General features: G+C 42.7%; 6 protein-coding genes across 12 annotated transcripts in view; 4 read left to right on the top strand and 2 right to left on the bottom strand.

The window, feature by feature from the left end:
• Positions 1 to 6493, bottom strand: part of blvra (biliverdin reductase A) — a 6941-nt gene extending 448 nt beyond the window's left edge. Inside the window, exons 1-5 of the mRNA XM_085378539.1 lie at positions 6375 to 6493; positions 5063 to 5182; positions 3744 to 3841; positions 2350 to 2457; positions 381 to 549 (exon numbers count right to left, since the gene is read on the bottom strand). Coding sequence (XP_085234665.1) covers positions 381 to 549; positions 2350 to 2457; positions 3744 to 3841; positions 5063 to 5182; positions 6375 to 6493 — 614 coding nt within the window. The remainder of the gene's footprint in view (positions 1 to 380; positions 550 to 2349; positions 2458 to 3743; positions 3842 to 5062; positions 5183 to 6374) is intronic.
• Positions 6494 to 29465: 22972 nt separating this feature from the next.
• On the top strand, positions 29466 to 43522 carry coa1 (cytochrome C oxidase assembly factor 1). The gene is made up of 5 exons (XM_085378492.1): positions 29466 to 29493; positions 33957 to 34064; positions 41654 to 41805; positions 42079 to 42155; positions 43000 to 43522. Exons 2-5 carry the CDS (start codon positions 33971 to 33973, stop codon positions 43130 to 43132), a joined length of 456 nt encoding a protein of 151 aa, XP_085234618.1. The 5' UTR covers positions 29466 to 29493; positions 33957 to 33970; the 3' UTR covers positions 43133 to 43522.
• A 3260-nt stretch (positions 43523 to 46782) lies between these two features.
• Positions 46783 to 52848, top strand: ccr12a (chemokine (C-C motif) receptor 12a). The gene is made up of 2 exons (XM_085378052.1): positions 46783 to 46844; positions 51643 to 52848. The coding sequence occupies exon 2, from the start codon at positions 51657 to 51659 to the stop codon at positions 52737 to 52739; it is 1083 nt and encodes a 360-aa protein (XP_085234178.1). The 5' UTR covers positions 46783 to 46844; positions 51643 to 51656; the 3' UTR covers positions 52740 to 52848.
• An 8591-nt stretch (positions 52849 to 61439) lies between these two features.
• cntnap2b (contactin associated protein 2b) lies at positions 61440 to 104652 on the top strand. Of its 2 annotated transcripts, none has more exons than XM_085378750.1 (25): positions 61440 to 61521; positions 69461 to 69571; positions 70378 to 70571; positions 71104 to 71251; positions 73281 to 73484; positions 73580 to 73764; positions 75544 to 75687; positions 78543 to 78801; positions 78930 to 79079; positions 80047 to 80209; positions 81061 to 81167; positions 81780 to 81899; positions 82047 to 82159; positions 82608 to 82692; positions 82876 to 83032; positions 84900 to 85027; positions 85151 to 85333; positions 86611 to 86820; positions 90784 to 91020; positions 91123 to 91356; positions 91680 to 91813; positions 96606 to 96699; positions 99334 to 99564; positions 99907 to 99981; positions 104227 to 104652. In XM_085378750.1, exons 1-25 carry the CDS (start codon positions 61440 to 61442, stop codon positions 104424 to 104426), a joined length of 3948 nt encoding a protein of 1315 aa, XP_085234876.1. In that variant the 3' UTR covers positions 104427 to 104652. The 2 variants fall into 2 exon arrangements, with proteins under 2 accessions (XP_085234876.1, XP_085234875.1); XM_085378749.1 differs by having other exon boundaries at positions 69455 to 69571; positions 85151 to 85321; positions 86602 to 86820; positions 99334 to 99561.
• A 2653-nt stretch (positions 104653 to 107305) lies between these two features.
• tgs1 (trimethylguanosine synthase 1) lies at positions 107306 to 122311 on the bottom strand. 5 transcript variants are annotated; one of them, XM_085377240.1, is made up of 17 exons: positions 122281 to 122311; positions 121964 to 122164; positions 120768 to 120893; positions 119294 to 119355; positions 119013 to 119137; positions 118822 to 118912; positions 116974 to 117048; positions 115701 to 116201; positions 114014 to 114140; positions 113843 to 113929; positions 112588 to 112732; positions 111933 to 112260; positions 111705 to 111857; positions 110331 to 110477; positions 110025 to 110241; positions 107842 to 107920; positions 107306 to 107614 (listed from the first exon to the last, which is right to left on the bottom strand). In XM_085377240.1, exons 3-17 carry the CDS (start codon positions 120878 to 120880, stop codon positions 107504 to 107506), a joined length of 2361 nt encoding a protein of 786 aa, XP_085233366.1. In that variant the 5' UTR covers positions 120881 to 120893; positions 121964 to 122164; positions 122281 to 122311; the 3' UTR covers positions 107306 to 107503. The 5 variants fall into 5 exon arrangements, with proteins under 5 accessions (XP_085233366.1, XP_085233363.1, XP_085233364.1 ...); XM_085377237.1 differs by lacking the exons at positions 121964 to 122164; positions 122281 to 122311 and having other exon boundaries at positions 120724 to 120950; XM_085377238.1 differs by lacking the exons at positions 121964 to 122164; positions 122281 to 122311 and having other exon boundaries at positions 111942 to 112260; positions 120724 to 120950.
• tmem68 (transmembrane protein 68) lies at positions 121521 to 135380 on the top strand. Of its 2 annotated transcripts, none has more exons than XM_085377244.1 (9): positions 121521 to 121660; positions 121982 to 122121; positions 122929 to 123099; positions 128075 to 128174; positions 129213 to 129380; positions 130109 to 130302; positions 130909 to 130969; positions 131407 to 131546; positions 133233 to 135380. In XM_085377244.1, the coding sequence occupies exons 2-9, from the start codon at positions 122068 to 122070 to the stop codon at positions 133335 to 133337; spliced, it is 993 nt and encodes a 330-aa protein (XP_085233370.1). In that variant the 5' UTR covers positions 121521 to 121660; positions 121982 to 122067; the 3' UTR covers positions 133338 to 135380. The 2 variants fall into 2 exon arrangements, with proteins under 2 accessions (XP_085233370.1, XP_085233369.1); XM_085377243.1 differs by having other exon boundaries at positions 121979 to 122121.
• Positions 135381 to 144179: the final 8799 nt, after the last annotated feature.

Raw genomic sequence — 144179 nt, 5'->3', positions numbered from 1 at the left:
GCCTCTCATCTGTCCTTTCGTCATGACAACCAAACGACTGGGACATATTCTCACTCAGTGGCTACTCCAATGGCTTTCTGACTTTAAAAATACTTTTATTTATTCCAGTTAGGTGAAATGAAGTTATGACGCATGTACTGCACAACTGACAACAGAAAAGAGTGATGTTTCAAACAGACTTTTGGCTATGATTTTTGAAATATTATCCACATGTACATTCCTGTTGTTTGGGGTTTAGTTAGTCTGTTTGGTCCAACCCTGCTCTGATGTTGGCCCTAGCCCCCAGTCTTGTGTGCTGACATGTGGGATAAGATGTCCTATTTTCACTTAGGGTATAGTCCTCCTCTTGTTCTTCATTCAGATGGATCTATCCTCCGTACCTGTTGTCAGATGTTAGCAGCTTTGCAGTCATCTTGCTGTAGCTGTTAGCAGGGTCCTCCTCCAGTGTTGCTGCAGATACTGAGAGCTCACCAAACAACTCAACCAACCAAGTAAGGCGGGCGATGCCGCTGAATGATGGGAAACCAAATCCAGGCTTTAAAGCTCCACCTTGAAGAAATTACAGCACGTACATTACTAAGAGTTTCCTGAAGTTTGAATTAGAGTTGATGAGAACTGTTGTGTGTTTAAAGCATCGTACAGATGACTGAATTATTAGACCTCACATCAAATTTTTGTCAAAAATTCCCCTAATACTGTTTCTAAGATTGCAAAGGATAGCATTTCTAAAGATACGAGTTTTCTTTAGAAAGCATAAATTTCTATATTTCTGTTTGTATAGAATAACAATTGTTTCTGAAAAATACCAAGCTCAACGTTACTACCTCTGAACTTAGTCTTACTGAGTAACAGCACACACCACTCCTATGCTTTAACTCGCCGAAGAAGAATGTGCTGGGATTGCTCAGGAGACGTGTGCTGTCGCAAACAAACGTCTGCAGGCTGCTATACACAAACAGGATACACAATTCACTATTTAAATCACAGGCGGTAACTACACCAACAATTTTCTTTAAACACTACAGGTGCTGCACAGAATATTATACATAGATACACATACAAGCATATTTAGAGTTTTCATATTCATCTGGTTTTCACTGGTCATTGTGCTTCTGCCTCGCGTGCAGGGACTGTAAACGAGGGCCTAGTTCATCCTTTGCAGATCCTCAGAATATTCCCTTCCCTGGGTAACGTTCTGCTGGTGGAAACGTGATCAGATTTTAAACCCAAGGTAGGGCTGGGCGATATGACCCAAAATTCATATCTTGATATTTTTTAGCTGGATGGCGATATAAGATATATATCTCGATATATTTTTTTAAAGCCATAAAGTAAGAACAAGAAGAGAGTTCTTAGTCAAAGCTGTGTCCCAGATGTCACACAGGCACTTTTATTAACATAGAGCAGATGTACATAAAATTTACTCAAAAATAAATTATGAGCATTTATTAAATAATAATGCTCCATAAATAAAAGAAAACAAGGTTGTTTTTGTGCTAAACAAAAAGCTCACAATTGTGCAGTCAAAATGTAAACTAAAAGACGCTGAGCACAATAACAAAGACAGATTTCACAGCTGCTCTGTTCCCAACTTCTACTCTGTGACTGACAGCCTGGAGTTTGAAATCCGCTTCATAACCACGTCTCTTAACAGGTGCCATTTATGGTCCTTATACACAGTAGGGTACTATTACGTTGAAGCACAGTACGTATCACTCCGCGAGGCTCAGCCGTAATCCTCCGACAATCCATCAAGCGGTGCAGCTCCGTAGTTTACCAAAGTCGTACTAAAACATTTGTGACAGATTGCTGAGCGCCGTGTTCCACATAAAATCGGTTCGTGGCCATCAAGCACAACCAGAATTCATACATAAGGCGCGCTGTCAACTTTTGAGAAAATGAAAGGATTTTAGTCCGTGCAGCACCTCTGGGCTGCATGGCGTTAGCGTGGTTAGCGTGGTTAGCTCGTTAGCGTGGTTAGCTAGCTAACACATTGACGCCGTCCAGCCCCACGCACGGTATGCGCAGTAACTCGTTAAAGGAGATTTGCCGTGTCCATCTTGTTGCTTCCTGCAGGTGAAGCGATGGGGGAGGAGGGGGAGTTGTGTTCAGTGAAGGAGAGACGAGGCCGAGTAACGTTGCGTAAAGACGAAAGTGGACGAAAGAGAGGCAAACTTGCGGCTCCGCAAGTTTAATTATAACGTAACATAGACTATATCGATATAAAGGATATTGTCAGATCTTATATCTCGTATAAAAATATATCGATATTTTTTAAAAACTCGATATATCGCCCAGCTCTAACCCAAGGGTTATTTAAAAAGACACTCTTTAGCTTCTGTCTCTTACCAGTAAAATGAAGAGTACCTTCTTGCAAGGTTTTCCCCTCTACCTCTCTCTTCAGCTGTTTGTATTCCTCTGTCAGCAGCTCAATGTGTTCTTCATGCAGAATCACTCCTGACAAACAGACACAGTTGCTGAGAATCAGAGGATTCAAACTTTTACAAACAAAAAAAGAAGGCATGCTACACAAAATGCAAACAGGCGATGCAATCATGTGTGCCCGTATTTTATTCTCAGCAGAATACAGAAAACATCAAATGTTTAAACAGAGGAAATTTACCATTTATGAAAAATGTTGTGAAAATATTAGCTCAACTTGGATTTGAAGACAACGTGTCTCAAAAAGATGCCAGCCACTGCGTAGCATCTCATTTCCTCGTGTGCCAAATGTTGTTCTCTTACTCAGGTATGCAAAGACCCTCCCTGAGTATAACCTGGAAGAAACATGTTGCCCTAAAGCCTCTGAAGTCTGTTCCTGTCTGATGCACCTCCATGATGATCCCTCTCGTCTTTATATTTTGGGGAAGGAATTTCAAATTTTGATTCAGCTTCAGAGGTTTGGCCCACAGCAGATTTCTGATGGCTTCTTCTTTGCAGCTTTAACCTGCTAACTGTGTTAAAAGACAATTATTTCTGGATGCGTTCCTAAATCCATGCTGTCATTTCCATGACAGAATCATGTCTGTTTTTAATGCAGCTCCCCCTGAGGGGCATTCAGCCTTTCTGTGCCCATGCACACAGACATTCCTCCAGATTCTTGGAATCTAATATATCATTAATATCATTTGCTGTAGTTGGAGACATCTAGTCTGTGTGGTCCATAACAGAAGAACATTATTCTAACATTGTTCCACAACTTTTGTAGACTCGGTTTTTTGCAGATTAGTGACTCTCTGCCCATAATATTACTCTGGCTCTCTAACATGCTCTTTCTACAGCCAATCATATTACTGACCTGTTGCCAATGAACCTAATTTGTCGCAAAATGTTCCTTCAGCTGTTTCTTTTAGTATAACAAATATTTTTTAGCCTTTGTTTCCCCATCTTGACACAAGTGAAGCGTTGCTGCAATCAAATCCAAAATGAGCTACTATTTTTCTTAAATAAAACAAAAAGTCATTTCCCACAGTATCATCAAACTGTGTTTCTGCAAAACAACCGATCCAAATGCTATTATGAATTAGTGATCACTTGCAGAACCATCAGGGGTAAATGTTCATGCTGTTCTCACAGCAGTAGTGATGACAACACTGTACTTAATAAAAGGAACTTCCATTACTCTGAGATGTTACAGCTGAATTGCTTCACTTTTTAATTATCTGTTTGACAGCATTTCTCCGAACTCAGCGTTTGACGTGCAAAGGGAAAGTGTATGGTAGCACACAATCATAAATGATCACCTTTTTCTTCAGCTAAGTCCCAAAGCTCCACCGCAGCCTTGTAGCTCATGGTCATAGGATACTCAACACAGACATGCTTCTGTGCCTGCAGAAACATCCTAATGAGACACGAGTTCTTGGTCAAAATGAAGGCAACAAGAATAAGTAGTAGGTCACGTAAACATTCAGAATTTTGTTACAAATGTTTTCTACGATGGGAGAAAAAGACTCCTGTCAGATAATAGAGCACTATTGGGGACAAAATTAGATATGTAATTACATTTTACATGAGCGCTTAGGCATATTTGAACGTTTGTTTAGACCCCCCCGCACAAACACATCCTCCAACCGCACACGCCCATATTTTGCTCCACTGCGGTTTATTTCACACCTCAAACATTTAGTAAACAATTAAGCAAATGCAAGTAAACAGCAATAAATTACAGGTAGTAAGAAAATAAACTACTAACTCTTTTACACTGCGTTAACACCCACACAGGTTTTTTTAAAAACGCAGCTGTTTCTGTGTGTTTGGACCTTTCGTCCACGTAAACGTGTTTCAAATCACAGAAAACTGAGATTTTTTAAAACTTATTTTTTGCCTTTACGTGTGGAGTTTGTAACACAACATCAAAGGTATGCGCCTTTTATCACGTCACGCTGTGGCCACATTATTGTTTACATGAGATGAATAGCAGAATGGCAGATAGAGACGAAATACTGTTAATCTGACTGTCTGCAGGTTTTACACACTTACATACACACACACAGTTACTGTCCCTCTATTTACAAAGGCAGAGGCGTCACGGTGTCATTATTTTACTGTAGTTGTTTTTTCCTGTGTAATAATATTCAACATTGCAATCAATACATTTTTCAATTCCTCTGCGAAATAGGTTCAAAAACATAAACAGCTGTAGGATCCTGTCTGTCTGTGATTTGAACCGGGGGAACAAATCGTGGCAGGATCAGCCTGATGTTATTTGTATCCCGCTGTAACTTTACTGTATAAAGAGCAAACATCTCCAAAATGTCAGGAGTAGTTAGTCATTACAACAAGTGTTTGTGAACTAAAAATCACGAATGTGGGATCCTGTTTGGCTGTGATTTGGAGAGCCCAGCGCTGCTCCCGATGAAGGGAAAAACAATGTGTTACTAAGTCTAGATGCAGTCTGGCTACTGATTCAGTGAAAAAAAATTGCGCGGTTTCCACTCCAGGAAAAATGACTCAGCATATTTCCTTAAATCTGATGTTTAACCTCTTTCACGTTTGTAATCTAAGTATTCCCAACCCCCTGTACATTTTTTCTACAACATTTTGTAGTTGCACAGACATTTACCTGACATTGTCCTCGTGTGACATGTTCTCAGTACAGATGAACGCCACATGAACGTCGTCTCTACCCAAAGCCTCCTCCAGTGAGATCCGACTCACTCCCTGCTGAGGCTCCAGGCTTCTCCTTTGGTAAACCAAAGCAAAAGAAGCAAAAGGAAGAATACAGTAGTCACAGTTAAGACAACATCCGATGAGACTGAAGATTCACAAACAACAAAAATGAAAATATACACCGATTGTCAACATAACAGCTTTACATTACAACGCTATGAACTTTAATTCACTAACAGTCTTACAAACTGTTCGTAAACACAGTCTGCAACCCTGGGTGCTTGACTTTACACACCTGAATTCATGGAGTTGGACGGGACAGTGAACACTGTAGTGTACTGTGACTTTTTATGGGTACATGGCAAGTCATGGCCTCCAGTTTGGAAGGAGCATGAATTAGTGTGTGAGGTTGAGAGATACCAGCTGGAAACAGCTGACTTCACCTCGTCACAGCTTGGGGGTTCTGAAACCAGACCCTGGAATGGGGCTGGAACCTGTTCCAATCCTGGGAAACAGTTCGGCAACTGAAGAGGTGGAAGAAGTGTTCTACTGTATCTGTGACTGCTCCGATGGAGAATCTGTGGTTTGATGGCCTCAGGGTGGCCTCTGCTTTCTGCAGATGATTTGTTTCTTTTGGCTTGATCAGATGATAACATTCAGCTAGAGTGGTTAACAGCCCAGCTGGAAGCAACTCAAATGAAAACCAGCACCTCCAAGTCTGAGGCGATGGTCCTCTGTAAAAAAAAAAAAAGTGGCAGAGTGCCCGTTGATTGGAGGGGAGTAGCTACTCCAAGGGAAGGAATTTCTCAGGGTCTCACAAGTGAGAAGACTGACATCGATTGGTGCAGAGCTGAGTCTGAAAACAAATCTGCTGGTTTACCAATCGACCTACATTCTATCCACGTGCTTTGGTTAAGGGCTCACTGTAGTTTTACTATTCCTCTGCATGATGACTAGGATGCCTCCTGTTTTGAAGAGGTCTTAATGGAAGAACCCAGGACAGATTAATTAGAGAGATTAGATATCTCAGCTGCCCTTGGGAACTACTCAGTGCACCCCTGGAGGACCTGGGTAGGAATAAGGACAACTTGTCTCTGCTTACACTGCTGCCCTTGCAATGTTGTGACATCCATCAGTTAGCTTTATTTTCATTCACCTCTGGACTCATCATGAGCTAACGATTTATGACAATAATTTTGCTTGACAAAGACCACATACACTATATCTCATATCATTAATGAGCTGCATCAGCATGTGTGTGTTACCTGGATATAAATCCTTTGACAGCGAGTTTCTCTGCAGGACTGCCACGTAGTGGCACCAGCATGTCTCTGATCCTAACACAACCAGCTGTGCCAATGCCAATCACCACTGCTCCAAGCATGCTGCGTGAGAAAAGGTTAGGTTGTGTGCAGGATGTAACAAATATAATGTAAACAATATATGAACAACTATAATGAACAGTTTCATGTTTCATTCTCATCCAAAACACACAATCTCCAAATCTCCTCCTTTTTAAACAGACTTGCTTTGTATCAGTGCTTGTTTCTTAGCCAGCCCCTAATTTTTAAACCTTGGACTCTGTGGAGGTCTGATGGGATCTTCCAGGAATGGTGATGCCATTTTCTGGAAAACTGATTGGTGAATGGGTGATGATGTCATACTTCTTGATCTCTAATCTGGAACTTAACCTGTTTGAGAGTAGGTTAGGCTCTAAGCATAAAGACTGCAGTACACCTGTCAGAGCTCTAGACTAACTTGTTGTCACGGTTGCACTGTTGTATGGCGTTATTTTTGTGCCACTATTCTGAGCGCACGTAAAAAAAATTTGCAGGTGCAAGTGTTGCATTTTGAGGAGAAAATTATTTTGAGCGAAGAAAAGCTGAATTTGAGTGAACAAAATTCATTCCTGCGTGCAAAAACTGTATTTCAGTGTTTGCTATTATCCACACACACAACAGCAGCCCCTCTCGCTCAGTTTTTGCACTTGCGCTCGCTCGCAATGTGTCGCTCGCGCTCTCAACATTTCTGCCCGTGCGCGCTCAACTCTTTCTGTACACCGTTATATTTGTGAGACAAAACCAGCCAATCACAGACTTGGATGCAAAAAAAATCTGATTGGCTGTTTTTGTCTCCAATCAGCTCGAAAGGACGAAATGAAATATCCCAGAATCCATTTTGTCCAAAACTCAAACGAGGCAGTGGCGGAGGAACACAGAGTGGCAGAGTTTGAAATATTACTCTTTCTGGGTCACACAATAAACCTTTGAAGATGATTCATGTGAGAATGGTGCTGCGTAAACTTCAAATACCTGCTCGATTCATCAAGACATCACATATATCCATAAGTGTTTATTTCCAAACTTAACAATGTGGTGTATGCTGTACAGTGCAGCGAGGAATGCTCAGACCTCTACATTGGAGAGACCAAACAGCCACTTCACAAGCGCATGGCACAACACAGAAGAGCCACCTCCACAGGACAAGACTCAGCAGTCCATCTGCATCTAAAGGTCAAAGGTCACTCTTTCGAGGATGCCAATGTTCACATTTTGGACAGAGAGGACAGATGGTTTGAAAGAGGAGTGAAAGAAGCATCTATGTCCACTGTGAGCGACCATCTTTGAACAGAGGCGGGGGTTTACGACACCAACTCTCTGCCATCTATAATCCAGTTTTGAGATCCCTTCCCAGACGCCTTAACGCCCACTCACATCCTGGGCCATCTGACCTCAGGAATTCGCATGATAAGGTGGGGCCAGGTTTCACAATGAACACACCCGAAACTCTGGCTGATTGGGACCCACGCCCAGTTTCCCACCTTGGCTCAGGCGATTAGAGGATCATCAGGGGTCCTTTTGTCCCTCTGTGGGGGGAAACTCCCACTAGGTTTATATCTGGGACTCTCCACCATTTGATCTTAGAACTGAAGAAGCTTCTCGGATGAGAGGTGAAACGTCTTCAAGCAACTTAAAGAAGTCCAGACGCTTTTCTTTGCAAGCTCCTTTGACTACGATGACCTGGATGACTGAGAACCTTCACAGACAATGTTAATAGTACATTTCCTTTTTTTAGGAAATGACCTGTATGTATCTGTGTGTAATCAATAAAAGGATCCAGTGCTGCATTATCTTTAGTTACATTGATAATATTTATTTATGGTGAAACAGTGGTGGAATATCGCTGTTGCTTTCGTATAAATGACGCGGACATACCTGCGTGGCCGCGATCTAATCCTGTTTACATAAAGTAAACCTGCTCCCGAGCAGGTTTACGCTTACGGCTCTGTTGCTACGACAGCAAGTCCCGGATGAGCTTCGGGGAACCGAACGATCCAGGATCACGCAAAATCGTCAACAATCAAATCCAGCTAACTTACTTAGCGAGGTACGAAGAACGGGCCCCAGGTGACTGATATATGCATTTTTTTTCCTTTTTCTTTCTGCCCGTTCTGTTGGTTTTTGTTTTTTGCCCTTCTCCCCCGTCCCTCTTCTCAGCTCTTTCTCTTTCCCTCTTTCTTTCTCCCCTTCTTTCCTCCAGTCAAGTCTGTCCCGTATTCAGCAAGTGAAAATAAAATAAACAATAAAAGGTGAATCAAATGGACCATTACGGCAAGACTGGGATGGTCAATTTGGTAAAGTAAATCCGTTGGGCATCTTTCTTTGCCTTTAGACAATGATTCTGATGGCAAAAGAGCCAAACGGGACAGGCAAAAAAAAAAAGAGGAAGTGATAGCAGAGCTGTATGTTTGAATTAGCTTCAAAAATCTCTCAGTCAGAACATGGTATGTCATGTTTAGGTGTAAACTAGCGAGCTAACTTCCTGTTAACTTCTAACTCCGTGAAATTTAATAAATTCTGTTTTCATGGATGCCTGGATGTTAAACTTAATTGTTACACCTGGTAAAGCAGCAACGCTGATGATGAAAGAATTTAGACCGTTTTTAACTCTTAGTATTCGTTTGACTTTGGGACCTGAAACGGACGGAGTTTTGGACCCAGATTACTCCGCGGAGCTCCTTACTACGGCAGCCGTAATGCTCTGACAATCCATCAAGCAGTGCTGCTTACCAAAGTTGTACTAAAACATTTTTTAACAGATTTCTGCAGCCAAAATCGGTTCGAGGTCAGTAAGCACAACCAGAATTCATACATAAATCACACTCTCGATTTTTGAGAAAATTAAAGGATTTTAAGTGTGCCTTATAGTGTGGGAAATACGTTATACAGAAGAATATATCGTGATATATATCGTTACTGTCGCAGCTGGGAAGGCGAGCCGTGTGGTGTGGAGGAAGGAGGACCCAAGATGCAAGCAGTGGATGAAAACGCTAGTGAAGTTTATTTACAAGGTGTAGTGGCAAACAAGCAGTGGGGGCATGACAAATAACTGAAAACATCTAAACTGGGAGAACTAAAATAACAGACCTGGGAGCATACGACAAGAGGATGAGAGGCAGACGACGAGCAGGCCACGGAGGAACACAGACGAACCAGCAACAGGCAGGAGAACACACAGGGCTTAAATACACACACCAGTAATCAGGGGATGAGAGACAGGAGGGCAACACAGCTGGGAGGAATCGGAGCTGACGGGACAGGGGAAATGTAAACTGAACACACTCACATCAGACAGAGACCTTCACAATAAAGCAGGAAACTCAAACACGGGGAACCAAACAAGACACAGAACTAAACAGACAGCTTCACAAACAGACGGGTTGACACCATAGACAGACAGAGACACAGACGCAGACTCAAAGGCAGACCGAATATAACACATAGAACTCAAACAATAATCATCATCATCATAAACTAGAAAATGATAATAAACTAAAAGCGCTGGGTCACCGACCCAGGACCATGACAGTTACCGCACGTGCTTCAAATTATATCGCGATATGAATTTTAGGCTATATCGCCCAGCCCTAAGCAGCAGTCACAAATGCAGTATTGCCGCTTGTGGTCTTTCCACACTCATCACAGTAAACGCAGTGCATCAGGTGGTCAGCTTTACTGTATCTTAGCCAGGGAAACTGGTCAAACCACTCTCTTTGAAATGTATACACGTCCCCCTTTTACTTTCAGTGGGCTCTGGCTCAGAGTCAATCGTGTGTGGCTCATTATGGGATGCCGTCTCCGGACCGGTGTTAGACATAACCTGAGAGGTTGATGGCTCCATGTCAGAGCTGGCTATGAATTTCAGATGGTTCAGGCCTTAACGAAAAAGTTATCAATCGTTCTTTTCATCTTTTCTCATTACCCACAGCTGCATCCACTTCTGTCAGGCCTAGGCTGCTGACTAGGGCTGGGTATCAACACTGATTTCTATTATTGATTCAATTCAGGTCTGACTCAGACAGTGTCAAAGTAACTGAGGATAAAACAGAAAAAAACATGAAGGAGATTTTTCTGGCCTGGCTTTTTATAGCAGATAACCTTAAAAATATTCTGCAGTAGAACAAAAACTGAAGAAAACCATGAATCAACAAAGGGCTGTGCGATATGACCAAAATCTCATATCCTGATATAAGACATCTATCGTCCCGATAACGATATAAATCACAAAAATTTAACATTTTCTGTAAATTCTGTGAATCTCGGGCAGCTCGACTTGCGTGAAGTGTTTTCAGCTGGGCGCTGTGTACCTGGAGTTGAGACTTTTAACCGATGCATGAAACGATACATTTTTAGACATAAGTTGTAACAGCGCCGTTTTCTTTGTGAGTATTTATTACACGGCGTGCTGCGGGGAAAAGCCTGTTCTAAAGTTTGAGTCTAAGGTTTATTTTTTAGCACCTGATGCCTCTTTTATGCTTCTCATCTGTAAACACTCTGAATACTCTTTCACGGGATTTCGTTTATTTTTAAAAGTCTCAACAGGATCTTGAGCTTTATTGTGAAAGGTCAATATATTAATAAGCGGACGGTGGAGCCACGCCATTGTTTAACCGTCGTGGTTGCTAACGACAACCGGCTTCGTAGCTTAGCAAAGTCGTACTAAAGCATTTGACAGATTTTCGAGCGCCGTGCACATAAAATCGTCTCGAGGTCAGTAAACACAACCAGAGTTCATACATAAGGCACACGGGATTATAAGGGGCTCTGTCGACTTTCAGACAAATCAAAGGATTGATTTTAAGTGCGCCGTATTTTCCAAACAACACGGTAATAACGACGGCCCGCTAGCATGCGCTACCAAAAATAGTGCTTTGTTGTGTATCTGACGGACGAAAGCTAAACCAGTTCCACACCAGTGAAGCTGCAGCATTTTTACAAACCAGTTCAGGTTCATTCGTTTCATTCAACGATCCACTTTCACTCTTCTCATTCTCCGTGGCCGCCATACTTTTTCCGCCATGTGCATATGAAAACAAAGGCACTGCGCATGCGCGTTTTACCCATATTTTATCGCCATATTTCAATTTGTTATCGTTGCCCAACATTATAGCGGTGAACGGTATGATATGGCCCAGCCCTAATAACCACCATGCCACCATGTTGCCCACATTGCAAAACCTTTATAATAAATACAAGATAATGGAAATTCAACTCAAAAAATATTTAATAAGATAGATAATAACATGTGTCTATAAAATGTTTCTCAGCTATATTATTATTTTCAGTCACATGATCACTAACTGAATATTTTTCTATGTAGGCATTGACTTTTCAGGTGTTTTTAATTTTTTGTTTGATAATTCTTCCTAATTAAAGAATTAGAACAAGAAGTCTGATGTCTTGTATTCTTTATGAAAGAATAATTTGAAATACATTACTTTTGCTTTTGAGTTTCCACACATTACTTTTTTGTACAAAGTATCAGTATCAGATCAGTATCATCGATACCAGCCTGGATTTTCAATTTTCAATTCAATTTTATTTACACAGCACCAAATCCCAACAACAGTCGCCTCAAGGCGCTTTATATTATAAGGTAGACCTTAGTGTGTGAATGGGTGCATGACTGAATGTGTAAAGTGCTTTGGGGTCCTTAGGGACTAGTAAAACGCTATACAAATACAGGCCATTTACCCTACAATAATGCATATAGAGAAAACCCAACTATCATATGACCCCTATGAGCAAGCACTTTGGTGACAGTGGGAAAGAAAAACTCCCTTTTAACAGGAAGAAACAGGCTCAGGGAGGGGCGGGGCCATCTGCGGGGCGAGGGGAGGAAGACAGGATAAAGACAGGCAGTGGAGGAGAGACAGAGATTAATAACAGGTACGATTCAATGCAGAGAGGTCTGTTAACACATAGTGAGTGAAGAATGTGACTGAAAAGGAAATACTGAATGCATCATGGGAAGCCCCCAGCAGTGAGCCTGCAGTGTGAGAGCAAAGTGCTCTAATAGGGTGATATGGTACTACAGGGTCATTAAGTTAAGATGGGGCCTGATTATTTAAGAGGAGCAGGATTTTAATAACCACCATTTTCATGAGAATCCTGCAAGCTCAGAGAGTGTGTCCAAGTGTTGAAACAGTTTGCATATGACGCAATATTGTCCAAGTGGCGAGACCTGTCATTTAGGAGAATACTGCAGCAGCTTCTTGCCCCTTAACAGCAGGTGTAAATGATGAACAACAAACGGTGAGCAAAGCAGGTAATATTGGCCCCTTTAGACGATCCCAAAAATACATGTACTCTCCACTGTGTTCCTGTTAATGACAAACTAAATGAATTTACCCCAAATTACTAAAATATTGATATTTTAAATAAGAGAATCGACTGGAACATAGATATCTGGTGTCACAGACACTTCGGTGCAGCTGTCGCATGACACAAAGATGGTGTCATGATGACGTCAGAATTGGTAAGCATAGTGGCCATGGGGATGTACTCTGGGAAGAGTGAACCACCTTTGCAGCAGAGAAAACTCAGTGTTAACCCTGAAGTTACCTGAATATGCCAAAACTCATCTTCGTGGTACAGGCCTCTAAACGATTTTGAATGTGTTTGCTTCTGAAGTGAATCTCAAGCGAGCTCAGTTCAGCATGCTTCTTTAAGAAGGCGCATAAATGACCAAGCAATGGTTAGACTACATGCCTGTGATGTAACCCTGTTAGGTAACTGGTGACAATAACTTGAGGCATCAGCATTTAAAAAACGAGCACGGTTACTATCGGTTTAACCTGTGCTCAACTTCACCAGAAAATTCAAAAAAGTTGTGCCGCAAACAGATTGTCAGCATTTAGCAGTTGTGACGTGTTGGTCTATAATCTGTAAAACATATGTCAAACATATCTCTCTTGAATGACGTCAAGCCAGAAAGATCATTTCTGTTATGAGGTAATAGCTCCAGTTCCCTTTTTATCCTTTATTTGTGAATGTAAAATGCTCATTAACATTAAAAATGTCTTTTACAGGAGAGATCAGCAGAGGGCAGCAGAGGGCAGTAACGTGATGTATATGGGTTATAAAACACAGAGCACTACAATTACGCGGAGCGATGAAGATACTTTCAAAGCAGGTCATTTCTTTATTTTTATCAAATAACCCCTTTCAATGTAGATTATTTATTAATACTAGTTTTGATGTATAAATTATTGATGTAGGGCAAACAGTTTGGGTGGGACAGGACGAGAAAGACAAATTTTTTAAATTATTCTCCACACTCTGGTTTTTTGGCAGTTGACAGTGGGGCGAACATTCCGTGAAAATCTAAATCTTCCTAAAACTTAAACTGCTCTTGTGAAACAACCGTAAAAGATATCGCAACGAGGATTTGGACAATAAAAGTCCAAAATCTTGTGACCCGTTTAAAGTACGACAAAGTATGGCCGAGCGGTAGGCCTTCAAAGTGGTCTGTGTTGGCGCCTTTTTTCGGGCCCATCCCCATCGAAATGGATGGGGGAAAATGGGGTCTTTTTTTGGGAATTTGGGGAAAACTGTGCGACGAATCCCTACCAAGAGTCGTGGGGTCATCTCATAATTTCAGGCGGAAGAAAAATAATAATAAGAATAATAAATCTGTCGAATAGTAATAAGTGTGCCATTACATAGGCACACTTAATAAGGAAAGTATGGCGTTATTTTTGTGCCACTATTCTGAGCGCACGTAAAAAAGGTTTGCAGGTGCAAGTGTTGCATTTTGAGGAGAAATTTATTTTGAGCGAAGAAAAGCTGAATTTGAGTGAACAAAATTCATTGCTGCATGCAAAAAATGTATATCCGTGTTTGCTATTATCCATATACACACGCACAATAGCAGCCCCTCTCGCTCAGTTTTTGTATTTGCGCTCGCAATGTGTCGCTCACGCTCTCAACATTTCTGCCCGTGCACGCTCAACTCTTTCTGTACACCGTTATATTTGTGCCACAAAACCAGCCAATCACAGACTTGGATGCAAAAAAATCTGATTGGCTGTTTTTGTCTCCAATCAGCTCGAAAGGACGAAATGCAATATCCCAGAATCCATTTCGTCCAAAGCTCAAACGAGGCAGTGGCGGAGGAACACAGAGTGGCGGAGTTTGAAATATTACTCTTTCTGGGACACAAAATAAACTTTTAAGATATTTTCATGTTAGAATGTAGCTGTGTGAACTTCAAATATCTGCTCGATTTATCAAGACATCACATATTTGCATAAGTGCTCCAACGTTTTCGGAGATGCCTGTTACCCACCAGCTGACCGGGTGGGAACTCGGGTTAAACATAATATATAAGGCTGAACTGACAAAAAAATCACCGACTACACCACCAGGTATTATTGGAAAAACCATAAAGCCTTTGAACGAAAACAAACGCTGTTGTGACAGTGATGTACACTGTTTTGTTGGTATATATGTATGATTTGTATCACCTTCATGTTTCCAGCTTTACAGCTGTGGCTCCAGCAAACATCAGCTGATACTAGAAATTAATTTTAAATAAATTCTAACAACAGCTGATCAATTTTGAACGTGCTGCTGTTGTTGTTTAGCGCAACATCCGCTGGTTTCCTGTTTCTGGCGCAAAGTGGGAGATAAACAAACAAGAGAGACGATCAGCTGATCATTGATCAGTTTCATGATTGAAGTAGCAACAGGAGAGGGAGGGGGAGAATGAGGAGAGAAGAGGCAGCTAAGACACAGAATAACTCCAGCTTTGTGTCTTTTTTATTCTCGCTGAAGTCTTTTCCCCTCAATACGGATGTATTGTAATTGGTCCAGCCCAGAGTTGATTATTACCAGCTGGCTAATCCACCACCTTTCATTGTTTATACCATTACAAAAACAAACAAACTAACATAAAAATGAAAAATCACCATTGGCCCACCGGGCAAATGCCGGGTAAATGCCCAATGGCCAGTCCAGGTATTCGGTCAGCTGGTGGGTAACAGGCATCTCCAAAAACGTTAGAGCACTTATGCAAATATGTGATGTCTTGATAAATCGAGCAGATATTAGAAGTTTACACAGCACCATTCTCGCATGAAAATATCTTAAAAGTTTATTTTGTGACCCACAAAGAGTAATATTTCAAACTCTGCCACTCTGTGTTCCTCCGCCACTGCCTCGTTTGAGTTTTGGACGAAATGGATTCTGGGATATTGCATTTCGTCATTTCGAGCTGGTTGGAGACGTAAACAGCCAATCAGATTTTTTTTGCATCCAAGTCTGTGATTGGCTGGTTTTGTGGCACAAATATAACGGTGTACAGAAAGAGTTGAGCGCGCACGGGCTGAAATGTTGAGAGCGCGAGCGACACATTGCGAGCGAGCGCAAGTGCAAAAACTGAGCGAGAGGGGCTGCTGTGTGTGTGTGTGTGTGTGTGTGTGTGTGTGTGTGTGTGTGTGTGTGTGTGGATAATAGCAAACACTGAAATACAGTTTTTGCACGCAGGAATGAATTTTGTTCACTCAAATTCAGCTTTTCTTCGCTCAAAATAAATTTCTCCTCAAAATGCAACACTTGCACCTGCAAATTTTTTTTACGTGCGCTCAGAATAGTGGCACAAAAATAACGCCATAGGAAAGATATTACACACACCGCACTGAAACACCGGAGATCACTTTTTGTCGGACCATCACCGGCAGAGCGCGAAATATTCTGTCAGCGCCGCCGGTGATGGTCCGACAATCATTCAGCGTCATTGCTACAAAACAAACTACATCATGTTTGTCTCTTACCTGAATTTCTTTATGTCCTCTGTGATTCCCACAAAAACTGCAGCTATTACCGAAGTGCTGCTTACGTACAAGTTACATATACCGACCTGACATAACAACACTTCGCAGCGAGTAAGCGAGCAGCACCGACTGTGACGTAGCTGCTGAAAGCCCCGCCCTGCTTTAGGTGCGCTTGTTTTGTTCAAGCGGAGTTATATTTGGTACACGTGCAATAGGACGCTACACAGAGCTACACATTATATGTTGAATGGCTGCATTTTTTTAGACTATTGTTGGTCAGCACAAAATTGTACTTTGTGAAAAATCTACGGAAGAGTATTAGGGTCTCATTAAGAAAACAAAATATTATCGACCACATTTTGAGATTGAAGTCATAATTCTGTTTTGAGAAATGTGGAGAGGCACGGCTGCTGTTCCCTGTGAGTCGGTTTTAGTAACAGGGAAAGAAATGATTTGTCTTAGAACATAAACACAGTCATGAGTGCAACGATGTTGAAAAGCTTTTGGTCACATGTGAAAACACAAACTTGGAAGAGTGCATTTGTACAAAATACAATGACAGTGGACAGATGCAAGCTTATCAATAGTTTACCCTCGTACAAGAAAGAAGATGTGTGCCGTGTCACACGACGGCCCATCGACTTGTTTCACTAGCTTATCTGCACGAGGCATTTTGTAAACGTGGCTTTTTATCTTGAAAGAACAAAAGTAAGCTCCACATTTCGACTTTCTTCTCAAAATAAATTTTTTACTTTAATCTGGAAATTTCAACTTTATTGTCCAAATGATAAAACAATCAGTGTGAAATACAACTACAAACGTTGGAACACCACATTTGTTTTTCAAAGAAGAAAGAATTTTTACTATCTTGTATTGGCTGAAATATTTATGTCTTTTAAAAAAAACTGTCATTGCCACATGGTTGACATTGTTTTTATCTTTATCATTTAGTCTGCTGTCAGTAACTAAAACTGGACTTGTTTGTAACCCAAAAATAAGAAATGACCTTGTTTTATCGTGAGACTAGGTGTAGAGGTGTAGGTGACTTTCTTGTCCGAGTTATTCTTGTGACTTTGTTAATGTAATTGATATTTAACAGTTAACCAATTTAACACAAAACTGAGTTTTCCTGCATGACTATTCAAGCCAACAAACAAATGACTTCATCCCAGACCTCTCCTATCTTAAATCAGAATCAGAATCAGAATACTTTATTGATCCCTGGGGGAAATTATTTTTTGTTACAGTGCTCCATTATAAACCAACATTAAGACAAGACAGACAATACACTAACTATGAATAGTACAATATATACATATATATACATACATACATACATAAGTCACTCATAAATAAATAGCTGAACAAGAAACATGTGTAGTTATAGCAGTAAACAGTGTGTTAAGTGGATGCGTTGTACAGGGAGCCACAGGCAGGAAAGATTTCCTGTGTCGTTCAGTGGTGCATCATGGGTAATCTCAGTCTCTCACTGAACGAGCTCCTGTGACTGACCAGCATGTCATGGAGTGGGTGGGAGGTGTTATCCAACATTGTCTTTATCTTGGACAGCATCCGCCTCTCCGACACCACCTTGAGGGAGTCCAGCTCCATCCCCACAACATTGCTGGCCTTACGGATCAGTTTATTGAGTCTGTTGGCATCTGCGACCCTCAGCCTGCTCCCCCAGCATGCAACAGCATAGAGGATCGCACTGGCCACAACAGACTCATAGAAAATCCTGAGCATTTTCCGGCAGATGTTGAAGGACCTCAGTCGCCTCAAAAAATAGAGACGACTCTGGCCCTTCCTGTAAAGTGCTGTGGTGTTTTTAGCCCAGTCCAGTTTATTGTCAATGTGTACTCCAAGGTATTTATAGTCCTCCACAATGTCAACACTGACCCCCTGGATTGAAACAGGGGTCAAGTGTTTCCTGGTCTTCCTGAAGTCCACGATCAGTTCCTTGGTCTTTGCCACGTTGAGCTGCAGATGATTCTGCTCACACCACGTGACAAAGGAGTCGACCACAGCCCGGTACTCTGTCTCATCATCCCTGCTGATGCATCCAACCACCGCAGAGTCATCAGAAAACTTCTGAAGATGGAGGTCTCTGTGCAGTGGCTGAAGTCTGTGGTGTAGAGGGTGAAGAGGAAGGGGGAGAGGACAGTCCCCTGTGGTGCCCCTGTGTTGCTGATCACCTTGTCAGACACACACTGTGGGAGACGTACATATTGTGGTCTTCATAATAAATGAAAAACTGAACTTTGATCAAAATTGCAAATCAGTTTGTAAAAAGGGTCACCAGCACCTTTATTGCCTTAGGAAACTTGTTCATTTCCACATTGACCAAAAAATTTTAACTTTGTTTTATCGTTCTTTTATTGAGTCTGTTTTATCCTTTTGTTTGGTGGCATGGTTTGGTCAGACCTCTGTCACAGAGAAAAACTCTCTAAATCAGATAGTGAGATGGTCCAGTCGTCTGATAGGTGAGCCACAGTCTTGTTTAGCCTCCCTGTACTCTAAGCAGGTACAGAGGATGGCTTTATCAATCCTTAATAATGGTTCCCATCCTCTAAGGGGTGAATTTCAGCTTCTTCCCTCAGGACGGAGGTTTCTATTTCCGAGATGCAGGACAAAGCGTTATAAAAATAGCTTTGTCCCCGTTGCTGTCACTGAATTAAATAAGAACTGTTTTTGATTCGAAATATTAAAGTATGTGTCACAGTGAGTTTTATATATTTACTAGGTATGTGTGTTTTTAAAGGGATGTCAAATGCTGTCATTTTTCTGTAAAGCAAATTTACCTTGCCTTTAGGTATAAATAAAGTTACCTTACCTTACCTTACCTTACCTGTCAGGTAATCAACAATCCAGGACACCAGAGAAGCATCCACCTGCATCGCTGCTAACTTATCACCCAGGAGGGTCGGCCTGATGGTGTTGAAAGCACTGGAAAAGTCAAAAAACATGACCCTCACAGTGCTCGCCGGCTGGTCCAGATGGGTGTACACGATTGAGCAGGTAGATGATGGCGTCCTCAGTTCCGAGACGAGGCTGATAAGCGAACTGAAGGGGATCCAGATGTGGTCTTACTATGGGTCGCAGCTGGTCCAGGATGAGCCTTTCCAGGGTCTTCATGATGTGAGAGGTCAGTGCCACGGGCCTGTAATCCTGGGGGCCACTGGGACGTGGCGTCTTTGGTACAAGGACGAGGCATGATGTCTTCCACATCATCGGGACCCTCTGCAGACTCAGACTCAGCATAAACAGTTTATGAAAGACTCCACACAGCTGGGGGGCACAGGCCTTGAGGACAAGGGGACTCACTCCGTCTGGTCCAGCAGACTTGCCTGAGTGAAGTCTCCTCATTTGCATCTCAACCTGGTATTGAGTGAAGGTGATGGGTGGGGGAGGGGTGTCAGGAATCTCACAGGAGGCAACATGTGAAGAGACAGGCTGGCACAGTGGTGTGGCTCTGGGTTCCAGGCTGACTGCAGGTGAGGTTGTGGGGGTGGGAGCAGACACTGTGGTGTCGAATCTATTGAAAAACAGGTTCAACTCGTTGGCTCTATTCTCACCTCCCTCAGCTCCCCTGCTGTTGGTTGGCCTGAATCCAGTGATGGTCTTCATGCCCCTCCACACCTCTCTCATGCTGTTCTGCTGGAGTTTCCACTCCAGCTTCCTCCTGTAATTGTCCTTAGCCTCTCTGATCTTGTCCTTTAGTAACACCTGGATCTTCCTCACCTCCTCTTTGTTGCCCCCTCTGAAAGCCCTCTTCTTGTTGTTGAGGAGGGCTTTGATGTCCTTAGTCACCCACGGCTTGTTATTTGGGTAACAATGAACAGTCTGAGCTGGAACAATGGAGTCGGTGCAGAAAGTTATGTAGTCTGTGATACACTCAGTAAGCCCATTGATGTCCTCGGCGTGAGGCTCACAGAGTGTTTCCCAGTCGGTCACCTCGAAACAGCCCTGTAGTTCCGCTATTGCCTCCTCTGACCACCTCCTGACAGTCCTGGTGGTCACAGGTTCCCTCCTCACAATTGGCACATAGCGGGGGGTGAGGTGAATCAGGTTATGATCTGACCTACCAAGTGGGGGGAGGGAGGAGGAGCTGTATGCATCCTTGACGTTAGCATACAGTAAGTCTAAAATTTTCTCTCCCCTGGTGGGACAGTCCACATATTGTTTGTTGGTAGTGTATTGTCCAGTGATACATGGTTGAAGTCACCCGAGATCACAATAAAGGCACTCGGGTGCTGAGTCTGTAACCGAGCTATGGCAGAGTGGATAGTGTCACATGCAGCTGTGGGGTTAGCAGAGGGGGGAACATAGACAGCCACCAAGATGACGTGAGAGAAATATATAGCCAGCCAGTTATCAGAAAAGCCACCCTGATCTCTCAGTTACTGCCCTCAGGTTGAGCTGATAGCACACTGGCCTGAAGAGAAAGATAACCCACAGGAGCACTGTTTTTCCATTCATACTCTGTGTGCTTGTGTGCATTTAAAATGAATACGTGTATGCATTTTTAAACTCTGTTTTCAAATGTGCATTAGTTATTGATAAGAAGAGGTTACCAATCCTTCACAGGGCTAAGAACAGAGACAACCATTCACACCTACACTTTACAATTTATAATCACCAGTTAACCTAACCCCATATATGTCTTTGAACCGTGGGAGGAAGCACCCAGAGAGAACATGTACATTCCCCACAGAGAAGCCCCAGACTGGATTCTAACCCAGTGCAGAACTATCCTGCCCCATTTTCAGGGACCTGCCAGTTTTGTGAACGCTCAGTGGCTTTTCTTGATGATGTTAACTTTCACCACAGGTTCTTCCAAGATTTCAGCAGGGTGGCTACCCCATTAACTGAACCAAAACCCCTACCAGTTGGCCATTGAAGACCTGAAAGAATAGTCCAGGCTAGGTGCTGTACTATCACAACACTGCAATAATAAAATGCACTGAAACTGCATTTTGGTGTTCATGAAGTCCACCTTAGCAGGCATGAACAAATGCTCAGACTTATCTCTGGACAGCAGTCATTCAGCTAAAAGCTATGATAAAACCTGATTCAGAACCTTATGTTAACTCTCCTCGTCCTCCTCCTCAGAGCTCAGCACAGGCATGACGATGACTCCAGAGAAGTTATCGTCCACACCTGAAGTTTTTACTGGTGAGTTAGAGAAAAGTGGGGGATTTCTCACTCAGTTTTTGGTTTTCTGGCAACAAAGCAAAACAGAATCCTCTGACTATGCAAAGATTCCCTGCTGGGAGGGTCACTGGGATCCTACTGTCACGTTTTAGAAGTTTAAGTATGATTGCCATGAGTGGTCCTCACGCAGGTACTGGGGGGGCAGCTAGGGTGACCTCAGAGTTAGTCACAGCAGCCCTGTTTCATTCAGTGCACGAACGGCCTGCGAGCTGAAGTGCTTGTGCTTCTGTGTTTGCAGAATGAAAGAATTAAAGGAGACTATTATAAACTCATGCACACCTGGAATTGTCTTTTTGTCCAAGTGTGCAACATAACCAACGCAGCCGGGCCGAGCCCATCTCTCTGCTTCTGTCTGGAGAAGATGCCCGGTTCCCAGTCTCTGGGAACGGTTCTTTGACATTAAATCACAAAGCGTAACCTGTCTCTCTCTCTGTCTGGCAAACAGTCTGAGTAAATCAGTCTGATCCTATTTGAGGCCCTGAGCTCCCCTCTGGTTCTTGATCACACTTGGTTTAATGTTCATAACCCAAACAATGATTGGAATAAGAATTGCATTTCCAGTTGGAGTCTCACTTGTCAATACAACTGTTTGAAATCTGCCATTTCCCCTACACTGTAACATTCACCATCCAGACCTGTAGAACCACCCGCACGGTCTCACTAAACCAGAAGCTCTTGAGAAATGTAGAAATGTTTTGGGGGGGGGTTTAAACATAGCGGCTAAGCCACTGAGGTGTTGGATGGTGGGGTTGCCACTGTTACAAATGATGCTTGAGAAAGTCCAATAACTCCAGCCATACTTGTCGGTTTAACACATTTATTGCTCATCAGTAGCTGCTTTTGTTGTTCAGCAATTCCTCTTAGTATTCAACATCATTTAACATACATCACAACAGTGCAGCAGACAAACAAAAAGCGTCCCCTAGCAGCAGACATGAGGTAACAAACACAAATGGCTCCTACAACAACCATCAAGTGAAGCTCTGCTCTCTCCTATAATCTAAGACCACACTGTACTGTGTTTATTCTGCTCCACAGCCCTTTCTTCGATATTGGGCTTCTTGTTAGTGTGTGCATGTGTTCTGTTTGATTTACAGTAAACATCAACATTTAAATGTCCCCCAGCATTGATGGAAATCTCAGTCTAAGCTAGCCTGTCATCTTTTCATACCCTCCCTGGTGAACTTGATGTGATCAGTGTAATGTTCGGAGATTTGATTTTCACCCAGGTGTCATCCACATACCTGAACCGATGTCTTGGTGGTGTTACAGGGTAGGATAAAAGTAGGGTGACCAACCGTCCTCTTTTCCCCCAAGATGTCCACTTTTCACATTCTGTCCGGGGCGTCCGGGAGGATTTTCGAGATGGTTTTCCTACAGGCCTACAGAGGGCCCATATGTGCAACGTCATCCCTGAACTGCTGTGTTGTAAGTGGTTGTTCCGCGCTCACAGACAGGACAGAGCGCAAGCTGTGCGCTGAAAAGATGCCAACGCGCAAGTGCATCTTTTCAGACAAACTGCAAAAGAAATTTGTGGTCGGAATAAATGGGAGGCGTAGTGCACTGTGTGCAGAGCTGGCACATACGTTTGTGTGTCTAACAAAGGTGCCGGAGATCTTGTTGCTTACATGGACACAGAAAAACAAAAAGGCTGTGCGAGGCGAAAATTCATCTAGTAAGTTGACTGAGTTCTTTGTTACACCTGGGAAAAACAAGGATGCTGTTGTATCTGCAGTAGAAGGCGCACTGGCATTTCATGCTATGAAGCATCACGATAGCTACAGATCCATGGATTGCACTAGTGTGTTGCTAAAGAAACACAGCTAAAAAGTTCAGTAGTGCACCAAGACTGAAGCTATTGTCAGTGATAGTGCTACATTCAGTGGAAGTCACTCTTGAAGCTCTTTATGAAATCAGTACTGTGGCACTTCTCAGACTTAAGTAACCATGGAACAGGGAAAATATTCCCAGTCATACTTTGACTGGAAGAATGGTGGCGTGCAAACAAAATTAATTAGGTTAGAAACGCCAAATGAAACAGCAGAAACCATTGCACTGGTAATTTTTCTTATAACTCTCATATATACTCAATTGTATATAGCATTTGTATTCTATTTTATTTGATTGTATATTGTATTTTATTCTATTCTATTGTGTACAGTTGTGTACATTCAGTAAAAGGACTAGATGTTGTCCCTGATAATTGTCAAAAGAGCTTGCAAAGAAATTGGATGACTGGATGACTGAGAACCTTCACAGACATACGTCCCTGATAATTGCATTGCTTTAAATGGCAAGAATCTTGAGGGATGGCTGTTATAAGAAAAGGCAGCCCAGAAACTTTAAAGGCAGCACACATCGTTGTGTGCCTCAACTTTCGGTCTTTTACCCAGGCTAATCTGCAATTTATTTTATTTTATTTTTTTTGGGGGGGGGGGGGGGGGGGGGGGGGAATTAGACATCTGATATAGATTATCATATTAAGATTTGGGACACATCATCAGTTGTGGACCTTGGATTAATCGGGTGTTTCGGCCATTATCACTAGACACCCTCATCCAAGGAGGCCCTGCCAGGGTTGATCAGGCCCTGGAGTGTCACTGGTTTATGTTAAATTGTTATTTCTCTCCTTTCTTCTGTTTACAGTTTATTTTCTATCTATTCACTGCAACTGAGAAATAATACTTACCTCTTTGGCATTTATGGAGCCTCACTTCTTCAAAGGGATAGAAAAGGTGATCGAGAGAAGTAAGACAAAGGGGACACGATAGGAGAGAGGAGAGCCGGAAGGGGGGCGCTCGATCTGGCTTCCCACACCTCCACGCCGGATCGGGCTGTACGCTCTACCTCCCCACTGCCTCCCAGAAAAGGGAAGAAGAGCAGAGGGGAGAAGAGCATAATATTTTCTTTTCTCTTGCGGTTAGCTGACTGCCTTAGCTGCCCAAGTGAGGTCAGCCCTTTTTAGCCATAGCCAGTGACTGGTCCTCTCAGCAGTGTTAGCTAGTTCTCTTATAGCCTGCCGTTGCACCTGTCCTCTGATCCCAATCTCTCTAAGCAGTTTTGCTGTTGTACTGGCAACAAAGCCCCTGCACCCCACTTCCATCGGGCGCACCTTGATCTTCCAGCCTCTGCTTCAGCTGCCAAGTTGGCATACCGCAGCTTCTTACACTCAATTGCTTCCTCCCATGGTACCGTCAGCTCAATGACATACACAAGTTTTGGGGAGTTAGACCAAAGGACGAGGTCTGGTCGCAGAGTAGTTGTTACGATCTCTGTGGGAAAAATTAGCCTCTGATCCAAGTCCGCTTGCATCTGCCAATCCCTGGCAACCTTCAGCTGGCCAAGATCTGGTGTTGAAGGGCTCGTCCTCGACTTGTCTCCCTCCCGGACAAATGCTGCTGAAAACTGATGCTCCTCTTGGCTCGTGAAAGGTTGAGCGTTGATGGATTTTCTTTTGCGCTCAACTTTCTCGGCTAGACAGATGAGATGCTAGATGTGCTTGAGTGTTGCTGGGACTGTACACAGGGGGCAGGCTGGGTCCTTTCCAAACCACAGCTGCAGATTTATTGGGGAAGGTAGAACATGGTACGTTGCTCGGATGATGAAACTTAGTCTATTAGACTCCATTGAGGTCTGCGTTATACCACCGTCCCAGGCTCTTTCTGGACTTCTCTAAGACTGTTGGAATTGGTTCTCCACTGATATAGAAATTGCTCGGCTGTCAGTTTTCCTTTTATGATGGAGATGCTGCCAGATTTACTTGGCTTAAACTTCATTCTTGCCCATTCATGTTTTTCTAGAGCTTCTGTAGCAGTCACCTAGTACATGGTTTTGTTGTTGTAATAATGGTCATGTCATCCATGTAGGCCCTAATGGGAGGAAGATGAAGGCCACTCTTTCGTGTGGAACTGACCCAAAGGCATTGGCAAGGTCTAAAAAGACCACGTGAAGATTCCTTTGTTCTTTCTTGGCACTTTGAATCTGGTGCCAGACGACGCTGGCATGCTCCAGACATCCTGAGAAGCCCCGGATGCCGGCCTTCTGCACTGATGTGTCAATATAGTTGTTTCTTTGCAAGAAAGTAGATAGTCTTTGGGCCAAGACACTGAAGAAGATCGTTCCCTCTACGTTCAGCAGGCTGATCTGGCAAAACTGGCTGATGGATGAGTTCTTCTCCTTAGGGATCAGAATACCTCCTGCTCTTCGCCAAGCCTTTGGAATCACTCCTTTCTGCCACGCTACCTTCATCAGCTTCCACAGGTATTTGAGAACTCATGGGGTGTTTCCATAGAGCCTATATGAGATGCCATTAGGTCCTGGAGCCAATGCTTCTCTTTCCTGCTTCGCTGCCTTCTCCACTTTACTCCATGTAGGTGGTCTTATGTCCATTTCATGTTCAGGTGCCTGGATAGGTGGCATATCAGTCAGAATAATAACTGGCTCATGCCTCCGATGCTCAGAGTAAGTTTTCCTCAGGTGATTTTCCAGGTCTTTTATGGGCATTTGGAGGCACCCACTCTTCTCTTCAACAAAAAGGCCCTTAACAAAGTTGTATGGGTTGCTGTAGAAAAGGGTCCTTGTCCGTTCTTTCCTCTTACGTTGTCGTCTGAGTTGTTCTGCTCTTCGCAGCTTGGTAAGTTGTTGCTTTATTTCCTCCTGCAGGGCAGTGAGTCCCTCCCTTTCTGTCTCATATGCCCTCCTCCACTGCTTCCTCAGCTGTCTTCTCTCTTTAATTAATCTGTCAAATTTCCGCTGTCTCCTCGACTTTGACTGGTTTAAAGGGCCTTTCTGCTGTCTCTGAGTCTTGTTCTTTACCCCAAATCGCTCAGCCCCATAGCTGCAGATTATGGTTCCCAGGTTCCCCAACTTCTTTTCAGGACTGATTGTATATAGTATTTTATTTTATTCTATTCTATTTTGTACAGTTGTGTGCACTATCTTATTGGTATATTAGTCCAGTGTTTTGTTTGTTTGTTTGTTTCTAATTTTTCTATGTAACTTTGCACTGTCCACTGCTGTAACAAAACAAATTTCCCACGCATGGGACTAATAAAGGTTATCTTATCTTATCTTATGATTCTGATTCCTCTATAATTGTAATCGTTTTATCTCTAATAATAAAAAAAATCTTCCCGAACTGCTTCACGAGCCACTGTTTTCTTTCATTGCCCCTCACTCCATACACATGTCCAACGTACAGCTCTCACTTCCTTAATCTCGTGAGCCTGCTACCACTACGGCAAACCCAGAAGGACAACAAATACCAAGTGCACACAATATAAACAATAACAACATCGCTCACCTTCTCAACAAAGCCCAAACTCTTCTGGGATTTTCTTACCTTCAGCTCTCCTCCTCCCAGGTTATTCACACTACTGCCTACACCAGGATGGTCAGACATTGCTCTGGATTTTGTTACATGCCTACCTCCATTGGCAGGTAATACTACAATACTCACCATTACTGACCGCTTCTCCATGGCTGCCCATTTTTATTGTACGGTCAGTTACCTTTAGCTATTAAGATGGCCCAGTTGCTCCCTGATCATGTGTTCTGTTTGCATGGCCCGCGTTCAAATCCAGTGTATCGAATGAGTTCTGTTTCACTATCAGAGCCCAGGTCAGTTTCTCTTCTGGTTCTCTCCTCAAACAAACGGTCAGACTGAAGAAGCGAATCAAGATTTGGAGTCTTTGCTGCAACACCTCATGAAATCTCTCTACTGGCCTGGGTGGAACATGCCCATAATTTGATGACATCGTCAACTAATGAACTGTTCCTTCTTGAATAGTCACTCAGCTATCGACCTCCTCTGTTCTCTGTTACTGAAGGGGAGCTATGTGTCCCTTTTGTACAGCATCACCTTTACGGTTGACAATCACAGCTGGATTTCTGCGCCATCATACGGATCAGAAAGTCTGGTTATCTGCAAAAAATATTCCTTCATGCATTGAATCAAAGAAACTTTAACCTCCTAAGACCCGAACTCTTCCACGGCATGCATTTTGAATTTCTCTTTGATATTTGGGCATATTGGGGCCCAATGAATGTAAAAACAAAGAATTACCAGATTTTTTTTAACCTTATTTTTGTTTTTAAGAAAAATAAGAGCCACATATAAGGATATTCGCTTAAAATTTTGATAGAACAGTAGCAGTATAATGTATAAGTGGATATCAGGCCCTTGTAGAGCAAAATTGTGTATTTTGGCCTAAATAACCCAAAATGCGATGTCCACATGTGGACGCCTGCTTGAGACATCCTCTTAATAGAAGGATTAAGATGTTTGTCATGTTTTTCACAGTTAAAACTAGTGTGTCCTCCTCCTAGTAGGGTTGCAGCAATCTTCAGCTTCAGCTTGTCAATCAACCAAAGACCCAGACAGAGGTTTCATTCATTTGAAAGCCTGACCTCGTCCACCCCAGCTGTGAAACTCAGAAACCAGTCTTATTGGTTATCATCTATCGTCCACCTGGGCCTTACACAGAGTTTCTGTCTGATTTCTCAGACTTTATATCTAATTTAGTTCTGAGCTCAGATAAAATAATTATTGTGGGTGATTTTAACATCCATGTAGATGCTAAAAATGACAGCCTCAACATGGCATTTAATCTGTTATTTGTCTCTAGCACATTTTCACTCTAATCCATTATACTGGTCTACACGCTGTACCGTTCCATTGTGATGAGAGAGCTGATGTGAAAGCTAAGCTCTCAATTTACAGACCAGTCTGCATCCTTACCCTCACCTGTGGTCACGAGCTTTCTGTAGTGATCGAAAGAACACGATGGCGACACAAGCAGTGGAGAAAAGGGTGACTTGGTTGGGAATTATTTGTTTTAATGTCTATATTTAGAGTTTCAATGAGTATTTTTTTTCACTTTCAATACAAAATTTTTCTGTTTATTTATTTCACTTACAATATTCTTTTTCAATGTCAGTATTTTTTTTTGTTTCATTTTAAACTGGCTTCTTTTTAACCCCATAAGAAATCAGATGAATCAGATGATAGAGCACAGAGAGCGGAGCTGCGGCACTACATGAAGAAGCAGTGATGTGCCACCGATTTCCTGTCCGATCCGATACAAGTAAAAATCAGGGTGGTATCGACGATACTGATCCGATACCGATACTTTGTACAAAAACTTATTTTATTTATTGTGTCTCAAATTATAGCTTCATAATGCTTATAGGACATCAGATTACTTGTTCTTATCACTTAATAATAAACAATTAACATATAGAAATAAGAACCTGAAGTTGTGCTATTTGAACACCTTGCCTGCCTGCAGCACTAAAGGACTCCCTGAGAGACGTCTGTCTCGCCCTAGCAGCACCTGTCCTCCTCTTCAGTTCACCTCAACATACGCTCGTCATATTCTGTGATATGATTTACTCTGAGGTGCTTGATGAGGTTAGTGGTGTGGCCACAACACCTCACTGTCTTGCCACATGTATCGCAAACCACGTCTTTGCTGTTTGTGGAGGTAAAATACGTCCACATATGACTCCGTTTACGCTCAGCTATTGTTGTGAGTGCGCACACCAGGGGCTGCCACACATTTATACAGCCGTGTTTCACACATGACTATGAAAGACGTGAGAGGAAGTAGTTCCTTCCAATGTAGAGAATCAGAATGATATTTACCCTAAATTACTAAAATATCGATATTTTAATATGAGAATCGCTTCTAGAACATAAATGACTGGTATGGGAGGAATCGATGTTTCAGTATCGATCACATCACTATGAAGAAGTCGGGAGTGACATGTGAGGGTGATGCAGGGCATGTATGATGGTGGTGAGACGTGCTGCTGATGGACCACCATAAACAGGTCCCGTGTAGTACTGCAGTAGAGGAAGGCTTCCAGCTTCAGCTTCTTTCTGAACCACGCCCGACAGGGTCTAATATCATATTTCGATAAACACCCCCTGCGTGAACAAGCGACAACCGGCCCATCCGGCTGTTTGATAAAGCGCACCCACAACCGATTGGCTACGGGTTTTGTGACGTTACCGGATGTGGAGAGAATACAGTGGTCCACCGTAACGCGAGGTGAGTGTTTGTGTCGACGTGTGGTGTTATAGTTGTCTCCAAGGATGCACCTTAGCTGTTTAAATATCATTGTGAGCAACCTTGACACGCAGCGAATGCGCGGTGTTTGCGGCTGCATGTGTTTCAGCATTACTCTTGCTGGGACCCAGTATGCACAGAACACGTCTGCCTGCCTTGTGCACTTCACACCGGTGCTTATCTGCTCTCAACAACGGTCAACAGTCTGCGCAGCCACGACGGTGCTGCTGTTAGATCTTTTCCTTTCCACTTTCTTTGCATTCTGACGGATTATTGGAGGACCTGTTGCAGCGCTGCGTGTTTCACTCATGCACTGAGTTAGTGCAATGCTAACGCTATCTGTAGGCAGTGATAGACCAGATGCTGGTGCAACCCATTCAGTCCACACATGTAACGAAATCAAACCGCAGATGATTCTGTGCAATAACGAGAAACGACGCAGGGAAAAAGTATTGAACATGCGAAGAAAGGGAGGCGCGAAAAGTCACCACACCGTCTCAAACCTGTCAGGAATTACAAAGCAATCTTCCAAATTAGCATCAGCTGGTTCAGTCCCAACCGGTGGCCTATGAAGACGGTGTCATTAACAAGGTTTAATACAGGACACATCCTGTAATAGGTAAAACCAATGAGCTCTCTCAACATGTACTAATACAGTCTGCTCAAACATGTAATGTCCAACACATGTTTGCAGGCCAAAGGCGTGCACGTCTCTCCAAAAACACCAGACCAACAGTGAAGCTGTTACCGGTCATATTAAAATCCCACAGCTCTCTTCTGCATTCAGAATTTATTTATTTATTTTTAGAAAGAGGGGCAATACATATTAATGAACATGTTAACAAATGTAAATATGCCAGATTATAGCCTTGGGCTAATTTCCATCTGCAGACCCTCTGGGGAATAACATCAATGTTGAGAAGATTGAAACTGTTTAGATCAATCAATCAATCAATCAATCTTTATTTATAAAGCACTTTTCATACAGAAAAAATGTAGTACAAAGTGCTTTACATAGTTAAAAGCAGCCCACCCCACCCTCCAACTCACTCCCCACACTCTCAATACACATATATCCCCCCACACACACACACACACACACGCGCACACTTAAAGAGTAAAAATTGGGCTGGGCTCGCATGAGCCAAGTGAGGAAACATTATAACAGAGAGCCGTCTGCACCGGGAGCCGGTCACAGACCGCAGCCTCCGGGCTGGGCACACAGCAGGAGGGAGGCAAAGGAGCCCCCCAACCAGGCTGAGAGGACCCCCAGAGACCCAGCAGCCACGGTCAATAACAGCCCCGGTGCAGAGAGCGCCCTCCGAGGAAACACTGGAGATATGACGCAATACGATGTATACAGGGTAAAATGATAAAATAAATAAGAACAGGATACAATATAAATATAAATATAAATAGAGTAAGAAGATTAAAAAATGAATAAGAATAAAATCAAGAAATATTAGGTAAAGCCTAAATTAATAATAGAATAACAGGATAGAATAAATAAGCATAAAATAAATAAACGCTAAGTAAAAGCTAAATTAAAAAGGTGGGTCTTGAGCCTGTTCTTAAAAACATGTACGTTCTCTGCGGCCCTGAGCTCCTCCGGCAGGCTGTTCCACAGACGAGGACCATACCACTGAAAAGCTGCCTCTCCGTGAGTATGTGTCCTGACTTTAGGGACAATCAAAAGGCCAGTACCAGAGGACCTCAGGGTCCGCGAGGGTTCGTATGGTAAAAGCAGATCTGAGAGATAAGAAGGCCCAAGACCATTAAGACATTTAAAAACCAGTAAAAGAACTTTAAAATCGATCCTGAAACACACGGGGAGCCAGTGCAGCGATTCTAAAACCGGTGTAATGTGGGCCCGCCCTCTGGTCTTCGTCAGCACACGAGCTGCCGAGTTTTGCAAGAGTTGTAAAGTTGAAATATTCTTCTTAGGAAGACCAGAGAGCAGGGCATTACAGTAATCAATGCGACTGGTAATAAAAGCATGCATCAGCATCTCCGTGTTGGCCCGAGAGAGAATAGGGCGGACTCTGGCTATATTCTTTAGATGATAAAATCCAATTTTGGTTACATGTTTAACATGTGGGATAAAACCAAGCTCAGAGTCAAAAATAACACCCAGGTTTTTCACTTGTAGCGAAGGACATAGTGAAAATGCCTCTAATTTAGACAAGAGTTTCTCTCTCTGAGCCTCAGGACCGACAATTAAAACTTCAGTTTTGTCCTGGTTAAGCTGTAAAAAGTTTTCTGCCATCCAAGATCTTATATCCAAGACACAGTTAAAAAGGGCATCCATTGGTCTGGTGTCATCAGGAGACACAGAGATGTACAGCTGCGTGTCATCAGCGTAACTGTGGACGTTCACTCCATGCCTCCTGATGACACTGCCGAGAGGCAACATATACAAATTAAAAAGTACAGGGCCTAGAACCGACCCTTGAGGCACACCACATGTCATTTCATGGATCTTAGAGGAGCATGTTCAATTTTGTCTATGGCGACATCCTGAATAACATCCAGAAGTCTCTCTAACAAAAATCATCAGTATGTCAGCAGATCTCCCTGCTCTGCTGACATACTGACAACAATCAGAACCAAAAATGTCACTTTTAAACGAACCACTCAGTCAGTCCAGTTTTCTTTCATTCGGCACACCTCAGCCCTCTCCTGGTTTCCCTTCCTCAAGAAGCAAAATGATATTTAAGAAAGAAAAGTGTTACTTTTCAAAACCCCGTGTACTTAACTATACTTGTTTACTTGTTTCTTATGTAGATAGTTTGTCTTGTGAAAAACTCGTGATGAGTTGAACCTTCTAAGGCATAGGTGTCAAACTCTGGCCTGCAGCCTAATTACATTTGGCCTGCGAAGCCATACCAAGTTATTATCAGAGCTGGCCTTCTGGTATTATACAGCTAATATATATATTGTTTAGTATTAAGCTTTGCTTGTTCCATATTCAGTTTTTCAGCACAACGTGTTTGAGTCCATAAGAAAAGATTCATTCTTATATCTGGAGGAATAAATATATTTCAATAAATATTAACGTTAGCCCGCGACTTTGTTCCAATTTTGAATTTTGGCCCACTGTGTGTTTGAGTTTGACACCCCTGCTCTAAGGCCTCTGCATGTCAGCTAAACCGAGACTCTCAGCTGCAGTTAAACTTCCCTATTATAGAGGTGCAGCCATTGATTTCTTCCTCAGTCTGAGGAGCCACTTGCGCTGATATAAAACTGCCAGGCTGAGCCTAACATTTTGGCTCATTAGCTTCAGTTATATTTGTCATGTGCACGTTAGCACAGGGTCAAAATGTATTTGACGAGCAGAAGACAGTCACTCAGCAGGACAGTAAGGGTTAAGGGTCAGTAAGAGGAAGGGTTTTTATTTTTATTTAAATACTAACAAAAAAATAAGAATGGGGTGACCAGTGCAGAGTGTATTGTGTACCTGAGAAACTGCAGGACAGCTGTGTGCATCCTGTGAAGTGTTGTGGTTGAGGTGTCGACTTGGTGGTAAAATCTGTTTTTGAGTCTTGTAGTCCGAGCAGACAGAACCTGTAACGTCTGCCAGATGGTAACAAAGAGAAGAGCTGATGTGCTGGGTGGCTGTGGTCCTTGGTGATGCTGTGTGCTTTACGGAGGCATCGCTGGAGATAAATGTCCCGAATGGCAGGAAGCCTCATGCCAGTGATGTGCTCTGCTGCTTTCACCCTCCGGAGTGATTTCCGGCTGCTGGCACAGCAGCTTTGTACCAGACTGTGATGCAGCTCGTCAGCAAGCTCTCGATCGCACACCTGTAGAGGTTTGAGGGGATGTTGGCGTTCATGCCAAACGTCCTCAGCCTCCTCAGGAAGTAGAGTCATCGTTGTCTGTGATGAGGCCTTTGATGGTTGTGTCATCCGCAAACTTAATGATGGTGTTGGACTCATGTTTAGCCACACAGTTGTGTATGAACAGGGAATATAGGAGGGGCTAAGCACACATCGCTGTGCTCATATGGATTACCTGTGCTAGGTTTGGACATGTTCAATCTTAGCAGCCACCATAAACACAGGATACATATGACTGAAAATAAGGGAAACCAGACTTGGATGCATTCACAGAATGTGCATGTATGTGTCTTTGCCTGTGTTGGCAACCTTTACCATCATTAGCTGAGCTGTCTCATGGATGTAGGCGGTGATATTAATAGTACTTGTTCAACTGTATGTGTGTAGGAGAGGGGGTCAGGGGGTCACCATATGTTTTGCTATTAAAAATGACAAAACGTGTTTTTTCTCTTTCAGAAAATTGGAAATGTGTAAGACTGAAGCCTCTCAGAAGCTTTTAGGTTGTGTCCTGTAGTTACCACAGAATTCATGGCAAACCATGAATACTTCCTTATTAAAACACAGACGCTCTCTGTATACTGACCAGATCCTCGTCATTATTTTCAGGAAAGAAAGCAAGCATGAGGATTTCCAACAGTCACCTGCAGCAGCTCACCATCTTCACCACCGTGCTGACGGGTGCAGGGATCGGCACAATGTACTACCTGCTACAGAGTGAGTACAAAAGCTTACAGTTAGTGAAACTTTTCATTTCAGCAGCTTCGATCATGTACTGTCGCGCTCAGAAATGTGTCATTTGAGAGTGTAGAAAAATTCAACTTGACGTTAACTTCAGCTGCACTCCTGAGAGTGAATTCTTCAGGTTTTCAGCTCCAGCTGACCTGGGCTGGCTTCAGGATTTAGCACCACTCTGTGGTTTGTTGCACATGTTCAAAAACATGGTGATCTAATTACTGTTTGAATGTCATCACCTGTTTTGGTGGTTTAACATAATTTAAGTTGGGTTTAACCTCCTAAGACCTGAACTCTTCCACAGCAGCATTTTTAATCTCTTTGATATTTGGGCTGATTGGGACCTGATGAATGTAAAAACAAACTATTACCAGATTATTTTTTTATCTTTTTGTTTTTAAGAAAAATAAGAGCCACATATGAGGATATTTGTTTAAAATTTTGAAAGAACAGTAGCAGCATAATGTCCTCGTAAGTGGATATCAGGCCCTTATAGAGCAAAATTGAGTATTTTGGTCTAAATAACCCAAAATGTCACGTCCACATATGTGGACGCAGGTCCTAGGAGGTTAAAAGAAATGATAAAAGAGAGGTGCATGATAATGTACTTTTACTAATTGTAAACATTTTGCACGTTATGTGTGCAGTGAGTGAATGATAAAGCCTAACCCTTCTTGCTCTAATATCTGACCCTCTTCTACCTCGACAGCTGACAACACGACTTTGCAGTTGTGGTGTCCTCTTCTAGAAACTCCACAATCTGAGCACATTGTCATTCAAAAAGCAGCTAAAAGCTCACATCACTACGCAGGATGCAGGATAACCTTTAATGATGCTCTTTAGCTCAGGTGCCCCTTGAAGGCCTTTGCCTGGGGGAGCCACAGTAAACATCTATGGGTGGCATCAGCTGAGGACCACCAGCCAAGGATGTTTATCCCCTGTTGTTTAGCCCCCAGACCTTGTGCGATCTCTGTAATCACAACCACATGCTGGCTTTATGCTTCTGCTGCCAGTTTTCTGGTGGCTGGCATCAGCGCTGCTCCCGTGCAGCGTAGACTGCAGAGGAGGAGTGAAGTTGAGGAGCCAACAAAGCCCTGATACCTGACTTCCAGTGAGCATATTACAGCATTTCAGTCAGCCTCCCGAGACTCAGCTGCCAGGTCGAGTACTTGGATTGCTTCCTCTCATTGCCAACCTCAAACCCTCCTCCCACATCAACAAAGAGAATCGTAGCAATTTCAGAGCTGGATCTCTGCCCCTTCATCGCTTTTCTTGCCAGCCTCACCATCATTTGCTTGATCTGTCTCCCTCTTTCCTTCCAGCCCTGGACGACCCTTCTTCTCCGCACATGTCGTCCATGAAGTTAAGCTTAGCTTCGACCTGGCCATGCACTGAATGCTTCAGAATGATGCTGAGGTCGTTCTCCAGATCTTGCAGTTGCAGTCACTTCCCTTTCTCTCGGCGACTTGATTGCCTGTGTCCACTCTGGTTCTTTCCTTTCTCTATTTTCTGCTCACTTTAGCGTTTGTTGGTGCACAACGTGCTGCTGCCTTCAGAGGGACTACTTTGCACCGTTGGTTCGCCTGCCTCCACTTCCTGCCTTCTGTCTTGCGCTGTGGTTTGAAACCTTGGCTTTGAGTCCCACTTGTCTGGCCTGTTATTACTGTGCAGTGTTGCCCCTCGCCCTTTTCCTTGCACTTGCATCTTCCCTGTTGTATCTGCAGCCCTCTGAAGGTAGTCACCTCTGCCCACTCGTATCTGCACTACCTCATTACCTTGGAGAGCCATGGTCAGTCTGATAGGTCTACTTTTATGGGACTAGCTTTGTTAAACTGGAGGACCAGAAAGTGAAATTCAGCCACAGTTTAATGACGGTGAGATTAACCCAGACAAGACCTCGTTTCCCAGTTCCAGTTGGGCCAAAGGTTTTTCCATCAGTGTGACTGCTTATTAAAGTTAATAGATCTGTGATGTAATTATAATAAGAGTTCATGTTAAGTACAAAAAATAGCAAAGTAACGATTAACTGGGATTTCATTGATTGGAAAAACTTCTCTTGCTCTGCTACGTGATTTGATAGCAAATCTATGAATGAGAGAATGAATCTGAGTGTCAGCAGGTGGGGAGAAGTTGCTTGATGAAGAAAACCTGCCAGCCAGCATGTTTACTTCAGACTCTGTTGCCCTGGTAACTGACTTAGCCCTTATCACAGACTTAACAAATTCAGAGTTTTAGCTGAGCCTACTTCCTGGAATAGGGCCAGCTATACCGTTGCCTCGATGTCCTCCATTGTAGCCGTGTGCAATAGCAGCAAGACACAGAACACCTGCAATGGAGCTTGGATGCTCAGACAGCATTTAATCGACCATTCCTGGAACAAACATGAATAGAAACATGAATAGAAACATGAATAGAAACAGGACAGGAAAAATTTGCCGCTTCCATCTGTTTGAGAAAGTGGGTACAGAAGTTGGATCACAGAAGGTCTCAGCACAATTAACCTGCTGTTTAAGGGAAGAGAGCTTAATTTACCCAGCTTCAGTCCAACTCTTCATACTGGAGACCTACTGGATGTCTGCACTGTGATGGTTACTGGAGCCTGTTGCTCCGTCTGCTCTCACATCCACTAGCCACTGAACAATGCTGTTATAGGTTGTGTCTTCTCCCCTTCTCCATCTCTAGCCTTGGTGGGGCTTTTCTCATATTGTTCCCCTGCCACTAAGAGTACAGTTTATTCTCTTGCCTTCTGTCTGATAAACCTTATCAAGTGGTGACCAAGGCTGTGAGTCTTTGCTTGGCAGATTCTTAGAGATCACACTTAGCCAACTTTCAGTGCTTCCCCAGAACGTCCCTCCCTGCTAACATACGGGGGCACTGCTCTTTGTGGTTGTTCGTTTTGTAGCCAAGCACCTCAGCGGTCGCTGCTGCTGTGGTCTAGATCAGCTGATTCGTTTTGGAGATGGTTGCAGTAGGGATTGTCTGTAATGCTTTGTTCACATCTTTTAGTAGAGAAGATAAAACTTAGATAAAACTTTATTAATCCCTCGGGTAGCTTCCTCTGGAAAATCCAGTTTCCAGTAGCAGAACATTGACAGACATTTGCATAGTAAAAAAAAATTTAAATTAAAAATAAAGAGGGGAACACCCAGCGTGTCATAAATAACAGATATTAACCCTTTCTGAGATGGATACAAATATAGGAACATATCAGCCGTCTTCAAGCCTCTGGAAGTAGGACATCTGAGATTGAACAAAGTGTCTGATCTGAAGCTCTCTGAGAAGATTTGTGTGCAGGAGATTGAATGTTTCAGAGAGTTTCATGAAAGATACGAAGCACCTACTGCACCAATCCTGAAACACAGAATCGCTTAAGGATGGTTGAAAAACATAATGTGGTGAGACTGGACTCAAAGGAGAACAGTCAGTCTCACCGGTGTTTTTTCATCTGAGTGTGTGCCTCACCACTGGATTATCAAATGACTTGATGGAGGCCAAGGAAAGTGGAGATCCAAGTATTGCCAAGACAGATGTGTCTTTAACAGGAATTGGAAATTAAACCAAAACCTGGTCCAGCATATATTAGATGCCCAATAGTAATACTGGAAATTATGCTTAGACTTGTGGAGACCAGAGTTTTTCACTCAAGGGTGTTTGCCCCTCCATGTGTAAAAAAATAAAATGAAAAAGGCGTGGAAGTGTTGCAGTGTTTACGGTGTATTCAGTTCACTTTGCATCCTGCAAACATACGGAGTAAAAATGTAGAAAATAGGATGTATAGATTCACATGACAAGAAGACCAGGTGATCCTCTACATACAGGGATACTTTATGCATGACTCCTCTCCTCCACTTCCCAGAGACATCTGCTCAGCCTCGTAGCATGGCCAGTGGCTCTATATCCACATCAAAGAGTAACGGGCTTGAGGGGACACCCTTGCTGGGTTTGGAGGTTAAACAGCTGTGACTGCTGGGAGTTTGAAAGGATTGAGGGTTTAGGGCAATTTTATCCAAAAATTAAATTTGGGTCCAAACTTGAATTTTCCCAAGCTTGAGAATAGATACTCGCACTCCACACAATCAAACGCCTTCTTTGTATCCAGGGAGCAAATACAGTCTGGAGTCTCCGTGCGAGGAGAATATAATATATCAAACGGATGACAGATACTGGTTTTTAATAAAGCTGGTTTGATCTTCAGATGCGATTGATGGTAAAACGATTTCCAGCCTATGCACTAAAACTTTGGTCAGTGAGTAAGGAGACTGACCTGTAAGATGAGCATTCGAGTGGATCTTTACCTTTCTTTAGAACAACAGTCATACATGCTTCATAGAACGATGAAGGGACTTTGGCTGACTCCTTTAAATATGGCAATGCTACACACAGTTGAGGTGAAAACAATACTGAGAATGCTTTAAAAAAAAATCAGGAAATCCATCTTGGCCCGGAGACTTTCCAGACTGATGAAATCTTAACTTCCGCCTGTTTTATAGGTTCCTTTTTATAGGTTACATTTCGGAGAGAGCGTGGGATATTCAAAGAATTAAAAAGTTCTCCATCAGAGTTTTCTCCTGTGGAAGCTCAGAGGTATAAAGTTGAGAATTGAGAGACCTGGATGTGTTGTTACTCTAACATGATCTGAGGTGATGGTACCATTGGTCGTTCTGTTTTTGGGAATATGCAGTTTTGCCTGGATACCCTTCAGCTGTTGGATAGCATCCTGTCAGCTCTGTCTGTGCATATAGAACAAACTCTTACACTTTAGAAGCTGACATTAAACTGAGTGTTGAAAGGATGTCAAACATAGTCTGCAGCATTACCGTCTATTATATAATTGTTTGTTTTTTATCCTTGGATATAGCTGAAGTATTTCTTTGATTTGGTTAGCTAATTCAAGTCACTCCCTTTTTCCTCATGTTTGCTGAATAAGAAATGAATTGCCCCCTCAGAAAGTCTTTCAGTGTATCCTAAATCGTCAGGCTAAATATCTCATTTGTTGTATTCGTTTGGGGGAAAGCAGATTTGTTTTTTCATGAATTTTAGAAAATTCTTGTCTGCAAGAAGAGTTTAATTAAATCACTAATGTTTTCCGTATTTTGGGGCATCGGGAAGATTCATGATTGGCACGAGAGTTTAACGTATCAGAAATGACCATGTTTTTCAAAGCACACATCTGGATCAGTAACGACTGAAACACCTCTGGCTTTGGCCTGACGAGTGGAGTGAAAATGCTGCCCCTCCCCCAGTGAGATGGGTGCTATCCGACCTGCAAATGTGTGTTTCCTGTTTAAATAACACAAAACAATATAAAACAAACCACCGCTGCCCTGCACTGTTTGATGTGTGAGAACATCCTTTTAGCAGGGTGGTTTACACCTCAATATTCCACCTAACGAGTCTACAGCACTACCCAACCTCGACAGAGATTCGTGCACAGATAGAGCCATGCATGTACAATAGGGTAAGGTTGTCCTGCAAACACAAATGAAACCAACACAACCGAGGCCACTGTGCCTCCTAAAACGTTACTATTAGAATCAGATCATTCCCACCCCTCCATACTCACTACTCCATAACCACCCCCACTACTTTTTCCCCAGCTGATGACGGCTGCCAAAAGGAAAAGCAGCGAGCTCACCAAAACACTTCCTACCTTATTCAAAAAGAGAAAACAAAAATTCTGTAGAATAGATTCGTAATTAAACCTTTAAGCTTCTGGTCAGATATGGCTGTGCCTTCAACCACATCAGAACAGAACATCTTACCAGATACACAGAATGTTGAAAAGTGAGAAAGAAAAAAGTAAAATAAAAGCGGCACCAATACGTGCATGTATGTACCGTATTTCCCGGACTACAAAGCGCACCTGAATATTAGCCGCACAAGCTAAAATCAGGGGAAAATCCTGTTTTGTACATACATTAGCCGCACCTGACCAAAAGCCACAGGTGTTTCAATGTTGACTCATCATATGTAAGAGAATATGCACAAAGGGAATTGTCAGGAAAGAGATGGCTGTTTGGAGACACACCCCTTTTATTAATATTTTGAAAAACAAGTTATGGGTACATATTTGCACATGTAGTACATAACAGTAACCTGCAGCACACCAGAACAATAGATCCGGACTACCTTTTAGGCTCAGGTGCAGTGACACGGCTTTAACAAGAAGAAAAGTCAGTCATTCACCATCTTTCTCTTCTTCCTGCGCTCTAAAACCACCAAAGTCCTCTCCTCCAGTGTCGGATACAAACAGGCTCAGGATGGCTTCGTCATCCACTCTCCGCTTCTCTCCTTCGTTGTCACTTTCAAAACCAAAGAAATCCTCGTTGTCAGAGTCGAACACCCTCTGAAGGGCCGTGGCGGTGTCCTCCTCTCCATCATGCAGCAGTCCAGCCCTTAGAAATCCGTTAGTGATCGTGGATGTTTTCACACTTTTCCACGCTGTCAGAATCCACCGGTGGAGTTGGGCATAACTTGCTTTTCGCAAGTTTATCGCCGCTCATCATCCACGCCTCCCGCTGAATGCGTAGCGCTACTTTGAAGTTTGTTTTTCGCGCTACTTCGTACGGCACTACGTTGCCTGGCGGACGGACATGTGACTAACATACCACTCTTGAACCCCGATCCTTCCGCCAGGCAACGTAGTGCCGTACAACAGCGGAACAAACAAAACAAATCGTCTTACGATATGACAACAATCATGGACAATCCATAGAAAAGCCGCACCTGACTAAAAGCTGCAGGGTTCAAAGCTTGTGCAAAAAGTAGCGGCTTATAGCCCGACAATTACGGTATACAAGTATGCAGAGTGCTGACATGAGCAAATACTTAAAACCACTGCTGAACAGTCTTCCCGTAACCATAGCAGCCAGGTATCATCTAGCCTCCTGCATACTGCAGCAAAGGATAACGTGACTGCGGTAGTTAATAACATAACATGGATGCTCAGGATGATACAAATACAGTGGATAGGTTGTCCACATAATCCCTCACGTCAGCGGCTGAGCAAAGCCATCCCTTCTCTCTGCTGGTAATGTTATTGCAACTTCCCTCCCCGCCGAGCCTCGCGGATCAGAAGGTCCTTTATCTGATAGCGATAAAGGCGAATGATTACAGGCCATGGTCTCTGAGCTAAGTTTGGCTTAGCAACAGGTGAGCGATGGGCTCTGCACTCACCTTCGATGGATTCCACCAGACCTGCATGTTCTGTCGGCTTTCCAGGTCATTAACGCTGGCCACCAGTTTAGCATTGCTTTCACTAAAACTGGAACAGACATCCTCAAAATTCTCTAACCAGCTAACGTCTATACAAGTATAGAAGTGTGACGCTTATGTTCTGAATAAAAGGGAATAACTGTCTCCTCGTCCTATCACATCCCTGCCAAACTCACTCCATATGAACCTTTTTAAAAACTAAACTCTTGGTTTGTGTTCTGTGAAAGCTTATTTTAACTTTAAGTTTTGAGTAAAAAGAGTAACTGTTTCCATTCATACTTTAAAATGTTGTATTATTTTCTAGCTTTCCTGTTTTTGTTCACTCACATATATCATTCTGTCTGCTGTCTACTTAGAGAACTTTGCTGCGTCAGACTACCACAGGCTGGCTTTGCAGGAGTTGGAGGCATGTCCAGTTGCCATGGAAAGCCTGGGGGCGCCACCTTTAAAGGTCCACAACATCCATCTGACTGACAGATACAACCGTGTAGATAAGCACACTGCACAGGTACTGTCCTTTAGGAGGGCAAGTGTGCCAATAACACAGACAACCGATGCTGTCATCCCTGACTTCTTTCTTTTCTAGTTTTGCATGTGCAGCTAAACTGGTTTTCCTTCTGCGTATAATTAAAGTATTTGCTTACAAGTAGCTTTTTAAAAGTATTTAGATGTATAGAAAATTGGTGTAGAATCCACATAGTGAGCAAATGTAAATCACAAACTCAATCCTATTGCAAAGAACTCTGAATGTATTGAGTACTGAGTGTAAATTGCTTTGCAGATAAAGATTCCTGTGACAGGGATTAAATCCGGAGGCTATCTGTGTGCGTCTTCACTGAGGGATCCCAACACAAACAGGTGAGACAGTTGTGCCACAACTGAACTGCTGCTGCTGCTGAATTTGTATTCAGTTTATTTTGACATAGTGATGTGACTGACGGGCGCCAGTTTAGCTCAGTAGGTGAGCAGAGTTAGGCTGACATCAACATGACTGACATGCAGACGCTGCCATTCGTCATCAGCATATTACATTTTATTGTGTGTGTGTGTGTGTGTGTGTGTGTGTGTGTGTGTGTGTGTGTGTGTGTGTGTGTGTGGTATATCATGCATATAGTGCCGTTGATATTTGAGTTGTATTTACATTTTCGATTAATGAATAACTAATGGAGAAAAGCAAAAATCATTATTTTTGAAAATATCACAGAATAATGTAACACTTCACATGCTTTATTGTAGAGTGTTGTGTTGAGCTGACACATTGACAGTAGTCATTTTTTAGTCATTTTAGGACACTTTATATTGTAAAGACCGTGTGTGTTTCAGGGCTGTGCGTCCTGATAGAAATCTTATGTAATGTGTTTTGGGTACATTCAGTGAATAGTTTATATTCACTTTGTAACTGACTAACAACCCTTTACCGTGTTAGTAGTCTCAGGCGTGGCTTCAACTTTAACACTAAAAACCACACAAACACACATCCACACAAATAACAACAAAGCTGAAACAACATCTACGGGTTTCTAGGCCTTGAATCGTATTTGCAGCCGAACACTCTTCAGCACACTGTATGATGACTGCTGTGAAACTGTCCATAATTGTTTTAACCGCCGTCAAAAACAAATGAAGCAGGATGTGAACGCTAACCATAGGGACTGATGTGAAAGCTTGATGGTCGCTCACACGCGTTCGTTACTCCTTGCAGGTGGAATCTGAAGCAAGCAGTTCTAAAGCTCAGGGAAGGAAATGCCATTGACCTGCTGAATCCTCCATCAACTACAGCACAAAGCCACGCAGCAGGGCACGCAGACGGGGTAGACGTGGGCCGCTGGCACTGACCAGCTTTATGAACAAACAACTATGCCTGCTAGAAGAAGCAGGCGCTGAAGATGTTTTGAGCTATATTTACTCCACATTCATTGTATGGTCTTCTTTTAAGGGAACCATCAAGAAGAAAAGCTCTGTCAGTGCCGCAGACTGCTGCAGACTGTCAGAGCTGAGTGGACTTGTGCACTCACTGCTGCCTCTGTCACAAATCATGAGAAATGTACAAATATGCACCAATCAATAAATGTTACAAATGTATTAGTTTCTAACATAATTGACTTTCACACAGACTTGCAGATGTGTGTGTCTGTATGTGTTCAGGGGAAACGGTCTGATATTCATAAAACAGGACGTAAAGCTGTGGTTTCACTTTTACCGTAACCTTCTGCTTCCTGTGCAGATGTAGAGCGAACGCACAACCACCGATATAAAGAAGGCATGTTTGCCATGCTCGGCTTTCTGTGGTTTCTCTTCAGCTTTTTATCCTGTTATTTTTGCTCTCGGTCTCAGTCAACATTTAACAAATTTCCAAAATAGCAACACTTGAAGCTATGTGTGCGTGTGGATGCACTATCATTTGGTCATAACACTTTTCCTACTGTCACAAAGATTTTCAGACAATGTTTTATGGAGATGGTTGGACTTGTGCACTCAGATCATTACATTTTAGGACAGTGACGCAGTTTTTGTAATTTTGTCTCTGCACAGCACCGCAGTGGATTTTACTTCAACCAGCATGTGATTCAAGTACAGACAAAAGAACCGATTCGTTTTAAGTAAAGAAACTGTTGTTTAATACTTGGATGCAGTCTAGAGTCCATGAACATCACCAAATACGCTTTTCTGTTCTTCCTGTGTTGCTTCGTGCAGGTGCAGCAGTTCCTCCTTTTTTCCTGCCTGTCAGCTTAGACATTGTCATACTGCACTTAAACTATAACAGCTGAAATAACTCTAATAGAAATGAATACATAAAGAGACAAAAGAAACCTGGGAACAAGAGGAGCCTGTAGAGCATTTATCGAGCTCTGGCTGCAAAAGCTTACTGACAAGACAGTTTGAAAACAATATATTAAAAAGAACAAAGTTCATAACTTCATATTAAAATTTCAGGTCTGGAAAACACATTTGGGTTCAGTTTAATGACAAGTTGGTCTGTTTCTATATTTAAAATTAAATGACACGATGATCTGACATCCTGGCTTCCTCTTGCTGTTGAGTGTGTGTTGTACCTCATCTCTGTTCGGAGTTGAACGACGAGTTGTTTCGACTTTAGTGTAGATGCTTCAAAGATTCCATACATCCCACATCCTCTTCATGTAACCCCTTCAGCTTATTACACACATCTCATTATATATTAGCATTCTATAGCAGATGTATATGACAACATGAAAACTCTACTTTTATGTCCAGCTTGCACTGGGACAGTTTGTGTGAGGCGGTAGGAATGAGAATCAGCACTTCCAAGTCTGAGGCCGGAAACAGGTGGAGTGGCTGCCCCAGGTGGAGGAGTTTAAGTATCTTGGGGTCTTCTTCACAAGTGAGGGGAGCAGGAGATGTATAGATGGATGGGTGATGCAGCCACTGTGCCGGTCCATCACGGTGAAAAGCAAGCCAAGCATAAAAGCAACCTGTGGTCATGAGCTGTGGGCAGTGACCAAAAGAATGAGATCACAGATACGAGTGGAGGAAATGAGCTTTCTCTGAATGGTGACTGTCCTCTCAGAGGAGTTCATCTGTGAAGGGCTCTTCTTTGGTAGACTCTGTACTCATGATGCATGCTCAATTATCCAGGTAGCTTTTAAACCACAAAACACGCTGTGTCAAAAAACGGGTCCACCCCAAGGATCGGGTCCCCGACACAGAGTATCATAGTGTACGCTGGTAAGTGCAGGAGGACTGGCAGGATTTATACATCGGGGAAACCAAAGAACCTCTGGCTACAACACAGAAGAGCCACCTCGTCAGGCCAGGACTCTGCAGTCTGTTCACACCTACAGGCCAGTGGACACTCTTTCAATGATGAGGATGTAACATCCTGGACAGGGAGGAACGCTGGTTTGTGGGCGGAGTCAAGGAGTCCATTTACGTGAAAAGGGAAAGACCATCTCTGAATCGAGGAGGGGGCCACCTCTTACAATGCTGTGATTGCAGCCATTCCCCAACTCTCTGTGACTGGGACTCATGGACATTGATCAGTGGGCTTTTATTATTATTATTATTATTATGTTTATCAATTGAATTAATTAAAGGAACTGACCTCACAGCCCATTGTTCATTCAGTCACTGTGCAAATGTCCTGTTTATAAGGTTGGAAACCTGCAGTCAGCTCAGACTGAAAAAGTCACCTGGATGATGACTAAACACTGAAAACGTCCAGATGAGCAGAATCAACCGTTGGGACTGTGTACTAAACATTACCCAGTAGTTCAATTGTTTCACGTATAATATTGAAACATTTGAAATTAAAGAAACGTGTCTCAGCAGTCAGTGTCGTCAGAATCATTTTATAAATATAAGCAATATCTTTTTCAACATCAGTTGTATCTACAACCGTAACAACACTTTGATTCGTCTGTTTTTCTGCACACAGTCTAATGGGTGGTGTCCCTGCAGGGACAGATATCAGGTATGAAAAGAAATGATTGTTCAAGGAAATCAGCAGCTGTTTCACACCTTTTCTTTTTCTTATAGTTCCAGGAAAGAGGCACATATGTTCTTGTTAAGTGTGTGTGTGTGTGTGTGTGTGTGTGTGTGTGTGTGTGTGTGCGTGTGTGAGTGTGTGTGTGTGTGTGTGTGTGTGTGTGTGTGTGTGTGTGTGTGTGTGAGTGAGTGTGTGTGTGTGAGTGTGTGTGTGTGTGTGTGTGTGAGTGAGGGGGGGGTGTAAATCTGAATCATTTCACCAGCAGCTTTCTTAAGCTTCCTCTTGGCCCATCAGTTTTGTCTGATGTGGCTGTCAAACTGCTGTTTATAGTTCTGTGGTATTATAACTATATAATTGTAGATGTGAATTCTCCAGCTGCTCAGCTTATCCATCTTTATAGACACACGACTGTCCCCATCACGTGGGTTCTTTTATCCCCACACAACGTCCTAAGAAAACAACAAATTGCATTCGTTTCAGATCTCTCGTTTAGTTTGGATATTATTCTTTCCAAAGTGGCAGCAATCTTATGACTGACATTACTTTTAACTTCTCTTTCCTATTGTTGGAAAGAGAACCAAAACTGAAATATGTGTGCAAAGAGGAAGAAGAAAGGAAGTGGTATCAGATATGATCAACTATCATTATTACACAGAAGTTTTACACCTTTGCAACCTGACATTGTTCTTATTAGCTATTGTGCTTTAGGGCAGTTTTTTAAAGGTTAAAACCGTGCTTTCAGATGTATAGATAATTAAAAAAATTTCCACACATATAAATGATTTTGTGTGTGTTATTGGCAGAAGTGTTTAAAGCCAACATAAATACAGTTACAACTGAAGTCTAAAGAACAAAAATCCTTGTTTGCATCAGTCTTCTTTTTGTCTCTTTAAAAGTGAATCAGATGGTTTGGAGACTGCTGGAGTCCACCCTTTGTCTCCTCACACTCTACCCTCTGCAGGTCTGCTCTGAGACGTCCCCTTTAAACACTCGCTGATCACTGACACGTTCAGTTGCCGTGAATCTTCCAGTGGCTCAGCATTCTTGGGTTCCTTGTTGTCCATTTTGCACTCTCTCCACGGGTGAGTTTGATTGCCTTTAAGACATTAAAATCAAGGACTTTATTTTTTTTCAAAAATAGGTGTAATATTTATATGTAACTAAAACTTCTTTATTAACTCTAAATATTCAAAGCTGGAGATGCAGAATAAATGCAGGGGGGAGATGAAGGTTTTTCATCATGTCAAACGAAGCAGAGGGCTGTACTTAGAACTGAAAACCAGTTTTAGTTTTGATATTAACAGTCACGGTAACCTGACTGAAACTTACAAACTGAACTGCTTATGTAATAGGTCCAGTTATTAAATATAGTTTAAAGTATCATTAACATTTTATGATGACGTGTATTTCAACACACACACTTGTTGTGTTGATATTTTCTTATTCTATTGCTTATTGTTTATAACTATTTATGAATAAATAGGCAACCGTAGTGGAAACAGATGTTTCCATGGGAACTTGTGTTATGGAAACATCTGTTTCCATAACGAAACATCTGATCAAAATAATATACACTGATACTGATAATGAGCCTTTAACAATCATAGCATTCAAGTTTACAGTAAGCATGCTTGTGCAGGTATTAACTGATTTATGAGTTAACATTGTAATAGATTATTTATATGTGCAGGTTTGGTCAAACACACTTTCTCATACACAGCAAAATGTTTCTGTTTAGTGTTTTTATTTAAGTAAAGTAATGGGCACAAGTAAGTGTTTTTGCAACAGGTTCCTAGTAACAAACTGCTTAAAGATACAATTTAAAATTGTTTTTTTATGGTCTGTTATGTGTAGACGGAGCGCCGGTTCATATCTTGTGTCTTTTTATGTGTGAATGATTCATCACTCAGTGTAAACTTTCCTCTGAAAATAGCGACGCACAAAGCCTCGACTGAAAGTGAGATAGCAGTATTAGACTTCTGTTTAAAGAGTATCTAGAAAATTTTGTGAAAGTGAGTGAAAAGACATCCGATGTCCAGCGACTAAACTCTGAAGGATCTTCAGAAAGCTTGCACATCACTGCTGATGAACACTTTTTAAAAACAATTTCAAACCATGACTCTTTGAAAGCAACATTTAAAAAAATTAGGGCTGGATCAAGACTTTTGCACAGGACTGTAACTCATGGCATATAACCCTTTTAATACACTTTTAACTTTAAATCAACCCTTAACTATTCTTAATAATAACAGTAAACCGTACCGATGTTTTAAAGTAAACTCTCCTGCAATAAGAATTGAATGCAGTGTTGAACTCAGCAGGTTGAACTGAGGGCTGCACCAGCAGTGAAACGAGATGTGATATTACTCCACGTCGCTTTTCTTTTGGTATGTTATCGCAGTCTGACGATCAAAGCTGCTACATGGTTTCTGTTGATGCCTGCTGCGGTTAAGTGACAAAATACTGAAATCTATTCATTTCAATGAAGAGGAAACATTACATGGAATACTTAATTGTGCAAGACCTGCAGATTTCTGCTATTGAGAAACGTAAAGATCTGGATAGCGATGACCTTTACTAGTTATCATGCTGCGTTTTATTAACCAGTTTTTAAATAAAACAACAAAATTTGCTCCTCGACTGACTGTTGAAGTCCATGTCAGTAAACCTGCACAAACTTGATTTGTTAATCGTACTTAGAATGGATTACAATGTTCCACCATCTTTTCACCACCTTATCTTGCATATTTTTGTGTGTAGTCCAGATTGGAATTTTGGAAAACACATAATTCCCATGGACTTAAATGCAACAGTAACATAAGGTATTAACAGTTAATGTTATGTGATGTGAATGTGACCTGAATGTAATGTAGATACATTCATACACTGGTGAATGAATGTGAATGTGGTTGTTCTTCTTCCCGAAGACTTCTTCCCATCACTGCTCATCAGAGCAGTGATGGGAATAACGGCGTTACAAGTAACGTTTTCAGTAACGAGTAATCTAACTAATTACTATTCCTATCGTTACAACGGCGTTACCGTTACTAACAAGAAAATGCAGTCGCGTTACTATTTTTCATCAAACAGACCGCATCTTACATCAGCTGAAGGAGCTGTCTATGGAAGTAATCTGGGCGCTACAGCTTTAAGCAGTGCCCAGCGCTCCACTGCTTAAAGGTTTGCTGTAATGTTAGAGTTTTGTTTTATGCCTGCCTGTGTTCCCTCTGTCTGTCCATGGTGTCACTGTGTCTGCTCGTGAGTCTCTGTTAAGGTCAGTGTCTAACAATGAGCCTGGTCCTCTAACAGACACAGAGTCCTCTGTGTCTGTTAGTTTCCTGTTTTATTCTGAAGGTCCTTGTCTCATGTGAGTGTGTTCAGCTTACGTTTCCCCTGCCTCGTCAGCTGTGATTTCTCCCAGGTGTGTTCCCCTCCTGTCTCCCCTGATTACTGCTGTGTGTATTTAAGCCCTGTGTTCTCCTGCCTGTTGCTGGTTCATCTGCCTTATATGGTGTTTTGTTCTCTGGTCTGCGTCAATCTCCTCCATCATCCTGAGTGGTTTCCCTGCGTCTGTCTGTGTCTCTGTGTCATTCTCCCCGTTTGGTTATCATTTCAGGTTTGCTCTTTAGTTTTCCCAGTTTAGGTTTACCCAGTTCTGTTTTTCGCCATCCTCGCCTTGTGTATTTTCCACCTTCTTTATAAAGCTTCCTCACATCTGAAGTGCCTGCGTTTTGGGTCCTTTAACAATTCCACACAGCTCATCCTACGAGCCGCGACAGCTTATTAGCAAAAAGCCCAGCCCTTTCGTGTTGGTGGAAAAATGCACCGTGTCGACCAATCAAATATGATATGGCGACATGACATTTGGTTGTTTAGGGAGAGGAGTGACGGCGAGAGAGAGAGAGAGAGAGAGAGCAGAAAAAGAGAGAGAGCGAGTTTTGAGATGTGAGAGATTTGTGACGTTTAGCGTGTTTGGAGCGTGTAGTTAATGTGTTGTCTTGTGTAGTTAGTGTGTGGTGTTGTGGATAGTTTTGTGTTGTGTGTCAGAACAATGAGGCGACTGCTGTCTCCAGGTAGAAACAGCAGTGACACACCTGCTGCTGTCAGACCTGCAGGTATCAGGCTGTGATGTTTCCTTTATAGTGGACAGAAATTGTTTTGTAGTGGCACAAATAATTTGTGGCATCTTATTGAAGAACAGCTGATTGTTCTGTAAATAGTTTGAAATGGTCATTAAAAAAAGGTAAATGGCTGCAAATAACTTTGTTTGCAAAACTTGTGCGTAGGATTTTAAAATTGACCATTTATATTTGCATTTAAAGTTATGAAATATGATTCAATAAACATGTTTGTGGTTGTTACAGTAAAAATATCACTTTTTCTACTCGGATTTTATGTTTTTTGTCTGATTTGTGTCTGAACTGTAGATTCAGACAGGTGAGGTTGTGCTGATGATTCCAAACAAGGCAAATAAACAGTTTTTAAATGTGGAGGGAAAATCAAAAGTAGTTACAAATGGCCAATTCAGAAAAATTCAGAGGAAGAAATGTAGTTTCAGTTTGCAATCTGATGGGACTGCAGTGGCAAGTTAAACATGTGAGGTATTTATAAATATTTTATTGTTTTTGCAAAAGAGCACTTTTAATAATCACGTTGTGTTGGGATGAGCCTGGTTAATGTAACATTATTCCAGATTGTTACATTGCAAATACAACAGCCTACTCTAAAGTTCAAATGTAAATGAGCCTGTTTTGCTGAAAATGAGTCATTTCTATTACACACCAGTGGAGAGGATCAGGGCTTGTTTAAGTCAGCAGTTTCTCTTCTCCGTTTTGAAACAAATGAACCCAACAGGATGGAGTATGCAATGATTGTGTCAGGGCTCTGTGTGCGGGTAGGCGGAGAGGAGGATCCAAGTGCAGGACTCGAACACAGAATTGTAAATCAGAACCTCAGCTTTATTGCTGGCATGAAAACCAAACGTGAAGTGACGTGACTACAGAAACCAAAGAAACACACAGGCATAATCTGAGGGTACAACGCGACACCGAGCATGGGAAAACACAGGGCTTAAATACACAGGGTAGTAATGAGGGAATGGGCAACAGAAGGGAGACACAGCTGGGGGAGATCAGGGCTAACGAGACAGGGGGAACAAAGCTGCACACACTAACCTAAGACACAGACTTTCACAATAAAACATGAAACACTAATAATAAACATCACTACAACAAGAGAATGAGAAAACAATCCAAAACACCAAGATAACTGAAACACAAAGTACCAGAGAAACAAAGAATAATCCATGATGCAAAAGTAAACCAAAACATAAACTCAATTGCTGGGTCCAACGGACCCAGAACTGTGACAGATTGGGTTAGTTATTTCATAATGCTACTCTGTCCTTATATCTTTGAAAGGAGTGCCTTATATTGATCTTCAATAGTCCTGGCCATTTTTGTACCCATCAAACTGTGTCTGATAATATATAGCATGAAGTTGGGATGCTCTGTGAAATAGGAATAAAAGCAGAATGCAGTAATTTGCTAATCTCATCAACCTGTGAGAAGTTGGAATAAACTTCTTTGGAGCCCATTGCTCCTGAGAAACCAATTATTGTTGTGAATTTTACATTGGAATGATTACTTGTGCGCTGATTTACATTAGTGCACAAATATAGTGTCATAGCTAGTTATATAGCTATGGGAATAATGGCATATCATGCTGTCCCTGAGATCCTTTGAGATGTTTTAGCAGAACCCTGTCTGGCAGTCTCACACTAAGGGACAAGGTGCCTAAACTCATCAGATGTTCCTTCTTGTGTTTTATGAGCATTTTTTTCCTGACTAAAACGAGTCTTTAATGTTTCTTGTGCCACAGGGTAAACCGCAGCCATGGACGATGGAGATGACCAATTTAGTATCTTTATGACTCTGTTTAACGACACAGAGACGACTGACCAAAGCTACGTGGTCAGTGAAACTGTCCAGCTCTGTGACAAGAAAGGTGTCAATGAATTTGGTGCAAAATTCATCCCAGTTTTCTACTATGTCAATTTCCTCTTGAGTTACCTTGGCAACGGGCTTGTCCTCTTCATCATCTACAAGTATGAGAAGCTCAGCACAGTGACAAACATCTTCCTCCTGAATTTGGTCCTGTCCAATATCCTCTTTGCCGCCAGCCTCCCCTTCTGGGCCACGTACCATCTATCTGAGTGGATGTTTGGAAATGCCCTATGTAAGATGGTCAGCAGTGCCTACTTTATTGGTTTCTACAGTTCCATCCTCTTCCTTACACTTATGACATTTGACAGATACCTAGCAGTGGTGCATGCAGTGGCAGCTGCCAAGAGCAGGAAAAAGCTATATGCTATCATTGCATCTGTGATCGTTTGGTGCATCAGTATTGCAGCGAGTGTGAAAGAGCTGGTTCTTCGAAATGTCTGGAAGCATGCTGTTACTGGACTGATGTGCGAGGAGTCCGGATTCACAGAGGACACCATGAAGCGCTGGCGTCTTTTCAGTTACTACCAGCAATTTCTGCTCTTCTTTCTTCTCCCCCTGTTCATGGTGATGTACTGCTACATCAGCATCACCATACGCATCATGTCCACCCGCATGAAAGAAAAGTGCCGTGCCATAAAGCTCATATTTGTCATCATCTTCACATTCTTCGCCTGCTGGACTCCATATAATATCGTCATACTTCTTCGAGCAATACAGATCTCCAGTTCCATTGAAGAATCGTGTTCTAGCGCAGAAAGCTTGGACTATGCACTTTATGTGACCCGAAACGTTGCCTATTTGTATTGTTGCATTAGTCCTGTGTTTTACACCTTTCTAGGAAAGAAGTTTCAGAGCCACTTCAAGAGGCTGGTGGGTAAGAAGATTCCTTGTTTGAAGAGACACATTAGCTTCAATAGCCAGAGCACCAGGACAACGTCACAGCGGACACCACACTCTTTATACGAGTACTAAACACCCACATGTGTGTTGGTCTACTGTTGTAACGTCTCTCACTGATGCATTCTTTAGGCCATCTGTCACCAATGTAACTGGCAAAGGTCAGAGATGATGGCCACAATCATTTTGTTATATCCCTGCAGCACCAAACCAGTCTGGCCCCGTGTTCGTTGTGTTGCGTTACAAAGTAATTACATTACATTTTTCAGTGATGCAGTAATGTAACATTTTACTGTAGCAAATTCAGTAATTACATTAGTTACAATTATGTTGTTACTTACAAAGGTTCTTCAGTTGTCTAAGTACAAGTTGGTTTTTACAGCACATTTCACAGACAGATGTCAGAGAGGCATCTGTGCACCAAGCAGATACAAAAACAAAATCTGTTTCATGTTTATATGGTTTTTTTTCTTCCTACTACTTGAACAACTGATTTCAGTTCATGTGCAAGTGGAGGAAAATGCTGGCGCTTTGGGAGATGTGAACATTTATTTTTCTTGTATAACAGCGTGGTAGCACAGTGCAAACTGCATCCAGGGCAGAAAAAAACTCTTTATACTGCTAACACAACTTTGGCTCAATCATCGGCTCAGACAGCATGCTAATGCAACGCTAGCTGAGAACCCAGAGAGATTTTAAAGCTGAGTCTTTGCCAACCCAAGCTCAGCAGACAGAACTTGAACTGCAACAGGTACCAAAACGTGATTAGCAGTCAAACTTCCAGTGTGCTGTGGCGACCGCTTTGAAGGCTGGTTCCATCTTTGCTTTGTTGTCATTTTTGTGTTCATATGTAAATACTAGAAAGAAATCATATAGGTAGCCTAATATGCAACGAATCCTTCTCTTATTAAACATAAACATTGTAGAAATACTATTGAAGTGTACTTTTATTTGATACCTACAGACACTGATACAATTATTAGGCTACTTAAAAACACGTTGCCTTGAATTATATAATTATAATAATGCATGTGAAAGTTTGATATTCTGAATCTTTGTTTAAGGAAAAGTTTTTTAACTGGACAATCTAACGTTTTAATCTAATACTCTTCACTCCACACGGCTCTCAACAGATGATCAGTTTTTGTTATTATCAGTTTTCCCTGATAATAAGCAATCTTTAGTTGACTTCACTCGTCTCCTGCTGCGCCGCTCTGTCAGATTAAGTTTTAAACCTGCTTCATGTTTGTCACGTGTTTAAATCAAGAGTGCCTAACTGAAATCATCCAATAATGTTCTATTTGTGTTAACATGTATTAGACTCATACTCAAGAACAGCTATGAAATTACTTTTGGTATGCATACTTCATGTGTTACGTTACAGCTATATCTACTATAGTCATGCTGTAGAATTATGATTATGTGTTGCCGAAATGAAACAACTGATTGTCTGGTCAGTCTCTGGTTTGTGATTTTCAGGCAGCAGAGCAGAGTGGGATCATATATTTGAGAAAGTGCGAGCTAACAGCTCTATGTTTGCTGGATAAAGTGATGTTGGTATTAATCGTTTGTAGGTGTTATGTGGATGTAGCCAAAAAGCTGAATGAAAAGATCAACCCAGGATGCTTCTGGAAACATGTATTATTACCAGGCTGATATGTAGTTATGTTATAAACCCATATGTTATTCACAATACAGAAAACATTGCACATTTAAACTGAGACATCAAATTCAAAATGAACTATTTGATTTGACACAGGCTTTTTGGAACTGGGGTTTCATTTCAACAGTTTAAAGCTACTGAATGATGACGTTTTGGCTACTTCTGCACCTACTGCATATTTCTGTATTCTGCTTTATGATTTGATGGTTTTTATATTGACTGTTCTTGTATTGTAACATAATGTATATGTTTGCAATGCATCTGTATCTTTTAAATAAACTGTATGGATGATTTAAACTTTTCCTCACTGCCGTCTGTCCTTTTATGGAAACATTTATTACCACTTTGGGAGTCTTAGCAAACGACCAGATTAGTTCCCTTTTCTGACAGAACATCTGGTTGTTGCTTCCTGTCACATACGCATTTTCTAGTGAATCACCTCATGCAACAGGACAAAATAACTATGTATTGCAGCAACATGCTGAAATGATGAAATAGGCTTGGTTATCTGTACAGTGTGAGTCAGTGTTGTTACAAATATTGTTCGTCATTTTCATAAACACTGGCCTGAGGATCTGGATGGCCATCACCCTGAGCACGCCGTATCTACTGAGCTGGGTTGGGTCTGGTATGCTCCAGCACTTACAGCAAGAAGGTTCGTAGCTAAAAACCCAGCTGGGGCCCATTGATACTGGGATGGTGTGACAGGTAGGGGGCAGGACACGACCACGATTCACCATTCAGGACATCTTTACACACGGTTGCTGTACAAACCACAGCTGCAGCTCTCCGCTCACAGCTCGACATCCACATCAGCAACAACACAACAACAGGCCCTAGTTCATTTATGTGCAGGGGAGGAGTGACGTGCTGATTCCGCTCAGGTGCGCCAACCTCCCCCACAGCCACGCCACGGACCACGCCCCGCCACATTTGAACGTTCTCCCTGTGCAGCAGCAATTCATTAGTAATTCCAAATTGGCCATGGATGTTAGATGAAGGGTATAACATTCGAGTTGTGTTCCTGCCATCAAATTCAAAAATGGTTTTTCTGAAATATTGGATATGTTTAATATGTTCTATTGTCAATAATCTATTGTCAATTATAACCATTATGACTGTAGTTCATAATGGTTATAAGAAGAACAGTTAGATGTACTAAACAGATTCTTTGTAAATAAAAACTGTAAACTGCCACAAGCCCCTGAGCTATGCTTTTGAGCAGGTATGTAGGTAGACTTGGTCTGCAGTGAGTTCCAACCTCACATATAAGATACTAAACTATGACTTGTTTACCAAGTCATGGATGCAGGGAAGCTATGCACTGGCTAACCCGGCGACTTCAGAAACCCTGAATGACCATGGAGGACAGCTACAATGGATGACTCCAGAATTTTCCATTCATTAAATAAAACCTCTGCACAACATCTAACCAAGTCAAGAACAAGAGGTTTGTGTATCATGTAAGAGCCTACAATGAAGAGGCACCAGATGGAAATAGAAAAGGTTTACAGCATGGTGTGACCCACCGGTTACACTCAAGAACAGGAAGGCCAGATTAGACTTAGGAAACATCTGCAAACTGCACAGATGAAACCAAAATGAAGTTGTATCCCGATGACTGGAAATGGCCAAAGCATATCTCATCATCTGTCAACGAGTTTAGAGGCAGTGTTATGGCACGGGCATGTATAGCTGCCAGTGAAACCAGCCTACTGAATTCTGAGGTGCACACCAAATGCTGCAAATCTGATCAGACAGCATGTTACAGTGCAAATGAATAATAACCCAAATCACAAAGCAAAACTGAAAGAGTTTCTCAAGGCAGGTCAGTCAGCTGATCTCAAACCAGCAGAGTGTCACAGTACTGGGACCGCAGCGTTTTTGAGTTTCACTGTATTTTGTTATTCATTTGTGTTCTAGTTTCTGTTTAGCTTATCTAGTAAATCTCTACGATGTCCAGGTTGGCGTTTTAGTCCTTTGGTTTTTAGATCCTTATATATCATCTCCCCCTGTACTAATAGAATAGAATAGAATAGAATAGAATTCAACTTTATTGTCATTGCACATGCACAGGTACAGGGCAACGAAATGCAGTTTGCATCCATCCAGAAGTGCTTTAGTGATATAGATATATTACAATATATATTAGCAATAATATAGATCTCCCTGGTTCATGTTTGATGCCTGTGTGGTTCTTGTTGTCAAGTTCATGGCATGTCTGCGTCTCGACATGTTTCCTGTTTGTTTCAAAAGTCTTGTTTCCATGTTCTATGTGCTTTGTTTACACTTGCCCTGTGGTGTCATTATGGTCAATTGTGTCAGCTGATTCCCCATGTGTGTTCACTTCCCTCCATCACCCTCCTGGGTATTTAAGTCTTGTGTCTCTTACTGTTAGTTGTCAGGTTGCCTACTTACGCTCCCCCCATGCAGTCACAGTCATAGTTAGTGTCATAGTCACAGTTAAAATCATAGTTTACTTCTCAGTTTAAGTCACAGTTAGAATCACAGTCAAAGTTATAAAGTCATAGTCTGGTCTTAGTTCTCACTTTTTGGTTTTGTAGTTCATGAATCAGCCCAAATAAGGCTCGCTTTTGTTTTGCAACCTTAGCACAGTCTTCCTCAGTGTTTGCTTTTGGGTCCCCTTCCTCCCTCCACACAGTCTGCCAGTTCAGATCGTGCCAGTAGGACCTGACCATGCCGGACCCAGTGACACAGGAAAGAGAAATTATTCAAGCTGTGGAATCACTATCGACTGCATAGCTCCGGAAAGGAGGAATGGGAAGGGTTAGTACACCAGATGTGTGTCAGTCTTTCCCTGGTTGTGGGAGGGGCTACCCCCGATGGACAGTGACTTTCTCAGTACCATTCTGCAACTCTGTTTGCAACTATAGAAAGTAGCTGTGTAAACTTCAAATATCTGCTCGGTTTATCAAGACATCACATATTTGCAAAAGCGCTCCGATGTTTTCGGAGACGTCTGTTACCCACCAGCTCGATAGCTGACCGGTAGTTCAAGGCTCACTAGAGCCGGCGAGAACAGCAAACTCCCGACACATCATTTTCAAACCCCCGTGATCTTTCGCTACTCAGGTTAAACATGATATATAAGTCACTTAGATAACTTAAAAATGTTATCGTTTGGCTTTTTTCAGTGTTTTATTTGTTCGTCAGTAAATCGGTTTGGCTGAGATTAAAGTTATAGTTTTTACACAGCTGAATAAACGTCAAACAGAAAACTGATAAAACAGAAGTGTGAGATGATAGAGAGTTTACTCCAGTGTGCTGTTATATTTTAGATAGAAAGAACAGACGAGGAGCCAGCCAGCAACTACTTGCGTCAGTTATGAAATCAGCTGAGCTCATCCAGCCTCCTCATGTTTCCACTGGAGGTTCTGGAGAAACACTCCAGCCATCCGTTCCAGCTAGAGGATCCGAGGTGCCCGTCCAACCATCTTCTGTCTCCGCTGGAGGTCCTGAGGGGTCGCTTCAGCCGTCTGTCTCTGTTGTAGGTTCCGAGGAGTCCATCCAGCCATCAGTGTCACCTGCAGTACCACCACCTGCTCCATCGCTTGCAACTGCCACGCTGCCATCTGGTCCAGCTACCTCGCCTGTGGTTGCCACACCACCGTCTGATCCTGCCTCGTCTGGTCCTGCTCAGCCCGCACATCCACATCTAGTACCTCACCGTCACCGGCCACTTTCCAGGCCAGCGGCTGGGCATCTTCAGTGTCATGGATGGCCTCTTGAACTCTGTCACCGCCATCTTCCACATCCTCAACTGCTCCATTGTCGCCGCTGGCTCAGAGGTTGGGGCCCTGAACTGTTCTGCCATGGACTCCTCAGGGGTCGACCTCCTGAAATAAGGAATATTTAATGGCTGTGTGGCCGACCTTCAGGTTGATCTCCCGAACAGTTAGATTACCGGCTTTTGTGCTGCCAACCTCCAGGTTGACCTCTAGAACTGTTTTGTTACGTTGGACCTTCAAAGTTAGGCTTTTTTGACTCGTTTTGCTCATGTTTTGGTCTGGGGTCCCTTGTTGAGGTTTGTTTATTGGTTGGTTTCAGCAGGTGGATTTAGTTATGTTTTGGGCTGCTCAGTCGCTTATAGTTGGTCAAGAGTAGCTAGCAAAGGAAGTGATCATTATGTCAGTTCACAGATGATGATGATATCATTATTTAATGCATCACCTGACCTTTCTGCTAACTATACAGTAAATATACACCAATCAGGCATAACATTATCATCACCTGCCTTATATTGTGTTGGTCTCCCCCCAAAAAACAGCCCTGACCCGTTGATGCATGGACTCAGTTAGACCCAGCCACCAGGGGGATGGCTGTAGCTCAGGAGGTAAAGCAGGTCATCTACTAACCAGAGGATGGTGAGTCGATCCCAGCGTGCGTGCCAAATATCTTTGGGCAAGATACTAACTTCAAGTTAATCTCCAATGCAGTATGAATGTGAGAATACCTAGGAAAAAACTATGGAAAAAGGAGCTTGTATGAATGAGTGAATGAGGCATAAAGTGCTTTGAGTGCTCAGGTAGAGTAGTGCATATAAGAGCCGGTCCATTTACCATTTACCCCAGGGACGGGCCCAAGGTTTGCCAAAAGCATCACACTGCCTCTGCCAGCGTGCCTTCTTCCCATAGTGAATCCTGGTGCCAGTTGTTCCCAGGTAAGCGACATACACACACCTGGCCATCGATGCAGTGTAAAAAGCAATCCGACCAGACCGACTTCTTTCATTGCTCTGAGGTCCAGTTCTGATGCTCACTTTTACATTGTTGGTGCTTTTGGTGGTGGACAGAGGTCAACATAGTCAACCTGGTTGGTCTGGAGCAGCTCTGCAGTGCACGGTGTGCTGGGACACCTTTCTATAAGAACCAGCTTTAACTTTTTGGCAATTTGAGCTATAGTAGCTCGTTTGTTGGCTCAAACCACACAGGCCAGCCCTCGCTCCTCGCATGCATCAATGAGCCTTTACTGCCCATGGCCCTGTGACTGGTTCACCACGTTTCCTTCAGTGTGCCATCTTCAGGTGCCATGTTTTCTTTTCAGCAGGTCACAGCTGGGGAGACAATGGGAAGTGAAATTAAAGTGGTAACAAGCATTTTGTGAAGTGTTAGAGACACAAAAACTGTGAAATCCACCGAAAAAGGGGAATAAAAAGGAACATGAGGAACAGAGAAGGGGCTTTTCCTTCCCACTGTTGCTAAGCGCTTGTTTGAATGTAATCATTAGGTTTCTCTCTATAGCAACCTTAGATTAATATATAACCTTACTATGTAAAATACTTCAAGATGGCTTATGTTTGGATTTCACACTGAATAGAAACTGACTGACGGTGTGTTAGGAATGAAATGATTTAGCAAAGTTTTTTTTGTGATTTTTATATACACATTGGAACTTTGCTTATTAACTCTGTGTCATCAATTCAGCATCAATTCAGCACAATGATTGAGTTGAATATTGAGACTGACATGTTGAGCTGCAGAGGGAATTGCAAACATGCTTAAACTTCATAACTAGTTAAAGTCAGGGCGATATTTCTCTGTGCCAAGAGAGTCCGAACAGAATGTCCCGGACTTGGATAATAAGCAGAGAACAACAGGCTGAGAATTGCTATATAATATTAATATAGCGAGGTTAGGTTAGGGAGGTGTTTTTTCTTTGTCTATTTTTTTCCAAAAAAGGAGCAGATGCAGACGAGGTCAGACGAGGATGAAGTGCAGGAGAAGATCCACTCGCAGGATGGCACGACCGGCCACATCGTAGAAGAACACAGTCATAATCAGACTTGTTCTTGTTGTGGTATAAAAGTGTATTGCAGGGTCATCCTTTGTGTAGAGCAGACCGTTGATCCAGCGCTGAAACTTCAACTGCTGAAACAAATGAAATCTTTTAAAAGATAATCACTCTCCTGTTCTTCCTTAAAGAAACAAACACTAACAGAAGTGGGTTTAGTAACTATTTATGTTTAATTATTATTTATTTAATTATATATAAATAGTTACAATGTTAATAATGTTACATAAAAATAACTACATTACACCTGAAAATGTGTCATTTAGTTACATTGCCAAGGATTACAGTGTCTTAAAGTGTACCATCATTAAGCTCCGTCTAAATCTTGTTTTTGTGAGAGTAACCTGAGTGTAAATACTTTTTACACTGTTTTTTGTTTGTTTATTGATTTTGATCATGAAGTGAAGTCACCCAAAAATGCGCTTACATTGTAAAAAGGATTTCATGAAGTCCTGAAATTTGACTATAAGACAAAGAAGTTGTCATCATTCATTTATCCTTGAAGCCTCATTAAGAGCTGCTTTGTGATCATTTCTAAAGAATATTTCATTATGTTTATTTCTTTGCTCTTTACAGGAGCAGGGACACATCTGTGGTGTGAGCGCACTGTCTTTAGTATGCTATGGTGTAAACTGGCCTGTTTTTACTCCGAACCATTTCTATATATTAATTCAGGCCTTTTGTTTTTGTGTGTTTAATGTATCTTTTAGTCTGAATTTGTGGTGTGAGTCTGTCGTGGAGGCTGATTTCCATGTTTTTATGTTAAAAATAAACTGAAGATGATATTTTGTTCCAGGCCTTTCTGTGCTTTGTGCCACCTCTCTTGTGTTTTCCCTCCGGGACGCGTGCGGACCCTTCTGTTACCCCTCTGTCCCCCCTCCTTTCAAAGAACCCTGTATTGTTGTACATATCAGACCGTACCAAGTATTGTGGAGAGTGGGGGTGTATCGATTGCTCCTGCGGTGTATTGATTGCTCCTCCATCGCACTGTCTGACCACGCACCTGGAGCTCGAGGCCCGGCCCGCAGCACAGTCGCGTCCCGCTCACAGGCTGGTACCGGAGGGTGTCGTTTGAAGTCAGCTGGGGTGCCGCTGGGCAGATTGATGGGACAGGAGAGAAAGCAAAGACGTACACGACGCAGTGGGCGGACAACCATTGCTCCTGGCTGCTAATAAAGGAAAACCGCGTCTCGGCTGTGTGTCGCTGGAACAACAGACAGCCCAGCGGAGGGAACGCGGCACGGGATCCCGCCTGCACCTGCTTTGTTGTCTGTGCTCGTCTCGTTCACCGTGCGGATAACATGTTTCATCGGAGCGCTTTGTTACTGCTGCCCGTCTTTTGTAACATCATCAGCAACTCCAGCGCTGCATCCTCAGCATCCCGTAAGTAGGCTGTCGCGCGCGCGCGCGCGCGCACACACACACACGCACACACACACACACACACACACACACACACACACACACACACACACACACACTACCGTAGCAACCGAGGTTAATTTGGAAACATTCATTCATATGAAAATTACGCTCGTACCAATATTTCTGTCTAACGTGTAAAAGGATTGGGCTTCAGTAGAAATAGCAGCTCTGCGTGGAGACACACTCGTGTCTCGGTCCACCGTGGACTTCTAGACAGAATCTCAACAACACATCAGAATAATAGCATGACCAATACACACCATCTGTGACTGTGTAATATATCCATGCATGCTCCACAGATGGAGCTATAAATAGCAGGAGTCTCAGTGTAGCTTGTATTTATTTAGATCACAGCAGCTGTTCTGTTCATGGAGCTGCTGATGCAAAAGGTAAGAGCCCCAGCAGTCACATAGAGCCCTTCAACAGGAAGAGAGCTCCGACAGAATGAGGCTGAGGGAAGGGCAGCCATCTGCTGCGGCCGGTGACGGGAAAGGGAAAAGAGGAGCATCGGGAGACCCCCAAAGACCACACAGTATAAAGCAGGTAGAACTAATCACATGTATTAGGGACATATAAGCACATATGGAGGAGGGAAGAAAGGCATCATGAATGCACACAGGACAATAAAGAAAAAGTTGAGAAAACTCTAAATGCCAACATGATCCACGGGCTTTTTGACTTTTGTCTTGTTTTTGACTGGTTCTGGTAACTTGGATAATCTTATTAATCTGTTTAACGTATTCATGTGACGTAATCAGTCAAATGTTTGGTTTGGCACAGGTTTTTCAGCCAAACACTCTTCCTCATACAACCTTCCCATTTATCTACACTTGAGACCAGTAGCAGACCCAACCCAAAAACCATGGGCATCAGAGCTTTTTAAAATTTGACTCTGGATTTAATAAGGAGCCAATAAGAGTAACTGAATATGACAGAACTGTGATCTTTTATTGGGCTGTGACCAGAGCCCGTATTGATTTTGACACAGAAATTCTGATAACATGACGATAGTTACTCTGAAGTGGACACATGGAAGAAATGAACGGATGGATAATTTAGTATAAGGTACTGTGAGCAGCATATTTACCGAGGCTCCAGTTCTGCTGGAACTGAAGGGGGCAGCACATGCATGCAGCTGGTGGTGACGAAGAAGAATAAGGACCCAGCATACACACTGAAAACTACAGCTAGGCAGCGCTGCTCCAGCTCAGTGATAAGAAGGGCAGAGTCGGGTATGAAAGTTTGTTGCATTCAAAGTCAGTGACCAAAGGTTAACAACGGATAATATGCAACCAGTGCTATCATGCTTTTTATACTGGGAGAGAAAATGCTTCCAGTTTACCAGAGCACCTGAACGTCTGGCATCTGTTCAAAGAATTACAGGTTTCAATTCAACATCAAGCAGCCTCCAGTGTTGCCCTTCTGTTACTGTGAAAGACACACAAGTGTTCTCTGAGGCCATTGTAGAAATGCTTAAGCTAACATAACTGCTGTTTTAGCTCACAGTAGCATTAACAGGCTACAGCAGCCACGCTAACATCAGGCTGTGTCGTGTCCTCTCGTGGTCTATCACCACCGTGTCACTGATTTTAAAGACGATTGTGGTTACGTAGCTGGGACAGTCATTTTAATTTGCTATCAAAATGGGAATCACATAATTGTACTGGGACTGTTCCCACTACTAATCTTCTGGTATTGTGACGTCCCTGCTTTCTAGGCGTGTTTTTTAATTAAGTACATACAATAATTAACAAAGGTTTGCATCGAGTATGCTTTACAGCAGGACATTCTGTTTTTTGTTTTAAAAGATAATAAATAAGACACAGAGACAAAATAGAATAAAATAAATAAGTAAAAGCATAGACCCGGGGTGTCAAGCTCCTCGAGCGCCAGCATCCTGCTTGTTGTTGAGATATCCCTGCCCTACTGGCTGCTGATTACCTGGATCAGGTGTGCTTTGCCAATATGAAGCTTCAAGGGCAGGTTAGTTGGAAAACGAGCAGGACAGCGGCCCTCGAGGCCTGGAGTTCGACACCTGTGCTGTAGACAAACCAGTGAAGAGTAGCACTGATCGGTCCCTCAAGTCCAGTCGTGTTAGAAAATTCAGAGAGGGATCCACGTCCACTCAAACTCTGTTAATTTCCTCCGGACTGAATGGAGGATTTTTTGGGGAGTGCAGTATGATGACAGCTCGTTTATCCAGTGTTTCTGAGGCTCTGTTGATTTCCAGTTTTTAAGTGCACACTTTTTTGCTGCAGTCGATGTAAGCAACACAAAGTGTCTCCGACTAGGGTGCAGTGTTAGAGACGCAACATCTCCAAGTATCCAGAACTGAAATCCACACAGCTAGGGTTAGGGTCATTGTGATCACAGCGTTCCAGTAAGCCTGGAACTCCAAAGCATTTATGTTTGTTTTTATATGAGACATGTGAAATAATGTGACCTCTCATATAAGCTTTAAGTGCTTCTCATATGTTTGAATGTGAGGAGGTGTTTAGGTTTACCTCTGGATACACGTCTGGTTTAGTATTCATACAAGTAATAATTTTGAGGTCTTCTAGCAAATATCCTGTAAATCTCCACCCAGAAGGAGGAGAAAGAGGCTCAGGTTGGTGAAGCTTCAATTCCATTTTTATAGGACTGTGATCTGAAATGGTAGAGGAGTGTCTGTGAGGCCAAAGACATGTCAGTTCTTCAGTGAGTATTAGGAACAGTTGAATAAAATGAATATTCTCTGCTCAACATCACTTAGGCCCAATTCTGTCAGGCCCCGGGTCGGAGATATAGAAACTAGTTTTCCATGGAGCGATCCATTGACGGGTTCAATCACCGCCCAAACACTTTGGACTTTGCCTGCTGTATTAAACTATTAAAAAATTGTGGGTCATCTAAATGTGGGCCATACAAGGATACCAGTACTATTCTGTTCATGTCCATTACACAGTCTATCAAAATGAACCTGCCATGTTTGTCTTTCTCTGTTGAATTTAACATCTATGGTTTTTATTAATAAGCCACACCTTTAGCTTTGGATAACGAATAAAAAACATGGCCGACCCAGTCTCTGCACGATTTTAAATGTTCTCTATTAGTGAGGTGAGTTTTTTAAGATATGTTAATGCTTTCTTCTTTTTGATGGGGGAGTTACTCCCTCTACATCAAACACAGTCTAACCGTCCTGTTCAGTTTACACACTGCAAATGAATCTTTCCCTGGTTAGGAGAGCAGCTCAGAGTCTGACTAAGCCTGCGACTTGTTGCCAAATGTTTACGATTTCCAACACTTACAGAGTCAAACGTGGTACAGAGAGAGTGGAGAGGAAAAAAAAGAAAAAGCCATCCTGTAATCTCCCCATGACAAAAACGCGGGCAGGTAGGACTCCATCTCTAACCTTGAGCGCCTCAGCGGAGCGTTCAGAAGTACTGTCATAGCTTCATAAAGGAACAACCAAACCAGTTCACAGAAAATAGTACAAAGTAGCACGCATGATAACCAGTTGTTGCATATAACAAAACAGTGTTTAGACATTTAAGGTGCAGCTGATAGTTTCTCATTTCAACGTTTACATCATCATGTGTAACAGTGGTTTACTGTAGGCCTCTTCCACACTGGACAGGAAAGGTTCCACCTCAGATGGAGGAAAAACTTCATGTCAGAGCCACAGTTTGGTGGGATAGGTGCTGCTGTACTCAAGGTTCTTCTCTCAAAGTTTTTTCTTCACCTTGTTGAAAGTGATCATCTCGATGGTGTAGTGCAGGTAAAAGGAGGCTCGGCTAGTATCCAGGTACAGTCCCTTTGTCTCTGGCCGAGCGGAGCACTTTGTCCTCATCCCTGTAGTTGAGAAACTTAATAAGGATAAGCTGGACCCCATCCGCCGCTCTTCCCAAGCAGTGTGCTCTCTCTATGATGACCGTTGCTTGGAAGTGTTCCTCCCCATAAAGCCTGGGATGATGTAGCCAAATACATCATCACCCTCAGACTTCTCTGGGATATTAACAATCGTAACATTAGCTCTCCTGCTCTGTGCGTTGGCCAGGTTGTCTTCATTAGCTCCATCGTGTCTGCTTTGCAAAGAACTGAAGTCGTGTTATCACCATAATACAGCTGTTTCTGTCCTGGATGCATTTTCCCCTGTACTCGCACTTTTGCATTTTTGCCCAACAAAAATAAAAGTAACGGCCACATCCATGCTGTAGACTGTTTCCCACCACCGTGAACTAAAATCATCTGATTGTAGTGCAAGTGCAGCTGGAACTGGTAAGTAGAATCGATACCACCAGACTAACGAGTCTGGTTCTCTACAAGAGTGCGCTCAGCTTGCTACCAGCTGGTTGTATTTTGGTTGGTAACATGTTACTTTATTTGGTATTTGTATAAATCAGGACATTCGCTGAGTGCAGATGTAATAGTTAAATGTGAATTTATGTCTAAGCAGACAGTAACACGTGATTTTTGATGACTTATCACAGTTTATTGGTGTTTTATCAGAAACTGATTGCCTGTAATTGCCAACTTTACCCCAGTTAATCACAAACTTGGAGCAGAAGTAGCAGCTTGACTCTGTATTATGGCAACAGTTATGTTGGCTTTCAGTCACAGTGTTTCTGTGATCGATAGTCTGATTTTGCAGCAAGAAAACTAACAGTTTAACTTAGAGGACGTAATCTGAAACTCAGCGTATTGAAAATGTAAAGAATACAATAATATTGTGTGGTGATAACACAGTACCGTGGGGTGTTTGCTGATTCTGACCTCTAATATGTTTCTTTGTACGTACATGCATTCCTAAATATATGTTTGTATCCGTTTGTCATTTCTGGCGCCAGTGAAACACTCCGACTGTTTCAGCCTTTATAATCATGTCAAAATAAATTGGCTGACGGCCTTTCAGCAAATATTTCTGTTGCTTTTTTTGGCTAATTTCCCCTACATGTTATTTTTAAAACTGTGTTTTAGGTCATTGCTGAGGTTGCTGGGTTTTCCTGCCTGTGCTCAAATAACTGTTGAAGTTCATGCATTTAGTTTTGTTTCCATTTGAAAAAAGTCAGCTGAGTCAACATCTTTGACCTTGTCAGCCGTGATTGGAGCATCGATGTTCATCACTTCACAACAGCTGGTTAAAAAGGATATGGTCAAAAGTTGGTGAAGAATGTTTGATCTAAAGTGAACCAAATGTCTGCCTTGATGACGTCGGTTGACAAATTGTGCTGATTCAAGGGGAAATGGCCCAGTACAGTCGTCTGGTTTCATTCTTTATCCCTCATGTAAAACTACAACAAAGCAGCAGTTTTGGTTTAGACTTCAGTTCAGTGCAGAAACAGAAAAAACATCAGAAATCATTCACAGTTTTCTTGCATTTGCATATTAAAAATGATGATGAAGAACAAAAGCATGGATGGAGGTTGTTCAGTGGTCGGGTGAACAGCAGTAGGGCTGCTCGATTATGGCAAAAATGATGATCACGATTATTTTCACTGAAATTGAGATCTCGATTCTTTGGCGATATTTATTTAACAATAACAATGTATTGAATAATGACTTTAAAGATTGTCAAAAAATAATATAAAATAGTGCAAATACTGATAACAGTGCAAATGTTTGCAATATAAGAAATGAAAAATGTAAACATCTATGTTTAGTGAACTTTGCAGTGTTGCTCTGTGCTGCAGCTACGACACTGTAGCAAAGTTTACACACGGTGTCCACTTGATCCACGTCTGACTGAACCCATAATGTTTCCACACCACTGAAGGTTTTTTACCTCTTTTCAACCAACAGCAGTCACTCTCCTCTCCAAATAACTTCTGCTTAGCTTTCCGAGCTTCCCTCGGGTCCTCTTAATCAGCAGTCCCCAACCCCCGGGCCTCGGACCGGTACCGGTCCGTGAGTCGTTTGGTACCGGGCCGCGAGAGTTGAGGCTCAGGTGTGAAATGTATAGTTTTCAGGGTTTTTATCGGTTTTCAGCGTTATTTTGTTATCGTTTTTATCGTTTACTCGGTTTTCCTGGGTCTTTCCACGTGTGTTATGAATACATTTTCTTTTTTTCGGTACCGGTACTAGTTTTATTTTGTTGTATTTATCCGCGACACCTTAAAGGCCGGTCCGTGAAAATATTGTCGGGCATAAACCGGTCCGTGGCACAAAAAAGGTTGGGGACCGCTGCTCTTAATTGTTGTGACACGTGTTCGAAATGCAGAGAGGTGCGCTCGATTTGCCAAACGGAGCAGCGCGAGAGTAAAGCACGAGGGAGGGGCTAATAATCGGCTCAGTCATTTTTAATGATCGTTGAAAGCCCAGATCGTAATCGAGATTAAAATTCGATTAATTGAGCAGCCCTAAACTGCAGGCAGGTCAGCTTCCAGAAGCAGCAGCGCTGTCATCACACGGGAAACTAAATTAGAGCCTAGATCAACTCTGCACCACTCAGTTTATTTTTCGATGTGATTAAAAAAGCAGTTAGACTGGATTTGTAGGAATATCATCATTGTGGTTTTGCAGCAGGAGCTCAGACGTACTGCTGTCAGAAAGATCAGGTGGAGACGCTGATTTCAGGTCGTCTGCTGACGACGTCGTGTTTGTCTCCTTTCTTTATGCTGCTGAATGCATGCGAGGCTTGTTTTGTAATGCATATGAGCAAGCTCATCACTATGCTCAGCACCTGTCTCCCTCTTTCTCTCTCACACACACGTGTTATACATCGGTTATGTTGCTGTGCTGAGTGTTTCTGCTCTCTTCCTCTGATAGCAGATAGTGTGTAGTTTCAGCAGATAATAATAATAATAATACATTTTATTTAAATAGCGCCTTTCAAAGCACCCAAGGACACTGTACAACAGATAAAAACTGGAAATATACACAATGATAAAAATAGAAGATAAAAGTTAAAACATACAGAAATTTAAGAATAGGCAATTTTAAACAAATGAGTTTTGAGGGTGGACTTAAAAAGAGAGAATGAGCTAATATTTCTGAGGTCCGGGGGTAGGGAATTCCAAAGTCGAGGGGCAGAGCAACTAAAGGCCCTCCCTCCCATTGTGATCAGACGAGCAGAGGGAACAGAGAGAGAAAGAGAAGATGAAGATCTGAGGCAGCGGGATGGGAGCTTCATCTGTAATAAGTCAGAGAGGTACGGTGGAGAGAGAGAGTGAATAGCCTTGAATGTATACAGAATTATTTTAAAATGGATGCGAAATTTGACCGGGAGCCAGTGAAGTTGCTTCAGGATTGGGGAGATGTGGTGGGTAGAAGAAGTCCTAGTAATAATACGGGCAGCAGAGTTCTGGACACGTTGGAGCTTGGAACTCTAAACTCTCTAAACTCTAATCAGAGAATCTCAGACGCAGTCATTAAACATCTTTTTGTTGTTACCGTGTCATCACACCCAGTTTCATCAGTTTCCATCCAAATGTTCACAGAGCTGAGATCAGCAGCATCAGCCTCACACTCCTCCTAACCTCCCAGTGTCAGTTATACAGATGAGTTAATGTCGGTGATGTCGTGTTAACCTTGGCTCGAACAAACGAGTGGGTTCAGTCAGCTTTCAATTGTTTGATAAACAGACGAGAACATTGGTTCTTTGTACAAGTGGAACAAAATGTCCAAATGATGGATTTTGGTGTTTGTCTGCTGGGTATTAAGACACATCAATCAGTTCTCATTAGAGTGTAAAATAATGTCCTCAAAGCCAACTTTGTTATCAACATGAAGAGCGGATTACGTGGAGTTATGAATATTTACCTGAAAACGCAGGTGAGCAGCTGTAAACGACTGCTGTGAGTTCGTGCTGCTGTTTTCGTGTCTTGGATGAGGATGCGATGTAGAAGTGCAGCACACGGTAAAACGTTGGCCTGTTGGTAGCATTGAAGGAAACATCTGTGGGCTTCTGTTTCAGGTTCAGGGAAGTGTGAGGACAGCTTGGCCACTCCTCTTCCTTACAGCTCCTTCACCGGGTCGTCTCTATACAGCCGAGGAAACGGAGCCGGTTATGCCAAACTCAGCCGGAAACAAGGTATGCCTCGGGAATCTTGAGGATGAGGTTGTTTGTATTTCTGGGTTGTGGAGGGGTTAATATTAAACCGGTTTCTGGGTCCATTCATGGCTGCATTTCCACAGCTTTGGTGTTAAATGTCAGCTTCTGTTAAGGCTCTAGCTCACAGTGCCGACATGTATTGTATAATTGTGACTAAATAATTATGTCGAAGAAGAAAGCGGTTTGCAGACTCCTGCTGAGATGCAGCTCGGACCCTCAGCTGAACATGTTTATTGAACTTTGACTTGGACTCAACATCAACATAAAGTGTTGATCTTGTCATAAACGAACACTGAACACTGAACAAGCTGTTCTAATGCTCAGTAACGTCTCAGGTATCAACGTTTTTCTTTTTTATGTGACTGTAAACATAACCATGATTCGTGGGTTTACTGGTTCCCATGTGAAGTTTTACCTCACCTGACTATAAACATCTGGCTGCCTGTAGAGCATATGTAAATGTTAACAGTATAAAATAATAATGACCATTTAATTTAAGAGATGATTAGATTAGACATGAATGAGAATTGATATATTTATTCTTTAGATACATCATCTGTGGGCATTTTTTCACTGTTTTTAAAAATCACATTTGGCATGTGAGCTCATGTGTGCAGTGTTTTTGGCTTAAAGTTCGTGTGGGCAAAGCCTCAGAATAATTCTCCAGATAAAGTAGTGCAGACACTGAAGACGATTAGGCTCTAAATGTCGTTTTTTCTTCATCTACTCACTTTTTTCTCTGACATCTTTAACCCTTCCCAAACTTACAACATCCCAAAATCTAGGTTCTGGAGGGTGGTCGCCATTGGATACAGACCGTTACCCGTGGCTACAAGTAGACCTTGGTTCTAAGAAGCAGGTGGTTGCCATAGCAACACAGGGTTGCTATAGTAGCTCTGATTGGACCACAAAGTATCGGCTACTTTACAGTGACACACAGAAAAACTGGAGACCTTATCTACAGGATGGAAACATTTGGGTAAGGAAATCAGTCGGACCGACTTATCGACACAAATATCATTTCAAGTCGACGCTGATGTTAAAATATTCCACCTGTCAGGGTTTAGGAAGACTAAACCCTGACAGGTGGAATATTTTAAATTTAGATCTGTGGCACGGTGCTATTACTGAAACTATTACTCCTCTTCCTTCTAGTCTTCTTCTTTTGCTCCTCGTTCTCACACTGTAACGTAAGCCTGTGTTTAATGTTGCAGTGTGAGTCAGTTTCACAGGTGTGGACCTGTGGTGCGTATTTGCTCCGTTTAGAGTCTCCAGTATTTATGGATTAATGGGTACTAACCATGTTATTATCAGGACAAAACCTCCGATTTGACTTCTGTTTTTTTTAAATGTAACACCAAATCACATCAACAGCTGCCTGAAGGTGTTTTTCACTTTTCTAATTAACCAATGAAAAAAAAACATGTGGTTTAATGTTATTTGATTCATTTTCTAATGAATAAAAACTACATTTAGATCTGATTTTCTCTTTAAAACAAATGTTGTTTCAGACATTTGAAGGGAATGTGAACAGCGAGGGTGTAGTTCGCCACGAGCTGCAGTATGCCATCCTGGCTCGCTACATCCGTTTCATCCCAGTGGACTGGAGCAGGGCGGGTCGCATCGGGGTGCGCCTGGAGCTGTATGGCTGCTCATACTGTAAGTGCAAGCTGAAGATACCTGATTGAAACACCATGCATGTGATGTGGATGTAGATTTACAGTACATGACCTGTGGGCACCTGCGTCTGGCCACTACAGGATAGGCAGTTCTTGAAAACTGGAAAGTACAAGTTCATCCTTTGTTGGACAAATATACACTTCTTGCAGTTGTGCCTCTGTACAGCACGACAGTGGATTTAAAACCCAATGAGGATTTTAATACCTGGATGAAAATCCTTTGCAGGAGTCAGACTGCATGGACATCGCTGTGGACCAAAGATGTTCTGGTGCTGCTGACCGGTGCACCACACAGTTTGCCAAGTTTTTGCATCTGTCTGAACTATTTAGATCTTTTGCACCGCACACAAAGGCTAAAATAAACTGAAGGTTTGGTACCAAAATAGACGATATAGACAAGTCAGTGAAACGCAGTCAGATTAACAGGTAGCAGCAGAAAGCTTGTTTAAACAGAAAGGTTTTTACTGCTTTTTAAAAGAATCACCAGACGTGGTGGTAGACGGTCCTCGTTACTCTGCAGCCGTGTTCAGGGAACAACCAACAAACTCTGTGAGCGCAGACAACCAGCAGCAGCGTGTAAGACGCTGGGATAAATAATCTGGGGCCATTTAGTGCTCTGTATGTTAAAACGAGAATTTTTAACTAATTCTAAAATCTATTAGAAGCCAATGTAAAGAATATAAAACAGGAGTAATGTGAGCATGTTTGCTGGAACGTGTCAGTAGTCTGGCTGCGGCATTTTGTTTGGCTTGGAGGCAGAAAGAGACGATTTGCAGATCGTTAGATGAAGGAACCTTTAAATACAAGCGCGTCCATGCTCACAGGTGTACACACCGGTGCTCACACACTTTCTCCCCTTTCTCTTCCCCAGTCAAGTCTGTCCCGTATTTAGCAAGTGATAATAAAATAAAATAAACAATAGGGCTGGGATGGTCCATTTGGTAAAGTAAATCCGTTGGGCATCTTTCTTCACCTTTAGACAATAATTCTGATGCAAAAGAACCAAACGGGACAGGCAGAAAAAAAAAGAGAGGATTTGTCCAAGCTGGTGAACAGATTTTACATGTGGGTTAAGGCCCAGAGAAGAATCCAGTATTATTTCGAATGTTTGGCTCAGCAGGAGGACAGAAAAGCAGAATGTGGTTGAGGAGGAGCTGTGATCATGGTCTCAGCCTTGTTCATGTTTAAAACAAGGATATTTCTATACAAAACAATGTCACGTGTACAGATGTGTGATCTAAAAACACGAGGACTTACATGTTAGCTTTAATCTTCCGGTTTAACAGCAGTCCTTCCCTTTAAATCTACGCTCTCTTCTTCCTCTCCTGTCTTTCTCATCTTTCTCCATCTCTGAGTGAAGTTCGCTCTCTTTCTTTTCTTTCCATGTGAGATGCAGCAGTTGGACTTTCAGCTGCAAACTGTTGTTCTAACTGCAGATTGTAGATAGTTAAGTTTAGGATTTTTTTGGATCTCTCAGTCATGCAAGTGTAGCTGAGAGTAAGTTGATGTAAGAGGCTTTGCTCATCAGATCAGCTTCTCAGGCCACAAATGATGATTGCATGCTACTGGCACATTACGCTCAGCTGCAAAGTCTGTGCAGTAACAGGTTCTGTGACACACAACAAGCTCACACTGCAAGCAGAAAACCATCTCTGTGCAGAAGAAGTTGCACTTGGTGGAAAGTGTCCCCAGTACATTTGTTAAGGGCGAGATTTAGAGCGACTGAAAGTCGCAGGAAAAGATCTTTCCTGAAAGCTGCTGATGGCTGAGAATGCAGCCGGACGTCTGCTAATATGTTCCTATAGTTACAAATCTGTCTGCTAGCAAATGTATGTTGTTGTGTTACAAAGTCTGAGGGCCAGCAGAATACAACACCTTTGTATTCCTATCGCTGATGTCTATGTATTGATGAAAGTCACAAATACACTATATTTTGAATTATATGTTAGTGTTTAACTTTCATTTAATACGTTTCAATGACTTCATACTTTTGCTTTTGCATCTTTCAGGGGCCGATGTGATTGGTTTCGATGGGCACGGGGTCATCTCCTACCGCTTCAGGAGTAAAAAGTTAAAAATTGTGAAGGACGTCATCTCTCTGAAGTTTCGCACCACAGCAGGAAACGGGGTGCTGCTTCACGGAGAGGGGCAGCAGGGGGACTACATTTCCCTCGAGCTTCACAGAGCGAGACTGCTGCTCAGCATCAACTTAGGTAGCTTTCTAATCTTCCTGGTGTTTGTATCAGAGCGAGTTCTGTTAAACTTTATTAACCACTGATTTCATGACTGATGTGACGTGTCTGTCCAGGCAGCAACCAGAACGGTTCTATTCAGGGTCACACGGCTGTGACCAGTGGAAGCTTGCTGGATGATGACCACTGGCACTCTGTTGTCATCGAGCGTTACCGCAGGAATGTCAATTTTACTTTAGACCGCCACACTCAGCAGTTCAGAACCAATGGAGAATTTGATCACCTGGACCTGGACTACGAGGTACACCCTCCACACGGCTCAGTGAATCATACATTTGACTTAAACTGTGAATGTGTGTGTTCTCATTTAGCAGGAACCTGTTTATTCATGTGTAATCACTTTGGTTTTAAATGTGCTATAGAAATAAAACGTGCTTCCAGCCATCCGCTCTCTTCTGCTTATCCTTGTCAGGGTTGTGGGGGTTTGGATCCTATGATGTACTTATTTAATGAAGTACTTGCTAGGTTCTAAGAATCCTCTCCAAAGTCTTAATTGAAGAGGAAAATATCTTCTTAGTTTGGATGTCACCTCGAAAGGAAGACACACAATGTTTGTTCACATATAAACCGTATTATATGGAGGTAGTCTGACTTTCAGCTCCTCGTCTCCAGCATGATTTAGGTTCTGCTGATGTTTATTGTTATATTAGGCATGCAGTGAAATCTGCTACTTCCTTTTAATGACTTTAACTGAGGCTTCAGTGTTTAGAGGACACGTGTGCACAGGTACGCATATCTGCTGCTAATGTATGTCCTAGTTATCCATCAGCCCTGTCAGCCGGAGCACAGGTTCCATCGTTCAGTTATATTCAGGGCACTGTGCACAGTACACCATTAAGAGTAACTCTGCAGTCACTGCTTGAACAGATTGTTGGTGAAGCTGGAGGAAGAAACTTACCTTTGACAGGAAAAGTAAAGATTCTGGCAGAAATGAACCCACTCGTCATGTTTCACACACAGTTCCTGCACAGCAACAACACAACACTGTCATGATAAAGCTTTCACAAATAATTAGGTCACTTAGTTCAAATGCCTGGGGCTCAATTATTTTGTGAAAGATCAGCTCAATATTTAAGATATTGTCTTTCAAAAGAATTTGACCATTTGATCATTTAGGCTACATAAATTCACATCACTTCATCATTTCAAAAACATTACTGAATGGCTGTTTGGGAGCTCAGGGCGGATTTAAAAATAGAATACTTTGTGGTGGACATCGTAGCGTGACCTCAGGATCACATCTAAGAGCTACTGTCAGCCAACATTTGTGTTCATGTTTTTAAATCAGAATACTTGTTAAAATTAAGCGTTTTTGCCCCGTGTTTACTTTGTTTACTGGTCTTATTTACATTATTATCCAGTGTTTTTTTTGTTTGTTTCTTTGGTACTTCTGATACTCTAGTGTGAGAGTGAGACAGGTACAAAGTTGAAGCTGGAAGCAACAGAGGTAAGTGAGCTTAAATACCTGGTCGACCATCCAAGGCATCAGACGGTGCACACAAAGCATGAAGAAGAGTGTGCAGAGAGGCAGCGAGGGTCGAGACGAGTGTCTTTGTAACAGGATTGCAGCAAGAGTGCAAGTGAACACAAAACGCAGTTTCTAAATGAAGGTGTTTCTTATTAACGGTAAAAGAAATCCAAACCTGCATGATTGACCCTAAACCCAATGACTGGTTGGGCCACGCTTGTCAGCAACAACTGCAGTCAAGTCTTTGTTGTTTGTTTAACATGCAAAAAAATCTGAAGTCAGGAAGGAGGCAAACAGTTTGTAACAACACTGTACGGAGCTTATCTCACTGTGTATATTTGATAGTCCGTTTATTCCTGCTGGTGTTCCTACAGTTTACAACATTACTGCGGTTCATCTGTGTAACGCCTGAAATGTTCATTTACTCTTCACAGTTGAGTGAAGTGGTTGTTGTCTGCTGTTATTAGCAGACCTTAAAAAGCGAATCGTTTGACTCTGTGTGGTTGCAGAGATGCAGAATCCCCCAGTGTTGCTTTGTGTTGTGTTCCTCAGATCAGCTTTGGAGGACTTCCTGTGTCTGTGAAGCCAACCTCAGGAGGCAAAGAGAACTTTGTTGGCTGCATGGAGGGAATTACCTACAACGGGGAAAACATCACTAGTCTGGTGCGCAGGAAGAAGGTTGACACCACCAGCTTTGTAAGAAGTGTCTTCTCTTTGAGTTCATGTGCCCAGCCTTGTGTAAATGTAGACTCGAATGCTGCAATGATCTTAAAAACCCTTTTGCAGTTTTTCTGTTATTTGGCAGTTTGCATCTTTTCCTAAACTAAATATGTCATGGCCACTCGTCTGTGGAGGAAAACTCTTCTTCAGCTTCAGTAACATGCCTCGATTCGTCGTGACCCAAACAGCTCTAAACGTACTTTTTAAACCATATATTACTGTTGTTTGTGTTAACCTCTGCCAGACAATGTAAAATATTTTTTCTTCTTTATTGGGATCTTCTTAAATAACAAAGTTAATTGAGTGGATTTAATTGTTTGTTGCTCCTGTGGATTTGTCCCAAACAGTCTCTAACCTGAACACTTTCGACCTGTCAGAACATTAAAAGGAGCTCCGGTAGTTTCTTCACTGTTGCTCAAACTCCTGAGCAGTGTTGGTCAAATTACTTGAAAAAAGTAATCAGTAACTAATTACCGATTACTCCCCCAAGAAAGTAATCCCATTACTTTACTGGTTACTGATTTTCAAAAGTAATTAATTACTTAGTTACTTAGTTACTTTTTAAAAACACGATTTACAACCTGAGTAGGTGATAAAGCGATAGATCTTTCAGCCCAATTCTACTTTTTCTGCATAATCCATCATACAAAATGTAATCAAATGGAAAAGTCTCTTTTTAAAACTTGTTTTATTAGTTTTAATCTTTTAACTTTATGCATCAAGCAAACATTTAATTATCTGCAACATTCTCTGACTGGAAGAAATTAGTTTAACATTTAAACCTATTTTCTGCACATTCCAGCTCATAAAATAAAATATTTTGTGTGTTTACACTCAGTCTTTCAAATAGATGCAAGTAAAACACAGCAGAAAATAAATAAAATCAAAGACTCAGCGCTCCTGTTGCTCTATTTTCACCTGTAAAGCAGGAGTGGGGTAGGCGGAGGTTTACCCTGGTGCAGGTGTGCCGCGGTCAGTGGAAGGATACGGCAGTTTCTCTGTGAGTTTCCCATTACGTCGTAGCTACTCGGTGCTTGTTGGAAGTTTAGGGGTTTTTCACTGTAAAAAGAAGTTTTCTTCCCACGCACAGCGGACACTAATGTTTTTGTCACTTTTCTTGTTACTTCCACACTTTAAACGCTGCACGCTCATACTCTCTCCCACACTTGATATATGATCCATTGTTGATCTGCACACAGCTGTTGTCACCAATGGCGCTCTTGCTTACGTCACTGTCCTGAGACATTCTCGCAAAAAATCACGGTTTTAGTAACGCAGTAACGCAGCGTTCCTACGGGAAAGTAACGGTAATCTAATTACTGTTTTTGCAATAGTAATCCCTTACTTTACTCGTTACTTGAAAAAAGTAATCAGATTACAGTAACGCGTACTGCCCATCTCTGTTCGTCACAACAACAGTCACTGTTATACAATATTATGGTCAACAGTATCAAGTGCTCTTCAAAGTAAAACACTTCCTGTAACAAGCTTTTACAATAAAATAAATAATTACCATTAACTGTTTGAACACATTTTCTACACATTCACTGCAGTAATGAGAAGCAGAGCATGTTTTAGTGTTTCCTGCATGTCCAAGTAGTAACACGTAAAAGATCAATAAATCACAACATCCTCCCAGCTGATTAACAGCTGTTCATCCGTGTCCAGCTGCTTCAGTGCGTTTACTCATCTCGAGTGGATGCAGTAACTGAGCAGGTCTGTGCAGCAAGCTTTAAACTGTGAACAATGCAGGAACAGCTGTGTCCGAGGAAATGCGTTTGTCTGGGCGAGTTATTCTCTCCAACCAGGACAACATCGCCCACGTTCATCACACTGGGTGTTTTTACTGGTAAAAGCCACCGACCTTCTGGTTAGTGGCCGACCTGCTCTGCCACCTGAGCTACAGCTACCTCCAAGTGCTCACAGCTCTGGAACTGTGCAAAGAGGACAGAGGCCTCAATATCGCCTCTACTTCTGTCAGTATACTAGTGAGCTCCTCAAAGTTCAGCGAAGCCCTCCCAGGACACTCCTTAGATTTGTTTTCACAGAGTTCTCAGGCTTTTCCCAGAAGCCACCCCACCAAGCTGCTCCCTCAACAATAAACTGAAGAACGTCTCTGATGGTCTGCTCTTTCAAATGTCATGAACAAGCCTACATAACCTTCGTCTTGCAATAAATCTCTTTACTTTACAGTTCTAAATAAACCACCCCAGTGATGGTGCATTGAACAGTGCAGTGTAATCACAGGCTGCCAGTTAACCACAGTGAATCTGTGATTCGTTGGCAGCACCCATGGGTGTTGCTATCTGAAACTAAAACCAGAATACCGTAGCCTCCCACACTAAGACTGTGGTTGTCCTCTAAGAATGGAGTTTGAATCTCTCCTTCCTCAGGTGGCACATTTCTTGTCTGAAACTTGTCTAACTCGTTAGAGCTAATTTTGATTGCCGGTTCTTTTTTCCACTCCATAGTAACCACTGTGTTTTTAGCTCAGATGTTCAAACTGAGTGGACTTCCTAGTCTGTGACTAGACTGGCTTTTAGTAACGTATTCACTGTGAAAATGTCTGAAATGTAAAAAACAGACATGCACGTGGATCCACGCGCCCAACATTTGATGACGTTCATGTTACTCAGACCTACGCTGGCCCTAGAGGACTCGCAGAAGTGGAAATTATAGCATCAAGTCTTTATTCCACACACTCTGAGCACCTAAACTGCCTGACAACCGTTTTCAATTTAGAATCACCAAATAAAATGAAGTTTCAAAATAAAAGTCTGTTAGGTACTGTCTCCATAAATCTCTTTATCGGTTTCTTTCTTCCACTGTAGCGTAACCTGACATTTTCCTGCTCCGAATCCAACACCTCCCCAGTTTTCTTCAACTCCACATCCTTCCTGCGGCTGCCGGGTCAGACTGACAGCGACACCCTGTCAGTCAGTCTGTCTTTCAGGACGTGGAATCCCAACGGCCTTCTGATGTTCACCGCCCTGGCGGATGGCTGGGTGGAGCTGGGCCTGACGGAGGCAAAAATCACTGTCTATATGAATGTGACACAGAAGAAGAACACACGTATAGACATTTCATCAAGTGAGCTCAGCTCGTTGGTTTTCGGTTGTTTAATTATTATCTCGAGGTCCTTTTTGGTCTCTTTGTCTTCACTTCGATCGCTGTTGTGTTTTCCTGTTAAACTTTTCTTCATGTGTTTTTCCTCATAGGTTCAGGTCTGAATGATGGACAGTGGCATAGTGTCCACCTGAATGCACTGGAAAACTATGCAATGCTGACAGTTGATGGAGATGAGGCCTCCACAGTTAGAACAGCTATCCCCATCCAGATCCAGACTGGAGGAACATATTACTTTGGAGGTGTGTTAAGTCTAATTGTTGAATGTTGTCATTGTGTTTCTTAAATTTGTAAAGTCTTAGTTCAAGCAGTAGCAAAGAGATCCCTGTGATCCTGAGCACCTCTGCAGCCTCTCTGTGCTGGGGGAGGTTTTATTGTAGACACATCCTCTCTGACAGATCTGCTTCTTGTGTTGTTGCTTCCTGCTTCTATGACCCTTTTGGTCAGGAGGAGGTCACACACACACACACACACACACACACACACACACACACACACACACACACACACACACACACAGTGCCTTGTCTTAGAACCATTGGGGGCTTTTACATGGGGAGGTGCTTGTGTTGTGTAAACTGTAACTGTCGTGGGAATAAACAGCTGTGAGGAAGCTGCTCTTTGAAGGATTTGGGCTACAGACAGCTGATGAGCACTAAGCTCCACCGCCTGGTTCTGACCAAAGCTTCCCTCGTTAGCGGCTGAAGATGTTCTGTCTTGTCTTGTGTTCTTCATGAGGAATACGTCTCTAAACTAGCGGCGCCTGTGGAAACACAGACTCAACAAGGTGATTACTGAAAAATGGGAGTAAACATGATCCAGAGTAATTTGATGTTTTATCAAGTGTGTCCAAGTTTTCTCTTCTCTCCTAAAAACACAGTGTGAGAAAGCAGCACTGATGCAAGTGTGAATTTAAAACGTGCAATAACAGGCTATGACTGCGTGCTACATCCGCGTGGGTAAAATTAGTCCAAGTTTCTTGATTATCAAACAAAATGAAAGTAGATGTTTGTTTTGTCCTGAAGCACAATGACTTTATTTTCACAGAAGCTCGCATCGACCTTCAAGACCCGATTTTTGGTGCCTGAAATAATTGCATGTTTTGAATCCTGCTTAAATGAGATTAAACCGTGCCGTCCTCACCAGCTTCATTCCAGTATACTTCTGCTGGTGATAATAATGCCTTTGCTGCTCTCCGTCTTTGTCTAGGTTATTTTCTGCAAACTAACACCAGATCACATCAGCGCTCCTTCCAGGGCTGCATGCAGATGATCCACATAGATGATCACCTGGTGGACCTCAAGGCGGTGGAGCAGGGCTTCATTGGAACTTTTGAAAATGTCAGCCTAGATATGTGTGCCATTATAGACAGGTATTTATCCCAGAAGTCCAAAGCTAAGATTGTAATAAAGAATTAAAAGCACAGTGGATTGTTGTTGGGACCTCCATCAGGCTGGAGGGTGGAGAGGGGTTGAAGTCGTGTTCTCACTGAGTTTCCTGCTGTTTCATGTGTCGCGGTTCGAATTTTGAGGAAGAGACATACGACTGAAAGTCCATAGTGGGTCAACACAAATGATTTTATTAAAACACATATATGTGGTGAAAATGGGCTCTGCGAAACATCAGGCTCCATCTCCCCCTGACAATAGGTGGGTGTGATATTTATACTTATGATGACCAGTAACTCCAGCGAGGACATATTCTAAAAAGGAACCGCTACTTCCTCTGTTCCTCCAGATGCTTCCTGTTATTACACTTTTCTAGACTTACACAACATTTGCAATCAGTTTACCCAGACAGGCTATGTGTCTGTGTCGTTAATCTAAGTGCATGACCCCCCTCTAAGTCATCTGTTACCAGGCAAACATCCACAGCACAGGGCACACGGCCTTTATTTCCTTTCTTAAACAATCATAGAAAATATATGTTAAATTGTATATATATAAGCAATCCTTCCAGCTTGAACTTTGCTCCATTGATCAGCCAGACATTGCGCTGCCCGTAGCTTCAACCCTTTAATTATGCAATATGTGTGTAACATGATTACAGTTTCCCCTGCAATGAAAGATTATGTGCTTACACCTGAAATACAGACTTTACTGTAACCTCACCAGTTTCAATAAATGTGTCAATGAAATGACAATAATGATAAATCATAAATGATGCAACAGTAATAATAAGGATTATGGATGTAAAATAATATTTCATCTCGACACATGTCAGGTGTGTTCCAAACTACTGTGAGCACAGCGGCCGCTGCTCTCAGACGTGGGACGCATTCACCTGCAACTGCAGTGGCACTGGCTACACTGGAGCTACTTGCCATACCTGTAAGTGCAGTTATACTCTGGCATTTGTTTAATTAATGGTAATCCTAATGTTATGTTAATCATAAGACTGGTTTTTAGTTAGTTGGTTATTTCATGATCTATTTGCTCAGGTTCCCTGAAAAATGTTAGATTTTTTAAAGATGCTCGGATTCTTTATCAAGTTCATTCTTTTAGGCTGAAGGTAGCTGTGAACATCAGTGTTTTTGTTTTTTAATCTCTGCCCACTCAGTGGTACAGTCAGGGCAACCGCCCAGATCCTGTTAGCATCTAGTTCTAAGGCTTTCATTCTGCATTTATCCATCAAATACACTGTTCCTCCCTTTATTCAAATACTGTACCATTATTATTACTACCAATATTTTCCATGCAACCTTACATGGCTGCAGACACAAGTCACAATACTGAAAGGTACCAGCAGCAGTCGTTGAGGCTGCCAGTAGAGTAAATTCCTGTGACTGAACTGAGTGCCCAGGGTTACTTTTCTAGACGTTTCCAGCTCTGGGACGGGCTGCTGACTTGTGTCATATTGGTGCCAACTTTTTGGCTTTTGCGTCTGACTCTATGGTGAAAATGGATGCACACAGACAGACTATACCTTGCTTCCCCTGATAGCACTGTATCAGCAATCATGTGAGGAGTATAAGCACCAAGGCAAGAGTTCGGGGAGCTACTGGATAGACCCAGATGGCAGCGGCTCTATAACCCCCTTCAGAGTCCACTGTGACATGACAGGTAAGATATTCAATCTTTATTTAAACCAGCATGAAGAATATATTCCAGCACAAATTACTTCAGGTTTATCATGTGACTGATTGTATTTAGGTAAATCTGTGATGTAGAAGGAGCAGAGAATATTTACATGTCGGTTGTTTTTCTTAGAGGATGTGGTTTGGACCACGCTGAGGAACGACCTGTCTCCTCAGACGTCAGTATCCAGTGCAGACAAGGGCAACGCAGTGCTGCAGATTTCTTACAATATGACTGAGGAACAGGTACACACTTAATGTTACACACTCCGTTTCCTACATGCACTGCTCTTTTTGTTTTTTAACAAAACAGTTTGCTAACAATAAACATGCAGACACAAAACTGAAGTAGAAACAAAGTTCATCTTCTAAGCATTGTTAATCGACTGTTCAGCGTTACAGATATTTTGGGGAGAAGTCCAACGATTCGATGGGTTCATAAGCAGAATCGTGTTGGTCGTACGGGGCTGGCTGCTTGAGTCACAGGTTTTTATAGTCATGTTAAACAGTTGAACCTGTTCAGGACTAGATGGCTTTAATCAGTCCACAGTGCTCTAAACAATAAAGAAGAACCCAGCTGTTCGGTTGGTTTTCATTCCAACACACGTCACAGACCGTAAATATCACAGACTAAGAAATGTTCTTAGCAGACAAATGACAAATCAGCATACTCGTGTCTGTCTCGTGTGTCCAGATGTTGTCAGTAACCAGCAGTGCAGAGTACTGTGAGCAGTACGTCGCCTACGCTTGCCGAATGTCCCGCCTGCTCAGCGGTCCAGGTGATGATGCCTATTATCGACCTTTTCACTCACTATAAAGAATGTGTTTACTCTGTTCATCAGACTGCCCATCATTATTATCATAACACATACTGTAAACATTAAAGTGATATTTTTGAATGGTGCGTGTGTTCAGAAGTGTTTAAGTAGCAGTACACTGTAGCTGTTTGGTTCGACCTCCAGATGGCGTCCCTTTCACTTGGTGGTTCGGAAGAGCCAATGAAAAGCATTCTTATTGGGGGGGTTCAGGACCAGGGATCCAGAAGTGTGCCTGTGGTATTGAACACAACTGTACTGATTCCAAACACTACTGCAACTGTGATGCAGACCTGCGTGCCTGGTGAGTGTACCCTCACTCAGCCGCTCAGCTGAGCTGTATCGTGTTACAAACTAGAGTTTATAGTTTCATCCTGTAGGTCAGGGGTCGGCAACCTTTCTGATGATGAGTGCATCTAAAGTTTCCTCAGAAGTCAGTGTGCCATATGACTGCATTAGCAATACATTTAATAACGCTCTATATTAACAGTTACAAACTATATAGAAAAACTTTACAGAATTATATTTGTTCACAGATGTTGGCAGCTGTCAGCGAATAGTTATCAGCTGTTTGGAAACAAAAAAAGACTTTTTATCCATAACAGCAAATGAACTGAACAGAAAATGCAAATGCTGTTTATCCTCACAACAATGTTAACAGACGCTGTTGTGACAGTGATGCACAGTCTTGTTGGTATATGTATGATTTCTATACATTTTACATCAGACAAAAACTTTGGTTGTAAAATTCAGATAATTATTTAAACAAGAATAAGAAAGTATATCTTTGTGCCCCCCTCTCCTTGTTAATGCCCTACCTGCCCCCCTGGCAAAACTTTGCTAGACCCGCCCCTTAGAAAAGGATCCTGGTGTTATTTGTCTCTCAGAAACAGTTCATAACTTCAACTCATTCATGTCACCTAAAAGGTAAACCTGTTTCTCCATCACCTGTTCAGCTCTGATGGTTCAGTAAGGACATCTCCTGGTTTCATCTTCATGTTTCCCTCTCACCACATATCCAAACCGACATCATGACCAGCAGCTTTACAGCTGTGGCTCCAGCAAACATCAGCTGATACTAGAAATTAATATTAAATAAATTCTAACAACAGCTGATCAAGCTTAAACGTGCTGCTGTTGTTTAGCGCGACATCTGCTGGTTTCCTCTTTCTGGCGCAAAGTGGGCGATAAATAAACAAGAGAGACGATCAGCTGATCATTGATCAGTTTCATGATTGAAGTAGAAACAGGAGAGAGAGGGAGAGAAGAAGAGGCAGCTGTGCAGCGTAAACACAGAGTAACTCCAGCTTTGTGTCTTTTTCATTCTAGCTGAAGTCCGGGACAAACTGTTCTTTTTCACCTCAACATGAAACGCGTAATATTTTCTCTGAATACGAGACGATTCAGTTTTTTACGGGACGGTCGGCAACTCTACTAACTAACCTTATGAATAAAATAAAGTTCACTATCAGTAACATCATAGCACCACCCAGCTGTATAGAAACTCCGTCATCCTAGCTAGTACGCAGTACGAGTTATTGTAACTGACTGTAAAAAGTCAGCACAACGAAAATAAACTCTGCCTCAACTTGGTTTATATCTGACCCAGATAGACTGCAGGTCATAACTTCTTACCTGAAGTTCAGTTCACCTGATACTCGGACCGGTGGCCACCTCGGGTCTCTGCTCCTCCTGCCTCCCCTTCCCTCATCCACCTGCTGCCTCTGTGGAAGCTCTAAATAACTGAGTTATTTTTACACATCTTCCAGCATCTGGCCAATTCACCACCTTTCCTTGTTTATAACGTTACAAAACCCCCAAAACAACAAGCAAAAAAACAACAGAAAACCATCGGCCCATAAAAACGAAAAATCACATGGCCAGCCCAGCTATGGTCGTGCCATCAGTTAACCCTTCGCGTGCCACAGGGTTGCTGACCCCTGCTATAGATTATAATCCTCATAATCCTCACTCAGTGTTTGAATGAAAGCTTGTGCCAAACCCTGATCAGCCCTTCAGTACTTTCTTAAATGTATATGTGAATGATGTAATAACACAAATTAGACAAAATTGATTTAAAAAATCAAATCTAAAGTAAAGGAAATATTTTTAGCTGACATAATCCTGAGCTGACTGTCATGTCTTCTTTCTGTGTGTGTCCGTGTATGTAGGAAGGAGGACTCAGGCCTGTTGGTCTACAAAGACCACTTGCCAGTCAGTCAGGTTGTGGTTGGTGATACAAGCAGAGCTGGATCTGAGGCCAAACTAACCATAGGGCCACTCAGATGCCGAGGGGACTGTGAGTCTCACACACACACACACACACACACACACACACACACACACACACACACACACACACACGTATTTCATGTTGTTTCATAGACAAATATATTTTATATCTTGTGGTTATTTTCTATAGCAAACTTCCGGAATGCGGCCTCCTTTACAAGCCCCGCCTCTTACCTCCACTATCCTTCTTTGAGAGATGAAACCAGCACTGACATCTCTTTCTACTTTAAGACGTCCTCTACTCATGGAGTCTTTCTAGAAATCCTGGGAAGCACCAGCTTCCTTCACATTGAGCTCAGAGGTGGGTCAGTGTGTGTGTACTACTGTAATACTGTTGAGACCTTTGCACATGTGCAGTTGAGATATTAGGTCCTTTTTAAAGATATAATCCCCAAAGGTTGATTCTGTTCATCTGGACGTTTTCAGTGGGAGAAACGTGTCGTGACTCATCAGCTGACTTCTTCAGTCTCAGCTGATAAACACTGCATTTGCATAATGACTGAAACCAGCTGACTGAATGAACAATGGGCTGTGAGGTCAGTTCATTGATCAGCTGAGACTGAAGAAGTCAGCTGATGAGTGACGACACGTTTCTCCCACTGAAAACGTCGTTTTAAAATATCTGTTGTTTTATAATAATATTCCTTAAGTGAAACATGTATAATGTAAAAAATATTGGTCCCAGCATGGAGCCCTGTGGAACTCCATTCATAACTTTTAAATTCAAATTCAAATTCAAATTCAAATTTTATTTGTCACACACACACAACCATACACAGTATGACATGGGGGTGAAATGCTTGTAGCTGTACAATGCCCGACCATTAAATGACAGAAGAAAAGTTTTACAATATTTACAATTTACTACAAAAATTTACAAATTAACTTAGGAATTTACAGTAAAGAATGTGCAAATAGCAGAAGAGATTATAAAGATAAGGATTATAAATTATAGGAATTATAGGATTATAGGAAATGTGTGGTGGTGCGTGTGGTGACGTGTTTGGGAGAGTCCAGTCCTACACCTGGTTCAGGGCCCGAATAGCCTGGGGGAAGAAGCTCCTCCTCATTCTCTCTGTTTTGGCCTTAAGGGAGAAGTGTGTGAAGAAGACTCCCGTTTATATGGATAAATTGGAGTCTATCAGATAGATATGATTCAAACCAGCACAGTGGTGAGTTCTAATCTCTGTAGTAAAACATTGTGCACTGAGGTCTGTCAGGACAACCATGGAGAGGAGTCTGCTATTAGAACCCATAAGTAGATAATTCATAACCTTCACTAGTGCTGCTCCTGTGCTACGATGCACTTTAAGTAAACCATTAAATAAACCGTTCCTTTGCAAATGCAAATGGTCAGTGTTTGGTGACGTCTCTTTCAAAACATTTTGAAATGAAAGGAAAGTGGGTCTATATTTAGCTAAAACATTTGGATCAAGTAAGAGCTTTTTGAATAAGGATTTAAAAGCCTGTGGTATGTAGCCTGTAAACGGAGATAACTTAATCATCAGTGTTTATTACTATCTGTCTCTAGGAGATGAAAATTTTAACTATTTCCAATGTTTGACATGTTTGACTCCACAGCCGACTCAGTGGTTTTATTCTCTTTTGGCATTGGCACTGAGAAGATGGAGCTCAGTGTCCGCTCACCAGTGCCGTTAAATAATGACCAGTGGCATCGTGTGGAGGCTGAAAAAAACATCAAGGAGGCAGTGCTGCAACTTAATGGACAGCACAGAATGGTCAGGCCCACCACCTTACAGGGCCATGCAAAACCAGAGCTCTACAGTGATCTCTATGTTGGTAAGACTTGTGTGCCACATATGTTTATGGTCCCATTTGGACTCATGAGGAGTATGTTACTCTTCTTCATATATGTCTTCAAACCGCAATGAACAAGCATGTGTGCTTCATTCAGTATATTTGGTCTTTTTTTTTTTATGTTTTAAAATGTTATGTTGTGATCATCAGAGTCTGAACTATAAAAAATCTTTTAAGTTTTTGTCTGAATTTATTAATGGCTGCAGATCATCCAAATATAAAAAAAATGTTAATGGTCCTGACTTTGACGACAAATTTCCCAAAGGGTGAGTAGGTGCTATCGGGCATGGGGCGACCGTGCCCGATAGCACCGTGGCTCAGGGGGTTGGGAAGCGTATCTGTAACCGGAAGGTCGCCGGTTCGATCCCCGGGCTCTCTGTCCTGGTCGTTGTGTCCTTGGGCAAGACACTTTACCCTACCGCCTACTGGTGTTGGCCAGAGGGGCCGATGGCGCGATATGGCAGCCTCGCTTCTGTCAGTCTGCCCCAGGGCAGCTGTGGCTACAACCGTAGCTGCCTCCACCAGTGAGTGAATGTGAGAGTGAATGAATAGTGGCATTGTAAAGCGCTTTGGGTGCTTTGAAAAGCGCTATATAAATCCAATCCATTATTATTATTATTATCACCGCTCTGGTGGGGAACGAGCCTGAGTTAGTGCGTGAGGTTGAGAGGTACCGGCTAGATATAGTCGGGCTCACCTCTACGCATGGCTTGGGCTCTGAAACCAGCCTCCTGGAGAGGGGTTGGACTCTGTCTCAGTCTGGAGTTGCCCCTGGTGAGAGGCAGTGGGCTGGGGTGGGTATTCTAATATCCCCTCGGCTTGCTGCCGGTATGTTGGGGTTTTTCCCGGTGGATGAGAGGGTTTGTTCCCTGTGCCTTAGGGTCGGGGAACAGGCTCTGACTGTCATCTGCGCTTATGCGCCGAGTGGCAGTTCAGAGTACCCAGCCTTCTTAGAGTCCCTGGAGGGGGGGTGCTGGAAGGTGCTCTGTTGTCCTGCTGGGAGACTTCAATGCTCACGTGGGTAACGGCAGCGAGACCTGGAGGGGCGTGATTGGGAGGAACGGCCTCCCTGATCTGAACCCGAGCGGTGTTTTGTTATTGGACTTCTGTGCAAATCACAGTTTGGCCATAACGAACACCTTGTTCGAACATAAGAGTGTCCATAAGTGCACGTGGCACCAGGACGCGCTAGGCCGCAGGTCGATGATCGATTTTGTAATTGTATCACCAGACCTGCGACCATATGTTCTGGACACTCGGGTAAAGAGAGGGGCTGAGCTGTCAATTGATCACCACCTGGTGGTGAGTTGGATCAGGTGGCGGGGGAGGACGCTGGACAGACCTGGTGCACCTAAACGCGTAGTGAGGGTGTGCTGGGAACGTCTAGCAGAGGCCCCAGTCCGCGAGATCTTCAACGCACACCTCCGGCAGAGCTTCAACAGCATTCCGAGGGAGACTGGGGACATTGAGTCCAAATGGACCGTGTTCAGCGTCTCCATTGCCGAAGCTGCTGCATTGAGCTGCGGCTGCAAGGTGGTTGGTGCCTGCCGTGGTGGTAATCCCCGAACCAAATGGTGGACACCAGAGGTGAAGGGAGCCACCAGGCTGAAGAATCACACTCCTCTGCCTTCCTTGGGAAAGTCTATGCCAGGGTGCTGGAAAGGAGAGTTCGTCCGCTAGTCGAACCTCGGATACAGGAGGAACAATGCGGTTTTCGTCCTGGTCGCGGAACACTGGACCAGCTCTTTATCCTCTCAAGGATACTTGAGGGTGCATGGGAGTTTGTCCAACCAGTCTACATGTGTTTTGTGGACTTGGAGAAGGCATTCGACCGTGTCCCTCGGGGTGTCCTGTGGGAGGTGTTGCGGGAGTATGGGGTGTCTGGCCCATTGCTACGGGCCATTCGATCCCTATACAACCGTTGCAAGAGCTTGGTTCGCATTGCCGGCAATAAGTCGGACTCGTTCCCGGTGGGTGATGGGCTCTGCCAGGGCTGCCCTTTGTCACCGGTTCTGTTCATAATTTTTATGGACAGAATTTCTAGGCGCAGCCAAATGGCGGAGGGATTTCACTTTGGTGGCCTCAGAATCTCATCTCTGCTTTTTGCAGATGATGTGGTTCTGTTGGCTTCATCGGGTGAGGGCCTCCAGCTCGCACTGGAACAGTTCGCAGCCGAGTGTGAAGCAGCGGGAATGAGGATCAGCACCTCCAAATCTGAGGCCATGGTTCTCAGCCGGAAAAGGGTGGCGTGCCCACTCCGGGTCGGGGATGAGTTCCTGCCCCAAGCGGAGGAGTTCAAGTATCTCGGGGTCTTGTTCGCGAGTGATGGGAGAAGGGAGCCGGAGATCGACAGACGGATTGGGGCTGCGGCTGCAGTAATGCGGACGCTGCACCGGTCCGTCGTGGTGAAGAGGGAGCTGAGTGTAAAAGCGAAGCTCTCAATTTACCGGTCGATCTATGTCCCTACCCTCACTTATGGCCACGAGCTGTGGGTAGTGACCGAAAGAACGAGATCGCGGATACAAGCGGCAGAAATGAGCTTCCTCCGAAGGGTGGCTGGCCTCTCCCTTAGAGATAGGGTGAGAAGTTTGGCCATCCGGGAGGGGCTCAGAGTAGAGCAGCTGCTGCTCCACATTGAAATCAGCCAGCTGAGGTGGTTCGGGCATCTGACAAAGATGCCTCCTGGGCGCCTCCTGGGTGAGGTGTTCTGGGCATGTCCCAACACCTTGGTGTTCCCCCGGATAAGCTGCAGGAGGTGGCTGGGGCGAGGGAGGTCTGGGCCTCTCTGCTTAGGCTGCTGCCCTTGTGACCCAGCCTCGGATAAAGCGGATGAAGATGGATGGATGGATGGATGGATGGATGGACAAAATAATAATCAAATCACCAGAATTATGCTTATGTACTTATACTAATTACCCTACTCTAATGCTAATATTAGGGTGGTGAGTTGGATCAGGTGATGGGAGAGGATGCTAGACCTAAATGTATAGCGAGGGTGCGCTGGGAATGCCTGGCAGACGCCACAAGATCTTCAGCTCCCACCTCCAGCAGAGCATCTACAACACAGGTGTCCAGCTCCAGGTCTCGAGGGCCGGTGTCCTGCAGGTTTTAGATATGTCCTTGAACCAACACAGCTGATTTAAATGGCTAAATTATCTCCGCAACATGTCTTGAAGTTCTCCAGAGGCCTGGTAATGAAGTAATCATTTGATTCAGGTGTGCTGACCCAGGCCCTCCAGCAGGACACCGGCCCTCGAGGCCTGGAGTTGGACACCCCTGATCTACAGCATTCTGAGACACGAGACACTGAGTCTAAATGGACCTGCATTGCTGAAACTGCTGCACTGAGCTGCAGCTACAAGGTTGTTGGTACCTGTTGTGATGGTATACCCTGAACACCAGAGGTGGACACTAGGGGTGAAGGGAACCACCAGGCTTTAGATGGAGTCCTATCGGGCTTGGTTAGCCTGTGGGACTTTGGAGGCAGCCAATAGGTACTAACAGGCCAAGTGGAATGTGGTGACGGCAGTGGCTGAAGCAAAAACTCGGGTGTGGGAGGAAAGACAATGGAAAAAAACTTCCAAACTGCCTTGAAGAGATTCTGGCAAACTGTCAGGCGACTCAGAAAGGAAAAGTGGTGCTCTACCTGCACTGTGTATAGTGTGCTGACTTCGCTGCTGACTTCAATTGGGGTGGCTGTAGCTCAGGAGGTAGAGTAGGTTGTCTAGGTTCGATCCCTGGCACCTCCAGTCTAAGTGGGGCATGAGATGTCATTATTTTCTGATTTCTGTACCGTTAGCTGGAAGCCACTGCAGACTGGAGCACACGAAAAACAAGAAACTCATTCAACAGTAATGTGCTAATCTGCATATCACATTGAATTACTCGTTATTTGAAGGTGTTCTTAATGCTGTTCTGGATTATTCTGCCTTACATCTATACCAGGTGCTTCAAGTGGTCAAAGGGGTTTTCTGGGCTGCATGCGAGCTCTGAAGATTAATGGTGTGACCTTTGACCTGGAGGAATGGGCAAAAGGGACTCTAGGTGTGAATCCAGGCTGCCAGGGCCACTGCAACAGCTACAGGATGCACTGCAGAAATGGAGGAAAGTGTGTAGAGCATTACAATGGTTACTCCTGTGACTGTTCCCTTACTGCTTACGATGGACCCTTCTGCACTGATGGTATGACCAACACCCTGTTTGAGATTAGATGGGTTCAGATTTAATAATCAATAAGAATTTCCGCTATGTTTTAATGTTCTTTATTCTTTAATTATACCTTAGATGTAGGCGGCTACTTTGAGACGGGGACATTGGTGCGTTACGACTTGCTGCCAGAGGGGGGACCTTTTGCATTGAGGGACGTGAAGAGTCTGTCAGGTGTTGGTGTTTCAAGTGAGGCCAACCTGACTCAGGAGGAGCTTGTGTTCAGCTTCAGCACCTACAGTGCTCCCAGCATTCTTGTCTACATCAGTTCCAGAACTCAGGACTACTTGGCTGTGGTTCTCAGACACAATGGTAGGCTTATTAGTGTCGTATCTGATACATTTAATGTGTTCTCATCTTTGTAAACTTTATCTAGGGTGGTCTCCATGCCAAATATACTTGGGAGAGATACTCAGCCCAAGTGGCACTCTGATGCATCGGAGTGTCGGTGTAAATGTTAGATAGCAAGCACCTTTGTAGAAGAACAATTGAAAAAAAGTGCTTGTGTGAATGGATGAATGAGGCAAGTTGTAGAAAACACTTTGAATGCTCAGAGTAGAAAAGCACTATGTAAGAACCAGTCCCTTTACCATTTATGAACTGTAAGAAATGTACGTATTTCTTTGTGTTTTCAGGCACTCTCCAGATCCGCTACAGCCTTGGAAGACTCACAGAACCGTATACCATAGATGTTGACCATCGTAACATGGCCAACGGTCAGCCACATTCTGTCAACATAACTAGGAACTTAAGGGAGATACGGCTACAGGTTAGTGAATCCTGCCACTACAATACGCGATGAATTGCAAAATGCAGTCAAGTTAATAATAAAAGTCTTCAGCTGAAAATTCTTTTAGTTTGAAGCTGTAGCAAATATTTAATAGTGAGTATTAAGTTTGTATTAGGAGTGATTTAATGCAGCACTTTTTGCTGGAATGTCATCAAAGACACAATTTATAACAAAGACTTATTATATAGAATAATTATTTACATGCTGTTACCCCTGTGTTACTGAGATATGTATGTGTAAGTTCTTTGTCGCTTTCACAAATTTTTTTCCATGTGTAAATAGAAATAACAGAAGCTAGGAATTTTTCTTTAGCTGGCGATACACGCTGCTTCAAAACTTAGTATTAGAAAATATACACTAACCACTATCAAACGTTTGGACACAGCTTCTCATTTAACGGTTTTTCTTTATTTTCATGACTTTTTACATTTTAGATTCTCAGTGAAGGCATCAAAACTATGAATGAACACATGAAATTATGTAGTAAACAAAAGTGTGAAACAACTCAAAACATGTTTTATATGTTAGATCCTTCCTAACAGCCGCCCTTTGCTTTGATTCCTGCTTTGCTCACTCTTGGCGTTCTCTCCATGAGCTTCATGTCACCTCAAATAGTTTCCAACAGTCTTGAAGGAGTTCAGAGGTGCTGAGCACTTGTTGGTCCTTTGCCTTCACTCTGCGCTCCATCTCATCCCAAACCATCTCCACTGGGTTTATGTCAGGTGACTGTGGAGGCCAGACCATCTGGTGCAGCACTCCATCACTCTCCTTCTTGGTCAAACAGCCCTCACACAGCCTGCAGGTGTGTTTGGGGTCATTGTCCTGTTGAACAATACATGATGGGATGGCATGTTGCTGCAGGATGCTGTGGTAGCCATGCTGGGTCAGTGTGCCTTCAGTTTTGAATAAATCCCCAACAGTGTCACCAGTAAAGCCCCCCACACCAGCAAACCATCAACTCCATGCTTCATGGTGGGAACCATGCATGTAGAGACCATCGTTCACAAAGACACGGCGGGTGGAATCAAAGTTCTCCAATTTGGACTCATCTTGTGTTTCTTGGCCCAAACAAATCTCTACTTGTTGCTTTTCCTTAGTCGTGGTTTCTCAGCAGCTATTTGACCATAAAGGCCTGATTCCCACAGTCTGCTCTGAACATGTAGAGATGTGTCTGCTACTGGAGCTCTGTGTGGCATCTATCTGGGCTCTAATCTGAGCTGCTGTTAACTTGTGATTTCTGAGGCTGGTGACTCGGATGATTGTATCCTCAGCAGCAGAGGGACTCCTGGTCTTCCTTTCCTGGGGCGTCCTCATGTCAGACAGTTTCATCGTAGTGTTGATGGTTTTTCTGACTGCACTTGGGGACACATTCAAAGTTTTAGCAGTTTTCTGGACTGACTGACCTTCAGTTCTTACAGTAATGATGGGCTGTTGTTTCTCTTTACTTAGCTCATTGGTTGTTGCCATAATATGAACTCTAACAGCTGTCAAACATGGCTGTCAGCTGTGCACCAACCTGACTGCTGCACAACACGACTGATGGTCCCAACCCCATTAAGAAGGCAAGAAACTCCACCAATGAACCCTGACAGGCTCACCTGTGAGGTGAAACCATCTCAGGTGACGACATCATGAAGCTGAGAGAAGGCCGAGGGTTTGCAGCTGGGTGGCTATTTACAGGAATCTAAAATATAAGACATATTTAGTATGGCTTATGTTCAAGTTAACGCAGCTTTCACAGTATCAAAAAAGTAACACTGGCACTAATCGTATCACTCAATGCAGCATTTGACAAAGTAAGCTGGAAATTTCTGTTTGCAATATTTAAGAAATTTGGATTTGGAGAATCATTTATCAGTTGGATAAGAGCGTTTTACACATCGCCAGTGGCCACAGTCACCACCAATGGGTTAATTACACAAAGCGTTACTCTTCACACTGGTGCCAGGCAAATATGTCTAGCTGCTACTATAAGACAAAATGGCAATATTAAAGGTATTTCAATGTCTAATATACAACAAAATTCTTCTTTATGTAGATGTTTTATTGCTCCTTCAGGATCCCCACTCTTTGCAGCAAACATTTGGGTTATAGATTTGCTTTCAGAAGTCTCAGCTTCTCTATAACCTGGTCGAAATCCACTATTTTGCCACTCTGTATGGATGAGGAGGACCGGGCAGATCTTAAATATTAAATATTAATGTTTCCTCCAAGCTGACCAAATCCTGTTCAGCATGAATTTCACCCCCTTGCTTAAATTGGTTCAAAAGAATCATCCATCCATCTGTCCGTCCATCCATCTGTCCATCCATCCATCCATCCGTCCATCCATCTGTCCGTCCATCCATCCGTCCATCCATCTGTCCATCCATCCATCCATCCGTCCGTCCATCCATCCGTCCGTCCATCCGTCCATTTCACAGGGAAAGAACCTTTTATTAGATTATATATCCTAAGAAAAAAAGTCACCTGCTCTCAAACAGAAATCAGCTGAGTTCAATAAAAACTGGTCCATTATCATCACTAAAATAATGTATGCTACTGCCTGATATATCTTAATTATTTTTTTCCCTCTCTCCTCGTCTCCCATTTCACATCCTAATCACCTCTAACCACCTTTGATTCCCCCTTGTACACAAACAAAAAACAAAAACGCAAAACCGTTTAACCTGATCACCGATCCACTTATAAACAGGCTTTCTCCTTTGGCTCTGGGGGCTAATCTAAAGGGGGCCATACACAGGGTTCCCTCCAATCAGGTCTGGGGGCAGCCCAGAGCTCTATGGTCCTAACTCCAAAAAGGAAGAGAGCAGTGGGTGCCAGTGGCTTGGGATGTAGAGCAGATTGTCCAATAAACAGAGGGCTGGTGGTTCGAATTCTGCTCCATACCAGTCGTATTATTACCAGTCATTCAAGACTTCAACACTGGTGTGAGTGGGTGAATGAACCAAGTTAAGTAAAGCACTTTGAGTGTTTAGAAAAGAGCTATATACGAACTAGTCCATTTACCAAAAAGGAGGGGGGCGTATGAAAGGAAAGAGAAAAAGACCTTTCCTACCCTGCAGGCAAAGCCTCTGAATCATCCCTCCAGCTTATTTTAGCAGAATACCGCTGTGAGCTATTATATTCTTCTTATAACGATGTTACTGTTGTCATGGTCATGACTGTTATTGTTCATAGCTGGTCATTGGTCATACTTATGGCTATTATTATCGTCATTATTATGATTGATGGTGATAATACTGAGTTAATGTTGCTTTAACTATTATTATCATTATTGTTATAATTGTCTCCTAAATTACATTAATCCTGGACTGAATACATTAACACGTCACGCTCACTTCACTCTCACTACTCACAATCACACTTGTATTATTTTCTTCCAACTCTTATATCTTATCATAATTATTATTATTATTATCATGATAATAAAAAAGAAAGTAGTAAAAATAAAGGAAAACCATTAAATAGGAATGTGTGTCCAAACCCTTGACTGGTAGTGTATATATTTCTTAAAGTCACTACTTTGAGATAAGCTGCTAAAGGTGCTAGTTTGATATATTGATAGTCAGAGTAGAAAAATGTATTTAAACCCTGAGTTCACCTGAATTGCAAATTGTAATTAGTTGCAATTGTAAATTACATCTGCTGAAAGAATAATTCTATTATAAAAAGTATGTCTGTGAAGGTTCTCAGTCATCCAGGTCATCGTAGTCTAAGGAGCTTGCAAAGAAAAGCGTCTGGACTTCTTTAAGTTGCTTGAAGACGTTTCACCTCTCATCCGAGAAGCTTCTTCAGTTCTAAGGTCAAATGGTGGAGAGTCCCAGATATAAACCTAGTGGGAGTTTCCCCCCACAGAGGGACAAAAGGACCCTTGATGATCCTCTAATCGCCTGAGCCAAGGTGTGAAACTGGGTGTAGGTCCCAATCAGCCAGGGTTTCGGGTGAGCTCATTATGAAACCTGGCCCCACCTTATCATGCGAATTCCTGAGGTCAGATGGCCCAGGATGTGAGTGGGCGTTAAGGCGTCTGGGAAGGGATCTCAAAACTGGATTATAGATGGCAGAGAGTTGGTGTCGTAAACCCCCGCCTCTGTTCAAAGATGGTCGCTCACAGTGGACATAGATGCTTCTTTCACTCCTCTTTCAAACCATCTGTCCTCTCTGTCCAAAATGTGAACATTGGCATCCTCGAAAGAGTGACCTTTGACCTTTAGATGCAGATGGACTGCTGAGTCTTGTCCTGTGGAGGTGGCTCTTCTGTGTTGTGCCATGCGCTTGTGAAGTGGCTGTTTGGTCTCTCCAATGTAGAGGTCTGAGCATTCCTCGCTGCACTGTACAGCATACACCACATTGTTAAGTCTGTGTTTTGGCGTTTTGTCTTTCGGGTGAACCAGTTTCTGTCTGAGCGTGTTGCTGGGTCTGAAATACACTGGGATGTCATGCTTGGAGAAAACTCTCCTGAGTTTCTCTGATACACCGGCTACATAGGGGATGACAATGTTGTTGCGTCTGTCCTTCTTATCCTCCCTCGCTGGTGTCTGATCTTCTTTTCTGTGCCTCTTTGCTGACTTTAAGAACGCCCATTTAGGGCGTTCTTTATAAAAAGTACATCAAGTACATCAAATTATATTAAAAAACTAGTTTTTAGCTTAAACAAACTTCTTTTCACCAAATCAAGGACAGGAGTCTTAAAACTTGCCAAAGTTTAAAGAAGATTCAGTTTATCAGTTAAACTTGACTGTTGCTTTTCTCTGTCCACATTATCCAGCTGGACCATTATCCAGTGTCCACATATACGCTGCCTGAGGCCTCTGACACCCAGTTCACTTTGGTCAAAAGTATCTTTCTTGGCAAAGTCTTTGGTGAGTCTAGAGATTTGTGTGTGTGTGTGTGTGTGTGTGTGTGTGTGTGTGTGTGTGTGTGTGTGTGTGTGTGTGTGTGTGTGTGTGTGTTTATATGGCTCCTGTTTTTGCATGACTGACTCCATGAAGGGATGCTGAGTGATGTTCTATGATCTGAATATTGTCCTATTTATTCTTGTACCAGTCACTTATTAACTTTTTTGTGTGCCTTTTTTCCTACCTGAAATGATGAGCTTCTACTTCTTAGAATCCAAATATGTTTTGTGTTGAAAAAAATAAAATAAAAATGAAGTAAAAAGTAGAAATGGCATTTAGCTTTTACTGTTTCTAATATCATTAGAGCAACACTACAGGGTGGGCCATTTATGTGGATACACCGTAATAACATGGGAATGGTTGGTGATATTAAAGTCCTGTTTGTGGCACATTAGTATATGTGAGGGGGCAAACTCCTCAAGATGGGTGGTGACCATGGTGGCCATTTAGAAGTCGGCCATCTTGGATACAACTTTTGTTTTTTCAGTAGGAAGAGGGCCATGTGACACATCAGACTTATTGGTAATGTCACAAGAAAGACAACGGTGTGCTTGGTTTCAACGTAACTTTATTCTTTCATGAGTTATTTACAAGTTTCTGACCACTTGTAAAACATGTTCAATGTGCTGCCCATTGTGTTGGATTGTCAATGCAACCCTCTTCTCCCACTCTTCACACACTGATAACAACACCGCAGGAGAAATGCCAGCACAGGCATCCAGTATCCGTAGTTTCAGGTGCTGCACATCTCGTATCTTCACACCATAGACAATTGCCTTCAGATGACCCCAAAGATAAAAGTCTAAGGGGGCAGATCGGGAGACCTTGGGGGCCATTCAACTGGCCCACGACGACCAATCCACTTTCCAGGAAACTGTTCATCTAGGAATGCTCGGACCTGCACCCATAATGTGGTGGTGCACCATCTTGCTGGAAAAACTCAGGGAACGTGCCAGCTTCAGTGCATAAAGAGGAAACACATCATCATGTAGCAATTTCAAATATCCAGTGGCCTTGAGGTTTCCATTGATGAAGAATGGACCCACTGTCGTTGTGCCCCATATACCACACCAAACCATCATTTTTGTTGGTCCAACAGTCTTGGAGGGATCCATCCAATGTGGGTTAGTGTCAGACCAATAGCGGTGGTTTTGTTTGTTAACTTCACCATTCACATAAAAGTTTGCCTCACTGAACAAAATCTTCTGCGTGAACTGAGGGTCCTGTTCCAGTTTTTGTTTTGCCCATTCTGCAAATTCTGTGGCCGATCTGGGTCATCCTCGTTGAGATGCTGCAGTAGCTGGAGTTTGTAAGGGTGCCATTTGTGAGTAGCTAATATCCGCCGAAGGGATGTTCGACTAATGCCACTCTCCAGTGACATGCGGCGAGTGCTACGCTGTGGGCTCTTGCTGAATGAAGCTAGGACAGCCACTGATGTTTCTTCATTAGTGACAGTTTTCTTGCATCCACATTTTGGCAAATCCAACACTGAACCAGTTTCACGAAACTTAGCAAGCAGTTTGCTGACTGTAGCATGGGAGATGGGTGGTCTCGTAGGGTGTCTTGCATTGAAATCTGTTGCAATGACCCGGTTACTGCGTTCACCAGATATCAACACAATTTCCATCCGCTCCTCACGTGTTAACCTCTTCGACATGTCAATGGCTGTGAACAAAGAGAAACTTGTAAATAACTCATGAAAGAATAAAGTTACGTTGAAACCAAGCACACCATTTTTTTCTTGTGACATTACCAATAAGTTTGATGTGTCACATGGCCCTCTTCCTATTGAAAAAAACAAAAGTTGTATCCAAGATGGCCGACTTGTAAATGGCCACCATAGTCACCGATCATCTTGAGGAGTTTGCCCCCTCACATATACTAATGTGCCACAAACAGGACTTTAATATCACCAACCATTCCCATGTTATTACGGTGTATCCATATAAATGGTCCACCCTGTATATCAAAAAAAGGACAATCTCACTTAGTAGTACAGGGCTCTGATGATGTAAGGGTGGCCTAGAAGTCAGAGGGTTTAACTTTAAAAACCTAACCTTAAAAGGTAAGTTTATTGGATTGTGAACAATAAACACATTTAAAATATTGCTATTATATTATTTTTGTTATTTAAAATATTTAAATATTTATTCACAGTGAATATTTTAAAGACTAACATGCTTTTAGGCCCAAAAAAGAGTTTCAGTCGTAGTTGCATTGGGCGAGGCCCCCGCCTGTATCACTGAGCTTCTTCAACCCTACTCTCCAACTCCAATGATAGTGGTCTCCTGACTATTCCACGGAGACATTTAAAAACAAAGCGGGATTGCGCTTTTCAAACCCTACCTCCAGTACTGTGGAACTGTTTACCTCCCCCGCTACGCTCCATCGACTCTGTGGCTTCTTTTAAAAAACAGCTTAAAACACGTTTGGGTGATGTTTGTGTGTAATATGTTGTTTTGTTTGATATGCTTTTATATTCCCATGTGAAGCACTTTGTTATAGCTTCTTGTCTTAAAAAGTGCTATATAAATAAATTTTGCTTACTTGCATTGCTTCCAGAAAAAAACTATTAAAGCTGCTTTCTCTTTCTTTTAGAAACAGGCCAGATTGACCCCATCCTGATCGAGCGCTACAACACACCGGGTTTCATGGGCTGCCTGTCAAGAGTTCAGTTTAACAGTGTAGCACCGCTGAAAGCTGCCCTGCGCTCCAGCATAGCAGCACCTGTCAGCACCCATGGGATACTGGTTCCTTCAAACTGTGGAGCCTCCCCCCTGACCATCTCCCCCATGGCTTCAGCCAGAGACCCCTGGCACATAGAAGGTGGTAGAAACACATAGAACATAGGAAAGGGGTGTCCAACTCCAGGCCTCGGGGGCCGGTGTCCTGCAGGTTTTAGATGTGTCCTTGATCCATCACAGCTGATTTAAATGGCTAAACGACCTCCTCAACATGTCTTGAAGTTCTCCAGAGGCCTGGTAATGAACTAATCATGTGATTCAGGTGTGTTGACCCAGGGTGAGATCTAAAACCTGCAGGACACCGGCCCTGATGCCTGGCGTTGGACACCCCTGACATAGGGTTTCAGCATACATAGGGGCATGCCACTGTAAAATTCTAAAGTTTCTCAGGATTCAGATAGATAACAGATGTTTGCTTTGTTCACAGCTGGAGCTGTTTTCAACCTCAATGAGGATAAGTTCAGTGGTGATGGTGTGGATCGCAACTCGGCTGTCATAGGAGGTATGTTTAGTTTTAAGTATACCAGGATTCTGAGCTGCTGTTTTTGTCGATATAATTGGAAAATGCACAGATTGATGTACATAAAACGAGGTGATGTATGATTTTAAAACTGATACCATAGGTGTATCTATTAAAAATCTCTGAGCAGTTTGAATCTCAGTGATGTTGTCTTCAAGGTCGAGGTCACAGGTCAACTTTTCTGAAAACTGCCTCAGGAGGCTGAGGGGGAACGCCCGGAGCCGCTGGTATTTTTCAGTTTTTCGGTCACATTGAATTTTTATGCTGTCTGGGACAAGTTGAAGGTTGCCCAGAGGTCACCTGGTGGAACCTAACCTGTCTCATTGTGACTCAAAGCGACTGCCATCTGCAAATAATCACCATCTAATTTATTAATACAGATTGTTAACCGTTGCAACACATTAGAATCAGTCAGCACTGATAAGTGCAACTTGTCTGTTCCAGCACAATGTGAAACACACACCTGAGTTTACTGTGCATTACACTAAATTTCATGAAAAAGTGTCTTATTTTGCACCCGATATGTGTGTGATATTTGATACCAGGAATATTAATTTGGAATGAGAGAAGTAAAAGTCCTTCCATGAAACGCTGCCTTACCGTGGTGGAGGGGTTTGTGTGTCCCAGTGATCCCAGGGCCTGTGTTGTTGGGGGCTTTGTTGCTCCCTGGTAGGGTCTCCCAAGGCAAATTGGCCCTGTGTGAGAGGCCAGACGAAGAGCAATTCAGTCGACTGCTATGGATAAAAGAAGACCAACGGACGAGTGTACCCTGTCTGGAATAGGATTGCTGGGACCCCACCCTGGAGCCAGGCCTGAGGATGGAGCTGGAGGGAGCGTGTCTGGGAGCTGGGCCTTAGCCCATGGGACCTGGCCGGGCACAGCTTGAAGCAGCGACATGGGCCTGCCCTGCTGTAGGCCCACCACCCACAGGAGGCACCATTAGGTCCGGGTGCAATGTGTGTTGGGAAGCAGACAGGGGTCCAATCCCCGGCTACCAAGGCTGGCTATCAGGACACGGAAGGTCACCTCTCTGGTAGGGAAAGGAGTCTTTTATATGGTGGGGCTCACCTCAATGCAACATTTGGGCTCTGGAACCAATCTCCTAGAGAGAGGCTAGACTCTGTTCCAGGCTGCTATTGCCCTCGGTGAGAGGTGGTGGCCAGGGATGGATTTTCTTGTATCCCTGAACGGGTCCTGAATGTAGTTTGCACTTATGCGCAATGGTGTAGCGTCCACACCGCTGTGGAAACATCTTTCAGGCATTGATGTGAGTGACTGAGTAGAGTTGCGCTGATTTCCCATGTGGTGGAGTTTATGCTGCACAGTTTCATGTCTCTTTTAAAGATATCTTTAAAGCGCAGCCGTGGCGTCCAGTGGGTTGCACACAACTGATGGTCCCAACCCCACTAAGAAAGCACGAAATTCCACAAACGAACCCTGACAGACTGACGCTGAGCTTGGTTCTGCCAAGTTTTTTTACAGGTTTCTTCCTGTTAAAAGGGAGTTTTTCCTTCCCACTGTCGCCAAAGTGCTTGTTCATAGGGGGTCATATGATTGTTGGGTTTTTCTCTGTATCTATTATTGTACGATCTACTGTACAATATAAAGTGCCTTGAGGCGACTGTTGTTGTGATTTGGCGCTATATGAATAAAACTGAATTGACAGGCTCACCTGTGAGGTGAGACTACATCATGGAGCTCACTGAGAGAAGGCCGAGTGTTTGCACCAAAGGGTGGCTACTTTGAGGAGTCTAAAATATAAAACATATTTAGAGCTATTTTTTCTTTTTTTCTTTTTCTTTCTACATAATACTGTAGATACATGTAGTAAAAATAAAGGAAAAACACTAAATGAGAAGGTTTGTCCAAACCTCTGACTGGTCGTGTATAATAATAAAATTATATCTTGCTCTGAGCTAATGTTGGCGTTGTTCTGATGTTTGAGAGGAAAGAGGTTAGAAACATCCAAGTCATTGTTTTCACTGCATGAGGTGATCCACATATTCTCTGTAGGAAACAGTGAGAATTCAAATCCTCTTTATAATCTAACATGGCAAAAATGAGCAGAGCAAAAGCCAAAAGACATCAACCCAGTTTGTAAGTTCACAGTTTGAGCTGCGGTTGATCCCTCTGGTCTCTGGTGTAACTCTCAGTTCAAATCGTGTGAACTGCTAATCAAAGGGAAACTCTTCAGAACACAACGTTTACACCTCGGTGACCTTTCTCCCGCCTTTCTTGCTTGATGTTACATCTTCTGAGATGACATCTGGCATCTGTGCACTTTTACGTTAATTAGATGGATCATTAGCTCATTCAAACGTGACTGTGCATTTCTACATAATCTCTTTTTAATTCAAAAACACAGGGATACTTTTTTTATCAGTCTGTGTTGGTCAACGACAACATACGATTCCTTTTATGAAGTCATGCATTTCAAAGTCAGACATTCTTGTTTTCAACTTTTTTTATTAAACTTTAGACATAAACAAAACAAGAGAAATAAGTTTTATCATACTCTGTTTTACACTCACCTCCCACTCCCCCCATTACACACCTCTGCACCTCAGGTGGCAGAGAGCCAGCTACTAAAAGGAGACCAAATACAGTTTGTCTAATAGGCCACAAGTCACTTTTTTGTACGATGCTATTTTAACCATTAACCATTCGTCATAGCGAGGCCGGCGGCTTTCCCAGCAGTGTCTTAGCAGAATCCCTTTAGCTGTGTAAGGGCCAGGATGTCTCATTTTTATGGGGAAGTCAGAAAGTTCTGTGGTTGAACCAAACATGGACAGTTTTGGTGAGATGTGAAATCTTCTTTTCAGAACATGAAGATGACTCCATAATATCAAAGTCAGACATTACTTTCGATTAGTGGTTCCTTAGTATCGCCCTCACTCCCCATCCTGCTTACATACATGTGATCACACAGCCTCACAGGCCGCCTCTACACTCAGTGAGACGCCTGAATCATTATAATGTTTTCATACTCATTGTAGTGGTTGAACTTATACCTGATTCCCATCAGTATTAAGCTTGATTAACTATCATATCAGCTATGATTCTGTTTACAACATACTTTTCTCTTATCCAGAGTCATATTTCTTATCTTTCCACTTTCCTGCAGCCACACAAACACTTCATCGTGTCTACACATAATTTAGACATTAGAAAAATCTCCATTACTCAAACTGTATTTCTCATATATATACTTCAATATTCTGTATTTCAACGTATTAATTAGACTTATCTTTGATTTTATCTATTCAATTCAGTTTCATTTTATTTTTATATGTCTTTGATTAAGAATTAAGAATAAAGGGTAGCACTTTCTACACTTTCTCTGTAATAAAGTGGTAATAGTAGGGTAACAAGGGGGAAACGAGTATAATGTGTCTAAGTTATTACTATGCAATTACCAAAGTAATAGCCACTAAATAGCCAAGTAATATAACGGTAGTAACAGTGGTTAAAGCTGAGAAATATTACTCTGAAATATATGTTATAGGCTAATAAGAGCCCAAAAACTGGGGTAATAATATGGAAATACAGCTCAGTAATAAAGTGGTAATAGTAGGGTAACGAGGAAGGAAGAGGATTGTAATAATGTGGTAACTTCTAAGTTATTACCACTGTTACCCGTGGTAGCATCTGTGTAATAAGCAGGAAAGAGAGCTGCCTGTTTCCATTTAATAACACATTATTAAGCTATTGAAGCTAATTTAAAAAGTGATTATCATCAGGAAACAGCTGTGGTAGTTTTCTGTAATAAGCAAGAAACAGAGCTGCAAAATATTCACCAGTTATGGCGATTCTAAATCGCCTGTAGGTAAATGTGAGCGTGAATGGTTGTATGTCTCTGCGTGTTAGCCCGGAGACAGATTGGCGACCTGTCCAGGGTGTCCCCCGCATCTTGCCCTATGGTATGAACCATAGGGCAACCCCCCTCCACAACCCTGAGAAGGATAAGTGGAAGTCAATGGATCTCTTAACCTTAATTCCATCTCTGGTTCCTGGAACCGCGACTGGTCCTCAGTGAGCCATTTTCCAAAATGATCATTGCTTACCAGTTTAGTCATTTCTGGCAATGTTAGCATGCCATTAAAAATGACTAGCTCAACATGCTCAACAATGCTGTCTTCAGTCCGTTCTTCAAATGCTGCATCAAATATACTTGAAGTTCACTGTGTTAGAGAAAGTGCTCACTGCGTTGCTCATGCTTTCTTCCAGGAATCATCTCCATGGTGATCTTCAGCGTCCTGTGCATCATGGTGTTCGTGATCCGTCACATGTTTCGTCACAAAGGCTCCTACCACACTAACGAGGCAAAGGGAGCCGAGTCAGCAGACTGTGCCGACGCAGCGATCATTGTCAACGATCCGGCCTTCACCGAAACCATTGATGAGAGCAAGAAAGAGTGGTTCATCTGAACCCTCGTCGATACGGACACACGTTAGGATGTAGTTTTGCAAGCTTAGGGAGTAGCTGGAGGTGACGACCTACTAACCCTGGAGGAGCTGAGGACTTTAGAGACAGAGGAAACCATTGGTATTTTAGCTTGGGTATTAAAGCACAGGGCGCAGAAGTGCCTGGCAGTGACAGTGTGGAGTGATTCATATGATGGAAGGACGGCCTTCAGTGTACGGTGCCATAAAGTTTCAGGCCTTGGATCAGTCAGTATGTTCATTTGCTTTTATCTTATATTTTTATATATATCGCTCTGACTTTGATTTCAGTATGTAATGTATTTATTTATTGATATTATATTTTTTCAAATGTTGATATTATTTATTCTTAATTTTCTTTGTGTTTTTATTTCATGTGTTTGTGCTTTACTTCTGGTACTTTGACTTTAAGAACTTTGGCATGAATTAAAATAATTATGAATTAGTCCCAATAAGCCTTTGTGCATATAGCGACAGTAAACAATTCTAGAGTGTTTTTGTATATTAAGTGTGATACGTTATAATTTGCCTTATTTTTATAAAATGATTTATTCTGTATGTTGGTAGTTTAATTTTGGTTCTCAGACTAAAAACTATGTTGTGTGTGTGTGTGCGCGACACACGCACGTGCATGCATAGCTGGCTTGCTTGTCTGTAAAGGAGATGTAGCCATGACATTGTTTGCATCATCTGAACTCAGAGCTTCTTTTGATTTCTGCATCTGAATGTGTCTTTCAAAGACTTCTTGATACTTTTTTCCGTGAGTTCAGGAAACACACTCAGCTTGTCTTAAGCTGCCGTTTGTCCAGGGCCAGACTACAAAAACAGAACAAATAACTTTATTAAACTTTACCTTCAAATCCACAGTGAGGCAGCATTAAGTTAGTGATTCCACTACCAAGGCTGGTGAGGGACGAGTAAAGCACAGCACTGTAGCAAACAAATACTCTAACTTCCCTAAAGTGAACCAAATTCCTTCCAACAGCTCCCAGAGCTGGCAGATGTTTTCACTGTCAGCTGCTGAGAGCCGCAAACTCCACAATCCAGACTAAACTGTGCCTCTAACAGCATGCTGAAGGTAATATGTTTGACACAAAGCTGGTGGCAGATCTGCGACGTGTCCACATTGAATCTGAGGTCAAATAAAGACAAAAGTAGGAAAAAGCAGCAGCCTCATAACACTGCACTGGGCTTATGGATCAGGAAAGAACTCTTATCTTGGATAATATTCAATTTTGCACAGTGTTATTATATCAACGAGCCCTCCCTGTAATATAAGACAGAGTGGGCTGACAGCAGAACGGTTTCCTCACGCTCACACAAGTTCAGGTGAACAGCAGCTGAGAACAAACGCCTCGTGGAGACTTGCTGTGACTGAACTAGGCTGCAGAGTCGGTTTCATTCGACTCCAAGGTGAAACACATTTAAACGCCATCTCTGTAGATGAATGTGACATGACGCAGATACTCATCATCAAACAAGCAGCTGGTCATATTTTGGCAGCAGGACATTTTCCACACTCAGAGAAATCCTTGTTTTCATTTAGCACAGTCTTTCAGAGGTGTTGTTTTCTCCTCGGTGTCCCTGAAACTAGAATAACGGGTCCGATCATGCTGAGAGCTGCTCCTTCCTGTAGAGCAGCTACGCTGACCGGATTCAAGCTGGTGATAAGAGTGTTTTTGTTTCTTGTATCTGGAAATATGTTTCTACAAAGGAATGTTTGTCCGTCACACGCTAACGGCTTACACTTGACATTTGATTGTACTGCATTTGTATTCGTTTGACTGCATTGAGATGTATTGGCATGCCATTTGTCACTGATGACACGTTTCTGTTGATGAACCACTGTAGCATCACATGGCTTTTTCTTCATTGTTCTGTGTATAAATGATTATCATTTATAGCTGATTTCTCATTCTTTGTGCTTGAAACTAACGGCTCCTGGAGCAGCCTGTGAAATACAAGTATGACTCATACCTCAGTGATATTTCAGTTTTTAGGAAACGCACTTTCATCACGATGACTCTATAAAGGCCCTGGAAATGACTCTTGTGCTTTAGCACTATAAAAAAACTGAATGAAATTGAATACTTGTGAAAATAGTTACATGGATACATAATTGCAATTTTAATTGCATCAGGTCACTGTAAGATAAACATATTGTAGTATGGATCGCGTGTCCCTCACTCCAAAGCCGTAGCTCAGGATGTAGAGAAGGTCGTCTACTAACTGGAAGGTTGGAGCGTGAATGCCAGCAGCTGCTAGTGCTACCCCCCTGCCTCCTAGCAGACACACCTACTGTATCAAACTAAATCCTACATCACAGCGAGATGTCAAAAACTTTATCTCCAGGATTTGAAGTCGTCTGAGATTTGCAGTAGACACACTCATGGTATCAATTTCAAAATTCTACGCCACCTTGTTCACGAGTTATCGCATTCACAAGATTTTCAAATAAACCTGACGTTTGATCGGAGATTAGTAACAGATGCACCTGTGGCATCAGACTGAAGCCCCTACACTGCCTCGTTTTCAAGATATCGCATTCACAAACCTCGATCTGCAAGACCTGCCCGCCTGCCTGGGCCGGTGACCCCATCATCAGAATGTGGAGAGGTGGAGTAGAAAGGTGCTATATCAGAACCAGTCCGGTTACCATCCTAGTGGCAGCTATCAAAGCTTTGCCCCCCACACTGCACCTCTTTAGCAAACACATAAACAGCTTTTTAAAAGACGGTTCTGCTGTGCAGATGTCAATAACTCTGTTGCTGATGTAGTTAATGTCTTTGTCATCTGCCAGTCTTAAACTAAAATGTACCAAAACATTGCATAAAAACAATGAGAAAAACATTTTATTAGGCTCAAATGTAGAATAAAAGGACAAAATAAAAACAGATATTATAAAGATACAGAAAATGGCAGGTGGGTAAGCTGGGCCAGGCTGATCTGCAGAGTGAATCCTGTGTGGATGTGGTTCAGTAACCTGGAACAGAAATGATGACAAACAGCAGAAATGATGTTCGGTCCGTTCTCCTTCATCGTCGCTCGTACTGGTGCTTGGCTTAGCCCGGGCTTATCAAGCTGCCAAAGTAAGCAGTCACTGTCTTCAGCTTGTTGTTGAGGAAGTTCTGCTCGACCTCCACCTTCCCTCCTGGGCCGGCTAAAGACGCCACCTGTAGAGACAAGATTTCAGTAAGACAGTCCCAACACAAGCTGAGCAAAGCAAACACAACTACAACACAATACTCATTACAAGTATAAGAGTCTGGGTACATAAAGAACGATGCCACCACGGCGTTGCCAGTCCAGTGGAGCATGAACATCCAGACATCCACGGTCACACGAAATATGTCAAAGTACAGATTACATTACATGTTTGAGAAATCCTGAACACACTGACCTGATCCATGTCAACATTACGCGGAAGAAAGTACACAATGTTGTCTGATATCAGTTTGGCCAGGCGGAAGATCTCAAATGTGCCGAGTGTCAAGGATGAAAACTGCATGTTCAAAAAAAGAAACTTTCAGATTGAACAGACTGGCTGTGTTACCTGCAGAGTGCCTGAAATAAAGTTCACCTTTCAGGGCTTAACTGTAGGGACTGTCTTACAATACAGTGGGGCAAAAAAGTATTTAGTCAGCCACCGATTGTGCAAGTTCCCCCACTTAAAATGATGACAGAGGTCAGTAATTTGCACCAGAGGTACACTTCAACTGTGAGAGACAGAATGTGAAAAAAAAAAAATCCATGAATCCACATGGTAGGATTTGTAAAGAATTTATTGGTAAATCAGGGTGGAAAATAAGTATTTGGTCACCTCAAACAAGGAAAATCTCTGGCTCTCACAGACCTGTAACGTCTTCTGTAAGAAGCTTTTCTGTCCCCCACTCGTTACCTGTATGAATGGCACCTGTTTGAACTCATCATCTGTATAAAAGACACCTGTCCACAGCCTCAAACAGTCAGACTCCAAACTCCGCCATGGCCAAGACCAAAGAGCTTTCGAAGGACACCAGGAAAAGTATTGTAGACCTGCACCAGACTGGGAAGAGTGAATCTACAATAGGCAAGCAGCTTGGTGTGAAAAAATCAACTGTGGGAGCAATCATCAGAAAATGGAAGACATACAAGACCACTGATAATCTCCCTCGATCTGGGGCTCCACGCAAGATCTCATCCCGTGGGGTCAAAATGATCTTGAGAACGGTGAGCAAAGATCCCAGAACCACACGGGGGGACCTGGTGAATGACCTGCAGAGAGCTGGGACCAAAGTAACAAAGGTCACCATCAGTAACACACTACAACGGCAGGGAATCAAATCCCGCAGTGCCAGACGTGTTCCGCTGCTGAAGCCAGTGCATGTCCAGGCCCGTCTGAAGTTTGCCAGAGAGCACATGGATGATACAGCAGAGGATTGGGAGAATGTCATGTGGTCAGATGAAACCAAAGTAGAACTTTTTGGTATAAACTCAACTCGTCGTGTTTGGAGGAAGAAGAATACTGAGTTGCATCCCAAGAACACCATACCTACTGTGAAGCATGGGGGTGGAAACATCATGCTATGGGGCTGTTTTTCTGCCAAGGGGACAGGACGACTGATCCGTGTTAAGGACAGAATGAATGGGGCCATGTATCGTGAGATTTTGAGCCAAAACCTCCTTCCATCAGTGAGAACTTTGAAGATGAAACGAGGCTGGGTCTTCCAACATGACAATGATCCAAAACACACCGCCCGGGCAACAAAGGAGTGGCTCCGTAAGAAGCATTTGAAAGTCCTGGAGTGGCCTAGCCAGTCTCCAGACCTCAACCCCATAGAAAATCTGTGGCGGGAGTTGAAAGTCCGTGTTGCTCGGCGACAGCCCCAAAACATCACTGCTCTCGAGAAGATCTGCATGGAGGAATGGGCCAAAATACCAGCTACTGTGTGTGCAAACCTGGTAAAGACCTATAGTAAACGTTTGACCTCTGTTATTGCCAACAAAGGTTATGTTACAAAGTATTGAGTTGTATTTTTGTTATTGACCAAATACTTATTTTCCACCCTGATTTACGAATAAATTCTTTACAAATCCTACCATGTGGATTCATGGATTTGTTTTTTCACATTCTGTCTCTCACAGTTGAAGTGTACCTCTGGTGCAAATTACTGACCTCTGTCATCATTTTAGGTGGGGGAACTTGCACAATCGGTGGCTGACTAAATACTTTTTTGCCCCACTGTGTTAAAAACTTGGGTGTCTGTGCCACGTGCCTGTCAGTGTGATGTTTGCAGCTGAGATAAGGACTGAACTGCAACTGGACGTGGAAGCAGCCAATCCAGAAACTGAAAGCTAGAAAACTGTTCAAAGATGACAAGAAAGTCTGACTGATTGGAAACAAAATATAAAAAGTGAGGGCTGGCGTTTGCACGTTATTATTCTAACAGATGAACAGATGACTCCTGACGTCTTCTGTAAAATTGAAAACGCAAAAACATTTTTCAAAGCTAAGCTGTAATTTTCTCCTCTCAGTTTTCGGTCCCTCCTGCAAACGAATCCTGTCAGTCACTAACATCCCTCCACTTCCTCATCAAAGGATATCCATCAGGCTCCATCATGGTCCTGATGTCGAACACCTCAGCAGTTAGGTAGTCAGGTCCTCCCCACGGTGGCGACAGGAAGACCACATCAGCGTGGAGGTGGGGGGCCAGCTGAAGGAAGTCCCCTTGTATGAAGTCGATTCGGTCGGCCACACTGTAAACCGCAGCATTGTGCCGAGCCATGTCCAGCCGCACTGGATCGATGTCAACGGCTAAGACTGAGAGAGAAACACGACGCAGAGGACAGACTGTGAGCTCAGCGTGTTCAGCATTTCTAAAAACACCTTATGAACTTATAAACACTTACCTCTCTTTCCAGTGAGGGCAAACTGGATGGCATTTCCTCCTACACCACAGAAGGCGTCTATGACCAGCTGAGACGCAGAGAAACTGTGCTCCACCCTGAGGGCAATGTGCTCAGCGATTCTCTCCGGTGTCACAGAGAACCAGCCCTCTGAAACACATGATGAGCATGTGTGAGACGACCTGAGCAGCTAAACCCTGCAAAGAGACGCCAGCAAACTTCCTGCTGTATTCATCACCCATTCCTTCTCAGTTTAATTCAATACAATGTTAGTTATATAGCGCCAAATCACGACTACTGTTCAAGGTACTTGTTGAACATCAGAATCAGAAAACTTTATTAATCCCAAAGGAAATTATAAGGCTGCCATGAGGGTGGTTCTCCTCAGTACGTGAGCAGAGCCCAGAAGGAGGATCTGTGTTACGCTGATGCTCTTCTCAATTTCAAAGTCTTTATATTTTGAGAGTTTTTCTAAAAACCTCAGTTTTCTCCTTCCTTACTAAGCCATGTGTCTTGATTTCTTTCTCTGTACATTCCTCAGTTTGCTGCTCTCAGTTACTGTTCATGTCTGAGGAGCTTGGCTAGAAAGCGACTTTGTTTCACGTCTCTTCCACGAAGCTTCTTTAGTTCTGAACCAAAGGTTGAACGAGCTTAGTAGTAGTAATGTGTGCGACTAGATGACTAACAGTCGCTATCGTCACTCATCAGTAAAACTGGTCGTTGGTATTTCTCCAGACACGCTGGAGGAGGTGGGCGGGGAGCGGCAGGTCTGGTCTCCTGCTCAGACTGCTGCAGATAAACTTATTACTGTACTGTGCACTCTGAGTTATAAGTAAGTTATAAGTAAGTTATAAGTAAGTTATAAGTTAGTTATAAGTTAGTTATAAGTTAGTTATAAGTTAGTTATAAGTTAGTTATAAGTTAGTTATAAGTTAGTTATAAGTTAGTTATAAGTTAGTTATTAGCTAATCCAGTGACAGTAAACGATGAGTAACACTGAATCGTCAAGTGTAAAAGAAATATTATATCTAATAGTTATACAGCAGCTGTTGGGAGGCGACGTCACGAGTGTCAGGTTTTTGTTTTGTTTAAATCTGACATTAAAAAATAAAAATGCAGGACAATCAGTGTTGCTGCCAGTCACTGACACTCATCAGGGCCTAACAAAGTAATATTCAAACACTTCTTTAAACGTGGTTTATAAAAATGATCTTTGGAGCTTTTACTCACCTGGATGCTCAGCCATCCAGGTGAGAACACTGAAATGACCTGAACTGTGATGCAGAGCCGGCTCTCAGTCATTTAGAGGTTAACTATGACTCACATGTTGTTGATTCCACTGGAGTAATGTGACATAACTGCAGTGTGCAGACTGACCTCGGTCCAGTCTGATCCCTTCATCAAAGCGAGAGAAGAGTCTGTAGCGCTGAGCCCAGTATTTAGCCAGCTGTGGTTCAGCTGCCATCTCTGCTGGGACCTGCTTCTTCTTCTTCTTCTTCTTTGGTGTTTTTGTGTGTTTCACACTTAATTCTACACAGACATAAATATTAGGCAGTTACTTTTTTGTTCATTTCTTTTAAACAGCACAGCCTTACTATGAACAACCTGATTCACCAGCAGATTTACTGTGAACTTCAGGCTCGTCAGGCAGGAGAAAGTCAGGAATCTGAGGACAGGGTAAGTGTGTGCCCGGCTGCTCCTCACTCTCCTCCACGTCACTCTCCTCCGGCTCTGTGACAGAGTTGGAGGTGATGCTGGGGTAACTGCTGCCCTCTGCATCTAAACTGGATGCAGAATTCTTCACCTCCTTTTTCCTCCCGTCTTTTTCTTCTTCAGCTTCTCTTAAAAATGGAGGCTTGTCCTCAGGGTGTCTCTCTCTGTCCACCTCACTCCGGTCACACTCTCGCTGGACCTGTTCAAGGAAACTTTGAACCTGTGAAACAAAAAGACTTTTTTCGTTCTGTGTAACGTTCAAACAAACAAAGCTCTGCTCGACTTCCTCCTATCTAAGCTGTTCCAGTCCTCCGTGCTTTTAATCCACGTCCACGGACATGCCAGGAGAACAGGTAAAGGACATGACTTTCAGTGATTTCCACTGTGATGCTTCCTTTCAGCTGTTACTCCAGCCTAACGTCTGAGGACTTATTGAGATTCTGGGGTCATCTTTCATGCTCACAAAACTGAAAACATCTAATCTGTCCTGGCTGATCAGGGACAGGCTTCAGAACACGTCCGCTCTTCAGCCCGTTGCAGGTCGTACCTTACAAAGGGAGGTGCTGATCTGTGGACGTGTGCTGTCTCTGCCCGTCTTTGAGAACCTGGTGCTGCTGATTTTCCTCTTGGTCCATCGCTGCTTCTGACACTTTGAAGCTGAGCTTCCTTTGAAGCTGAACACACTGTTGAACCTGAGACACGAACACATTGTTACAATTTAGACATTTAAAAACATGTTTACACTCAAACAGCCGCGCTCACATAAACCTTTGTGTTTCTAAAACACAGAGAAACGGCTCAGAAGCAGGCTGGGTTCAATCATTTCACCAGAGCCGACACCTGCAACACTTCAAGCATAAAAACTGTCAATTTGCAGCATTCGCTGCCTTGCAGGCCTTTTGTGTTCTAGATGTTGGTTTGCTGAAGTTAACGGCTTTCATGTCACATGTTTGTCTGTTAATGAAGAATCAGTGCTGTTAAAAGTCAGCACACGATGCCACATTACATCTCCTGTGCACTACAGTCACAATCACTCGCCCTGTGCTTTCCCTGCTGTGAAAGGTCCGTTGGGAAAAGTCGTTCCACACTTCCACAGTGTGCATTTGGTCCCATCTTCCTCCCCTCAACCTGAACCAGTCGCAGAAGATACTGGGAGTTTCTTCCTGTTAAAATGGTTTTTCCTTCCCACTGTTGCCCAGAGCTGCTCGTCGCTGTCTGCCTGACTGTTGGGGTCTTCTTTGTATCATTGCAGGGTCTTACAATGTAAACCTTGAGGCGACAGTTAATCTGATTTGGTGATAGTTCAGTGAAGTTGGATCCATACTGGCTCATATGTTTGTTTCAGTTAACTTTCTGTTTTATGAGGAGATGGGTTCCAATCAGTGATGTAAAGCGGCTGCAAAATTCAATGATGAATATTTTTTGTCCTTTAATACTTTTTTACCCCGACTGTGTTTTGTTTCACCAATCTTATCTTTTTGGAACTAATATATTATATTTTTAATCTCATTTCTTATTTTCGTGTCTCTGCCTAGAAGACCATTATGTATTTTAGCAGGTAAAGTGGATGCAGTCACTGAGGACTTGTGACCTACCACAAACAAAGCAGGACATGTGCTGAATAACAACTTCAGCTTTAGCCCATGTCTAATAATCAAGTTGAAATGTTTTCATCTGAGTGTTTTTGTTTTGCATGTTTTATATTTCTATCATAAACATAAACGACCAATCACAAGGTATCTGAGTTGGAGTCGGCAGACGTGACCGAGACGAGATTCCCAAAGGAGCAGAGGAAGACTTACTGAGGCTCTGGGTTGTGTTTGAGGCCAAGCTGACTCCAGGCTTCCTCGGGTGTCAGACGTGGGCACTCGTCCACATCCAGCTCATGACTGACAACAAGGACAAACAGCAGAAACATTATTCCCGGGCTTGTTGGAGAGATGACGGTCTCCATGATAGAACATCAAACTTACCTCCGTTTGACTTTAGCGCATCCTTTTCCTGGTGGTTTGTCGTCATCGTCATTATCATCGTTTCCATCGGGTGTTTCATTCCTCGATCCGTGCCGTCCGTTATTCCCGGCAGCAGCCAGTTGGAAGCCTGTGTCAGGACGTGCAAAACGCTACGTGTTTATTAAAGCAACCACACATCCATTTACTGAACAAAGGAGAAAAAACTGTGGTGAAAACCACAGGACAAGAACATGATTAACCAAACATAACTGAACAAGTTAAGATTCAGTCTTTGACTCATTTTCATACACAGCTCAGTAAACACAAACACATTTTCTGTGACACTGAGTTACTGAAGTCATTGTCACCAAAGTAACAAGTTCCTGTGCGATCCAAGGTTGACTGATGCTGTCGGGATGTGAGCTCCTTCCACTTTTCTGAAGACATTTGTTTTCAGTGGTTGTGAAGACCTACGCCAGCGGTCGGCAACCCGCGGCTCCAGAGCCACAGGCGCCATTTCATCCTTATACTCCCGCGTGGTTTGGGAAAGTAAATTAAAGTATTTAATTGAAGTGTATTCTATTTGTTTTAGTTCTAAACTGGAAGATGACTGTGATCTTGAAACATTAAAATCAAATTATATTTCATTAATTTTTTGACGCTCAAAGTAAGCGCCACACTCGACATCGAGGCCGCTCTTGTTCAGGATCACAGATGGAGTGATGTCGAGACCAACCAAATCCAACTCGTGTTTGAAACATGGAGCGCCATCCCGACACATAAACATGAAGACATATGCATCTGGAGTCTTGTCGAGCTTCTGATCCACACACGTATGTGAGCAGCTATTCTCCACACCGCTCACGCCGCACGGCCCCGATCTGCAGACGCCGTGCGCAGACGTTCAGGAGCAGAAGTCCCATTAAGCAGGTGAAAGAAATATCTATGCAGGTACTTTGCAAAAATGTATTCATCATGGTTTAGTGACATTTATTTTTAAATTCAGGCTCCGCTACACGCTCAGCTTTGTTTGGTCCGTGGATCATTTAAGTTCAGCTTTTTAATCGTGTTTGTTTTTGTTAATATTTTTTTAAGAGTTCAAAATGTGTTTATTACACAAATGTCTTTTTCTCTGTAGATTTCATGAGCAACACATTATTGTTGTTTATACGAAGCGTGAAGGTAAAAAAACAGGATGCAGTCTTATCGTCATTTTAGAGTCACAAAGTGTTCGCGGCTGCCAGTGTTTCCTTTTCCGTGGAAACTGGGTCCACGTGGCTCTCTGTGTGTTAAAGGTTGCCGACCCCGGCCTATCGAACAGCTAATGTTTCTCAACATAACTGATTTCTCTTGTGTATAGGCTGTGGGGGTTTTCTACACTGACTTTATTTGATTCAATATTTAGTTTCCTGTGGGCGCCCGTACTTTGTTCTTGTCCCCCTGGACACGTTGCTGGACAGAACATGTTGGTGGACAGACATTCGACACTGAGGTCAGTGTCTCGTTGTCCCAGTGAGCTGAGCGTTTGTCTCTCACTGCCAGCACCAAGTGGAAGAACCTTAGTTTATGTTACGGGTGTCCTTTGAAACAGGTTCCACTCAAAATGCTTGAAAAAGAAAACAATGAGAAATGTTATGACTGAGACTCAGCAGACAGATAGTCTGCTGATCATGCAGCCTTGGCCACACCTCATACACACAATTGTTACCTGTAGTAGCGCTGTGATGCTGTACAGAGTCAGCTGGTCTCTTGCGGTTATTCCCATCATCAGAAGCATCATCAGAGCTGCAGGACACTCCCTCTGACTGGACCATGACTGAACCAGCCACACACTGTCCACCTGCCTCCACTGTGAAGCTCTGTCCAAACAGAACATGCAAAACTTCAGCATCATCTTCTTCGTGTTTACTCTCAGCTTCAGTAGGGCCGTCGCTCTGTTTCTCTGATTGGCTCTGTAAACCTCTGTCCGTGATTCCTGTTTCTTCTTCCCCTCCAGCGTTCCCATTACAGGCAGACTGCTCAAAGGTCCAGCCCTGTCCCGCCCAGTACGAGTACTGTTCCCAATAAGAATAGTAGGTCTCTGTAGCGTGTTTGTCCCAGAGAGCTTTAGTATCCGGGTTGTCCCAAGGAGTCCGTCCTGGATCTTCTGAAGACGGCAGCTCATGTTTCTCCAGCCAGCTGCTCCACATCAGAGCTTCTCCCTGTTGTGCTGCAGAAGAGTCAAAACATTAGTTAATATTTCATGTGTAGGATTGTTGCATTAAAAGAACATGAAGAAGATATGGTGGAACTTCTTTTTTTTAAATGGTCAGTGGATACTCGGGGCGGCTGTGGCTCAGGTGGTAGAGCAGCTCAGCTCCTGATCGGAAGGTTGGTGGTTCGATCCCAGGCTTCTCCAGTCTGCATGCCAAGTGTCCTTGGGCAAGATACTAACCCCAAGTTGCCCTCCGATGTGTTCATCAGAGTGTGAATGTGTGTGAATGTAGATTAAGTTTGCACTTGCATGAGTGGGTGAATGAGGCATGTCGTATACGGCGCTTCGAGCACTCCGGGAGAGTAGAAGCACAATGTAATCAGTCCATACTGCTTTCCTGTCTGTGTTGGTCTAAACAGACGCGTGAAGCCAGAATTTTGGATGAATTGTGCAGGTTCTGAGGAGCACGATAAACAGTTATAATTATTTATGAAGTCAGATGACACAAATGAATTCGACATCAGGAGACATGTCTGCAAGACCTAAAGACCTGGATGACCTGCCAACTTCTACTCCTGAATGAAGAAGTAGACGAACGTCTTGCCCAGCAGACTGGAGGAGGCCACTGGTAGTTGACCCACTGCCTCCTGAGCCACAGCCACCCCGAGTATCCACTGACCCAACATGATATCTCTATGTCTTCCTACCAAACCCGGTGTCACAGTGCAGTGTTAGAAAAAAACAGTCTTCATACATTTCACTATAAACGTCATGTGACCATTCTTACCCCAGTAGGCTTCCCAGCCAGCATCTTGGATCCCTCCTGATACTCCCACTCGTGGATCAAACGCCTCCTCATCAACTATGACATAAAAACATCATGCATGACTAGGGATGGGTACCGGTTCTGACATAAACGGTAGTAACCAGACCGAAAAGCAGCGCACATTTCGGTGCTTTTTTTCCTGAGCTGTGATACACTTCTAGCCAATCATTTTACGTTTCCGAGGATAGTAGGCGGGCCCAGGTACGTACGTTCTTTTAGAGCAGAGCTACAGATTAAAAATGCTCAAGGCGAAGCGGTCAAAGTCTGGCTGTACTTCACAGCAAAAGATGCAAACTCAGCAGCAACAAGTGCTTTAAGCTGATACTGTGCAAAGGAGGTAACACCTCGAATCCGATGAAACACCTGGCGACGCATAGCGTTTTTTTAAAAGCCGAGAAATGCGCCGTATTTGATAGCTTGCTGCGAGACCTCACACCGAGCACATCTACTGCGGGTGTGGTGCCTGTTATCGACCCGGAGTTAGCAACATCCCCCAAAAACCCGAAGAGGAGAGTCCTGGCCCCTAGCCCTGCCAGTGTAGCAGAAATGATGAGGATGATGATGCAGCAGCAGCCGTTCTTCTCTGCGTGAGTAGCTTAATGTTGTTCGTGTGTAATTTACGTTGAGTACACTAACCACGTTATTACATGAATGCATGTAAGGTGAACTAGCAAACACCATCATAGCTACATGCGGCTGTCCTCTTGTTTGATGGCAGATGCTCCCTTCACCCTGGCCAAAAAGGCTAAAATGACCAAAGAAAAAGAGGAAAACAGTTAAACATGAGAGGTTTTGGACAAAGTTTGTGTTTTTTCCATTGTTTAAGCACTGCTTCCAGCCAAGAGTGATACCATATATGCCCCATAGCTGCAGAAAAGGCTAACATTGTTATCTTTTTACAAAAAACAGCTGAACATGAGAGGTTTTTGGACCAATTTTGTGTTCTCTATTCTTTAAGCACCGTTTGAGCACCGTTTAAGCACCGGCACCGTTTCAAAAGTGCCGGTTTGGCACCGGTGTCGGATAAAACCTAAACGATACCCATCCCTATGCATGACATCACAGTCGCATGAAAAAAAGAAGGACCACATGCAATACTCTGAAACAATGAATACGCTGTTACTGCTTCCATTGTAATTAAGAAGGTAAGGAGACATGTGCTGCTGATAAAAGCCTGTAAGCTGACCGCCTAAAAGGAGAACTTCTGGCAATTTGCTGGTCTGGAAAATTCAGCTGTGTGGACCCAAAGGTCTGATTGTGCAAGAGCTATGTCGCAGACGCCGTTAACATTTAACAGGCCTTAATTAGCATGTTGAATGTTAAATGTTCCCAACAGTGGAATATAACCCCATTTACAAACAGTGGGATGGTGTTCCCAAAAGTTGATTCTGTTCATCTGGACGTTTTCAGTGGGAGAAACGTTTCGTCACTCTTCCAGCTGACTTCTTCAGTCTCAGCTGGCTGCAGGTGTTTAACCTTATAAACAGGACATCTGCACAATGACTGAAACTAACAGCACTGAGGGAACAATGGGCTGTGAGGTCAGTATATTGATCAGTTTCTTGATCATTAATATGCTGCCATTGAAAGCTCACTAGTGCATGTTGTCACAGTAATCCCAGTACCAGATGGTACCTGTCAGCTCCACCATCTACAAGCCGAGTGCAGCTGTGGCAGTAGCTGACACAAAAACTCAGGTATGGGAGGAGATGAGTTAGACCGTGGAGAAAGTGGATACTCTACCACATACAAACCTTCGTAATATTACTCGTAATAAAAACAATAAAAGCAATAAGATAATCGCATCACCTTTTTCATCAGCCTGTGGATCTTCTTCACTTTCCTCTTCTTCACTTGTTTCTTCACAGTATTTTGAGGAACTCCTGTTAGACCTCCACCCCTGTGACATGACGGAAAATAACAACCAAAGCTGCTTTTTAGCTTTCATTTCAAAAAACGGCGACTTTAATAACACAGCACTGCAAAACTGTGTGACTTACTGCTCTCCTCTGCTCGGAGGAGCACACAAAGGCTAAAGGCAGGCCCATGCTGGCCATCATCTGAGTTTCTTCATCCAGCTCCTCCACCTCAGTCTCCTCTTCCTCCTCTTCACCATCATCTACATCTATGAGTTGAGAAATGTATTTTTTAAATCATGGCAACTAAAACTAGACAGTACAGCGAGGTTAAGAGAGCCACATTCTTCTACCCCAATGCCTGATACATTTCATAGGTGATTATTTTAATCCCTGGTACTATTAAATATCATGACAGGATGTACCTTGTACAGTGTTTTCCAGGTCAGGCAGAAGTCTGTTATCAGAACGATACAACTCTCGATCCCTGTAAAGAGGCGATGGACATAAAGGACAGATGTAGGAAATCCATAGATGCATCTGTATACATCAGCGTATCCGCTAAAACTCAAGGTGTTTGGGTACTGAGAACAACATCTAAACGACTGTGAAAAAATAAAGTAATATACTTGCATTTCTACTCCTATTCAACACTCAAAGCATTCGAGTGACATGACACACGATAGTATTCATTAAATCGTTAAATCCAGGTGTTCCAATCACATCCAGGTGTATAAATCAGCACCTGGACATGCAGACTGATTCTACAAACATTTGTCAAAGAACGGGTTGCTCTTAGGAGCTCGGCGAATTCCAGCGTGGTACTGTGATAAGATGCCGCCTGTGCAGTCGTGAAATTTCCTCGCAACTAAATATTTCACAGTCGTGGTTCGGGGTGTTACAGCAAAGAGGAAGTGAGTGGGAATGACACCATCTCAGCCACGAAGTGCTCGAGCGTAGTGCACAGGTCACAGGTCACCAACCTTTTGCAATTGCTGCAGAACTCCAAACGTCACATGGCCTTCAGATTAGCTGAAGAACAGTGATCAGACAGCTGCATGTTTTCATAGCTGAGCAGCTGAATCCAAACCTTACATGACCAGGCGCCGCACAAAGCGTCCAATGCAGCGATGTAAAGCATGCTGCTATTACTAGACCTGGAACAAGCAAACATCTGCTGTCTTTCATAAGCTCCAGGTTTTGATAACCACCAATATTTTCCTCATAAATACCTTTTTTAACACAAACACCTCTCTGACAGCCTAATGGGAATGTTCAGAAAATGAATGAATGCGAGCAGAGACTGTGAGCCAGGTTCTCATCCAGCGTCCGTGTCAAAGATTCCATAAACATACTCGTAGCCCGTGTGGGAAGCCTCCCCAGAGGAGTTGAAGCTGTTATAGCTGCAAAGGCTGGGACAGTATCATGGGATGTCACTCAAGTTCATGTGTGTGTGAAGGCAGACGAGTGAATACGTTTGGCACTATGGTGTCTGATTCCACCGCTCTGTGTGCAAGACAGCAGCTCATACCACGCTGCCACCAGCACACAGCTGCTAACCTTTTCTTTTGGGGTTCAGCATTGTGCTAGCAACAGTAGTAGCCTTGTAATCACTGCGATTCATTCAACTGTGATTGATATGATAGCTTTTTAAAACGCTGCTTTGTGGTTGCCTTCACTCAAGTCAGTTATTCATTAAAACGACATTTATTACACGGAATTTCAAAGATTTGACTGGATTTCGTTTCTTGCGTCGTCTTTTAATGACCCACACTGGCTGGTTGCCATGTCAGCCCGGCTGAGACAAACACCGGTTTAGATCAGACTGTTGTTCGACGTGCTGCTAATGAATTACGTGTATGAGTTGTAGCGGACAGAGGAAAGGTGGTGGAGGCTCACTGTACGAAGGCTCTGGAGCAACGACAATGAATCGTTTCTTCCTCCTGCAGTGACTCCTTCTTGGTGAAGATGATTTCCGCCACCAGGGCTACTCTTCTCATTTCCAGCATCATGGCGGTTAGCTCGCTGCAACAACAAACACACTTTCATTTACCGACGAGCTGCTTGCGTCTTTAAGCAGCATGGGACTCTTTCCTTTATTATTGATTATTTCCGCACTATAAGCTAACAGCGGATTTCCGCTGTTTTTCAAAATAAAAGTTGCAATTTTTTTTGTTTTGTTTTGTTTTTTATAGAAAAAAATTCTAACAAAATTTTTCCTTTAAAATCACTAAATCTCATGGTCATTAGAACACCAACTGTTTCATTTTAATTGCTTTATAGCTACATTAATGCATCTATTTTTACTGATTTTATTGCGCTTTTTAAATTTAATGGCATCTTTTGTAGCTGCCATCACCAGTGTGTGAATGTGTGTGTGAATGGGTGAATGACTGAATGTAGTGTGAAGCGCTTTGGGGTCCTTAGGGACTAGAAAAGCGCTATACAAATGCAGGCCATTTACCATTTACCATTTTGACATTTTCCACTTTTACTTTTGAGGGTGATATTCTCAAAACTATGACTGTATATAGTTACTGTTTGAAAGCAGGTGCAATTAGTTTTGTTTTTATTTTGAAGCGAACGAGTCGACCCGGAAACTCTTCCTTGTTCGCGAGTAGAACTCTTTCATCGGCAGTTTTAGGATAGAAATCTGTGACTCTGTGTTCGCCCGACGACGTTCCGGGTTGATGGACAGGATAGTTGGTAGCTCTAAGAAGCATAGGTTTTGCTAGTGTAATATTGAATGTCGTGCTACAGTTTAATGGCACGCTTTACCGAGTAAGCAGTCGGTAGGTACCGTTTTTATGTCTGTAACCGGGGAGTTGGCTCTTAGAATTAGAGGTTTCTTGAGAAATGTCAGATTTTCCAGCTCCTTCAATGAGACTTAGCTCACAGTCAGTTATTATACCGTAGCCCCAGCTCGCTGTTGTCATTTTGCTGATCAAATGTAGCCTCTTCCTATTCCAGTAACACTGTGGTGCTGTTCTAGATACTAATGCTATGTAAAGTTGCTGTCAGTTTAGTTGGTTTTAAAAAGCTGCTGGTGTTTACTAGAAATTGGAGTCTGCGTAATCCACTGCGTCCTCCTTTACCTCCTTTCTATGTAGCAGCAGGTGTTCTCTATGCAGTCTGCCTGAGACCTGATCGGAGCGTCAGTCGGCTGAGCTGGAGTTCTCGTGGCTGAGAGCAGAGCACTATGTCAGGCAACCAGTCATGTCTGACGGGCGCGGAGGACACGCTCTCTGTCTTGGTATGCATCCTGTCCAAGGACTTGATAATGAAATCGAGCTCACCTAGAAAGAAATGTATTATTTATTTAACATCAGCTTTGGTGTTCATGCATGACTTTATTTGAAGATGCACATAATACAATAACACTGTCCATAACGGAGGGTTAACACTGCTGCACCATCAGATCTTTCTGTTTGCATGTTCTCTCCGGGACCTTCCTCCCACAGTCCAAAGAGATTGGTGAGTCGCAGGGCCATAGTGTTGGCCCTGCGACAGACTAGCGACCTGTCCAGGTGTACCCTGCCTCTTGCCCTTACACAGCTGGGATAGGCTCCAGCCCGCCTCAAGAAGCGGAAAAAGATGCATGGATGGATTTTTCACAATATGTTGGCAACAAGTGGATAATAAGTCCCACAGTGTGCATGATGGGATGTCTCTCCAGCCCTCTTTGAGGCCCACTCCTCCACAGAGGAGGCGTTCAGATTGTGGGCCCCACGCCGTTCTAAATTTAAATGTAGATCATTTGTCCTGGACCGTAGTTGTTATTACGATCTGACCTGGTATTAGTAAGAGTGTTATACTATCACTGCGTCACATGTTAAGCATTGAAAGGAGCTTCTATGGTGTCCGTCGCTTAGAAACTCTAGATTCTCCCACAGTGGTATTTTATGTCCAACTGTGATGTTACATAACACAGTTAACCACTGCTGATACAAACAAGAATGTGTTACGTATTTTAAAGTTACCCATCCAGTAATTACTGAGATGTTTTCACCTGGACCAAAGTGAGGGATGTTAGTATTGACATTCTGGTCCTGGTCGACAGGTGTGTTTGTTTCATGCATGGGAGGAATGGGCGGGTCTTGATCAAGAGGACTATCTGAGTGTCTTGGAATACCTGTTGTGGGTCTTCACACCCCTAGCCATCGTCTTCATCGTGCCTTTCCTCATCGTTATCTTCCTTTACCTCTCTATACTCTTCCTTCATGTCTACAAGGTAAGTAAACAGTGCTTTATTGGCTTTTAAATCTCTAAATGGTCTGGCACCTGTTTATTTGTCTGATTTGTTGAAGCCCCACGTCCCCACTCGTTCCCTTCGGTCAGCTGAGCAGTTGCTGCTTTCGGTCCCAAAGTCACGGCTGAAACTTAGAGGAGACCGAGCGTTCTCTGTTGCCGCGCCGATGCTTTGGAATAACCTTCCTCTCCATATTAGACAGGCTGCATCAGTGCCAGTTTTTAAGTCTTTATTAAAAACCTATTTTTATTCCCTGGCTTTTAACTCTGTGGGTAACTGACATTTTTATTTTATTTTATTTTATTTTATTTTTTTTCATTATTTTTTTTTTTATTGTTTTTTAACTTTATTGCTATGTCTATTACTATGTGCATATTAGTATTGTACAGCACTTTGGTCTAACAGGTGTGTTTTTAAAGTGCTATATAAATAAATAAATGATGATGATGATGATGCTTACACTCGCAGTCACACAAATAAAAGGACCTTCACTGTTTAGTTATCATCTGCAGCTCCCTCCATAATGTTTGGGACAAAAACACCATTTTAGTAGCTTCTGACATCTGCGCAGTGTTTGTAGGACTGTCTGATTGAAACTTTCAGATTTAAATAAAGGAGTTCACAGCTATTTTTTTACATAGTTCCCTGGTTTTAGAGGTTCAACATCAATAGGACAGTTGACTGGCAAGTAGTTCCATGGACAGGTGAGGCCTGCTCACTTGTTATTTTATAAAAAATAAACCAGGCATTGATTGAAGTTGATTCAAAGTATTGAGTTTGTATTTTATAGTTTTATATATGACCATCACAGACTACAGGACCACCAAACCCTCCCCCGCATCCTCTGATGTCTCCTTCCTCAACGAGCTCAACAACTTTTATGCTCGTTTTGAGCGAGGGAACCCCACAACCACAACCAAAGCAGACATGACGCCAGACCACCAACCTATGACTCTCTCCCCCACCGATGTAGGAGCGGTGCTGAGCAGGATCAATGTCCACAAGGCTGCAGGCCCTGATGGCATCCCCGGGCGTGTTCTCAGAGCGTGTTCTGGGGAGCTTGCAGGAGTGCTCACAGACATATTCAATCTGTCCTTGGCCCACGCTGTGGTACCGGCCTGCTTCAAATCCACCTCCATCGTCCCGATACCCAAAAACTCCAACCCATCTTGCCTCAATGATTACCGCCCAGTAGCACTCACCCCCATCATCACTAAGTGCTTAGAGCGACTGGTCCTAGCACACTTCAAATCCTGTCTCCCCCCCACCCTGGACCCCCACCAATTCGCATACCGCCAGAACAGGAGCACAGAGGATGCAGTCTCCATCGCACTGCACTCTGTCCTCTCACACCTGGACAACAACAACACCTACGCCAGAATGCTGTTTATAGACTTCAGTTCAGCATTCAATACAATCCACCCCTCACAACTCATCAGGAAACTGACAGACCTGGGCATCAGTTCCCTCATCTGCAAATGGTTACTGGACTTCCTGACCAACCGCCCCCAACATGTCCGGCTGGATAACCGCTGCTCATCTACCATCACGATGAACACCGGTGTACCACAAGGCTGTGTGATGAGCCCTTTCCTCTACTCCCTCTTCACCCACGACTGCAGACCTGCTGATGGTTCCAACACCATCATTAAGTTTGCAGATGACACCACGGTGATTGGCCTCATCAGTGACAACGATGAGGCCGCCTACAGGGAGGAGGTGGATCGTCTGGCTGAGTGGTGCGACACAAACAACCTGCTGCTTAACACCGAGAAGACCAAGGAGCTCATCGTGGACTACAGGAGGAATGCTGACCCACATCCACCCATCCACATTAAGGGGACGGCTGTGGAGCGTGTGAGCAGCTTCAAGTTCCTGGGAGTCCACATCTCCGAGGATCTCACCTGGACGACCAACTGCTCCAAGCTGGTCAAGAAGGCTCACCAGCGCCTCTTCTTCTTGAGGACTCTGAGGAAGAACCACCTGTCCTCAGACATCCTGGTGAACTTCTATCGCTGCACCATCGAGAGCATCCTGACCAACTGTATAACAGTCTGGTACGGGAACTGCTCTGCCTCGGACCGGAAGGCGTTGCAGAGGGTCGTGAAAACTGCCCAGCGCATCGCCGGAGCACCACTTCCTGCCATAAAAGACATCTACAGGAAGCGGTGTCTGAAAAGGGCTGGGAAAATCATCAAAGACCCCAGTCACCCATCACATGGACTCTTCACCCTCCTGCCCTCTGGGAGGCGCCACAGGAGCCTCCGGACTAAGACCACCAGGTACCGGAACAGCTTCTTCCCCACAGCTGTCAGACTCCTGAACTCTGCCTCCTGACATCTGACCCACGTTAAACTCATGGACTGAACATACACACACACCCACAATGGACAACTGTACCCTCAAACACAATAATAACATGGACTGAACCACCACTCACAACCACTAGCACTTTATAGCCTCTGTAGAAACTATCTACACCCTCACTTATCTTAACTGCACTACTGTATAGCTCTGTGTAAATAATCATTCTGTACATTCGATAATCTTTAATCCTACAACTGTTTACAACTTGCATAGTTCACATTTCTGTATAGCTGTATATCTCAGATTCTGTAAAGTTATTTAATTCATATTCTGTATAGTTTTTCATATTTATATCCTGTTCATATCCTGTACATAGCTTGTACTCACTACAGCCTGTACATACTTATAGTTATAGAATATTCACAACATACTTCATACCGTGTACATTATAACATACCGTAATAGACCCATTTCTGTAATATACTCACATATCTATATTATTGCTAATATATATTGTAATATATCTATATCACTAAAGCACTTCTGGATGGATGCAAACTGCATTTCGTTGCCCTGTACCTGTGCATGTGCAATGACAATAAAGTTGAATTCTATTCTATTCTATTCTATTCTATTCTATTCTATTCTATGAGGCCTAAGTAGGGATGGGAATTGATAAGAATTTAGCAAATCCAGTTCCATAATCAATTGTCATTGAGATCATCTCTAAGCAGTATGTCACAGACATTAAATCCATGCATGGTCAAATGTTTGTGCACCCTGGAGGTGTTTGTTGTGATCAGTGGTGGGGTCATTACTCCAGAAACGTCATTATTGCACATATTACACACTTTGCTTAAAAGTAAGGATTTCTTTGAACTGTTCTTTTTCCAGGTTTGGAAAGATTGTACAGCATACATCTTTCATTACTTTAGAAAATAAAAATTGGATGCACAAATTAGAATCAACACTACTTTAGATAAGTAATAAGGGGAAGACACGCAGCAAAGGGCCGCTGCTCTGGGGCCACACAGCATATGCTGGCCTGCTCACCCGACATCACATTTCTGACAGTCAGGCAGGTTGTTACACTTGTGATGTTGCTGTCTCTTCGTTTGTCTTTGTTGCAGAGAGACGTGTTAGACTGAAACTCTACTTACTGTTTTTTTCCCAATGATCTGTAAAACGCACATCGTCTTTGAATGACACTCAGACAGCCAATCAGGAGACCATGTGGCCAAACACGTCACTCCCAGTCCGACTGGGGACGGGGAATGTTGGGAAAGCAAGGCTTTGTGAAACATTCAAAGCATTTGTGCCAAAATTGTATCGAAGTTTTGAAACAATCTGAAACCTCTCTCCACAGTGACACCTGCTGGCCAACTTGGGTATCCCCACATGTCGATAGTGCTATGCAGTGAGCTGATGCAGAGAAGCCCTGCACAGTTTCAGACCCACTTATTATACCAGCCTGTCAATAATTGTGATCAACACAAGTTTTGGAGAAATTGCCCCACAAACATCAAAAGAAAAATACTGACACTCTTAAAGACAGCAAGCTGTGATGGTGAAGAGCAATGTGCTTCAGAAAAGTTCTTTAACACTCATGAAGCTGTTTCAGCTGCTCAGCAGAAATGAATTTATAAAGTAAAGCATCCTGAGAAAAAAATACTGTGTTTATTGTAACAACCACACTGGTTTTCTCAAAGTTTGGAAGTGTTTTGTTCACTGTTAAGCTTTTAGGAGTTGATCCCGTAAGGTTTGTCCTATAAAAACAAAGCTGGCATGCCATTATTTTTTATTTTTACTCAAAAAAAATTGTTTATTCGAAAAGACTGTTAACTAAAAACCTTTGTTACTTTTTATGGGCTAATTCGTAACAGTTCCTTTCATGCCTGTGGACTAATACACTTTTAAATCATCTTCTTCTGAGCAACATCTGAACCACAAAGACACTTTCCTTTATTACGTATAGGCACTGTGGATCCTGTGTCATGTGACAGAGGCATGATGTTTTACTCAGTGAACCTGCATGCCTCCTATTTATGAGATATTTGCACCAGACGCGTCAGTGGTGACAAAATAGGGAAAAGAAAAGAACTTCATGAAAAACATTTGGTGAAATTTGTTAAGTAATAGGTTGCCTGTAATTACCGGATGGGTTTCTAGCTTTTTACAGTATAAATACTGCTGGTCTGGTCTTAAAAAACCCAAAACTATTTACATCAAATTGGCATCAAATTCTTCCCAACAGGAAGTCTTGACTGGGTTGTCAGTAACTACCCATCCAATCCACACATGCAAATAAATCCAACCATTGATGTCTATAAATTAAGTAATGTGTAATAATGGAAAATGCCACAGGGAAATTTATTTAATACTTTGTATAAAAGTTGATAATGACAGCTTCAGACCACGTCCTGTATGGAGAAACTATTAGCATTTTCCCACCATTTCCCAGGCTTGTCTGACTGTTGTTCAGCAAATTTTAAATGTACTTCAGCATGCTTTGTCTTTATCAGTGGGGTGTGGTGAGCATACATACAGGCCATGGTGGTAGAGTCCTATAACTCACGTTATAAAAAGTGAATATTGATGATCTCCTGAAAGCGTGAGCAGGTGATAAAGTTCTGCTTATTTCTTCTACCAGAGGAAGAATCAGCTGAAAGAAGCTTACTGTAACAACCTGTGGGACGGAGCCAGGAAGACCTTAGCTACTCTGTGGGACGGACACGGAGCCATCTGGCATGGTAGGACACCAAGGTCCTTCATTTACGATGACACAGTGCTCTACATCCACTGCTATCAGTAACAGCCTCCATTTGGTTAAAGCCAGCACTGTACATGTGTATGAGTTCTCAGTCGTGCTTGAAAAGTTTGTTTGGTTTGTTTGGTTTGTCACCCCTCATCCAACAGTCAGTGCTAACAGCTGATGGAGAGCTTCGTGTAGCCTCTCGTGGACTTGACATCAAACTGCAGGTTTCACTTTCTGTCCTCGTGAATCCCGAGAACAAAACACCCAAACACAGGCTAAACCATGTAGTGCAGGGTTAGGCAACTCCAGGCCTCGAGTGCCGGTGTCCTGCAGGTTTTAGATGTGTCCGTGATCCATCACAGCTGATTTAAAGGGCTAAATGACTCCTCAGCATTTCTGAAGTTCTCCAGAGGCCTGGTAATGAACTAATCATGTGATTCAGGTGTGTTAACCCAGGGTGGGATCTAAAACCTGCAGGACACTGGCACTCGAGGCCTGGAGTTGCCCACCCCTGATGTAGTGTATGCTCTGTGTGTAGAAGCGAGAGCAAACAACCACTCTGCAAATGTTCAGCCATCTTAACAGGACAAGCACAGCTGTACACATACAGTCTGTTCAGGTTACCAGTGTTTGAATTTTGGAATATAGACACAGCAGTTGACTCACCATCGCTGTGAGACGCTGTGAACAGCCGATGTTGAGGCCACGCGGTGGCTTTGCAGATGATCCCTTTCTGGATGAGTCCTGTCCTTGGCTCATATGACCTCAATAACTCACATGATAGCAGGGTGGGGCATAATAGACCACACCCTGGTCGATACCTCGGCTCACGCAATGACTCGTGTGATTAATAGTGGGTCACCAACCCTCACCTGAGAGACTCCATCAGGTGTTTTAGGACTGAAGAATCGCCTTGCAGTGGTGAAACCTCTCCACCAATCAAAAACTCTGAAGATGACAATAAAGTTCTAAGTGTCTAATGCAGCACCATCTATGCATAATTGATTGATCCCTAATGCTATCTGTGTACTAGGGTATGAGGTTCATGGTATGGAAAAGATTCCCGATGAAGGACCAGCTCTGATCGTGTACTATCACGGAGCCATTCCAGTCGACTACTACTACTTCCTCGCTCACGTTATCATTCAGAAGGGACGGACCTGCCACTCCGTAGCCGACCACTTCCTCTTTAAGATCCCAGGTACTGTACACACCGACCCATGTGCAAACGTTAACACGGAGCACACACTAAACACTTTCCCAGAACGACTGTGTCATCATTCTTCTCCAGATGCTCTTAAACCACGAAACCACTTGTAGGATATTCACTCAGTTTTGGTTTTATTTTTTCGCTGAAAACAAACAAACAACCCAAATCACATCATTTTCTTAATAGAAAAATTTCATTCAACATACAAAGAAAGAAACTATGTTAGCTATCACCAGAATCTTTGCAGATCGAGAAGAGGAAGAAATGATGGAGATAAAATATGTGTTTTTCCAACCGAGGTCTGAAGCTGGAGAAGATTCCGGTGTTACGTAAATAACAACCTGCACTAAAGACGTCAACACGAGCAAATGATTATTAGTCAGTCTTACATGACATGCATTGAAGGTGTGTTGGCTCACACAGAACCACAGGTGGAAATGTGATGTTTGCATCACTGGACTAGGTGGTCCTTTGTGATTGGCTGATGTGCAACACAGGAGCGCCACAGACTGCTATCTTCATTGCTGTTGGCCTTTTATACCTCAGACTTTCAGTACTCTGGGTCACGCTAGCTACAAAAATACTGTGACATTTGTATTTTTATCTAACATTCCCACTCATTGGATGCACTGGGGAAACATGGGCACAGTATGGTAAAGTATTGGTGATTACCTGCGACCGTCTGTTCCTTACTCTGTCGTCTTGTCTCATTACTGTAGGTTTCAAATTGCTCTTGGAGGTGTTCAGTGTGATCCATGGTCCTCAGGAGGAGTGTGTTCGAGCTCTGAAGAACGGTCACCTGTTGGCGATTTCTCCGGGAGGAGTGCGGGAAGCTCTGTTTAGTGATGAGACCTACCCTCTCCTCTGGGGCGAACGGAAAGGCTTTGCCCAGGTCGCCATTGATTCTCGAGCGGTGCGTTGTTTCAGTCTAATTTAGTCACATTTCAGCACAGTAATGTTTTTGAACCATCAACAGGCCACAGCAGTACATTCCTGCCCTATTTGATACAAGTGAAACTAAACTTACAAAATGTGACTGTCACATTATTTTAATACTTTATCACTGACAAACAAAACTAACAAACTGGAAGCTGAAGGCTCTGCCTCCCACGCTGCTTTTAAATACTTTAGGAACTACAAGTAAACCAACAGCCTGAGAGTGAAGTGCTCTAACGGGGTGATACGGTACTATGAGGTCATTAAGATGGGGTGGGGGCTGATTATTGTGAGGAGAGGGATTTTAAATTCTGTACACTCTTGTTTGCAAATACATGCATATCTGTGAACTGTTCATCGTACAGCTAACAGTGACAGATTGCTTTGCTCTTGTACAATAAACATGTAGCTTAGAAAGAAAAATCGATTTCTGTTATTAATGTGTTTATGAACAGCCATCTCATTATAACTATATATATATCAATTCTAATAAAATATTTTACATTTCTAACATTTAATGATAATGATTCTGTGGTAGTACCGTCTCTCTGATCATCTTTGTGTTGCACTCTCTGTTTTTCAGCCAGTAATTCCAATGTTTACTCAGAATGTGCGGGAAGGCTTCAGATCTCTGGGAACGCTCAGTAAGTTTTGACACTTACAGTATTACTCCAGGAAAACTGCTGGTGTCTCGCATCACCCCAGGAGTGTTTCAGTTTCAGGATGTGAGCCAGTCTGTTCCCGGGGTTGGGGACACATGTTCAAGGGAGCACAGCACATATTTGCAACCTATCATTGAAAAAGACTGAAAGTCGTTTATCGTAGTTTTTGATTTGCTGCTGTGTTCTGTTGTAGAGTTCAGGTTCAGGGAATCAAAGTAAGTGTGAATGTTTGTTGTAATGAAGCGTCTGAGTTAAAGCCTTCGTTAACCTAGAACAACACTGTGGAGCTCAGCGGGGCTTGATCACAATAATGATACTGTCCTGTGTAATAATGTATTTTCATACATTTTGTTTCTGTAACAAAGCACTGCTGTCTGAGCTCGTATCGAACACGCTCTTTCTCTGATGTGTCTATCCAGGATTTTTCCGCTGGGTCTATGACAGATTTCGTCTCCCTATAGCTCCTGTTTATGGTGGATTTCCTGTGAAGTTTCGAACCTTCCTTGGGGATCCCATCCCATATGACCCCAACATAAATGCTGCTGAACTAGCACAGAAAGTGAGTAAGCGTTTGCTTCCTTTCACTCTAACAGCATGGCAGTGCTTTGGTTTGCACTGCAAGGTCCTGGACCTTCTCAGAGCCTTACTCTGTGGACTTTCCATTTCTCCCTGTGTGATCTACTCTGGGTACTCGGTTGGTCATTCAAACTTGGATGTAGGTATGGATGTGACCACCTCCTGGTCCAGGTTCTTCCTCCTCAGGACACGGAGGAAGTGCAGCTGCTGCTGGGCGCAGATGTGGCTGCTCAGAAAGCTGAAGGTAGAGACAGAGTCCACCTGTTCAACACCAAAGCAGCAGGTCCGCGGCTCCGTACAGAGACCTCTGGATAAGGCTTAGTGTTCCCAGCTTGGCCTGTAGCTGCTAACTAACTCTGGGTCGAGCCAAGCGGAGAAATGGAGACAGGCGTGGGAAGACTGCACCAGCAGATTTTCTCATATTCAACTGTCATCGTCTCGGTTTTGAACTTGCTATAATAATTCAAATGTCTTCAGTTGTTAGTAAGTTAAAGTCATCATCGTGTAAACTTGATCTACTGCCCACTAATCTTGTTAATCTTTCGCTCCGCTGTCTTGGCTCGTTGGTCTTTAAATAACACAGTTAGTCTACGTCAGCAGCAGGTTTCACAATATGAACAAACATGATGTCTGCTTGAAATACACGAGGACGTACATGTAAGCTTTACCCTCAGTGAGCAGTCCTTACCTTTAAATCTAGCCTCTCCTCTTCCTCTCCTGCCCCGTCTTTCTCATCTTCCTCCACCTCTGAGTGAAGTTGTCTCGTTCTTTTCTCTCCCTGTGAAATCCAGCATCTGAACCTTGACTGGATAGATGTCGAAACACCGCAGCCACAACTTCTGGACAGCTGTGGCCGTTCCAGTGTTGTTCCAAAAAAAGAAAGAAATGAAATAAAGAACAACACCGGCCCACTTCAGCCCCTGACAACACACACGTCTCTTTTTATGCGACATTATGTCGCTCATAAACGATCAGCACTGCTGTTGTGTTACTGTTCAGGCTCAAATCGCTTTGATGTTTGGAGGCTCGGAGTGATGTAAAAAAAACTCCCCTCAAATCTGTCAAACCAAAAGTAATGAGCTGGTTTTGAAACTGCAAGAAGAAAAAAGTACAGATGTCCTTTTAAAAATATAGGAAGTAAAAGTAGTCAGAAGAATAAATACTCTGAGGAGCAGCAGGCAGGGGTGTCGCTCTGTAGGCCTGCTTAATGGCACTCAGTCCAGTGTCGTCCCCCCCCCCCCCGGTAGGATACTTAACAGTGTCCTTGAGTGTAAAGAACTCGTTGGTTATAACTTAATAGCTGATTAAACTGGTGGAGGATGTTTTGCTTTTCCACCAAATGTTAATCTTCAAACAATCTATGTTTGGGTGCCTTGAAAAGTGCTATATACAGTAGATCCAATCCATTGTTATTATTATTTAATGAAATAGACGCGTGGGGGGACCAGCGCCGTACGCAGACAGCGCTGATCTCCGACTAATCAAAGCATAAGCAGATATTTTATACCATCTGGGTTAACGCCCCCTCATGTGTCATCAGATACAATATATGCATACCTCAAATCAAAACCACAATGACTTTTAACACAGTTTGAAAAGAACATTATCTCAGATGTTTCCTGTCAACCTTTTGACTGCCGCTATCTCTGTTTGCGTTTTTACTCTGAAGGTGCAGCAAGCAGTCCAGTCTCTGATAGACACACATCAGCAAATCCCAGGGAGCATCCTGAGAGCCTTGTTGGAGAGATTCCACACCAAATACAAAGCCCACTAACATCAGTGACACTACAACAGAGACAAACTGTCCAGTATGTGACCAAACCCACGCATCAGGTGGCTGCAGTCTGCACAGGTTTGGTGCTGATGTGCATCTGAAGTCCTCGATGTTTTTATTGCACAGCTCTCATATGTATTTTTGTTTACATAGACTCCCTTTTATATATATTCGTATTCGAGACGAATCTGTTGAAATTAAGACTTTATAAGATGCAGTCAGGTTTCATAATAATATCTCTCAAAGGACGGAAAGAAAAGCAAATATTTATTTGAATTCAGACACATTATTGTGACCGTAGATGTTTTTGTGTTTGTGTGGAAGAAAAGGCAAATGTGTTTATTTAAAAGTGCATTTACATCAACAAGTGATTCATAATGATTTTTAATAAATGTGTTTTGTTGTCGATGCCTTTTGAGTTGATCAGTGATTAGTTTAGACCAATCAATCAATATTTCTTATAGAAAAGGTATGGGTGGGTGCTTTATGATGACAAGAAAAGCTGAACATTAATGTTTCACTACGTCCACCAACCACTGAAGTACTGTATCGTTCTCAAACACTCAGGTACTGCAGGATGTCCTGTCACGCAGCGGTCCCCAACCTTTTTTGCACCACGGACGGTTTATGCCCAACACTATTTTCACGGACCGGCCTTTAAGGTGTCGCGGATAAATACAACAAAATAAAACTGGTACCGGTACCGAAAAAAAGAAGATTTATTCATAACACAGGTGAAAAGACCCAGGAAAACCCAGTTAATGATAACAAAATAACGCTGAAAACCGATAAAGACCCTGAAAACCAGACATTTCACACCTGAGCCTCAACTCTCGCGGCCCGGTACCAAACGACTCACGGACCGGCACCGGTCCGAGGCCCGGGGGTTGGGGACCGCTGCTGTAACGTATAGAGATGGAAAGGATCCACAGTAACATGCAGCTCTTTGAGGAAAGCTGTGTTGTTTTTTATGTTTCAGTACAGCTGAACACTACTAGCTACAGGCGAGTCTGGATATACAAAGAAAGGACGCAAGGAAAGAGTTCTTAGTTTCTTACTAAGGCTGGTACAGTATTTTCTTTGTATTATTATTATTATTCAATTTTAAATAGAATAGTTAAAAAAAACAAAGCCCTAATGATTTAATTCCCCAAAAACGTTAATGGGAAAATAGGTCTTGGTGCTGGATGACCTCACAGGAAATGACAAATCGGGGATCCGTGTGGAGGGCGAGCGCCCGATGTCCAGGCCTGGATTTATGGGGCCTAACAAATGACATGTAAACGCCACAGTGTGGATTTTTATGTTGCTCATTTTTGTCTTCACACACAAGAGCAAAAAGGGTTTTCTGAAACTGGAGATCAATGGTGACCAGCTGATTTTCACTGTTTAGTATTGAGACAACAAATATGTTATCTGGGACTTCTGATTGCACAAAAGTAGACATTTGAATTCTGACTCCCTGACTCAGAAGGTGAAACTGACGGCTTCCCAAAGATGGAGTAAGAAAGGCGTTGGACTGGAAGAACTGCGCTGAAGTTCCAAAGCAATGACTGATCATGAGAAAACAAAGTGTTTAAAGACGATGATGTTGAACATGACGGTGTTTGATTGTTGCTGTAACAAATGCAACATTGCTAAAAACAGCCTCTGTTGGTCATATCAGTGTGCACACTGCATGTCAGTTTGGTGATATCAGTTTTACCCCGGGCTCTTAGCTGCTTTGTTATTAACTAATCATTTGTAACGTAAATTCAAATTTGGTTGTGGTTTGGAGATGCAGTTACAGTTTGTGTGTTTGTGGTTGCTGTATTTTTCAATATCTAAACATGTGAATATTGTGATTCAGCAGATCTTTTGTCACACTGGTGTCACTGCCAGCTCAGAGACATGTCTCACTGGAGCATTAATGTCTGCACACTGGTTGCCTTTTTCCATGTCACTAGTGTTGAGGTCTAACATGTATTTTTAATGTTTGACAGTGTAAAGTATGTGTTAAACTTTTAAATACTGAGAGCTACTCCAGCCTGTTAATAAATGTCTTTACTGAGATGTTGCTTTGTTTGTTATTTGAGGAATGAGTAGTTCATAGCACAGAGAGTCAGACGATGGATTTATGTTTTTTATTACAAGATCAATAAAGAGGCAAATTACTATGAAACTAGTTGTTGCTCTACAGTGAGTGGCGGGAAAAGCAGTGCATGCATCAGCACGGCGATCTGTGACTTAAAACAAGGCATGAGCATAATGAGCTGCTCACCTCAGCAGGAGTATCCCTCCTACTTTACTCCCAGCTTTTAGTTACCTGTTAGGTTAGAGTCCTACAAAAAGGTCCACAGCATAATCTGTGCAGGAGCAGCAGCAGTTCCAGATGGCAGCATCCAGTCCACACGGGTTTCCCTCGGCAATGACACAAAGCTTTCTACTAAAGGGTAAACACAACTTTTAGCATCACAAGCAAAACATTTTCCTGTGGCTCCAACAGAGGGCTTTGAAACCCACATCAGTCACTGCTCACACCAGGAATCCCCCACCCCCACATCCAAGTTCATAACACAACATCGAGGCCTAATTACTGCACCCGTGCTTGTAAAGAAGAAAACATACAGGAATGTAAACAGAGTTTTTGATGCTTACATTATTTTAACTTTACAAACAAAAAAATAATTTCAACAAAAACTACCAGGATCAATATCATCAGCCCCCCTGATGTTCTTTCTGCAAACATGGCCAAAGAGAGCTAGTTACATCTGAGAGGACGTGCTTCCTGTCTGCATAATCCATCTCTGGTTGGCTGATTTTCATTGTGTGCAACCTTTTCTGTGCAGGCTTCGAGTGACTCTTTGGTTCCCTGCCTCTGCCGGGCTTGTTCTGTACTGTGTGGCTCTCTTTGAATCTCTTGATGATTCTTCACACTTGGAAATACTTTGATAACTTTGTGCATCCATCTGCTGCAGTGCGAGCACTTCTCAAGGTAGGTTGGCTCAAAAGATGAGCCAGACATACATTTAGACACGTGGAAGTGTTGGAGAGTTTTGATTATGTCTTTTGCCATATCTTAGTTGCAATGAATCCGAGCAACTCTGCACACAGCAGCCCGTCCTGTGCTGTCCAGTCCCTTGGGTTAGGAGGTTAGTTGTGTAACATCGATAGCCTGTGATGGTGATTTGATTTGTGGCTCCTCCTGGAGAATCTACCACCAATGAGGTTTTGACTCGAAAATGAAATGAACAAACGTGAGGCCAGATAAATGACCACAGTGTACTTTATTAACTGAATTTTGGTAGTTTGTGTTGCATTAGATTCAAATAAAAATTTACAAAAATCTCATATGTACAAAAAACTCATTTTGATTATTTTTTTTTATTATTCTTGAATTATTATTTTTACAATAAAATGTACTTTTCCCCCATTGAATGCTTTCATCACACAATGCAACGTACTGATAAGACCAATATTACTTTGTCTTAAACATGTTTTTTCTTTTGTTAAATACACCACATACACCACATTTATCTTTTTTTCCTCTGTGTTTTACTGTCATATTTATAGCCATCATGGTGGCATCGCACCTCTAGAGACACGCTTCACAGTCAGAACTCAAAAAGAGAGGAATGTTCTTTTTTAACATGTACACATTGCATACATTTATTTACAGATAAGCATTTAAGTTGTTCAGTTCACTATCTGTGGTATTCCATGTTTAACCAACTCTAAACAGACATCTGTACAGAATGATTATACAGGATTGTTTTTAACCTGCTGGTCACTGTGCTTGTACTAAGACTGGACGATCCCGCCTGGAGCTGCTGCTGCTGCACAAATGATGCTGACCATTCAAACTTCATAGTGTCGTTTTTGCCTGGTTCAATAGCTAAATTCTGTATTGTGCTTGGCAGGTATGTCCGGACCACAGCAGCAAAGCTTTGATCTGTTATAGATGATGAATAGAGACAGTCGCTGGACCACAATACTAACAGAAAAACACAATCTATTTATCTCATCTTATAGTGATAGTAGAATATGTGCTCGTCATGTGGAACCACTCCAACAAGTCTTTAAGACTAAATGCAGATATGAGAGTCTTGTGTCTGTGCTTTGGTTACATTTAGCCAACTACAAACATTTTACTTTAGTGGATGGAGACTTTGTAGCCTTGTTTCCCATTACACACCAATAGCAACCTCCCCAAATCTGGCTCCCGGTCAAATATCCTGTTAAGTCTCGTGTCAAAAACATGTTGGATCGTCAAACTAAATTGAGTTTTTGCAATGGCTCTATGATTGTTATATTACATATTTAACACGTGTCATGTGTCCCTGATGTTTGTAGACTTTGTCTATGGAACAGACTGGTCAAAAAAATCTTGTGCTATTAATAAATAACCGTTACTGAGAACATCTTACTCACACATGGAACATTGTTTTTCTTAGAGTCAATAAAAGTGCAAGAAAACAAGGAGGAAGAGTAAACCAAGAAACAAACTGCAATATAACTGCAAGCTTTCTATATTTTCTATTGCTTCTTCATTCCTTTATAGCAGTATTGTGCAACTGATGTTACAAATAAACACAGTCTGAGGGGTTTAGATGATGCAGTACTGAGGAACAACTTCTTTGCTAGACTAGTATAAGCACAGTAACTGCCACATATTCTGCTATCGAGTGTAAAAACATCTCTCTCTCTCTTTCACACACAGACTCACACGCATGCTTTCCAGTTTAACTAGAAAACTAAGCTGTGCCCTAAGTACAGCCTCATTGTCTCCTGTGTGATGATGTCGAAATGAAGGAAAAATCAAAATAGATTTTATTTTAAAGCAAATTAAACACAGAAAGCAGCTAAAACAAAGTCATGAACACTGGAGCACATCTGGGATTTATAAAATTCCAAATCACAGCGACAGTCGCTTCAAAGCGCTTTATATTGTAAGGTCGACCCTACAATAACACATACAGAGAAAAACCCAACAATCATATGACCCCCATGATCAGCACTTTGGCAACAGTGGGAAGGAAAAACTCCCTTTTAACAGGAAGAAACCTCCAGCAGAACCAGGCTCAGGGAGGGGCGGGGCCATCTGCTGTGATTGGCTGGGGTGAGAGAAGGAAGAAAGATTAAAGACATGCTGTGGAAGAGAGACAGAGGTTAATTGTTATAACTAATAATTAAATGTAGAGAGGTGTATAAACACATGATGAGTGAAGAAGAAACACCCAGTGCATCATGGGAATCCCCGGCAGCCTACGTCTATTGCAGCATAACTAAGGGAGGATTCAGGGTCACCTGGTCCAGCCCTAACTATATGCTTTAGCAAAAAGGAAAGTTTGAAGCCTAATCTTGAAAGTAGAGATAGTGTCTGTCTCCTGAATCCAAACTGGAAGCTGGTTCCACAGAAGAGGGGCCTGAAAACTGAAGGCTCTGCCTCCCATTCTACTTTTAAATACTCTAGGAACAACAAGTAGGCCTGCAGAGCGAGAGCGAAGTGCTCTAATAGGGTGATATGGTACTACAAGGTCATTGAGATAAGATGGGGCCTGATTATTTAAGACCTTGTATGTGAGGAGCAGGATTTTGAATTCTGGACTTAACAGGAAGCCAATGAAGGGAAGCCAATACAGGAGAAATCTGCTCTCTCTTTCTAGTTCTAATCAAACAAGGTCTAAAGTAATATTTTTTTAGTTGAACCCTAATCCTCAGTTCTGTTCAGGTCAAATGTTTATATAGTCAAATCACAACAACAGTCACCTTTATATCATAAAACCAACAATCAGCCCATTTGCAGTGCCATATAACTGTCATGCTACCAATGTTATACTTTGAAGGGTTTTCATAGGGTTTAATATTTATTGTTATTTGGAATTCATTTTAATTTTGGTAAACATATTTTCATTTAAACAGAAGTGTCAACTGTGCTACAGAAGAAAATGAACTGACAGACAATCTGTAAGGGTTTGTGCATGAGACAAACTGAGGTAGCTTCATGTTCCACACATATTTATATCAATGTACTGTGTGTGTTGATGGTGATGAGCAAACTAAGGCTACAGCTGATTTTTGAACTGAAAACTAAAATAAATTGCTTGGATGTCTAAGAAATACAAGGCTGCATTTGCAACCCTGTTTCCAAAACAACAGAGAAACCTCGGTGCTTAACTCAGTACAGAAGAAAGCATCAATGAAAAGTCTGCAAATAGGGAACCATGTCTACAACAATGAATGTAGCTGAAAGCTGTTCTGGAGCAACATTTACTAAAATTACGTCACTATCCAAATACCTGTGGACGAACTGTCTTCAGAGATGTGCAAGTTATGCATGGCATGCGTATTAACGCATACCACCACATCTGCTGGCTTTTGAACTGCGCACCAGGATGGTGCAGTGGTTGAGAACCATTTCTACATTTCCCACCTCACATTTTGTTAGTTTGACACATGCTGTGCTATTTTTAATTAAATATACATGTTTAGACTTTGTCTTTATCCGCTGACAGCCCAGTTACTGATTTATTTTATTCACTTTTTTCATTAAAAAAGACGAGCAGTAATTTCACTTTTTTTTATTTGAAGGGATCATGAAAGTTCTTTCCACAGCCTGCTCTTGGTTTCCTGAACAGGCAGTATGTACAGCCTTGTACAGTATATGCCTTTCTCCAACAGTATTGTGCCATCATGAAACTTGTGTCTTTATCCCAAGAAAAAAAACAAAATGACAAAAGAAAAACGCTTTACATCTACATCACATCACCGAGTTTGTTCCCAGATAATAGGTCTGGAAAAGTCCCTTCTTTAAATGGAAAATCATCAGGTTTAGTATATTTTAAAGCGTTTAGTCTTTTTAGTTGTCACTAATGTTGATTCAGCTACTGTAGTATTACTTCAGGACATCTGTCTTATGTTATGCAGCTTCTGCTGAACCCACAAAAGCTTTATGTATACAACATTTTCACTAAAGCACAAGTGTATTCCTCCACCAAACACAAGTCCATGGAAATCTCAAAGTAACCGAAAAATAATGAAGAGACATTAATGCCACGATAGAGATTGGTCTCCTGAAAATATCTGATGGAAACTCTGCGCACACACACACACACACACACACACACACACACATAAAAGTATCTGTTGTCAAACTTCAGCCGTAACACTGTTTGCATGTTTTTCGGTCCAACTGCTCAGTCTGAATAGATTTTTGCAGCCAGATTTTTATGCCAGATTTGTGGATTTATATCTACTTTGTGGATTTTTGTTCATTACAGTACAGTTTAAAATTGTGCAGTGTATGACTGTTTAAATGAAGATATCCGGTCGTTAAGTGATGACGTGACAAATCCTACTTCCGGGTCTAAAGTAGTCTGCGTTTAATATGGCTTTTGTGTTGTTAACATGTTTAATGTTTTGTATTTTCTTCTATTTGATCTCAAAAAGCTCCTAAAACAGTCAGTGATCACTGTTGACCTCCCTCGGCTTTTATTACCACTAATCATTTATTTAAGCTCAGTTTTTAAAACCTTAGGATGTAACTACAGCCCAGCCCATGCAGCAGTATATGAATGACTAACCTCGTATTGTGGCTGGATTATCTCAGTTGTTCTCCTGGCTGAAGTTTGGTCCTTTTACAGCATCCTGCCATGCGATTACATTTGTTCCTGACCACCGAGAACACTCACGTTAACTTTTATCGAGTGGAAAAAAAGTTAGCTTGTTTATATTATGCTAACATAGCTGTGTCGCTAGCAGTCACGTAGCACATCATTATATACCAGCTAGCCCAACTTCAGTAACCCTACAAACGTCACTGCTGTTTAGTTTTCTGTCTTCATTTATGTTGGAAGTGATAGCAGAGCTGTATGTTTGAATTTGTTTCCAAAACCCCGCAGTCAGGACATGCTATATTGTATTTAGATAGAAGCTAGCGAGCTAACTCCCTGCTAACTTCTAACTCCGTTAAATGTCATAAATTCCGTTTTCATGGATGCCTGGATGTTAAACTCAATTGTTACACCTGGTAGAGCAGAACGCTGATCATTTTATTAAAGATGAAAGACTTTAGACAGTTTTTCAACTCTCAGTAATGCTGAGTGATCGTTTGATATATGGACCTGCAGCGGAGTTTAGACCCAGACACGGCTAGTGACGTCAGACTGAACAACCGGATACTTAGGAAGTCTCCAATGCATTACTTTATAATTATAATAATAACAACTAACAACAAAAGTTCAAAGACTATAGTGAAACTCACTATAGTGAAAGGTTTTGCAAAAAGATTTTCTAAAACGTGCAAAACCACTGCTATAGTCCTTTAAAAGTATGTCTCTGGTAAAACACAGAGGCTTTGGTGTAAGCACAAAAATATCTCTGTATCATTCAAGATTGCTTCTTTGAATTTTTATTTTTTTTACAGAAAACATTTTTGACTTGTCACCACGAAGAAAACACAATTATTAAAAAACCCTAACATACAGTATGTAATTGAAACTTCTATCTAATAGAAACCACAAAAAATGGTGGGAATATGCCAGCACTTACCAGCATAGTATATTCTGCATACACATCATCCTGGTTCTCTATCATATCGAGACTATCTCTCCACTCCGTTACATGTTCCATATGTACGGAGTGGAGAGATAGTCTTTCACTCAGAGAACCAAGGTTACAACGTAACCTTACATTCTCTAAGTGGTCTGTATGTAATGGGCACAATACAGAGTCTTTTTTCACTTATATCTTTGTTTAAACAAGATTATGACGGCCACTGTGCTGTGGTTTCAAATAACTGCAATGACCGGTCAGAATATCCTGATTATCATTGACTCGCTTTGTGTTTTTCTCTTTCCATGCTTTAAAACAAAGACTTTGGACAAAAGACCACCTAGAATTCCTTTTATCTGGACACTATCTTAGCACAGGAAAAGCAGGGCGAGAGCTAAAATTCTTGACTAACAGACAACTAGTCTGTGAGGTGATATTGTCTGTTGCTGCCCAGCGTTTCTTGAAGTAAAGTTATTTGGGTTTTGAGGGTAAGCAGAATGGTGCAAATGGGATGGCACAGCACCTCCTTATGTCTTCAGTCTCTGGTTCTCTCTTTCAGGGATGTTCCAAGGTTTGGAATACACACTACGCCAACCGGGCCAGGACAATTTAACTGGTAACATCAAACACAGACTTACACAGTATTGTTCATATTTTTTTATAGTGCACTGCACAACATCGTAATGCACTATATCAACCTTTGAATTTTGTAAGACCCCCTGACTCCCCTGAAACTTGCTACCAGGTTGGAACAAACTTTTGGGAAAAACAGGCACCATCTTGATCCAGGTCATCCATGACAAGCTACTGGAAGTACAGCATAAACATTTTGTACAATAACAATACCTCAAACAATAAATGTTTGAGGTATTTTCATAAATGTAATTTCCACATAACAACACTATGTGTGTATGTTTAATACTTAGATTGGACTTTGAAAAATGTTTTGGCCCCAAATGCCATCTGTTGGAGCTTGTACATGTTTACAGTTTCATCATTTAACACCACCAACAGTCATTTTTGGATAACCGCCTGTCACAGCATTGCATTTCTGATTGAGTAAATCCTACATTCTGTTATTTACACTTACTGTCTTTGTTACCCACATTAAAAGTTACGTATGGAAAATGTTTGTATTCCATCGCTTATTTTCCAGAGCATGGTATGCAGTATGATCAGGATCAAGCTTTTTCCCGTCTAGGTTTCTCATTTGCCAGTGGACACTTCCAGCACTATGCTAACCTGTGTTGTGTGGTTTGGTTGGTAAATGTGTTGAGTCAAAATGTAAAAAGTGTTTTTAAAAAGGGCAATTTTTCCTCGAAAGGTGACGTGTGTCACCTGCATATCTACAGCAAAGATTCTATTCAGACAGACTAACCACACGTTCCTTTGCTTGTTTTGTGTAAACTACACACACACACACACACACACACACACACACACACACACACACACACACACACACATGACTTCAGTAGCCTCTACTTCATCTCTAAAAGAAAAATGCTGCATGTTGCATGAGTACTGTACATCCTGGTTGGAATGGCTGAGTTGGCTGCTTGTCTGTGTTTCGATCCTCAACTCATTTCCATTTCCGGTATCATCCTCTCTCCTCTCTTCGGTTCATTGGTGTCTGGCACATGCTTTCACCCTCCACATACAAGCAAAGATCAGAATAATTCTGCAGCTGTGTTTCTGAGGCCGGACTACAAATAGTTATGTTGAGCTGCCAGGAAGATTTTTTTTCTTGGCATTGAGTAAGTTTGAATGCTTCCTTTTCAGAACGAGACCATTAGCTAGTATTTGACCTTTGCCCCCTTTTCTTGCTTCCTATTATAACATTCAGCCTTATCATTTAGTATGTTTTGCCCAAACAAAACACCATCACTGCTCATAGATGCTACTTTGACCACTGTCTTCTCATAGGTCACTTTCTGGCCATCTTCCAGTGTTGATCACAGATGTCCAATAACACTGAAAGGTCTAGCTCAAAGAAGAACCTTCTGGATTATGCAGGCACCCCTAAGTTGTTTGTACAGGAATCTAGAGGATGTTCGCAATGACCCTTTTTGGCACTAAGAGAAAGAGAGTAATGACTGAGAGTACCCACCTGCTTGTGGCTGATATGGTAGGACACCAACACATTTGGACAAGTTTGAGTTTGTAATTCAGGTCTCCTTTGTTTTATGGGAGTATCTGGTGACTTAAAAGCTGTCTGTATGGACAATGGACAATTCCACTTTTTATTATTTTACAGCTTTAACTTAACACCCCTTAACACACTCGCTTCTTGTTGTTCTAAGCAGAGTG

This window comes from Diplotaxodon limnothrissa, linkage group LG18 (genome assembly GCF_057381915.1).
Source record: "Diplotaxodon limnothrissa isolate DT_005_m linkage group LG18, D_limnothrissa_male_GT1.1, whole genome shotgun sequence".
NCBI lineage: Eukaryota > Metazoa > Chordata > Actinopteri > Cichliformes > Cichlidae > Diplotaxodon > Diplotaxodon limnothrissa.
This window is presented reverse-complemented; position numbering and strand designations above follow the sequence as displayed.

What these genes read in the sequence shown, in the direction of transcription:
- cntnap2b (XM_085378750.1), top strand. Translation starts at nt 61,440, where the DNA reads ATGTTTCATCGGAGCGCTTTGTTACTGCTGCCCGTCTTTTGTAACATC. An exon ending in ACAATATGACTGAGGAACAG is followed by an intron (nt 82,160 to 82,607) that starts GTACACACTTAA and finishes TCGTGTGTCCAG; the next exon opens with ATGTTGTCAGTAACCAGCAG. An exon ending in TGTGGTTCTCAGACACAATG is followed by an intron (nt 91,357 to 91,679) that starts GTAGGCTTATTA and finishes TTGTGTTTTCAG; the next exon opens with GCACTCTCCAGATCCGCTAC.
- coa1 (XM_085378492.1), top strand. Translation starts at nt 33,971, where the DNA reads ATGAGGATTTCCAACAGTCACCTGCAGCAGCTCACCATCTTCACCACC. An exon ending in TAGATAAGCACACTGCACAG is followed by an intron (nt 41,806 to 42,078) that starts GTACTGTCCTTT and finishes ATTGCTTTGCAG; the next exon opens with ATAAAGATTCCTGTGACAGG. An exon ending in AGGGATCCCAACACAAACAG is followed by an intron (nt 42,156 to 42,999) that starts GTGAGACAGTTG and finishes TACTCCTTGCAG; the next exon opens with GTGGAATCTGAAGCAAGCAG.
- ccr12a (XM_085378052.1), top strand. Translation starts at nt 51,657, where the DNA reads ATGGACGATGGAGATGACCAATTTAGTATCTTTATGACTCTGTTTAAC.
- tmem68 (XM_085377244.1), top strand. Translation starts at nt 122,068, where the DNA reads ATGTCAGGCAACCAGTCATGTCTGACGGGCGCGGAGGACACGCTCTCT. An exon ending in TCTTCCTTCATGTCTACAAG is followed by an intron (nt 123,100 to 128,074) that starts GTAAGTAAACAG and finishes TTCTTCTACCAG; the next exon opens with AGGAAGAATCAGCTGAAAGA. An exon ending in ACACGGAGCCATCTGGCATG is followed by an intron (nt 128,175 to 129,212) that starts GTAGGACACCAA and finishes TCTGTGTACTAG; the next exon opens with GGTATGAGGTTCATGGTATG.
- tgs1 (XM_085377237.1), bottom strand. Translation starts at nt 120,917, where the DNA reads ATGAAAGTGTGTTTGTTGTTGCAGCGAGCTAACCGCCATGATGCTGGA. An exon ending in TGGCTGGGAAGCCTACTGGG is followed by an intron (nt 116,202 to 116,973) that starts GTAAGAATGGTC and finishes ACTCTTCTGCAG; the next exon opens with CACAACAGGGAGAAGCTCTG. An exon ending in TGCCCTCACTGGAAAGAGAG is followed by an intron (nt 110,242 to 110,330) that starts GTAAGTGTTTAT and finishes TTTCTCTCTCAG; the next exon opens with TCTTAGCCGTTGACATCGAT.